The sequence below is a fragment of the Nicotiana tabacum genome, chromosome 21 (assembly GCF_000715075.1).
Source record: "Nicotiana tabacum cultivar K326 chromosome 21, ASM71507v2, whole genome shotgun sequence".
Lineage (NCBI taxonomy): Eukaryota > Viridiplantae > Streptophyta > Magnoliopsida > Solanales > Solanaceae > Nicotiana > Nicotiana tabacum.
In genome coordinates this window covers 4327656-4471834 of record NC_134100.1, presented here as the reverse complement: position 1 = coordinate 4471834, position 144179 = coordinate 4327656, and the positions used below count along the sequence as shown (strand labels likewise).

Genomic DNA, 144179 nt, shown 5'->3' with positions numbered 1-144179 from the left:
AATGACAAATGAAAAAGCAAATGTGTGAATATAATTGTCAAGTCCAGCGCCATCAGAAGATGCTACAAATCTTTGTTTAAATGTGTTGTTTGCACTTGGCCTGTTTTGAAGACTGGAATGACGAAGACATTTTGTTCTGCTACCTAAACACTTTATCCTTCGTTACCCCTTTTGAGCCTTATTTATTTTCTTTCATACCCCTCGTTCGGAATCAGTAGCAAAGGTTAGAAACACAAAACGTGGAAGAAAAAAGAAAAAGAAAAAAAAAGGGAAAAGAAAGCAACAAAAACAACAAAAGAAAAAAAAGGAAAAGAATAAAGAAAAATGATAACAAGAAATAAAAGAAAGTCAGAAGAAAACGGAGAAATTGGGAACTACGTTCGACCTGATTCCTCAAAAAGGATACGTAGGCGCCTCACGGCTCGGTCATGGTGTTAAAAAATTAAAAAATAAAAATAAATAATCCCCAAGCAAGAAACTAGGGCAAGGGTTGCGCTTGTTGTAAACAAATATGGTTCCGAAGGTTGTAATTTTAAACCTCAAATTGATTTGTTTTTTAGCCTTTAATACCCTTTCTTTCTAGCCTATCCAAAAACCCACATTACGGTCCAAAGAAAAACCTTCTGATCAATCTGCAAAAGATGCCAAGTCAGACAAATGAGAGTCATACCGGTGAACATAACACTATGTTCCACAGCAGAAGGGACTCTAATCCCCAGCAGAGAGAATCATACCGGCAACACTCCAAATCCCCAGCTGGAAAGTGATACAAATGAGAGAGTCTTATCGGTGAAAATCTTCACGGGCACCATAAGGCGATGAAAGCTGAGAGAAAAACCAAAATGAGAGAGGCTTGATAAGTGAAAACCCTTCGGGCACTACAAGTCGAATAAGATTGAGAATCAGATGGGGAATCGCCAAATGAAGATCTTGAAAGACGATTGACGGCGGAGGATAGGCCACATGTGCATGTCATGACCATTAGAGTCGGTATCTGCGTTTGATGGGTTTTTATTTATAGTTTCTTTTGTTGAGGAGTCATCTTTTTCCTTTGTCTTTTATTCTGTTCCTTTTTATCTTTCTCCTTTCATAGAAAATTCCCCAGTAGAGTCTGTTTGGTCAGAACAAGTGAGAAATGACTTCAAAATATGCCATCAACTTTCTAATTATGCAAGATGAGATCTGACTAGTACATCCAAGTGGTATAGTCAGCAAGGAACAAGCACGAGGCCAGTGTCAAGAAAGATATCCCCAGCAAAAGGGAATTGACAAAAGGATTGACGAATGTCAAGAGGGATATCCTTGCCGAAATCAAAGGTTATAAACCTCAAGGCCAAGGCCCGGGGACAAATCAAGAAGAGCAATGGGCATGATTTGGGAAATTCATACGAGAATAAAATGTCGGGAAAATGACAGTTTCCGAACTATGCTACAAAAGAAGAGGGATATCCCCAGCAGAAAGGGATCATTCCTAGCAAATAATATCATCCCCAGCAAGTTTTTTGGAACGCAGAGCAGGGAAGGAGAAAGGGAAAAGTCATCCCTAGTAGGAGTATCACAACCAACCACCACAGTCGAATCTTAAAAGGAAATGGGATTGATGGCGGAAATGCATGCCACAAGGGAGATTATCAAACTGGGACAGAAAATTTTCCTTTCATTTAGAAAATTTTCTGGAAATCAGGTACCAGTCTCAAGGGAAATGCATGCACCAGTCACAAGTCAGGCACCAAGTCATGCCACAAGTCAGGCACCAGTCTCAAGGGAAGTGGTCTTTGAACCAGTGTTACCCCCAGCATAATAAGTTTTAATGAAGGAAGTTGTTCCCCAGCGGACAAAACAAAAGGATGAAACTTGTGCTCGGAAAAAGCAAAAGGCCAGTGTCATTCCTAGCAGCCTTCCGAAGAGTGAAGCACTAGTTTTGAAGGAATCAAAATCCCCCAGCAGTGTTATCCTTGACAGCGTTATCCCCAGCTGATAACATTTTATCCCCCAACAGGTAAGTAAATAATTCCCCAGCAGTGTTATCCCCGGCAGTTTCGAGGGAAGACAACACAAGTTTTTAAGGAAAGCAGTTCGGTAAGAAGGTAATTCAGGAAGAAGGAAATGGTTCATGCATAGGAGACGCACTTCCTAAATTAAGATTTCATTAATAGGAGACGCACTTCCTAGTTCAAAATCATTAAGTTTTACCCATAGGAGATGCACTTCCTAAGTTTATTTTTTCCCATAGGAGATGCACTTCCTAAGTTTAATTTCATGCATAGGAGACGCACTTCCTAAATTAAGATTTCATGCATAGGAGACGCACTTCCTAAATTAAGATTTCATTCATAGGAGACGCACTTCCTAGTTTAAAATCATTAAAGTTTTACCCATAGGAGACGCACTTCCTAAGTTTATTTTTACCCATAATTTAGGAAGAAGGAAATGGTTCACGCATAGGAGACGCACTTCCTAAATTAAGATTTCATTCATAGGAGACGCACTTCCTAGTTTAAATCATTAAAGTTTCACCCATAGGAGACGCACTTCCTAAGTTTATTTTTACCCCTAGGAGACGCACTTCCTAAGTTTATTTTTTACTCATAGGAGACGCACTTCCTAAGTTTAATTTCATGCATAGGAGACGCACTTCCTAAATTAAGATTTCACGCATAGGAGACGCACTTCCTAAATTAAGATTTCATTAATAGGAGACGCACTTCCTAGTTCAAAATCATTAAGTTTTACCCATAGGAGATGCATTTCCTAAGTTTATTTTTTCTCATAGGAGATGCACTTCCTAAGTTTAATTTCATGCATAGGAGACGCACTGCCTAAATTAAGATTTCATGCATAGGAGACGCACTTCCTAAATTAAGATTTCATTAATAGGAGACGCACTTCCTAGTTCAAAATCATTAAGTTTTACCCATAGGAGACGCACTTCCTAAGTTTATTTTTTCCCATAGGAGATGCACTTCCTAAGTTTAATTTCATGCATAGGAGACGCACTTCCTAAATTAAGATTTCATGCATAGGAGACGCACTTCCTAAATTAAGATTTCATTAATAGGAGACGCACTTCCTAGTTTAAAATCATTAAAGTTTTACCCATATGACACGCACTTCCTAAGTTTATTTTTACCCCTAGGAGACGCATTTTGTAGTCTGGGTCGTTCAGGATATATTTTTGCTTTAGGAGACGCACTTCCTAAATTGATATTTTCTCCTAGGAGACGCACTTCCTAGTCTGGTTCGTTTAAGTTCATTTATAGGAGACGCACTTCCTAGTTTGAATCATTGAAGTTTTACCCCTAGGAGACGCACTTTGTAGTCTGGGTCATTCAGGATATATTTTTGCTTTAGGAGACGCACTTCCTAAATTGAGATGTTCTCCTAGGAGACGCACTTCCTAGTCTGGTTCATTTAAGTTCATTCGTAGGAGACACACTTCCTAGTTTAAATCATTGAAGTTTCACCCCTAGGAGACGCACTTCCTAGTTTGGGTCTTTCGGGTTATATTTTTGCTTTAGGAGACGTACTTCCTAAAAATGAGAGTTTACCACTAGGAGACACACTTCCTGATTTTGGGTTCATCCGCCCTCGAATAGGATATTTTGGGTTCATCCGCCCTCGAATAGGATATTTTGGGTTCATCCGCCCTCAAAATAGGATATGTTGGGTTCATCCGCCCTCAAAATAGGATTTTATTTTTCAAAGTTGTTGTTAAGGTCAGGAGCCCGCCTGAAGAGAGGAAAGACGTTTTACTTTTTTTGAAATCTCGCCAGCCTAAAGAAAGGAATGGCATTTTATTTCCAAAGTTGTTGAAGTCAGGAGCCCGCCTGAAGAAAGGAAAGGCGTTTTATTTTCAGAATTGTTGAAATCTTGCCAGCCTAAAAAAAGGAATGGCATTTTATTTTCAAAGTTGTTGTTGAGGTCAGGAGCCCGCCTGAAGAGAGGAATGACATTTTATTTCCAAAGTTCTTGAAGTCAGGAGCCCGCCTGAAGAGAGGAAAGGCATTTTATTTTTAAAAGTTGTTGAAATCACGCCAGACTAAAGAAAGGAATGGCATTTTATTTTCAAAGTTGTCGATGAAGTCAGGAGCCCGCCTGAAGAGAGGAAAGGCGTTTTATTTTATTTTTTTTAAAAAAGTTGTTGAAATCTCACCAACCTGAAGAAAGGAATGGCATTTTATTTTCAAAGTTGTTGTTGAGGTTAGGAGCCCGCCTGAAGAGAGGAAAGGCATTTTATTTGTTGAAATCTCGCCAGCCTAAAGAAAGGAATGGAATTTTATTTTCAAAGTTGTTGTTGAGGTTAGGAGCCCGCCTGAAGAGAGGAAAGGCATTTTAGTTGTTGAAATCACGCCAGCCTAAAGAAAGGAATGACATTTTATTTTCAAAGTTGTTGTTGAATTCAGGAGCCCGCCTGAAGAAAGGAATGCACTTTATTTTCAAAGTTGTTGTTGAAGTTAGGAGCCCGCCTGAAGAAAGGAAAGACGTTTTATTTTTCAAAGTTGTTGATGAAGTCAGGAGCCCGCCTAAAGAGAGGAATGACGAATTTATTTTCAAAGTTATTGGTTGAAGTTGGGAGCCCACCCATATAATAGAGGAATACATTGAAAGTCAGTAAAGCAGAAGAATCCAACAGGAATCCCCAGCGGGAAACAATAAAAATACTCAGCACCGGAAAGCGGAAGGTTGCAACAAGAGATCCCAGCGCAAAATCAAGCGCATGAGTCAAAAGGAAGAAAAGACGCATCTTGAAAGAAGCGGCCTGTGAACATTGAATTATGCCCAGCATAACAAAGCTTAATGAAGAAAGCCATATCCCCAGCGGATCAATCCAGACAGTGAGAATTGGTATTCAGAGTAGCAAAAGGTCGGTGTCACCCCCGTCAGTTCTTGGAAGAAAGAAGCACCGGAATCGATGCAAGCCGACAAGAAAGCAAGGCATCAAGAAAAAATGGAAGATAGATGGGATCTTGTAATCCGTAGTCTAGCCTAACTTCTTGATTTTTCTTTTAAGCAAGGTGTAATAAGGAGGTCAGCAAACAAGTAAAAGTAGCATGCAACAGCAGCAACATTGCAGTCCCACGGTAGTCCCAGCCACCAAAACTTCCCGAACTACATTGACCTGATTCCTGTTTTAGCCCAGGATATGTAGGAAACCTCTGAAGCAAAGGTTCGGTCAAATCATTCAAAAAAATGCTTCACACGGAGTACTCGGATGGGCAAAAATCGCTCACTTTATCTTTGCACGAAAACCCTTCGTGTCTTCGGGCAAAGAGGGGCAGTTGTAAGCACGTGATTTTTGCCCTATGAAAGAATTACTCCCAAAAAATTCAAAAATAAAACGATTTTTCCTTGGTGTGCAATTTTTGAATTTTTGTGGTATTTTTGTATAATTATTTGTATTTTTGTCTGTGCATGTTTATTTGTTTAAATTAATAAAAATATAAAATATGTCGCATTTTCATTTAGTATTTAAGTTTGTTTTACAAAAAAATGATAAAATCATAAAAAATAATGTATGTTGCATTTTAGCATTTAACGTCTAAATTGTGCGATTTAATCGTTAATTGCTATTTAAATGTGTGATAATAGTTATTGGGAATTATTTAGTATTTTTGATAAATTAATTTAGTTTATAACTTAATTTAGAATTTTAGTTTTATTAATTAGAAAATAGAAGAAAATAGAGCAAAAAATATAAAGAAAATCGGAATTGGGCCTCTTCTCCAAATTTCAAACCACAGGCCTAAAAAATACCCAACATTCCCCATGACCCGGTCCATTTCAACATGGGTCGACCCGGTCCGCCCCATAACTAAACTATCCGCCCAACCCCCTCCCATTTTTAATTTCTTGTTGAAACCCAAACATAAGAAACCCTAAAACTACCCGCCCCCCTCTCTTTCTTCTTCTCCTTCCAAACCCAGGCTCCTATGGCTTCCCCCCCCCCCCCGCTACATTGCTGCTTCTTCTTCTGCTCCGACCAGCAACTGCAGCCACCCAAACGCTGTTGCTGCTCGACAACCACCACGACCACCCCTTCACCACCCTCATCGACCACTATAACTCCAGCTGCCATGGCTGCCCCACCACCCTTGTTGCGTCATCTTCATCGCACCACCATCCGTCAAGCTCCAGCCATCGTCGACGAACATTGTCGCCGCGTCTCAAGAAGCCATCGCTGCTGCTTCACCTTCTCAAACGACCCCTCCAGCAAACCCAAACAACCACAGTCCTCACGTCCACCACGACCATGTCGGACGACCACCTGAACTTCCAGCCCATCGCTGCTGACCATGGACGAGCTGCAAGCTCGTCGCTGTTGCTTCTTCTGCTTCACTGCCTCCCGGTTATCCATGGCTTCCCCATCTCGTTGCTGCGTCTTCTTTAGCTACCTCCAGCTGCTGCTGCTTCTGCTTCACCTCGACTGTTGCTGCGTCTTCTTCATCCTTCACCTCGACTGCTGATGTCCGCTGATTTCCTTCTTCAAGTCCGTTTATGTCATGGTTTCATTGGTTTCATTTAAGTTCGTTCGAGTTCGTCGTTGGTTATTTAAGGTCAGTTGTTCTAAGTTTTATATCTTCCGTATTTTTGTTTGATATTTTCAGATTTGAAATTAGTATAAGTTTGATTCTTTTCTTGTTCGTTATTTTCACTTTGATTATTTCTTCAGTTTGTTTCATTTTTTCTTATTTATTTTTTGATAGAAATTGATTAGCTTAATTATAATGTTGCTAGATTTAAGTTGAAGATTCAATTAATTATTTTTCAGTTTGTTTTATTAATTTAAAAGGATTTAATTTTAATGTAGAAGAGTGTTAGTTTAAATCTCTTGAATCTGTTGTTTGTTGTTTAATATAGATTTAATTCGTGTTCATTTTGTTTAAAGTTCGTTTTTAATTCAGTGATTTAATGTGAAGTTATGTTTTGGTTTTTAATTTTTTGATTCAATGTATCTTTGTTATAATTTTGTTGGATTTAATTTAAAAAGATCAATTGATTATTTGAAGTTTAGTGATTTGAATATGTTTATTTGTTTTGTTTAAGCTTAATTCGAGTTTAATTCGAATTTGAATAAAACTTGCTTGTTATTGTTGTTGAATCTTTTCATTTATGTCCATACTTTGTTTGATTGTTCTTGAATCCGAAATTAGTATAAGTTTGATTTTCTTGTTTGTTGTTTATCATTTTTGATTATTTCTTCAGTTTGTTTCATGATCTTGTTTAGTTTAATATAGAAATTGTTGGTTGTAATGTTGTTAGAATTAATTTTAAGTTCAAATGATTATTGAATTTAGAAATCTGAATATACTTGTTTGTTGTTGTTGTTATTGAATCTGAAAGTAGGTTTGTTTGTTGTTAAAAAATATTGTTCAATCAAAATAATTTTAGTTGTTTCTTTGTTGTTCATCATTTAGTTTGAATTTGTTGTTGAAAATTATTTAGAAATTGGTCATATTTGCTGTATTTTGGTTGAAATTAATTAGGTGAATTGGTTATAGCTGATGGGGGTAGTTTGGTAATTTCCAGTACGTTCAGGGGTAAAATGGTAATTTCAGTAAGGTTAGAGGGGTATTTTTGGAATTAAAATTCTGAACAATTATTTATTTTGAGTGCTCTGTCAATTATGATTAAAATAATATTAAAATAATCAAGCATGGGGGACAAGACATAATGGGGGGAATAATGTATTTGTTTAATGTAAGCATGGGGAACAAGACATAGTGGGATTGCGGGGCTCAAGAAAAGTTGTTTAAATAAATAATAATTGTATTTTCTATGTAGTAGTGGGTTTGGTAGGAGAAAGTGGTTGTTTTAATAATTGATTAAAGGATTTGGGATGTGAGATAAATAAGAGACTTGATCAGATTTTGAGAGGAGAAGATAGAGAAAAAGAGAGCTGAATATTGAAGAGAGAGAAAAATTCCGAAAATATTAAAACTTTCAAAAAATACAAATAAAAACATTCTGGAAATTAAAAGAGTGAGTAGTATACACCTGATATACAATCTAAATATTCTGATATACGGATTCAGAAATTAAGGGTTAAACATTAACTAGTCTTTCAAATCTGAAAAAATTCCCTTTGCTTCGGTCCGTTGATTGTTGTTGGTGTTTCTGGATTTTTATCTTGAGTTTTAAAATCCGTCACTGGTTTCTCATTGCTGGTTGTTGCTGGTTACTGGGTGTCGCTGTTGTTGTATGCTACTAAATTTCTGTTGATCTCCCTTTTCTTTTGCTTCCAATATCAGGTACACAACTGATACGCTGGTTATTGTAAACTGAAACATGAAGCATGAATACAAAAAATGAAGAGTTGAAGTTCTGAATTTATTTTAATTATATTCTGAATTTTATTTGTATATATAAATTATTTAGCTTACTCTAATCAGAATCATGTAGCTGTTTAAAATATATAGTGGAACATCTGACGATAGCTTAATGGACGAACTATCTATATATTGCCTAAAAATAAATAAATGGTGTAGTAACTCAGTCTAGTTAATTTGTTATTGTTGGATGATTACCATGTCTCAAAAAGCACGTTAGTTCATCAAACGAATAGACCATTTATGAACTTGTAGGGATGTGGTTTAGTTAAATACTGTTGGTTAATTTCAGCATGTAAATGGTTTAGAATTAAAATTAGATTGCTAAGTTTTTTTTTAATTTGACAAACTGTGAACATGCCAAGTATAATGTAACTAGGTAGTAACATGTGAATAAGATGGCCCAGGTCTAGTTTATGCCATACACGTTGAGCCTGGGCCCGCATTGGCAACGGACTGCCCTGCTTGCATCATTTTCAGAATTTATGAATCATATTCGAAACCCAATTATAACAACTCAAGCATGTAAATAAATTAAGACCTTTTCTCTTTCATTTTGTAGAGACAATTTCAATAGAAAAAATGTAGGCACTTTAGGATTATCCTTTTAAAATAAATGAGGTGAGCCTCGCCCAATAAAACCCACAAATTGCGGGGCCCTCGATAAATGTTTAATTAAAATTACTTAGATTTCGGGATGAGCCGTTTAGCAAAATTCCACGGCCTTACCCATAAATAATAATACGCTAATCGCTTTAGGCGCGCATTTTAATAATCTTACCTTCTTAAACTCGGGTGTGCATTTCATGCGACCCAAATCCAAATCACAAAACATTGAATAAAAATACGTTCCGGATCGCGGGTGCATTTCATGTGACGCAATCCAAAGACATGTTTTTAAACGATGTTCACATTCTTTTAAAAATATAATAATAAAAGCGGTAAAGAGTTAAAAATTTGCACATGAGCTCATAATTGTATAAAATCAGATAAACAAACCGAATATGACAGTTGAGCGACCGTGCTAGAACCACGAAACTCGAGAATGCCTAACACCTTCTCCCGGGTTAACAGAATTCCTTATCCGGATTTTTGTTTCGCAAACTGTAATACAGAGTCATTCTTTTCCTCGATACGGGATTAAATTGGTGACTTGGGACACCTTAAATCTCCCAAGTGGCGACTCTGAATAAATAAATAAATCCCGTTTCGACTGTCCTTTAATTGGAAAAAATCCTTTACCCCTTGCGGGGACGGAAAAAGGAGGTGTGACAATAGGTACAGAACCAGAGGGGCCCTTAAAAGAAGGTCAAGGCTTTTAAAGTATAGCACGAACTGTAGAGTTAATACAGAATCAAGAAGCTCAGGATAGCCAATTACTTTACACAGGAAGGGGTATGCCAGGGATCATGGAAACAGACACATTAAGACATACTAGAAGGGGATCCTGAGGGGTATATAGCATGTAGTAAAGAAGACAATGAAGTATACATGCTAATTGCAGGTTGAACAACAAAACCATAGGTAAAAGCATATTAGAAACATGACAAATTGAAGTAATAGGAGGAGTATATTGTTTTTGGGACTTGAATTAAAATTGGAACATATCAGTAAAGGGGATAGTAAACACAAAGTGAAAGAGAACCCAGTAGTCAGACTTGGCTTGCAGCCGGCTGACTTTAGACAGTAGTAAGTGACACAAAAGAGAGTAGAAAGATTTTTAGTGTGAAAGAGAGAGTTTTTGAACCAGTGTTCCTGTTTTTGTGTTAATGAGAGAGTGTGTATATATAGTAGTTCGAAATTAGATAAAAATAAGGCAAGAATCATAGTAGCATAGTAATTATGGAACCAAATACTAATCTGAATCAAATCAATGCAAGTACTCCTTTAATTAAGGGGTAATCAACCAATGGTATTAGGCAGAAATGATTAAGGAAAGAAATCAAGTAGAGCATAAGGTACAAAATAGACAATTAGGGGTAAATACATAGGGTTCAATTAAGAAAACAACTAATGAAGAATCAGTAAAATACTCGGTTAACCAAATAAGGTAAGAAAATAAAATAAAGTTGTAGAGTATGGAAATAATCGAAAATCAGCATATAGTAAATCATGGAATCAAGGATTCGAAATTACTGATTTAAGGAGAGTAACATGGGTTCCCATGAATAAGCAAATAAACAAGTTAAAACAGGAGAATCGAAGGTTTAAAGGGAAGTTTTTCAAATCAAGCCAAGAAACAAGGAGCTCAGAGTTAATCAAGGACAGAGTCATGAGTCAATGTTTCAGCATATAAATAGAGTGAGATAGGAGTAACCAAACATAGCAAGCAAAGAGGCAAGTCTTGACCAGTCAAGACGAACACAAGCACATAGAGTTGATGTAGGTTAGGCATAAGAAACTCAGTAGAAACACATTCGAAGTGAGATAGTCATAGAAAATCAAACAAGAACAGGCCAGTCACAAAATCAAATGAAGAAACCTAGAAAAATTAGGGCTTTCAACATAGGCGAGTTGAAGAGGTAATAAACTCACAGAATCAGTCGAAATATGCAAAAAAAATAGAAGTTTAAACATAAAAATCAGTTTAAATAAAGTTTTAGAAGAAGTTCGGAAACCCTAATGTTAGAAGAAGACGAAAAGCACTTGGAATCAACGATTCTCATAAAAGAGTTTCGAGGAAGTGTAAAACATTAAAGAAACAAAGTCGAATTGTTATAAATCTATACAGATCTAAGATATACAGGAAGAAATTAAGGTTTCAGAAGAAATCCATATAGAGATGAAAGAACCTGTCTAGAATCCCAAGGATCGTAACAAATACAACATGATTTTGCTTGAAATCACACTGAAGTAACCAAGAACAGACAAATGACGAACCCTAGATGCAAGTCGGCATGGCCCTAGGCCCTTGAAGACCTTAAAGAAGGCAAGCATAGCATTAGAGGAGTCATTGGAGGCTTAGGAGTTGATGGGAGATCACCCGAGAAGACCGGAGAAGAGAGGTCGGCGGTTAAAAGGGCTATGGTTAGGTTGAGTTACTGAGAGAGGAGAGGAGATGAGAGAATACAGAGGCAGCGGATTTGGAAAATGATTTAGGGTTGGGGGGTCGCTTGAAATACAAAAAGGAAGGAACGAACGAGGGTCGTTGATCATTTACATCAACGGCCAGGATTTGATGGTCTTGGGTTGAGTAATTTCATTTAGGATCTGGATCGGGTAATTCAGCCTAAAATTGGTCTGGGTATTGGGTTTAATTTAGGCTATGATTGAAATGCAATTTGGCTATATTTTAAATAGTCAATTTATCCCTATATAATTTATAATAAATAATTCGTAGAAAATAATTTTGTGCACAAAAATAATTTAAAATATATATTTAATATTTTAAAAATATAAAAGATCAATTTTATGCATATAAATGTAATTATACATTAACAGAGCTAATATTGCAATTATACGCAATTTAGCTTTAAAAATACAAAATGCAATTATAAAAATACATAAAAAATATTTTGACCATATTTTGGCATAAATATAGAAATTAAATGACTAAATCACCACAACAATAATTTGAGGGTAATTATTGGGGATTTTATGAGTAAAAAGGGAGGAAATAAATTAATTTAAAATCTTTAAAATTATGGAAAAATTATAACAAACTTGTGCATGCTTATATATGCATATATATGCTATTTTGAAGGTATTTATGCATATAAAAAATATAGGAAAAAATTGGGTATCAACACCATATAGGCATATTCAATATCCTGATTTCACACTTGTTTTGGATTCAGTTTATCTTGCTTATGTTCATAAAAGTTCTTATTACGAGTAGTCCAAATATTCCATAAACTTATCCAAAGAAAGGTGCGTGTATTTACTTTGTGTGGAAATTGAATGCCTTTATAGTTAATAAGTTTATGTAACCATTATTTTGGAGCATTTGTGACTAACAACTTGTAATGTGTTCGCGCAGTCCTATGGAGTACCAGTATTGTTTGGCTTGAAAGCAGTTGATGAAGATATGAGTTATTGTTTCTTGACTAGTATGACAGACTTGGCAATTTGATGTCGTAGATATTCCTTTATGATTAAGATAGTAAAGTGTTGGTAATCTATTATGTCGAAGTAGCCACATAAAAGTTTTAAATTTTTGTTGGATTGGTAAACTCCATATCCACGCAAAATCATTTGTTGTGTGTGGGAGATAGGAACTATTTGTAGTGAGCTGCCTATACATAGTTTGCACTGTGAATTGTCCTTTATTTGTTAGATCCCGAATCAGTTGATCTTGTTGTTGTGTATATATAGAGAGGTATTGTTTGTTAATATACTTTTCTATGACCTCATGCATTTCAAAGCTGAAATTTGCCCAGTTTCATGCTTGGTGTTTGAGTACACTAGAGACTGTAAGTGTGTCATGGAACTATGGTAGTGGTCCTGTGAACATTGATCTTAAAGTTATTCCTGTGTTAATCCATGGATCAGTCCATAGCTTAATGTGGTTCCCCGTTCCCACTTTTCACTTAATACCTCATTGACAGTGACTCCATCCCTTTAAAATATTACGCCAAGTTGCAGAATGATTTGCAACCTTCTTTTGAGGTAGGAATTTATTTAAGAGAGTCACTGCCTAGAGAAAGTGAGGATTCTGGAAAATCCTCCAAGCGAGGCTTGCTAATAAAGCATAATTCTTAGCTCTAAGGTTTTATATATTTAACCCCCCCCCCCCCCCCATCGTAGGACTAGTAATTTGTTCCCAGTTAAGGAGGTGTACTTTTTTTTGTCTCTAAGTGTTTCCCCAAAGAAAATTTCTTTGGTAGCGTTCCATTTTGTTAATGATAGTAGCCGGAATATGAATATATTGCATAATATGGTTTGGAAGAGTATTTAGCGTAGATTTAATAAGAGTAGTTCGTCCCACCATAGATAAGTCTTTTGTTTTCCATCCATCTAGTCTACCTTTAAAATTGTCAAGAATAAATTGTAAATCACTATTGCGAGGTCGACTAGTAAATATTGGGAAACCTAAATACTTAACAAAAGACTAGCCTTCCTTCATCGAAAAGGATTGAAGTACAAAGTTTTTGTTAGTAGCGGAGCAATGTTTAGAAAAAAAAATCTTAGATTTTAGAAAGTTAATTTTTTTACCACATATTTGATTGAAATGATTTAAAACATCAATAATAGCATGATAGCTTTGCAAGTTAACTTTTGACAGAAGCATGATATCGTTATCGAAGAAAAGGTGGGACATATGCAGGCCATGTTTGGAAATACGTATGGGATGCCAGTTTAGATAGTCTACTGACTGATTAATCATATGGAAACGTATTTCTATGCACATAATGAAGATGTAAGGAGAGAGGGGATCCCCTTGACGAATGCCTCGTGAAGGAGAAAAGTAGGAAGTACGTGTTCCATTAATGAGTATTGACGTAGTTGTAGTAGTAATACAGGACATGATTAAATTTGTGTGGTCTTGAGGGAATTTTAAATATTCCAGAATGTGGTGAACAAAAGACCATTCCAAATGATCAAACGTCTTTTCAAGGTCTAACTTAAGAAGCATGTAACTAGTATCATCTTATTGAAATGTGAAACTATTTCTTGAACTCTTATTGCATTTTGTGAAGCTCTTTTTCCCCCATTGAAAGCTAGTTTGTGTTGGGCCTATAATTTTTGGAAGAATGGGCTTTAGCCTATTACCTAATTGTTGAATTTGGCAAAGTCTCACATCGGTGGGTTAGCCATTTGGTTGGGAAATTTTCCCTATAAAAGAAGGCTTAATGTTTAGGATTTAAACACACCTCTCATTTGCCTTCTCATCTGTTTAAGGCATTTGTATCTTATCTCTTTAGTATTATTTCACTTGTATTTTTGGAGTGGAATAAAATATTTGTTGTGTCCGAGGAGTAGGCAAAATTAGCCGAACCTCGTAAATTCTGGTGTTCCTTTTATTGTTATTTTATTGTCTTATTTATTATTTGGTGGCTGTCATAATTTTTGGTATAGTAGTTGTGACTTATTCACACTATATACATTTGGCTTCCGCAACACTAATATTTCCTACAATCTCTAGTACGTGTGACACAAACTTATAGGCCTGTATTTGCTGGATTGTGTGTGCATGCTTGAATTTCGGGATAAGGCATATATAAGTGCGATTAAGGGCAGAGGGATTGACTTTGTCGTTGAAAATTTGTTGGCAAAAACGTTTAACTTTAGGGCCTACTTCATGCCAATATTTTTTATAGAAGTAAGGATGTAGGCCATCGGGACCTGGAGCTTTGAAAGTTTTGAACCCGTTGAAGGCATTAATAATTTCAACATCCTCGAGAGCTGCCTCCGATAGATGGAAGTCAGCAGGCTCGATTATGTGGGTATGGGATAGTGGAATATCCTTAGAAAAAGAAGTATGTTCTGTTGAAAACAAGTGTTGGTAGTAATCAAAGATTTGCATTTGTATTTCATTAGTGTTGAACGTCCAATTTCCTAGGTGTCTTTTAAAGTCGTTATCCTATTTTTTCATCGACATTGAAGTGTGGTCATATGAAAAAATTTAGTGTTGGCATCACCGGCATTCAGTCATGCGATACGAGATTTAAGTTTCCAAAAATCTTCCTCTAAGCGCAAAATATTACTATAATCGGTTGTAAGTTGTTGTTCTAGATTTTGAAGGAAGGTACTAGTAAGATAGTAAATTAAGGATTGGATGCCCGTAAGTCGAGCTAATAACTTACGTTTACGATTAAAGATATTTCCAAATATTCAGTGAAGGACTTCTTCCTAAAATAGTTTGGTCGTATGAATGAGGTCTGAATTATTGCCCCAGACTTGATGCATTAATTGATGGAATTGAGGGTGAGATGTCCACATTGTCTCAAAGAGGAAAATGTTTTTATGATGTGGGCGCCTAGATTTCAGGGTTATTAAAAGCGGACACTAGTCCGAGTAAGTTCTTGGTAAATGTGTATTGTTGCCTCTGGGTATATATTAAGCCAATCATAATTAGCTAATATACGGTCGAGTCATTCTAAAATTGTATTGCCATTACGACGTTTATTAGTCCAAGTGTAACAGTTATCCTAAACCCTAAATCCATCAAACTGCGTTTGATTAATAAAATTACCAAAGTTGTCAGCTCTATTATTACTTATTGACAGGCCTCCAAATTTTTCATTTGGACTAAAATTTCATTAAAGTCTCCACCTATCAGCTAAGGGCCATTTACATAGTTATCATGGAAATATATTAAATTATTCTATAGTATATGTCTAACATCATAATAATTACTAGCATAAATAGCAGATAATAACCCTTTGGGAGTGGCTGGTATACTTGGACAAGGCAGTGGATTTCTTGCTCTGACATCCTCAGCTCTTCTACAGTAATTAGTGTGTCATGCCACAGCACGACCAAACCACCTATGAGCCTATTAGCAGGCACTTGCTACATGTTAGTAAACTGGAAATCATCCCGAAGCATTGTGTGATCTTGCATGTGTATCTCCAGGAGTATAGCCAAACTGGCCTATAATCTTGTCCAACAAAGATCGAAAGTGGCACCTAAATTTAGCATTATGGGAACCTCGGCAATTTCAAACTATAAAATTCATGAATGGAAGTGGATTGAGAAGTTGCTCAATCGAAACTGGACTCTAGGGATTGGCAGCCTGCATGGCCATCGTTCCCTGATCCTCTAGTAAGTGAGTTTGTTGAAGCATTGTAATTATGACCATGGCATATTTCCCCGCCTCTCGATTTGTCATCAAACAGAAGTTTAGACTGCACAACACTAACTCTGACGGGCATTTCAGAATGAACTTTTTTCGTATTTCTCTTTGAGGTTGTAAAGATGAATGCCTTTTAACCACAGAAACTCCGTGCGAGCATCCCTCATCTCCGCAAATATTTCCACTAGCTCCTGGTTTGTTTGTGTGTCTAGTATGTTGGAAGATAGTGGTGGTGTAAGAGGTGGTGTTGTTTGTGGATTTAGTGGGTCGTATGGACTTTGTTGTGTTGAGTAGCGTGACAGAGGGTTGAAGGAATCTATTGGTTGGAACCACGGGGCATAGATTTGGCCCTGGTGGTGCAGAGGATAGAACGGAAAGAGGTTCATGTGTGGGTTGACATGCGGAGTCGGGGGGTGCATGGGATATGACCATTGTGGTTGGTGCGAACTCGACGCCTTTCAATAGAAGCGGAGTCTGAGTTGTGTACCACTAGGTTTAGGTAGTGGCGGAGGCAGGATCTCCACGAAGGAGGTTCAAAAAAAAATTTTGTATCTAGTGGGAATTGAACTCATGACTTTATATAGATTTTGAACCCGCTTGACCACTAAACTACACTTTTGGATTGTGTTAAAAGGTTCAAAACTTAATATATAGAGGTAAAAAACAGATTTTGCCTTATATATACAGTATATTTTTTCGGCGAAGGGGGTTCACCCGAACCCCTTGCGCCCCTAAATCCGCCCCAGGGTTTAGGCATAGGCTTCCATCCCAGACCTCATTCCCTCTGTTACTATTTCAGCTAAATGGGTTGGATTTTGTACTAGTAGAACTACTTCCTGGTTGTTGAGCTCTAAAGTGAAGACCAAGGCATAGCCTTGGAGGCCTATATCCAACCATGACTGGAGAGGCTGATCTGTCATTAGTAGTTGGGAAGTGTATATCAGAGGTATTGATGTGTGGGGGATTTGTGGACCTTGCATGATCAAATGAGGAAGGTGAAAGAACTGGCTGTTGTGGTGTATTGTCTCCCTGAGATAACTGTTGTTGGGAGTGTTTGTGAAGGAGCGACGCTGCATGGTTGATGGTGGAAGTATGCAGCTTAGTAGACTGTAGTTGGTTTTGAACTTGTAGGAATTTCTTTAAGAGCAGAACTATTTCCCTTAGTGATAATAGAAGATGTAGACGGTGGCTTAATATTGCATCTAGGGGAAGAAGAAAGGGTGGTGGATACATGATGGTCATCACATAGACCATAATTATTTTGGTTTGTTGGGACTGGGGATATCCTAGATTCATGCATAGGCTACTGTAGCATGTAAATTAGAGGTGTTAATGTCAATTTGCATGGGTAAATCTGAAGTATTTTGTATTGCTTTTGGGAATGTATCCTAAGTTGATTGGTTAGCCGTAGTGGCTGTGGTAATTGGAGATGTTTTATCCTTATGTGTCATATGCTGGGGTTGTAGCGTGTGAGAGCTAGGGTCTAATAGAGTGATTTGTGGACAGAGGTTATTGTTATTGTTATTAAAAAAACTTTGGTGATTAGGAGAGTAGGTGTTAGTGTGGGCTTGCATGTTAGTCCAGTCGGACGAATTCCCTTAGGCTTCAGAAATGGTTCCCTTTAAAATAGAGGATTGACAATTTTTACTCGTAGTTTGAGAAGTGGGCTTATCAGAGTTTGAAAGATCTGCTGGGCTACTAGGGTGTACGCCATTTTTAGGGGCATTTGCATTTTGTGTCACGTTTTAATTTGTGTCCGCTTTGCAAAAAAAAATTGCAAGCATACCCATTTTAGCATACGGGGCTGAAGTAGCAAAGACAATCACGCAAAACTTCAGCATTCTAGTAGACGGGCCTGAAGTTCAGCTCTAGAGCTGAATATTTTGTTTTATAACTGGCGAAGTTTTTGTTTTTGGAACTGGCGAACTTCAAGTTTTTGTTTATGTAACTGGCGAACTTCAGCTCTAAAACTGAAATTTTTCTGATTTGCTCTTGTCTCACACATAAAAATGCCAGTCTGGTTTCTTCTACGGAACTACTGTGTTGTACAAGAAAAAGGGCGGATTAGACACCAACCTAATGGTTTGCCTTTGAAATCACTTGCTAGCTTTACATGTGTATCTTGTTGAATTTGGCAAAACCTTTTGTCCCACATCGGTGGGAAAAGAAGGGTTGGGGGGATTTTCCCCCTATAAAAGAAGGCTTAATGTTTAGGATTTAAACACACCTCTCATTTGCCTTCTCATCTGTTTAAGGCATTTGTATCTTCTCTCTTTAGTATTATTTCACTTGTATTTTTGGAGTGGAATAAAATATTGGTTGTGTCCTAGGAGTAGGCAAAATTAGCCGAACCTCGTAAATTCTGGTGTTTCCTTTATTGTTGTTTTATTGTCTTATTTAATATTTGGTGGCTGTCATAATTTTTGGTATATTAGTTGTGACTTATTCACACTATATACATTTGGCTTCCGCAACAATTGGTATCAGAGCCAAGGTACTGTCTAAGTATGCTCTGTGGTTGCAGCATAGTCTGATCTTCCACATCAGAAAAGATTTATCTTGGTAACTGAGTCAAGGTTCTGTCTGAGTATGCTCTGTGGTTGCAGCTTAGTCTGATCTTCTACATCATAAAGGAAATAATCTTGATTTGTATCGTCAGCTATTAAATAATATTTGTGTCAAATATGGGAGACAATAAATAAGAAGAATCTACATCAAGTGTCAACAACACGTCATCATTGGCATCTTCGCTTATGACAAGAATTGTGTCAAATACAAAATTTGCGGTAGAAATATTTGACGGGTCCGGACATTTTGGGATGTGGCAAGGCGAGGTTCTAGATGCCCTTTTTCAACAAGGGCTAGATCTGGCCATTGAAGAAAAGAAACCAGATGTTATTGGAGAAGAAGATTGGAGAATTATCAACCGTGTTGCTTGCGGTACTATTCGATCCTACCTTGCTAGAGAGCAGAAATATCCATACACAAAGGAAACTTCTGCAAGTAAATTATGGAAAGCACTGGAGGATAAATTTTTGAAGAAAAACAGTCAAAATAAATTGTACATGAAGAAGAGACTGTTTCACTTCACCTATGTTCCTGGTACCACGATGAATGAACATATCACCAGTTTCAATAAGTTGGTCACAGATTTGCAAAATATGGATACAACTTATGATGATGGTGACTTGGCCTTGATGTTGTTGGCGTCACTTCCTGATGAGTACGAGCACCTTGAAACTACTCTACTCCATGGAAATGACGAAGTTTCTCTCAGAGAAGTTTGTTCGGCTTTGTACAGCTATAAACAAAGAAAGCGAGAAAAACAGAAGGGCAGAGAAGGAGAAGCACTATTTGTGAGGGGTCGTCCTCAAAATCAAACGAGGACAAAGAAGGGAAGATCCAAGTCAAGATCCAGACCCAGCAAAGATGAATGTGCCTTTTGTCGAGAAAAAGGGCACTGGAAGAAAGACTGTCCGAAGTTGAAGAATAAGGCCAAATATAATAATGGAAAGGCCATTATGGATTCAAATGTAGTTGATTGTGATGATTCAGACTTCTCATTAGTTACAACAGAGTCATCAACATCATTAGACATATGGTTGATGGACTCGCCTTGTAGCTATCATATGTGTCCCAACAGGGACTGGTTCGTGGATTTTCAAAAAGGAGAATATGAAATTATTCACACAACGGATAACAGCTCTCTGACCTTATATGGGATTGGTTCAATACGATTAATGAACCAGGATGGAATGATCAGAACATTAACAGATGTTCGATATGTACCAGATTTGAAGAAGAATCCCATCTTTGTGGGAGCCCTTGAATCAAAAGGGTTCAAAATCATTGCAGAAAATGGAGTGATGAGAGTATGCTCCGGTGCACTAGTGGTAATGAAGGCTAATCGTAAGAATAATAATATGTACCGCTATCATGGAGGTACAGTTATTGGGACAGTGACAGTGACATCCAGTGACGACAAAGAGGCAGAAGCAACCAAGCTATGACACATGCGTTTGGGACATGCTGGAGGAAAATCCTTGAAAACTCTATCAGATCAAGGATTGTTAAAAGGAGTCAAGGCTTGCAACTTGGAGTTTTGTGAGCATTGTGTTAAAGGGAAATAGACAAGGGTTAATTTGGTACAGTGATCCATAATACTAAAGGCATTTTGGATTATGTACACTCTGATGTTTGGGGTCCTTCCAAAACACCTTCATTAGGTGGGAAGCACTATTTTGTAACCTTTGTTGATGATTTTTCCCGAAGAGTATGGGTGTATACAATGAAGAGCAAAGATGAAGTGTTGGGAATTTTTCTCAAATGGAAGACGATGGTGGAGAATCAAACAGGCAAGAGGATCAAGTATATTCGCACAGACAATGGAGGTGAATACAAAAATGATCATTTCAATAAGGTCTGTGAAAATGATGGCATCGTCCGACACTTTACTGTTAGACATACACCACAACAGAATGGAGTGGCAGAACGTATGAACCGGACCTTGCTGGAGAAGGTACGGTGTATGTTGTCCAATGCTGGCTTGGGCAAAGAATTTTGGGCTGAGGCAGTTACATATGCATGCCACCTCATTAATCGCTTACCATCTGCTGCTATTGATGGCAAGACACCATTTGAAAAATGGTATGGAAAGCCTGCTGTAGATTATGACTCTTTGCACGTGTTTGGCTCAACTGCATATTATCATGTGACAGAGTCAAAATTGGATTCAAGGGCAAAGAAGGTTATTTTTATGGGAATTACTTCTGGAGTCAAAGGATATCGCTTATGGTGTCCTATGACAAAGAAAGTAATATTCAGCAGGGATGTTACCTTTGATGAATCTGTTATGGTAAATAAGGTAACAGAAGATACCAAACAAAATAAAGGTGCTTCTAAGCAGGTGGAGTTTGAGGGAAAATTTATTTTTCCTACACAAGAAGCAGAGGAGGAAACAAATGAAGATTACCCTCTGGAAGGAGAGCCAGTAGAGGAGATTCCAACTCAGGAACCTCAACAACAACTTGAATCAATAGCAACCAGCAGGCCAAAAAGAACAATAACGAAACATGTTCGCCTCATAGCTCAATTGTAGCTGATGATGTTCCTACCACTTATAAAGACGCTGTCCAAAGTTCAGAAGAAGATAAGTGGAGGATTGCCATGAATGATGAAATACAGTCCCTTCATCAGAATCATACATGGAGATTGGCCAATCTCCCGAAGGGAAAGAAAGCAATTGGGTGCAAATGGGTATTTGCAAAGAAAGAAGGATTTCCTAACCAATTAGATGTTCGCTACAAAGCAAGATTGGTGGCCAAAGGATATGCTCAAAAGGAGGGAATTGATTACAATGAAGTATTTTCTCCAGTTGTAAAACATTCCTCCATTAGAATTATGTTGGCTTTGGTAGCACAATTGGATTTGGAACTAGTTCAGATGGATGTAAAAATTGCGTTTTTACATGGAAACTTGGAGGAGGAAATCTACATGACTCAGCCAGAAGGATTCAAAGTTGCTGGAAAAGAAAATATGGTGTACAAACTAGAAAAATCATTGTACTGATTGAAACAATATTATAGACAATGGTACAAGCGATTTGACGAGTTTATGTTGCGGCAAGGGTACAAGAGAAGCAAATACGATCATTGTGTGTATTTGCACAAGCTTAAAGATGGTTCCTTTGTATATCTTCTCCTATATGTTGATGATATGTTGATAGCTTCCAAGAATTCGGAAGAAATTGATAAGTTGAAGATTCAACTGAAGAAGGAGTTCGAGATGAAGGATTTGGGTGAGGCAAAGAAAATTCTTGGCATGGAGATAATTAGAGATAGACGTTCAAAGAAACTCTGTTTATCTCAAAAGGAATATTTGAAGAGAGTACTTCAACGTTTTGGCATAGATGACAAGACTAAGCCAGTTGTCACACCTCCTTTTTGCGCGCCCGCCCCGAAGGATAAAATGCGCGAGGGAGTTTTTCCAATTTAAGTGACAATTTAAGTCTGCGAACCGGTTTATTCTTGTTGTAAGCACGGGCCATTCTTCATTGGTACAGCTGCCCGTGACAAACCGCAGCCATTCGTTTCTCGTCAATCAGAGTCAACTGCTCCAATCGAGTCTTAACCCACTCGCTATCTTCAATTTCTGCTTCGATAATGGTTCGGAGCAAAGGAATTTCTACCTCTGCTGGTATCACAGCCTCGGTTCCATAAACCAAAAGATAAGGGGTTGCTCCTACTGACGTGCGTGTCGTAGTGCGATATCCCAACAATGCAAAGGGTAGTTGTTCATGCCACTGTCGGGAACTCTGGATCGTCTTCCTCAAAATCTTCTTGATGTTCTTGTTTGCTGCTTCTACAGCGCCATTGGCCTTGGGCCGGTAAGGAGTGGAATTCCTATGCGTTATTTTGAACTGCTCGCATACATCTCCCATCAAGTGACTATTCAGGTTCGCTGCGTTATCTGTGATGATAGTTGCAGGAATGCCGAAACGACAGATAAGATTTGAATATACAAAATCCACTACAGCTTTTTTAGCGACCGACTTGAGAGTGACAGCATCTACCCATTTTGTGAAGTAGTCGATGGCAATCAGTATAAATCTGTGTCCATTTGAGGCTTTCGACTCGATCGGACCAATGACGTCCATGCCCCAAGCAACAAATGGCCAAGGTGCAGACATGGGATGCAATTCCGTGGGAGGTGCATGAATCAAATCACCGTGCACCTGACACTGATGACACTTCCGAACGAAGCCAAAGCAGTCCTTTTCCATGGCCATCCAGTAATAACCTGCTCGAAGGATTTTCTTTGCCAAGACATACCCGTTCATGTGGGGTCCGCACACTCCTGCGTGTACTTCATGCATGATCCTTCCCGCCTCCTCGGCGTCAACACATCTTAGCAGATTGAGGTCTGGGGTTCTTTTATACAATAACTCGCCGCTCAAAAAGAAACCACTTGCATGCCGCCTAATGGTTCTCTTTTGATCTCCAGTAGCATACTCGGGGTATTCTTGTGTCTTCAAGAACCTCTTGATATCATGGTACCATGGCTGTGTACACGATCCTGCCTCAATTCCATTACAGTAACCGTGTCTTTCCCTGATTTGGATTTCCAAGGGATCGACGTGGGCATTGCCTGGGTATGGTAACATTGAAGCTAAGGTAGCGAGTGCATCCGCTAGTTCATTGTGACGCCGCGGGATATACCTGAACTCTATTGATTGAAAACGCTTGCCGAGGTCCTCCACGTGCTGTCGGTAAGGAATAAGCTTGATATCCCGAGTTTCCCATTCACCTTGGGCTTGCCGGATAATCAGGTCGGAATCTCCCATAATCAATAAATCTTCGACATCCTGATCGATCGCCATATGCATGACCATGATGCAGGCTTCATATTCAGTTGTGTTGTTCGTGCAAAAGAAACGCAGTCTGGCTGTAGCAGGATAGTGCTGACCAGAGGGCGAGATCAAAATTGCCCCGATTCCTACACCTTTGGCGTTTACGGCCCCATCAAAGAACATCTTCCAAACGTGAGCGTTTTCCGAGACCACTTCTACGGTATTTATTTCTTCATCTGGAAAATAGGTACTCAACGGCTGGTATTCCTCATCAACCGGATTTTCGGCCAAATGATCTGCTAATGCCTGGGCTTTCATTGCCGTGCGGGTGACATAGACTATGTCGAACTCAGTAAGCAAGATTTGCCACTTGGCCAATCTTCCAGTAGGCATTGGTTTCTGAAATATATACTTCAAAGGATCCAGCCTGCTTATGAGGTAAGTAGTGTGAGCTTGGAGATAATGTCTCAATTTTTGAGCAACCCATGTCAAAGCGCAACATGTTCTTTCCAGCAGAGTGTACTTGGCCTCGTAGCCGGTGAATTTCTTGCTCAAGTAGTAGATCTCTTGCTCCTTCTTTCCGGTTACGTCATGTTGCCTGAGGACGCAACCAAAAGAATTTTCCAAAACTGTCAGATACAAGAACAGGGGTCTCTCTGGCTCTGGCGGGACCAAAACTGGGGGATTTGAAAGATATTCTTTGATTTTGTCGAAAGCTTCTTGACACTCATCCGTCCACTTGATCGTTGCATCCTTCCTCAATAGCTTAAATATGGGCTCACACGTGCTAGTCAGCTAGGCAATGAATCGACTGATATAGTTTAACCTGCACAACAAACTCATCACGTCTTTCTTCGTTCTTGGGGGAGGTAGATCTCTGATAGATTTTATCTTTGTTGGATCTAATTCGATACCTCTCCTGCTTACTATGAAACCCAAAAGCTTACCTGATGGGACTCCGAAAGCGCATTTGGCTGGGTTCAGCTTCAAGTCGTACTTTCTCAGTCTCTCGAAGAACTTCCTCAAGTCTTGGATGTGATTATCCTGCGTCCTGGACTTGACTATCACGTCGTCCACATACACCTCTATTTCCTGATGCATCATGTCATGAAAAATGGCAGTCATGGCCCTCATGTAAGTTGCCCCAGCATTCTTCAGACCAAATGGCATAACCCGATAACAGTAAGTGCCCCAAGGTGTAGTGAAAGCAGTCTTCTCGGCGTTTTCTTCATCCATCAACACCTGATGATATCCAGCGTAACAATCTACGAAAGACTGGATCTCATGTTTGGCGCAATTATCAACAAGGATGTGGATGTTGGGCAATGGGAAATTGTCTTTGGGACTTGCTTTGTTCAAATCTCGATAATCCACACATACCCGAGTCTTCCCATCTTTTTTCAGCACTGGAACTACATTTGCCAACCACGTGGTGTACTGGACTACCCGAATTACTCCCGTTTTCAGTTGCTTGGTGATTACTTCTTTAATCTTGTCACTGACGTCAGTCTTGAACTTTCTTTGCTTTTGTTGAACTGGAGGACAATCAGGGTGGATTGGCAATTTATGCACCACTAGATCAATGCCTAATCCCGACATATCATCGTTTGACCAAGCAAACACATCTTTGAGTTCAAGAAGGAGTTAAATTATAGCGTCTCGCGTTCTCTCATCCGTGTGAATGCTTATTTTGGTCTCTCGGATTTCCTCAGGAGTTCCCAAATTAACCGGTTCGGTGTCATTAAGATTCGGCTTAGGTTTGTTCTCAAAGTGTTCCAATTCTCGATTTATTTCCTTAAAAGCCTCTTCTTCATCGTATTCCATTTCTTGGTTCATTATTTCGCAGCTAGACTGCATGTTTAGATCTGGGCATGAAGTCCGCAAGCATGTCATGTTATTTAAAATCGCATTATTAGAACTGAAAGAAATAAAACAAAAATAAAAAGAATCAGAGAGAATAAATAAGATGAAAGATGAAATATTAATCTCATTTCATTGAATTTTGAAGATAATAGGGTTTACAATTAGAATTTAAGGACAGGAAACTAAAAGAAAATCATTCGAGCTACACCCCAAAATAACTCGTAATGCAGAAAAGGTGGCAAGACCGGTCTACCAGGATTCCCGCTTGATTGGAAACGGAGTGGCCTTCCAGTTTTGCAATTTGGCGACAGGCCCCATGTAAAGCACCTCAGCGGTGCTCGCGCCTTCTCCCGGCTGAACCATATGGGTTTCGTACAGCATTTGCCTCATAACCCCACAGATTTCTTCAATTTCCTCGGTCGTGAAGGTCTCATCCTCTCTTTCTTCAATGTATTTGGGTCTGACGAATATTCTGTAAAGATGCGGAATTGGCTGAGATAAAACCCAACCATTGCTCTTACGTTGGTTTGCCCATATTACATCAGCTTCTTCGGCGTAAAACCCAACGTCGAAGAACTTTTCGGCGGCAGGTAAAGCGATAGGTTCGGTAATACCTTGCAATGATGCCCCGAGTCCCTTCCCCGGTTTATAACCATGCCTGATCATTTCCTTGGAAACCATAACTGACGCCTTTGAGAGAAAAGTTTGAGGGTGCGGGCTTCCTTCTTCGCATTGGTCTGCGACCACAACCTCGAAAGCTTGATAGACTATGTGTTCACTACAATCCTTAGCTTCGAGGCACGGAACCGACGGGTCTCGATAAATTGAATGCTCATCCTCTCCATGGACTATAATCTCTTGATTTTCATATACAAATTTTACCATCTGGTGGAGAGTAGAAGGTACGGCTTCCACCGCATGAATCCAAGGCCTTCCTAGGAGGAAATTGTAGGAAGTATCCATATCCAAAACCTGAAAAGTCACCTCAAAATCTACAGGTCCGATTGTCAAAATCAAATCGATCTCGCCTAGGGTGTCCCTTTTGATGCCATCAAAGGCACGAACACATACGATGTTGGGTCTGATTCTTCCTGTCTCGATCTCCATTCTTTGCAGAGTCGAAAGGGGACAAATATCTACTTCGGACCCGCCATCCAGCACGACCCTCTTCACATAGTAGCCTTCACATTTAACTGTTAGGTGGAGGGCCTTGTTGTGGGCGGCCCCTTCTGGGGGCAGATCATTCTTGCTGAAGGAAATCTGATTGATCATGAAGAATCTTTCTGCCATCCTCTCTAGCTGTTCCACGGTAGTTTCAATTGGGACGTAAGCTTCGTTGAGGGTCTTAATCAACACTTTCTGATGCTCAGTTGAATTCATTAGTAGAGACAACAACGAGGCTTGAGCAGGAGACTTTCGGAGTTGGTCAATTATCTCGTAGTCCGCAGTTTTCATTTTCCTGAAAAACTCTTCCGCTTCCTCGGCGCTGACTGGTTTCTTGAGTGGAAAATGCCTCTTTGTAGAATCACTCAACTCCTCCAGGTTGAGATATTTCTCAGTTGGGTTAGTTTTATTTACTCCTCCCAGGATTTCTTTTCCTTTGTAGGTTACTACCTCTTTGTTATAATTCCATGGTACGGTAGTAGGATCTGTCATGGGCCTCTGCGGCGCGCGTCCAATAATCACGGGCTCATTCAGCCTTGGTGAAATTATTGGCCCTCGTTCCGCATAGGTCCCTTTGGGCACATACATTTTAGATCCTTTGTTCAGCTCAAACCTTCTTGGAGGGCTCAATGTCACTTGTCCTTTCTTCGATCCTCGGGGGACATAAAGGACGGCATCTTTCGAGGGTACTACCACAGTTTTGGTTTCCACTGCTTTTTCTGTGTTTTGAGAGGGGTTTTACTCTTCTTGTCCCCCTTTTCTTGCTTTGCATATGTCTTGGGCTTTTTCTCAATGTCGGCGATTGCAATAATGGCTTTCAAGACAGGATCAAACTCTTTATCTTCGCAGATCATCCCAATAATCGGTTCATTGTTGTGAGCCGGTAACGGGTTGTTGGTCATATTAGGGATGTCTTCGTCCTTTAACACTATCCGGTTTTGTTCTATGAGGTTTTTAACAACCTTTTTCAAAGTCTAACAGCTCTCAGTGTCATGCCCTTCCACTCCAGAATGATAAGCACATCGGGCACCAGGTTGGTAAGAGGGTGACTCTGGGTTTTGCCTATTTGGGGGTACGGGTTGTAACAAACCCATTTGGACCAATTTAGGGAAGAGGTTGGAATATCACTCACCAATAGGTGTGAAGTCCATTTTCCTAGGCGGCTCTCGAGTACGGGCGTTGTAGGGGAGATTATTTTGTGGAGGTCGGGGATTATACTGAGCTTGGTGAGGAGGTTGATTTCTTGGAAATTGAGCTCGCTTTTGGTGGAATTGTTGTTGTGGCCTAATATATGGTTGTGCATTCATTACTGTGTAGGGCTGAAGGTTCATAGCATAGGTCGCATGTTGATGGGGGTAGTAGTGTTGCGGGGCTCTTTCAGAGAAATGGAATCTGGACGGAAGGGGTTTTCTTACACGCGAAGTTGCCATTGTTGCTTCTTCCTTCTTCTTTCGGTTTGTTCCTCCTCCAGACCCGCCTTGGATTGCTTGGGAGGTGGCCCTTATAGCAGACTGACTCAAGATTCGCCCTGTTTTCAACCCATTCTCCACCATTTCACCAATTTTGATGGCTTCAGCAAACGGCTTTCCCAATGCAGACATCATGTTTTGATAATAATCAGCCTCTTGGGCTTGAAGGAAAACACTGACCATTTCAGTTTCATCCATCGGAGGTTTGACTCTGGCCGCTTGTTCGCGCCATTTGACAACATATTCTCGGAAGCTCTCCGAAGGCTTCTTCTTTAGATTTGACAATGAATTCCTGTCAAGGGCAATGTCGATGTTATATTGAAACTGCCTGACAAAATCTCGAGCCAAGTCGTCCCAAACGTGCCAACGAGATACTTCCTGATCTATATACCATTCAGAAGCAATGCCGATCAAAGTTTCTCCAAAGTAAGCCATAAGAAGCTCTTCTTTTCCGCCTGCTCCCCGCAACTGGTTGCAGTACCTTTTGAGATGGGCTATGGGGTCCATGTGCCCGTCATATTTCTCAAACTTTGGGGTTTTGAATCCCAAGGGCAAATGTACGTGCGGGAACATGCACAGGTCAGCGTAAGACATGCTCCTTTGCCCGCTCAGACCCTGTATATTTTTGAGAGTTTGCTTCATGCTTCTCATTTTCCTAGTCATTTCCTCTTGTTCAGGTGTTTTCTCGGCTTTCTCCTGCCCTGCGATAAACTCGTATCGAGACGGCAGAGGGTAAGCGTCGGTAGTGAACTGGCTAGGTTCCAATGGAAGAGGCGGTGCTTGAAATGTGAAGGATGATGAATCGAAGTTAGGCCTGGGTAAAACAGGTTGTGCCGTGGCTGAACAAGGTGGAGCAGTGAATATGTTTGAAACCGCACCGGAAGCTAACACCTGAGGGCGAGACTCAGAAGGTGTTCCAGTAAAGTAGGCTGAGGTGGTAGGAAATCCCAGTGGGGTATTTGTATAGCTTATGGGTGTGTTGGAGGTCCCACTTGCCCTAGGAAAAAGCTCAGGGAATCCAGGGATCGCACTTGGTGGCTCTTTTCCATTGGCCCAGGTGTCCCACATTTCCATCATGCGGAGACGTAGAATTCTATTTTCCTCGACCGTTGCTGACTCAGAAGTTGGGATGGCTGTGATTGAACTTTCCTCCGAAATAGGAATCGTTGGCAGAGGAACTTCTGAAGACATTTTGACACTTCCTTTCGATCTTGTGAAGTAAGTGTGAGTACCCCCTCTTGTCTTAACAACAGGTATTTGAACACTCCCTTTCGACCTCGTGAAGTGTGAATGTGAGGCCAGACTTTCACCAAACCAACCCCCTTTTCTGAAACCTGGAAATGACTCAACGACGAACGAACGGTTAGTTCGAAACAAATAACAGATAGGTAGTCTCACGTTGGGGCATGATGCACCTATACAGTTAAGTGAATTCCTACATGTTTGCAACGAAGGCGTGCGTCATTCCGGCTTCTTTTTAGGCTTCCCCTTTTATTTTATTATTATTTTTTATTATTATTTTTTTTTATTATTACTGTTTTCAATATTTGCAGTTAAAATGTGACCGGATCCGATGAGGATTGCCTACGTATCACGATGCAGCGTGAATCAGATCATTACATAGTTCGAAAAATATGGGTGTAAAAGAAGCACACATTTTATTACTGAAAATAATCTATTACAACCAACATTTGGAACAAGGAAAAACAACAAACCTTGAAAGTAAATACAGACTCAAACAAACTAATGCATCCTGATGCGAAGGGATGGACAGAAAATGCTAAAACACAGACTCGACCTATGAATATATTAAGGTTTCAAAAATTGGTGTCCGCGGGGCATCGTTCGGCCTTGCCGCGGTCCTAGGTGCGATATCCCTTTCAAGTTGTTCTATCTCATGCATGGTCTGCTTGACATAACCCATCACTGCCGAGAGAACGGTAATGTTGGTCATGTTCTCACACCATAGACACCGTCTGATGATGGCGTGGGCAATGGTCCTGATTTTATCTCTGGTTTGCTTCTTCTCTATGAGCAGGCGTTTTATCTGATCACTGCATGTTTTTAAAACCTGAGAATCCTGCATATGCTGATTCTTCAGTTGCCGCACTTCTACCTTCATTTGGGCCAACAAGTCGTAACAGTATCTGCTCTCCATTTGGAAATCCTCGGCCCGCTTAACTACTTTAACCTCAAGTGTAGCCATCTCTCTCTTCATTTTGGCAACAGTTTTCTCGTGGTCGCGTTTCAATTGACTCAAGTATCGGCGATGCTTATCTGCTCTTGTACCCCACTGTTCCCTGAGCTCTGCCATGACGTTTTCAGACTCTTCTAAACCATCTCGCCATTCCCTGACTTCACTTTTCAACCCTTTTATCAACTGCTCGTCTGATCGACTCATTGGTTGTTCATCAAGAGCCAATCTCAATTTATGGATTTGGGCCCTAAGCTCTCCATTTTCTTGGGCCAATCTATTCTTTTCGCCTCGATCCGCAGCGATTTGCATACTGTTATTGAATTTCAGACTGTCAACCTGTTGCTTCAAATCCCCGATCTCTGCCCGATACCCCTTTTCCCTTTCTAACCAGTTCCATTGCTCTTGGGATGACTCAACGAAATCTTTGAGATGAAGTCTCTTAGCTAGTCTCTCGCAGGACATGTCACCTCTAAACCAAGCATGATACCCCGAGGCAACTTCCCCTTTAGCCGTATCCATCACACAAGTGTTTGCTGTCAGATGTTGGCACTCACTCCAGATTTGGCGAACTTCTTTTTCGGGGAAATGACCGTCCGGACTGATTTCAATCACTTGGGTACTCAAGTCTTCATCTTTCGGCACTACTTGATACCTCCCAAGTTGCCTCAAAACCCGATACGGTGCATAGGGTTGGATGCTTTTAAGTCCCATCAACAGAAAGTGGGGCCTGGTTGCCGGCATGTATATGATTTCCTCAACAGGCAACCATCCGAGCGTCCACTGGATTTGGCTCAGTAGTGAGAGTCCGAAAAAATGAAGTCCATGCTGCGACTCCCTCGGGTAGACTGAACCCTTTGATCCTTGTGTAGAATTCTCCAATACAAGTCTTCTCGGGCGAACCGTAACCCAAGAGCGGAGAGCGGTGGCATAAATGATTGGTCATCCCACATTTGCAACAATAGGTTACATCCTTCGAAAAAGTCGCCCCTAGCTCGGCAAGCAGTGAGAGCCCGGAAGATGTCAGCCACAATCATAGGCGCCAGAGTACTTTTATCTTGGGTGAGCAGGGTACTGACGACCCCAACCACTTTTAGATCAATGTTTCCGTCTTTTCTTGGGAACACTATAAGACCCAAAAAGGCTGTCATAAAAGCTACCAGCCTGTGTTCGTCCCACTTTTGTCGGTTGCCTCTACTGCATAGTTTGAAGTCTGGCTTATTGAACCCGCCCACGTGGCCGTATCTAGCATATATGAGGTGGAGACTGCAGAAACCTTTGGCAAGATCTGGATGGTGAAATATTCGGGGTATTTTTAGGAAATCCAGAAAACGGTGTACCGTGACGGCCCTGGGTGCAATCAAGTATTTGAACCTTAACGGAGCTTCATCACCTCCGATGTATCCCGCTATTTCTTCCAATGTCGGGGTGAGTTCAAAGTCCGAGAAATGAAATACAGTGCGTGCTGAATCCCAGCAAGTGACCAATGATCTGATAATATCACCCCGAGGCTGAATGTCTAGTAAATCCGTGAGATCTTTCAGATATTTCTTTACTTTGTCTTGTCCCTCCTTGCCTAAGTCGTTCCACCATAATCGCAACTCAAAAGGGATCTTGGTCATTATTGAAAAGGGTTCGTTTTGTATCGTGCTCATCCTGCACATTTATTAGGGTGATTAGACTCAAAATAAAACTATCTATGTTCTTTTCCAAGATTTTTTTCAAAACGACGAACTTGATTTTCAAATGCGGCCTTTTAGCACTTCGAGAACAAAGACTTTTAAGGCTGCGAGGATTAACCGATCAAAAATGATGACCAAAGGTGGCCGTTTATGCAATGTCAGCCTTCTGGCGTCCCGCTTGAGAACATTCGGCTATTTTTACAGAAACGGCGTCACCCGACTCTTTATAAAAGTGGCAACATTTAGTCTTTTTTTCTTTGCAAAATGGGAGGTTGGACCCGATGAGAGTTGCCTACGTATCTCACACCCTGTGAGAATCAAACCGGCCTAGTTCGGTCAATCGTGAATAGAGTAAATCAATTAAACCCCTTCTGAATACAATCTTTTAAAGCAAGAATATTTATAAAAGAGATACTACCAAAGAAATAAAAATTTTGAATTTTTTTTTTTTGAATTTTCCCTTTTTTTTTATTTTTAAATTTTTGAAAGTGATTAAAAGAAATGTTTTTTTTTTAATTTTTTTTATATATATATGTTGTTTTTTTTTAAATAAATCAAACTAAAAGACAAATTTTGTTTTCATTTTCTCTTTTTCTTTTTTTTTTAAGAAAATTCTGGCGAGATTTTGACACTACTTGGACATTGGTTTTATTTTTCCAAAAATAAGTAATTATCTCCCTACGCTGTTATTTTCTTTTTCTTTTTTTTTTTAAAGTTTTTTTTTTTAGAAACCGGTCAGCATGCAGAACTGAAGCAAATAAATGCGCAAAACAAACGGGATGCAGCAAGATGGTCTTTTCATTTCAGGTTGTCTGTCCTAGACGGACCCAACCCCTGTGTTGAGTCCCCTATGTCAAATGCAACATGATGCAAATAAGCGTTCCTACTAGGGATCCGACATGAGGTTTTGTTATACTAGGTTTATAAGCTGAGTGTATGTTCTAGACTGTGTACCCGAGAGGACAACTCGAGTCGATGAAGGGGCAACTTATCGGAACCAAAAGGCCATCCGGCTTCGTAACTTGTCCGGCCTCTTTCTTATTTCAGGTATTGACACTAACAGAATAGGGAGCCTCGACCAGCGAGCTTCTCCCCGGAGGTAAGAAGAGAAGGGTTTCGGCACAGTCTATATACAGTTGAAATAATATCAAAGCGGTAAAAGACAACATTTAGCACGTTATGCCAAGACATGTAATAAAGATCAGATAATAAAGCCAAATATAACAATTATTCTAAGCTCGAATTCTTGAACCCTGAACCAAAGGTTCTGGGTTAAATTCCCCAGCGGAGTCGCTAGAGCTGCCACACCTCCTTTTTTGCGCGCCCGCCCCGAAGGATAAAATGCGCGAGGGAGTTTTCCAATTTAAGTGACAATATTCGAAATGAGATTATTTATTTAATTCAGAGTCGCCACTTGGGAAAGGTTTGGCTTTTGGTGTCCCAAGTCACCGGTTTATCTTGAATCCCAAATCGAGGAAATTTTCGACTTTCCAAATGAAGTCTGCGAACCAGAAATTCTAAGTAAGGAATTTTGTTGACCCGAGGGAAGGTGTTAGGCACCCTCGAATCCCGTGGTTCTAGCACGGTCGCTTAAATTATTATAATGGCTAAATATCTGATTTAAATACATGTTATGACTTATGTGCTTTTATTAAGTTTAAACCGTTTTTATTATTATCATTTATTTTTATAGAATTGCAACGTCGTGAAAATGCATCTCGAACCACGTCACAATCAATGCACCCGTAGTTGTTAACACATTCGACTCCGTTGAGATTTGAATTTGGGTCACATAAATGCGCACCCGAATTTAAGAATGTAATTTAATTAAGTCGCGCCTAAAGAGTCTAACGCGTTATTATCTTCGGGGAAGGCAGTGAAATTTACTAAACAGTCCATCCCAAATTCTAAGTATTTATCATGATCAATTATTGAGGGCCCCGCAATTTGCATTTTTATTTGACGAGGCTCATCTCATTATTTTTTAAAAGGATAATCTTAGCATGACTACATTTCCTATTTTTTTCGTTTCTAAAAAATAAGAAGAGAAAAAAAAATCTTACTTAGCTACATGTTACAAGCATAACATATTACGTACTAGATTAAGACAGACGAGAAAATTACTTAAAATTTGAAATTATAAATAAATACAAAACTCGACAAAATAATGTAGTCAAAGAAGATTAATTATCATATAGCTAGGTTAATTCCGCATAATTATGTGAATGGGCCAATAATTATTTTTTACTAGTCAAAATAAACATCAACCTTAGTCTTAGTACTTATTCGAGAGTTTATTAGATCTAAATTTAAACCATCTTGCTAGATTCGCGTCTATTAGATTAAAGCTCTTAAACCCCGCACCATTGACTCGTATTCCCTAATATGTAAAAACCTGTCGATTCTATAGAGTAGATAGCCGTTTTATTTACATAGTAAGCCGGTGCTAACATTAATTATTTAAACTACACTATTAAACCTATATTGAAACATGGAATTCAAACAAGAGAGATGACATTAATGGTTAACCCATTGGCACTAACTAACGTGATATGAAATTTGCTTGATATATGTGTTGAAGTCAGACTGAATTGGGCCATGGTAAAACAGTTCAAAGATCCAACGGGATACATACAAATGCCTGCTAACATTCTGTATTATGTTATCATCACCAACCAAACTAAATTGCTAAAAACACATGGACATATGTCTAATTGATCTAGCATTGCACTATTTAACAGTCGCAAAATAGAGTTTGAGTACGTTCTAATTCACACAGAGTAAATACAATTGGGATGAGCTTAAACAATCACAAACTATTTTCATTCGTCTTATTGCTACATCTTGAGTATAGATATTGTGAAGCAGACGAGCATTTGTTTTATTCATTTCAAACTCCAACCTCAAGCTTAACATCAACACATGGTGTCAGAAATATGTACCTGGAAATGCTTACAAATGAAGAAGAAGATGGAAGCAGAAAGTCAGCAACAAACTCAAATGGCAGCAGTGGCCAACATATAACAGCAACGAACAGCAGCAGTAACAACAAACAATAGCAGAACAAATTCCAGTGCAAGATGCAACTGTAACTGATGGAAAGCAGTAGCAAAAAATGACAGCAGCGAACAGTAGAGTAGAATCGGACCCCAGATGGACAAAACTCAGAAGCAAACCAATGACACAAGCCCCCAGTACACTCAGTTGGGACTTGGAAATACCAGTGTTAATCGACAGACCGACATAGGTGAAATCAAGATATTAATGGAAAACAGTTTCTGATTTTCAAAACTTAAACCCTGAACTCTCTACTGTCTGATTGACCCTTTCTGATTCAAAATTGTCTTTTGTCTAGCTTTTTTAGCTTTTGTCCCCCCTCCTAACTAATGGAACCCTCCTCTATTTATAACCTTCCTCAGAATCTATAGCCTGTAAAACCATTCAAATTCCCTCCCATCTCCTGCTGTTTTTCCACTCAAACATTTAAAAATAAAACCCCTCCCATGAGATTCCCCTGACAGCCCTATTTTTAAATATTAAAAGTGGTTTCTTTTTTATTAAGCTAAAACAAGAGTATGGGAAGCCTTCATATGCCCTGGCAGCACATGCTGTCCCATTTGCTCTAATTTAATAAGGAAACTATAATGCACATGCTGCCCAAGAATGCACATGCCATCAATTCATACTCAAACCTGAACTGCAACTATAACCCAGCCCTTAAATGTTTCTGATTCAAATTGAACAACTAACAAGCAGCTATACTCAGTTCCTAATTGGATTCAAACAAGACTTCAGCAGAAGAAACCAATAACATGAATCAGATTATTACAATTCAAAGCTGAACTAATTGACGACATATATCGAATCGACTACACGAATCACAACACATACAATTGAAACCAATGACCAGAATTCAACAGTATTAACATGTGATTCAAATTGTACTAAACAAACAAAGTTGCCCCGGAAACTAATTAATCAACCAAATTCAATTTCAGTCGATTGTACAGTTTACACATATACACACGATCAATAAATGAAGAAAAATTTGACCAAATACAGAAGTCTGGGCAAGGTGGATAGAACAGTTGACACAAAACAAATCAATTAATCATTTGGCCATATGAACAGACATTTAACTATAACAACAATAAAATGAACTAACAAAGAAAAAGAAAACAAAAATACCTTAAAGGCTTGAAAAATCAGAAAGCCCTAGCCCAGATTTGAATCGACCTTTCTTGGGGTTGAACGGACTTTAATCAAAGTGTTCTCAACTGAGAACACTTTGATTAAGGTCCATTAGACCCTAATCTTCTAGTTCAAACGGACACAAAATCGGACTCAGGGCTTCTAGGGTTTGTTAGGGCAGATTTGGGATCCAGGTTTTCCTAGTTGGATTCGGACCAAACCAAGCTTGGTTTGGTCACGAGGGAGGTCAGGGGAGTGCCTGGCATGGATTTGGGGTGGTTTGGTGTAGATCGAGGTCCGGCTCGAATCTTCAAATGAAGATTCGAGATGGTGGGGGAGGATTCGAGACCCACGGTTAGTGGATCTGTGTTCAGGGGGTCGAGGTGGTCCTAGGGTGTTAAGGTGGGGGTCACTGGCGTCCTTGCCGCCGGATTTAATGGTGAGGGGAAAGGGGGCGGGGCTAGGGTTCTAAGGGATTTGGGGTTTGGGTGAGGGAGACGACCTAAGGGCAAGGGGGGGTCCTACTTAGGGCGCGGGGTGAAGGGATTGGGGTTATATAGTTTAGTGGGATATTTGATCTTGACCGTTGGATCAAGAATGATCAACGGGCCAGATCCTTCATTGGGGTGAAATGGCGTCGTGTGATTTTGGTGAGACAGGGTCGGTCTTTGGGGTTAAATGGGTCGGGTTAAGTAAGGAGTAGGGGAGGCCGGAGGATTGAACGAGATGGACGACTCTGATTGAGCACTCTTATACGACATCGTTTGGTTTTAAAAACGGGAGTTAAATTCAACCGTTAGATATGTCAGATCCGCGGTCCAGATCTGGTAGGCCTTGGACGACATCGTTTGATGAGGCCGAACTGGACTGGGTCATGAAAATATATTGGGCCTGCTTCTTGGTCTCAATTTTAAACCCAAGTCCGAAAAACCCCTTTCTTTTCTTCTTTTAATTTCTAAAAATCCCAACTAAATTGTAAAATAAAACTATACAAACATTGAACAACAATTATCCCACATATTAACATTTAATTAAAATAAAATCACTTAATGACAAAAATAGAATAAAAGATGTATATATTTTTTGTGTTTTTTCTTTTAATAACCGAATTATGGTTTGATTAATTTCTAATAGTAGAATGATATCCTAAGCTTACCCACGACATATACATTTTTGTATTTTTGTTCGATAAGACTAAATAAACACGGACAAAGCCACAAATAGCTAACAAAATGCCACGTAAATTCCAAAAATTGTACAGCAAAGCCATTTGTTATTATTTATTTTTTTGATTTCTTTTGGAGTAATTATCGGGTAATCAAAAATCACGTGCTCACAGTTAGTACTCCACTTGCTTCCCATTTTAAGCTAAGTACTATTATGTCGCCAATGGATGAAGCTGAACGAGAGTATATGTCAAAGGTACCATACGCAAATGTTGTTGGTAGCTTGATATATGCAATGGTTTGCACAAGGCCTGATATTTCACAAGCTGTTGGAGTTATTAGCAGATATATGCACAATCCAGGGAAGGAGCATTGGCAAGCTGTGAAGTGGATTCTACGGTATATTCATAATACTGTAGATGTCGGGTTAGTTTTTGAGCAGGAAGACAATCAGTCTGTAGTTGGATATTGTGACTCAGATTTTGCGGGTGATCTGGACAAACGAAGATCAACTACTGGTTATGTGTTTACTTTTGCAAAGGCACCAGTTAGTTGGAAGTCTACTTTGCAGTCAACAGTTGCTTTGTCTACAACAGAGGCAGAGTACATGGCTATTACAGAGGCTGTGAAAGAGGCAATTTGGCTTCAAGGATTGCTAAAGGAGCTTGGTGTTGAACAAAAAGGTATCATAATTTTTTGTGATAGTCAAAGTGTTATTCAATTAGCGAAGAACCAAGTTTATCATGCAAGGACGAAGCACATTGATGTTCGGTATCATTTCGTACGAGAAATCATAGAAGAAGGTGGAGTCACAGTGAAGAAAATTCATACTACGGAGAATCCTGATGATATGCTGACAAAGGTGGTGATTGCGGTCAAGTTTCAACATTGTTTGGATTTGATTAACATTGTTGAAAACTGAAGATTGAAGATGAAGACACAATCAAAATTTGTTATTGAGAGAAAATTGAAGATGTGGAATTTTGCCAAGGTGGAGATTTGTTGAATTTGGCAAAACCTTTTGTCCCACATCGGTGGGAAAAAAAGGGTTGGGGGGATTTTCCCCCTATAAAAGAAGGCTTAATGTTTAGGATTTAAACACACCTCTCATTTGCCTTCTCATCTGTTTAAGGCATTTGTATCTTCTCTTTTTAGTATTATTTCACTTGTATTTTTGGAGTGGAATAAAATATTGGTTGTGTCCGAGGAGTAGGCAAAATTAGCCGAACCTCGTAAATTCTGGTGTTTCCTTTATTGTTATTTTATTGTCTTATTTAATATTTGGTGGCTATCATAATTTTTGGTATAGTAGTTGTGACTTATTCACACTATATACATTTTGCTTCCGCAACATATCTAAGAATTGGCAAAAGTGCATTGCTGAAGTTTACCGTTCTAAAAAATGCTGGTCTCTACCTTACTTAATTGGTTTCTTTTGTGTGGATACCCATACTCATTTTTCTTCTCATATCAGGTATTGCCATTATTACTTGGTGTAGTAGTTTAGATAAGTCAGTCAATTTTATTGGCGAGAGTGTGAATATTGTTGCATCTTCCAATGGTTTTCTTCTTTGCAATAAGCGTAGAAGCAGACATAGGATTTATTATGTTTATAATCCCGCCACGAGGCAGCGTTTTGATATCCCTAAAATGCAGCACCACCAGCAGCAGAAAGAAGGAGAATGCAGAAAAAGGGGCTCAAGTTATTTAAAAAGTGGGTACAAGTTAAAAGTTTTAAAAAAAATTGGGGCGACCAAATAGGGCTTTTAGGCATGCTAGTGTCCATATATCAGAGTATGTTAGTTGGGTATTGGAAGCTATGAATTTAGGTTCCCATTGTCGTATAGAGAGGAAATGGTTTAAGATTAACCAAGGTCCCCGTGGAGAGCTTTGTACATATTATCTTCTTGATGAGAAAAAATTCAGATCCTGGATCAATTAAAGGTAGTGGTTCAGTTGGTTGCCATAAAGAGTTAAGTTTCTGTTTTAGTAGTTGATGGCCCAATTTTTTCCCAAAAGCTTTAACAATTACGGGAATTTCCAGGGGCTATAGAGACGTGATTTATCATCAGTGGTTCTGTATGAAAAGATCATCCTCAGTTTCAGTAGCTGTTGTTTCATTTACTGATGGGTGTAGAAGTTGGTTGTCAGAGTTGATCAGTGAGGAATTGTTTGTAATCGAAAGAATATTCTATTAAATCGCCTAATGTTTCCAAGACTTTGTAAAAAGTTACTACTTGTAATTTTTTTTAATTTTTTCCTCTTTTTCTGATTTACCCCCTCAAATACATAAAAAAGTTACAGTTTTGTGAGCAGCAAAAAAAAATCCGAAAATTTTGAAACGATGATTTTTTTGAAAAACTCATTTTCGAAAAATCTTCAAAAATTTACAACCATTTTTTTGTCCATATACTACTTTTTTTTCTAAAAATTATATTTTCTAATGTCGAAACGCCTACTTAAAACCCCAAAATTGAAAACAGAAAACCTTTTTCTGCCAGTGTAAACACAGTAATATCACTTTCTTCGTTACTTTCTTTTTTCAAGGAGTATAGTATATAAAGAGGCAAAGAACCAAATACAACAGAAAAAGAAACACATAAATAAGAAGAGATCCAAATAATGGCTTCGTTTGATTCATTCAGTATGGACGGCGGCTATGAGGAAGCTACAGTAGATCACGTCGATCCCTACGGGTTCGGGTCGGATCCGTACCCGAACCAATCATCAACTCCTTTCGACGATGCCTCCTCCGAAGTTCCGATCTCCAACGGAAATAGTGGGGCCCAAGATCTCGGCGATCGAATATTCAGCTCCGATGGACCGGTACTCCTTCCTCCTACTGAAATGCGTGAGGAAGGCTTTGCCTTACGTGATTGGCGAAGGTTAGTTTTCCTTTTTTACTTCGCGTTCCAGGTATGTGACACTGTTTGACTTGACATCGAGCTTAAAAAATAGACTTTTAGAGTTTGTGGTCTGAAATAAGCCATAATATCCGGCTATAGAGGCCGAGCCAGGATTTGAAGGTTGTGAGTTTTGAACCTACCATGGAATTGATAACTTGTCCTTGTTAATGAGTTTGTAATCGAATGTTTATACATATATATTTAATGGTTTCTATTTTAAAGTTAAATTGTTCTAAATAAAAAAATGTGACATTATTATGGTACAGACTAAAAAGGAAAGAGTCATGTAAATTGGGACTCAGGGAGTACTACGATAGCTACTTCTTGATCCCCAGCTGGTCAGAGTCAACTATATGAATCCTTAATATAATATCTGTTGAATATTGTGTATTCTTTTGATTTAAAAAGTTTATGCAGTCAGAATCACATCCAAGATTTGAACTTTATTGTTTCGAGTTCAGGATTCTACCACAATTCATTTGATTTACTGGATTCGAAATCAAATCTTTGTACTTATTTGTTGAATTTTTTAACACATATAATGGTTTGAGCCAAAGTTATTGTCCATATCTATAACTACACTCGCCCCTATATGCAGTTAAAATTTTCTTTTGTTGATTTGGATTGTGTTCTGCATATGCTTTCCTTAGATATATATTGTATTATTTGATCAGTTGCTTTTTGGTAATGTTAGAACTGACAACAATATCAATAAGATAGGCTTTATTTTTCCGTTTTAGATATCTGGAGTGAGCTTAGTTGGCAAGTTTTAGTTGTTTGAACTAATCAGTTGCCAAAATTGTGACTTGATTCACCACTTTCTTTAATTATTTCTTTTTTGGGAGAAGTTCGCAGATCTGTTTTTGGATACTAGTAGATCTTCTAGAAATGAAAGACGTTTCTAGAAGTGGTGCAAGTTTTGGTCTTCATAACTGTTAGCCAGTTTTGGAGATCTTGTTTTCTTAATTATATTGCTGGCAAGAGACCTTGCAGTAGAAAGAAAATTCTTATTAAATTTAGATTATATGAATTGATGTATGCTATGTTGAAAAATCGGAGGGAAGAAATATGATGGTTGGTGTGAAGTATAAACAAAGTGAAAGCTGTATGAATTTTGAACTTCTCCCTCCTACCACTTCAAATCTTCAGAAGGCTTCCATACGCTGTATTGGACTGGCTGAGTTAGAATTACGCCTTTTATGGCATGAGATCCAAGGCTAACTTCATATTCAAAGCTAAGTAAAACTTGTGTAAGTCGCATTTATGATGCTTTTAAGTAACACTAAATAGGTTATGTTTGTTAGAAGGTGTTAAGAGATATATAAAATCCCACATTGATTGTATAAAGGGTTTTAAAGGGGTTTATAGTGGTTTTCGACTACTCAATCCGTTATCTTAAGGTTGGCTTGGATTGTCTAGATTCTTTCACAAGCCAAACTTTGGTAAGTGTATTTGCCCGGTCATAAGTACATCCTCTCGTTACATTTGGCCCAATGATTTATTTTTTCTATCTATTTGGATTTCTTCGTCAAGTTAGCTTATTGAGCCACTAACTTAGCTCTTTAGGATACTTCTTAACCTTTGAGCCTACCGTTGCAACTCCAGGTCCACTCTTCGGTTTTTTCTTTTTTTTTTCTTTTAGATCAGTAAACAAGATAGTATTAATATAATAAAACCAGACACCAAGAAGGTGATTGGTATGTACGAGAATGGGCAGTCCTAAATGCAAAAAAAATGGGGGGGGGGGGGGGACGCCTCTATATGAAAGATCCTACTCCTGAAACGAGCTAATGAAATCTATCATCCCGTCTTTTCATATACGTCCTGAAAATTCACCAAAAGTCTAGCATACACAAACATGTATGTTTCATCTCCTGTACAGTGATTGCTTTGCCCTCAAAACAGCTAGAGTTCCTTTCTTTTCAGAGTACCCAACATACACAAGCGGGGATAGTTTTCCAGATTTCCTTCCGAGACTTGTTTCTTCCTTTGCGACCCCAACCAAGCGGTAGATCCTTCAGAGAGTTTTGTATGACCCATTTCAATTCGAACATGCTAGGAATAGATCCCATAGTCGTTCAACAATCCAGTGCAAAAATAGATGACTACCATTGTCTTCTTCTTTGTTGCAAAAGTAGCATCTGTTACACATTGCAAAAGCTCTTCTTAAAATATAAGCGTGTCATAGTCCAAAAACCCAAATCCAAAAACAAAAAAAAAAAAAGCTTAATTCCATGTGTCAACCGAAGCATCAGGTTATACGTACAGAAGGGTATTAAGGATGCGATATGTCAACATCAGTTGTATGGGAGCTTTCGAAGGGGTTTATAATGGTTAGGACTTACTCCACTTATTCTCTCAAGATTGTGGATTGAAGACTCAAATTTGTTTGCAATGCTTGAGGTAGCATTATTCTTCTAAAATTGATTTACTGAGAATAGGAATACATAGTGAAAGAACTTTAGAAAATCTCAAATGTGCTAATTACGAAAAAGTTTTAAATCTTATTTGGAGATAAGCTTATAGGTTGCAACCTCAACTTTGGGATATAGAACAACTATTCCCACTCCATGTTCTGGTTGTTTCAGCAACTTATTCATCTTGGGAATAATTGGTTATGCAAAAGCCTCTTCTCTTTTTGATCTCTCAGACTAATTTAAAAAGAAATAAGAAGGAAAAGTACGGGTGAACAGTGAGGTTGATGTGATAAGTATCCGAGTCCATTGATGGTGTTGGCTGGATTTAAATCAGTTTTTCATTTTCCTATTCAGAGAACAGTTCATATTTGTTGTGAAAATGGTAATGGTTCTCGAGTAACACTTTCCTTCTGTAGATTCCTTACAGTTTGTGCTTTGGTTGGGGATGCAGGCAAAACGCTATCCGTCTTGAGGAGAATGAGAACAGGGAAAAAGAAATCAGAAACCAAATTATTGAGGAAGGTGAAGAGTTTAAGAAAGCGTTCTATGAGAAAAGAAAGCTTAATATTGAGACCAATAAGACCAATAACCGAGACAAAGAGAATGTAAGTCTTTTGGAAATTGCGTTAGATCCGCAATACTCATCTTACAGAATTGCCTGGTTCTCTAAAATTGACTTCTTATTTTTTTGTTCCTTGTGGCAGTTGTACTCAATTAATCAAGAAAAGTTCCATAAAGAAGCTGACAAACAACACTGGAAAGCTATAGCGGAGCTCATTCCTAATGAGGTTCCTAGTATCGAGAAGAAGGGACGGAAGAAGGATCAAGAGAAGAAGCCATCCATCGCAATCGTCCAAGGGCCCAAACCTGGAAAACCTACCGATCTTGCAAGGATGCGACACATCTTAGTGAAGCTTAAGCACAACCCACCACCTCATATGTTGCCACCACCTCCCTCCCCTGCCAAGGATGGCAAAGCTGGGAAGGACGGAAAAGATGCAAAGGGTGGGAAAGATGTCAAGAACACTAAAAAAGATGCGGCAGCTGACGGAGCTGCAGCAGCTGCTGGTGATGCACCTGCTAGTGATTCCAGTGTTGCTCCTCATACATCAGAACCACCTGCTGCTGCTGTGAATGATCAACATGCTACCTAATTCTTGTCCGATTGTATAATTTGTTGTGTGTTTTTCTCTATAAATTTCTTTCTTGATAATGATTTTTTGACACTAGATATTCTGTGCTTTTCTCACATCCCATTGGTTCGACGCAGCTGCAGCTGCAGCTGCATTTTGTTATCTGAATATCATAATCTTTTATTGTATTATTGGAGTCCAGACGATTTCCATGTTCATAGGAAGCTTTCTCTTTCCCTCTCTCTCATGTTGTCTTTTTCTTTCTTTAATTTTTCTTGTGGGTTTTGTGGTTGAGTTAGACGCTCCATTTTGTATCCTCTCCTATTATGATTTTATTTGTTTTTGTGTCCATCCCAAAATGATTGGTACCTTTCTATATTTAGTACTTCTTCCGTTCCAATTTATGTGAACCTGTTTGAGTGGGCACAAAGTTTAAGAAAAAATAAAGGATTCTGGAATTTGTGATTCTAAACAAGTCAGAAAGGGATCCAGAGTATTTTTGTGATTATAAACAGCTTCTCATTAATGATATAATTAAGTTTAAGCTAAATTAATTTTAAATTTAGAAAAGGGTTATTCTTTTTGGAATGGACCAAAAAGAAAATAGGTTCACATAAACCGGAACGGAGGGAGTAGCTATTTTACTATTAAGCAGTAGCTTCTTCGCTACATCCGCCCCAGTCGACACAAATCATATTTCGCAGGTACCATGGTGTTTGTTAACATGAGGTAAAGTATTTTGAAAAGCTTACTTTGACATTGGTAAGGAATTGATATAACTAACATCAAAAGTTGAAGCATTTGAATTTTGAAACGTGGATCCCTCACTAGGCACATTTATATTTAGTTTGCGTTAAGGAATTGAGCCCTGTTGCTTTTTTTTTTTTAATTTTTTTTTAATCTTTTCTTTCTGAACAAGAATCCAAATAAAATACAAAGACGAAAATACAATGGAAAAAAGTAAAAGGAAAAAATAAAGAATAATACACAATATCACTTGCCTGATTTTTATGCATGTAGATATAAGAGACTGTTAGCCTCCAAACCATGTTCACTCTCAGTAAAGGGAAAAAAGAAAGTTTTGGACTATGTAGATTGACGAAAACACGAGCTACTTTGAGGATAAAACCAAATAAATAGAAAAAAATAGAGAATATGATTTATTGAAATACTTTCTTCCTAATTTTTTTTTTTTACACTAAAGAAATTCCCTATGGCTTCTGCCCCTACTCCAATTTGGTGCACATATTTGAAACTCCGGGGAGTATAGGCATGCCCTCTACCCTCTTCCCAACTTAAATACCAGGCTTTGTTCGCAACAAGGTTGAACTCATGACGTGCGCCAACCCCCACCCCACAATCATGTGTCGAGTCTTTATCATTTAACCAAAGTCCCGCTGGCAATAATTTCTTCCCAATTCATCTTCTTTTGTAAAACTAAAGCTGTCAACCCATCCAGGATGAAATGTTCAAGTGTCATTCACTATTGATAGATTGATTATCTAGGGATCACCTGAGTGATAGTAAGGGGAACAGAACTCATTTGATAACTTGTACTGCTTTCAGATAACTTCAGCTTTGATTGCGTGCCACTAACCCCGCCTGAATCTTGGAAAAATCCTGGGGGTGTGAGTTCTTTCTCATTTAGCTTGATGTTTCTTGTGAGCATGTCAAGAACTTGGCTCATCATTGGTCTTCGATTTGTATTTTCTTGTGTGCAAAAGAGAGCTACTTTAATGTACTTGACGACTTCCTTTTCTGGAAAATCTCTGAGTTCTGGGTCAACTAACTCCAACAGCTTTCCCTCTTCATAGAGTTGCCATGCCTGATGCAGAATTGTAATTAGATTTGTCATTAGATAACAAAACCTTGAGCAGTTTTGTAAGAATTCTGGATGCTGTATTATCAAGAGTGGATTTCATAAATTTGCGAGAAGCCAGAAAGGGGAAAGGAACAAATTGTATTCGCTATAATTACCTTGAAAGTTTCTCTCTATTTAGCCTGAAAACTAGCAAAATTTCAATATATCTAAGTATATTTTCACATTTCTTGGTGTTGCTTGCTCTTTGTTCATTGAAATGACTGGTCACTGATGTTCAAGACAACTATATGGCTGTTCCCCAACTTACAGCCTTTACGCTACTATTATTATGATGTGAGAGGTTCAAATTTTTATAGCAGTTTAAGCTAATCAAAGGGAGACATTGAGAAGTAAAAAGATTCAAATTCATACAAGAAAAATTAACTTCAGCAAATATTCATCATTTACAACAACAACAACAACGACCCAGTAAAATCCCACTAGTGGGGTCTGGAGAGGGTAGTGTGTACGCAGACCTTACCCCTACCCCAAAGGAATAGAGAGGCTGTTTTGAGACTGAAAACTGAAATGCCTCCGTAGCCTTCCTTAACACCACAGACCCACATTTCTGAACAATCACATGAAGGTACATCACCTATCTGGGACAACAACTTGGACCATTGGACTTGGATCCTCTGTCGCAGAATAACATGAATCTCTCATACTCAGCACAATCTCCTATTGCTGTAAAGTAGCATCTTTTTTTCTTATGACAGTTGTGTCCGGGCCACCTTGTGCTCATCTCGACTATTCCACCGGATACCTGCTACCTCCCACCAGCAGAGGTACCATATAACTTTGACCACCAAGGCTTAGGCAAATGGGAAAAAATCACCTAGTTTTTTTTTTCGGTTGCTATGGCTAGGATTTGAACCTGAGGCCTCATGGTTCTCCTCCCACTTCATTGACCACTGGGCCCATACTTTGGGTAACCAGCATCTTTTACCAGCGGGTACCTTCTTGGATCAGCTCAACTTTGTAACAGCACGTTCTAATTGTCTCTCCTGCCATGATCCAAGTTGGACGAAACAGGTTCAAATACACTATTGTCTTGTTCATGCTTTTTCCCATGCTGAATCTAAAAATCTCATCTTGCACATTTTTATTTGAGACTCTTTCAAGCAACTATGCCTTGGGTTGAAGTATATTAATTCTCTATATGCACTCCACTACTGCTAAATTAGAGGTTCTCGAAATCTCACACCTATCCTTATTCTAACATACAAATCTCTAATCAGACAAAAAGACTACAAGACTAACTGGTAAACGATGGAACTAAAGTAAGTGTAAATTTTTTTATAAGGAACATAGTGTAAGAGTAATAACAACTAAACCTTAATTCAGACTAGTTTGTATTTGGCTATGTAAATACGTTGCTTGATAAACCCCATTGATATCAGTGAAACTCCAACAACTGTTAACTTCGCACAACTCTGGGAGAAGGAAAAGGATAATCATATACAAGGAGATTTTCACAAGACAACTTATTTACAGTAGAGGAGTAAAATGTGTCCGGATAGAGCATATCCATATGTCTTTCACATAACCCTCCAAATTAGTTTGAGATTGAGGCACATTTAGTTTATTGATTGATATATACTTATCAGAGATGGATTCACCCCTATTCTCTACAAAATCACATCTTGATGTGCCTGGCAGTTTTCTTATTTCAAATAGCACTAATCAATATATGTAAATACTAGTTGCAAATGCAAGTAAACAAACCATGCAATAGACTGTTGATTCTATTGGGGAATGGAATGGTAGATCTAGAAAGAAATTAAGGAATTTAAAAATGCTACCCACCAATTCCAGGAGTAACTTCTGCCCTTTCCATGTACCGCTGCCACTGCTCCTGCCACTTACTGTTTCAAGTATTAGGACCCCAAAACTGTAAACATCAGCCTTGGATGTTAATTGACGGCCTATTACATATTCGGGTGCCAAATAGCCACTGCGCGGAAGAGAAAAAGGTACAGAAGTAAGAACACTGCTTTCAGTTACCCCATGGTACCATTTAAAACTTTAAAGCAGGACATCTGTTGGAGACCTATCTAAACCATAACACAGAACATTCAAAACACTGTAGTTTGAGCCAGATGCTAGAGAATCCGCTGCCTTTCTAGTAGACACAATGTGTACAATAATAGGGCAAACAGTAGTGAATTCTCAGGAAAAATACATATTTATCAGGCAAGGGTAGCAAGATGCTATGAAGAACGTGTACCCTTAATTCTTCTGCACTGGAAGAGGTACAATATAAGCAACACAGTTCAGACAAGCTAGTTCTTTAAAAAGGAGAATCCACTTAGATATTGCAATTGGAGAGGTATCGGCGGGTGTAAAAATGCCTTCTAGATTTTTTAACAGGTGTATCTAAAAATATTTTTAACGACGCCCAACCTCTACAATCCTCCACACTCACGCTCACTGTACTCACGGATGAATGGTGATTTCAAGTTTACTAGCTAATGCTCTACCCATGTGTATGTGCACCCTTCCTATTGACATCCACAATAATTTTGTTAGCTACTTCTTGATTTACATCCACTAAGTCCATAGGTCAAACAACACTTGATTACCAAATAGGCCAATAAATACTGAGAGAAAATAAACAAGAACAATTGAGAGATACTGATAGGCAGTTGAAATTGGAGAACCAGGGGAAGAACCTTAAGTGGAAAATATATGTAAGCTATAATTGTATGGTAAACACTAAACAAAGCTAATAGGAGTAATATTTAGCGTACTGTGGGAACAATAATGTTTATGTGAATGCCCAATCCAAAATTACCACCTTTCTCGTGAAGTTCAAATTCTATCTTCCCCATATCAACCTCTAATTTTCTCGAAGTACCCTTCCCGTCATGAAGGTACAGTAGAGCAGGGGCAAATAGTCCCTTGAACAGTGGAAATTGCCATCTCTAGACTCCATTCCGCAACCCTGCCCCAGCTTCTATCCATAGGAAGTACTCCCTATACCTACACTTCTCACAAATCATACGTAATAAATTTTATATCCTATAGCAGTTACAAGAATCTTCATAGACAAAGACTCCAGATAGAAAAATGGCACATGTTGAAACCCCAAGGCAAATCTATATGCTTGGGGACACTCGTATTGAGGCACTATCTTGCACTCCTTTCTTCACTTTAGCTACAACTGCAGCAGGTTATAGCATCCCACGGGAAGTATTAACTATACTAAATCTCTCTGTTCAACAAAGTCCAATTTCAAGTAATGGAAAACATTGAAGCTTCAACAATAAATTCAGAGGACATACGTAGTTCCTTTTATCTGTGTGGTGATATGAGTGATATTATCTGGAAAAAGCTTTGCAAGTCCAAAATCTCCAATTTTTGGCTTATAATCCTTATCAAGCAGTATGTTACTAGCTTTGATGTCCCTGTGCACTATATGCGGCACTAATTCTTCATGTAGATAAGCAAGACCTCTAGCGGTACCCAAGCAAATAGCAGCCCTTGTGTCCCACTCTAATTTAACATTCCTAGCGCTGGAACCTGCAAAGCAAGCACCATTTCCAGTAACCCGTTCATAAATGGTGAAGTATTTTTTTAAATTTCTAGCAAATTTACCAAACAGTGCTCGATCGAGGCTCCTATTTTCTACATATTCATAGACCAAGATCCGGTTACTTCCTTCAAGACAGCATCCAATCAACTCAACTAGATTGGGGTGTCTGACATCTGATATGGTTTCAATCTCTGTCAAAAACTCACGCAACCCCTGCCTTGATTCGGCAGAAAGTGTCTTCACAGCAACTTCTACTCCTCTTTTTAGAGTTCCCTACAAAGTTGCACTAAAATTAATAACCATTCAACTAACATGTGAATGCACCACAAGAGTTAAGTCCAAGGACCTTGTTATTCTCTAAAAGTCTTGATCTCATATTACATATATGCCAAAAACCATGAACCAAAACTTACAAGAGTAAAATGTTTACAAAGCATAACTGTCTTTAAGAGGCAGAAAATGTGAAAATCAAATAACATAATTACAAGTTTGTGATGCAAAATTTTAAAGAATTACAGATAATATATCTCTACCTATAATTAATAACACAAAGGTCTAATAGTTCCAAGCCTTCCAGCAATGTAATTCTGTAAATAGCCCCATGCAAATGCAAGTTGTTCGTGTAACAAAGCTCGGGCATGAAAAGGAAGAGAAGTATTTATAGAATAGAGCTGAACCTTGTATACTGTCCCAAAACCTCCTCACCCTATTTTGTTACTTTGATGGAAGTTGTTGGTTGCTATTCTTAATTCACTATATGAAAAATTCCTTGTCTTTGCAGTGGAGCAGCCTGACAAAAAGGAAATATTAGCGTGGACATGAAACTGAAGAACAAAGGGGAATGATTAAATTGTTGCAGAAAAAAGATGGATAGAAGGAAATTTTCAGCAACAAAATGTGATGCGTCAAGTTTTTGACCAAGAATAAAAGTTCCCCAGAAACTAAACTAGATGGAACTTTTTCATCCTTTAACTGTGTCATCATTGATGCAGGGCTCTGTATAACTTCTCACATATCACTTGGTATAGTGAACTTTTTTTATCATAAAAAGTACTCCCTTTGTTCCAGTTTGTGAACCTATTTCCTTTTTAGTCCGTTCTAAAAAGAATGAGCCCTTTCTAAATTTGGAAATAATTTAACTTAAACTTCCTACTATACTCTTAATGAGAGGCTTTTAGAGCCACACAACTACTATAACATGTTTAAGACCACAAGTTTCAAAAGAATTATATTCATACAAATGCTATGGCGTGTTTAGAACCACACATCTCAAAAGTCTTCATTTCTTTCAAACTCCGTACCCAGTCAAACAAGTTCACATAAATTGAAATTGAGGGAGTAATAGTTGTGCCACTTGACTGACTGCCTCTTATCCTAACCACTTATAAGATGATTTTAGACAGATACCTGAGCAAGCTAGGGAGCAGGGAATACTCAAAGTTTCCCTTCTCGACCCTTATAATGATATTCTATGATTAAACCTACCACATCAGTTCATGTTCGGCAACTACTCACTATTCAGATCCTGGAGCAAATTTGACCAGTTCTTAGTTCTAGTTAGGAACAAGATGAAATCGTGTTTTTCTTTTGAAATCCACCTGTGGGCCTTGTAAAGCATACCGTGTCCCAAGCCGGATAATAAATGAGAAGGGTTGTAGTCACCTAGCAACCAAAGTAAAAATAGTCTAATTACAATGAATTCTCCAACTACTGGAAAGAGCAGCCACATTTTCAACCCCATAAGTAGGATTGAAGCGTAGTTGATCAACTGACGTTTTCTTTTCTTTTGGGATCAAGGGCCAAGTACATATTGGCCCCTTGGAGCAAACTCAATCCAAACGCTAACTGCTTCTAGAACATGTCATTATCTATATAGCAAGCATATTAATTATATTTATCAAGTACCAAAATATTCTTGTAGAAATCACTCCCTTTTAGTATTGCAATAAAGTAAATTATGCTCGACGCTTGTTCAATCTGGTGTATAAATTACAGAAGGCAGGTCAATTAGCTCAAAATAAGTAATGATAAGTGCACCGGAGGTGTTAAACAGCTTGTATCCACTAACATTGGGTGTAAGAGAATTTCAGAATAGCAAGTATACAAAGGCAGAAGCATAAACAATTTGATAACTAGAAAAAGGAAAGAGAAAAGATGAATTAGAATTATTCACAGAATATTGCAACCACCATGATAAAATGACAATGCCACATCCAGACCAACCAGCTATGTAGGAGTATGAGGTTTAATGCTGAAGGCAATAAAGTTGCGAAAAATTCATTAAAGGACTAAATAAATCATGAAACTGAGAAAAAAATGATCAGCTAAAATCCAAGTTCCAACTATGTACTAACCTCCAGTGTCTGGTGTATCTTTATGAACATGATCAACACCCCTTTTCTGCCGCACAGTTGAGGCACCAAAGCAGCTGCAGTTCATTCCAATCCGTACTTTAGTAGGACAATCTTCTTACTTGACCGATAATGCCTCCTGACGTGTGAATTACATGTTAGCCTTCTCCAATTTTTCTGTGATAAATGAAAATGTTCACTGTTTTTGAGATATATCCAAATCAAATTGTTGTCAGTTAGCTTGCTTTAAAAAAACTGAGAAGTGGAATGAACCGGACCAAATGGAGCAGGATGGATATAGAATTCATATAACCAACACGAACTAGTTTGTAATTGAGGCGTACACCAATTTTAAAAGAAACACATCTTATAACCAAATGCTATGGCTCTACTACTCAGGTCAACCATTGAAATTTACGCATTCTACAGTAAAAATATTAAGTTTTGTATAGTTTCTTTTGAATTAACTATGAAGGAAACAATTAACTAAAATTCAAAATTCCCGGTAGCAGAAACAAAAAAACTACATAAAGTACATATATGCATAAGTCAGTATATGCATATGCATCACAGCCTACCAAACAATAACAACACCCCAGTGGAATCCCAGTGGAATCACATCCTAGGAAAATGATTTATTAATAAGATCGGTTTTGAACCCTAAAAAGATAAATAAATGCATCATGTATAAGCTTTTTTTCATCTAAAAATAAATGAGCACGTTCTATAAATAATATCCCCGCTTCAATTTATGTGAATCTATTTGACTTGGCACATAGTTTAAGAAAGAAAAAAAAGACTTTTGAAACTTGTGTGTTGTAAACATGCCATAACATCTGTGTGACTATAAATATTTTAAAACTTGTGGCGTAAACATGGCATAACATTTGGGCGGTTGTGAAAGTTTCTCATTAAGGATCATATTGGAATCCCAAAATTAAGAGTTTACTTATTAGGAATGAGTTCATTCTTTTTTAAATGACTAAAAAGGAAATAAGTTCATATAAATTGAAAGTAGGTAATAACATATTTTAAAGTTTTAAGTATTCTAAGCAAATGCACCAAAAATCAAAATTCTTGACTAATCATACCATTCTGCAATTGGCTCTAAATTAAAACCTCTAACTCAGATTCAGCTTAACCACTTCAAACTTGACTGATCATAAGCTAATTAACTTATCTACTATTGATCAACAGAGCCAGCAATTTTTAACAGTAGCAAAAGAAAACAAATTGTAGCTAGCTCAATTCAAATCCTGAATAGCAATTCAAAGTGTGTGTGTGTGTGAGAGAGAGAGAGAGAGAGCGAGAATTTTTACGTACCATAAAAATTGAAGGAAAAAAAATACTGAGTTGTGTTTTGAAGTCGTGAAAGTGAACAATTTGAGAGGACGATGAAAGAAAGAGGTAGAAGAAGGTGACAAAAATGCGGGCGTAGGTTTTCTGGGTGATTTGACAGGCGAAACGACGTCGTGTGGAAGAAATGAGATGATCACCAGCAGTAGCAGACGAAGAAGACGACTTATTATACCTTTGGTTTTGAGGGTGTAGCATTTTCTTGGTTGATGTGGAGCTGTGAAAGCGATACTCCTCTAATTTGCCAATCTGTCAATCGCTGTATTCTCAACTACCTTTCCCTTCCTCCACTTTAGTGTTTTTATCTTCATTTTTTTTTTTCAACAACAATCATTATGAATATATAAAGATAATATTACGTCTAAATCTGAACACTAGATAATTAAGGTGGTCGGTGTATAAGAATAATGCAGAATAAAGTGTATAAGAATAATGCGGAATAAGGTGCATGGATTAGTAGTGCATATGTTAGTAATATAAGCATTCGTTATGTAGATATTATTTCTTATCTGATATTTGGTGTGGTGTATTAAAATTATAATGCATTGCATAATTTTTAAGAAAAATAATTGTTTACAAAAATGCCCTCCATATCTCTAGCTTTAAGGGAGTTTAAGGATAATTTTGTCTTTAAACATACTAATGCATGTATTAATAGTCTTGGTATTACTAATGTCATGATTTTCTGTGCATTACTTATACATAGGATAATACCAAGTATGATGTAGTTATACAAATGTTGGAAAAATGTACCAAACAACGTATTAGTAATATATAGAGCTAAGCATACATTATTTTTTCTAATACCTCCTACCAAACGACCCCTAAGGCTGTTGATTTTTTCAGCATTCGAATGTGTTTATTTTATCTTTATTATATTCATCTTAATTTATATGGCAGTGTTTGATTCACCACGAAATTTAAGAAATAAAGGAAGGTTATTGAAACTTATGGTATAAAATAAATATTTACGTGACTGTATATTAATACAATAAGGGTAACATATAAATTCTTAAAGATAAATTATTTTCAAATTGTTTACCCTAAAAATTGAGTAACAATTAAACTTATAATGTGGTTTAAGGATATGTGATTTCACCTAATACCAATTGATAAACGTAAAGATAAATGATGCAAATCGACAATAATACAAAGCAAACTAGTGTTTTGTCAATACCCTCGAGCTAATGTACCCTTGAGCTTGGTAGAGTAAGAATAGTTAAAGAGCAGTAAGTTGATGAGCAGAAGAAAGAAATATTATATTGCCTTGATATTCGTCAATGTTAGGTGTTTGCAAATGACAGGGACCCTCTTTCATATACTAGAGGAATCCTAATTATAATATAATTCTAATTACGGAAATAAATCTCATGATTGGTATAAATAATCACCCTTGATTTGATCTGTTCCGAGATTTCCGCTGTGATCTTCGACCGGTTACGGATATCTCGCCTTTCCGTTATTGCACTTCACTCGAAGTCGGTCATATTTAATCTTGATTGCTGCTGGCCTTAGTCTCAACGGACACTTCGATCTTTAGACTCGATGCCTCGTCTTAGAACTCGGGTCTGATTCATTATGAGACTACCCTCGATGCAACTCCCTTGTCTCGATCAAATAGTAGTATATAGATAGTTCCCTCGTTTCTTGGAGTGTAACGAGAAGAAACGAACTGAGCCTTCGATTTTGTACCTCAACCAATTATGACGTCATCCTCGTGAAGTAAGCGGCGGAGGCGACTGAAGCGTCGCGTCTGCACAGTTCTTAAGATTATTAATTAGTGTCAGTTGATAGTCGGCCACTAGTGTTTTCAAACCATCATAGCAGATATTATAAATAGATCATCTTCATAATTTTCTCAAACTTTACTTTCAAAATTTCTCCTAATCTTCAAAACTCTTCCATTCCCTTCAAGCTTATCAATTCTGCAGGTTCTTCAATTCCGTTTGCCAATCTTTTCTTAAAACAACAAATTTCGTCTTCTTCTTTCTTTCAACTCATATAACAATGGCGAAAACATCAAAAACCGTTCCTCAAATGGAAAAAAACCTCTTCATCGCGGCCGGTCGGTGATAAAACGTAGGTGGAGCAATGTATCGAAGAATGTGTTCCCGGGTCATGCGACCTTACTTCTGATTTCAAAGTTGAAAAACCCTCATTTGTCCCTGGCCGTTGTGAACCAATGTCGAGATACATATGCTCGATAACCGAGGGTGATCTTGAGCAGGTGAAAAAAGATTGTCATTGGGAAAACAAAGAGGTGGTGATTCCTACGCCCGAGGAGGATATTACCACTCATGTAAAAGGGGTTTTAAGTGTTTACACTTACCCTTTCATGCTAGGTCCCATTGATCCCATTATTATCTACTTCTGCCGCCAATACCACATAACCCTAGGACAAATCCACCCCTCTTTTTGGTGCATTGTTATTTTGCTCTGATTCTTCGTGAGCAAGGTCGAATGGATGTCTTTCACCCTCGATCATCTCATTAGACTACACAGCCCCCGTCTTTATCAAGGCGAATTAGTAAGGCTTCAGCACCGGGCCACAAAGATGTTGTTCTCGAGCATAGACGAGGACAAAAATCGAGGATGGATGGGCCGGTTTGTCCGAGTGAGGACTTCTGACATAATCCCGACCGATAAGATGTCATTCCCCGAAGAATGGAACATGAAGCGTAAGTACAAACCCACCAATAACTTATGTTGATTGCTTTGCTTCCTTTACCTTTTCTTATCAACATTCTTTCTTATGATGCAGCGGTTTCTTGGGTGCCCGGTACAATCCCGAACCTTGAAGGTTGGGTTCGGAAACTGGCATCGACCTCTTCGTATGTTGAGCGCTCGTGGCGCGATTTAGCCAAGGGCCGATGGGAGGCCAAAATCATGGTAAGCTTTTTTATCTATGTTCGATGCCTTCCTGTGAAATGTTTCTTTTTTATTTTTACTTAATTTCCTCCCATACAGGTCTCGGAGACAAAACTGCCATGAGGCCGCCCCACTTAGGGAAGAGGAGGCCCCGAAACTGGCTAAGGATAAGAAGAGGAAAAGGGTCTCGCCATATGATACTCCAAAGCCTAAGAAAAGCAAGGCTCGTAAGTTGAAGAATGGCACTGCCGCTCTGCCTACCGACATAGCCCAGAAACTACGAGATGAAGAAGAGGATAAAGAAGATGCTGACTGCGAGTCGGTGCCTCGAAAGAGGGGAAGCGTCGAAGCTTCAAAAGCAGCTGAGCCGGTGACAATCGAGGAGGCTCATCTTCGGACCGAGGAGATCTCGGAAGATAGTCCAAGCAAAGTCCCTGAATCAACGGAGGCTTAAAATGCCTCCTGCCGTGATGAACAATCGGAGAGAGCACCCCAAGTGTCTTGCTTGGGGAAATCGTCAACATTGTTGATTCCCCGCCCCTCCCCACATTTTATGTGGCGCAAATTCGGGAGGCCCAGTCTATAGAGACCCCCGATGTGGGAACGACCCACGAAGGGGATGACTTATTTTGTGGCTACTTCATGGGGATCGATAATGTTTTCCGACCTGGATGCATCAATCATTTTCGATAAGGCTCAGCAACTCCTGAACTAGGTAGATTTCAGCCCCCGTTAATAGGTTTATGTTTACTTTTATTTTCTTTTGTCTGATTTCCTTCCTTTCTACATAGGCCATGACGCTTCATCGGGAAGTATTTTCCAAATTTCGAGCTGAGATGAACTGGTGTGAGGCTGATCTCAAAAGGTTCACGGAGGAGAGAGACGCCCTCAAACTCCTCAATGTGAAAAATAAAAGAGGAGGTCAGAGACCTCCGAGCTCAATTGGCAATAACTCACAAAGAGCAGACTGACCTAATTGAACAAGTAATGAAGAATCTTCTTAGAAGTTTGGTGTGTTGATTCGGGGATGGAGACTGATACTTTGACCCTGCAGGTTCAGCAGAAGGCCGAAAAAATCGAGCAGCTTCTCGAGGAGGCTGAGATGAAAGAGGCAGAGACTTTAGGGTAGAAGCAGAACATGGAACACCTCGCCTCGGAGAAAGATACTGCTCGAGCCCAGCTATCTTCGGTTGAGCATCAACTCCAAAGCATGAAGCAAGAGAGCTTGCCCTAAGCCAAGAAAATTGAGGAGCTCGAGGCTCGGTTGGCTTATGAGCTTGTAAAGGTCGCATCTGAGGTAGAAAGAGTAAAGGGCAACGTGGAAGTGGTCGTGGCTGTCTATCGAGTTGACGCTGAAGCCGCTCACGCTCGAGCAAAGGAAATTTCTGATGTTGCTCAGGTTTGATCATTATGTGTTGTGAGCATGCCATGTCTTAGTCTCGGAGAGAGACTCTCAAAGAAATTCATGCTCGTGGTTTTGACTTCACTACCGATATCGAGAACGCAAAAGTGCTTGAGGCCGAAGCTAAATCTTTGCTCTTAGATGATGATGACTCCGGGAACGCAAGTGGATCTGAGAGAGGAGAAGATGAAGATGGAGCTCCCAGGGAAGATTAGAATTTTTTTCTTATTCTTTTTTTTTTGGATTTTTTGTGTAAGACCCTGAGTGTTTTTGTAAATACTTTCGTATATATGAAAGGTTTTTTTTTTCCGATTTGTCTCTGATTTCTATTTCGTGAAAATTTTGTTTTGCTTTCGCCTTATGATAATTCTCATATACTTTAGGTTTTGTGAGAAATTCGACTCACTTCGCTGCCTTGTGAAAATTTTGTTGAAATCGGATTGTTATAGTCTCTATAATCGAGTGAGTACTTGCTCGAACTTAGAGTAGCAAAACACTTAGGTTTTTTGGTTAAGCGAGGGCGGGTCCTCGAGCTCAACAATGTAATGGCCCTTAGGCTCTTTAATCGAGCCGATATGACCTCGAAAGATTGGCTTTTTCCCTTTTTTCGGCTTCAAAGTTTTAATCATATAAATATATTTTATGCGTTAGCATGAGATAGATCTGTACCCATTAGGGTTCAGTGTTATCGAAAAAACTTTGTTATACCTTAGCATAAGTGTGTTCAATTTGGTACCTCTTAAGGTTTTCGAGGGTTGATGTTATCTAAAAATTGAGTAACAATTAAACTTATAATGTGATTTTAAGGATATGTGATTTCACCTAATACCAATTGATAAACGTAAAGATGAATGATGCAAATCGACAATAATACAAAGCAAACCTGTGTTTTGTCGATGCCTTCGAGCTAATGTACCCTCGAGCTTAATAGAGTAAGAACAGTTAAAGAGCAGTAAGTTGATAAGAAGAAGAAAGAAATATTATATTGTCTTGATATTCGTCAATGTAAGGTGTTTACAAATGATGGGGACCCCTCTTTATATACTAGAGGAATCCTAATTATAGTAAAATTCTAATTACGGAAATAAATCTCATGATTGGTACAAATAACCGCCCTTGATTTGATCGGTTCCGAGATTTCGACCGTGATCTTCGACCGGTTACGGATATCTCGCCTCTCCGTTATTGCACTTCACTCGAAGTCGGTCATATTTAATCTCGATTGCTGCTGGCCTCGGTCTCAACGGACACTTCGGTCTTTAGACTTGATGCCTCATCTTCGAACTCGAGTCTGATTCATTACGAGGCTACCCCTGATGCAACTCCCTTGTCTCGATGTACACAAGTAAAGAAATGTGACATTTTTTTTAAAATTAACTAAAAAGGAAAAAAATGTCACATAAATTGAACGAAGAGTACTATTATTTAAAATTCAAGTAAATTAACAATTAAATATTATATCCACAAAGTAATAGCAAAAATCTTAATTTTACACTGTGTCCTAAACAAACTTCTTTAATGAAACACAATATTAAGATAAGCAACATGGGTAGTTAATTGTGGTGATCGACAATAATGATTGCGAGGTGGCAAATGGTGGTGATAGTGATAGTTATTGTTGTTGTGGGTGGTGATGCTTCTGCAGTGGTGGTCAATGGTAGTAGCTTAATTCAGTGCCGGCTTTAGGGTAAAGCCTTAAAGTATGTGCTTTAGGCCCCAAATTTGGAGGTCCCATTTCTTTTTTTATCATTAATAGGCTAATAATTTTTTTGTGTGTGTGGAAAATAATGAGTACTTTTAAGCAGAAAAAGTAGATTTTTTTACTATATAAAAGGAAAATTAACTTTTTAATGTGTGACTAATTGACGTTTGAGTAAAATTTCAGTAAATAACTCTTCTAACCCTCTTGCTGTGAACAAAATATAGGGAAATCATTATATTCCACTTCTTATCATTTTTTTTAATTAGAAATATGTAGATTATATTTTATACTATTTTCTCTCTTTCTTGGTTTGTCCAAGAGTTAATCTCTTAGACAACATTTATATATTTTTATATTTCTTATCTTGATTTCCAAGTCCAAGTCTGATAAGTTATATTAATATTATTTTCTGAAAAATCATAGCTTAAGAGTACTTTTCATGAAATATATTGCACACTTTTTTTCCCTCACGTTTCAAGCATTGCGAAGAGTTATTGAAGTAGTAAAAGATATTTTGGAATTTAATTATCATTTTTCTTGAATTAGATTCTATTTTGCCACCTTTCAAGTATTTTTTATCTAATATTATGTATTATCTTTTTAATTATGTATTGAAATAAATATGTCAACTAGAGATATGAATTAGGTTGTTCAAAACTTAATAAAGAAAAAAAGTTAAAACTATAATACAGTCCCAAAAAGGATTATTAGGAGAAATGATTATAAACAATTCCTACGTAAAAATTTTGCATCTCAAAACATTAGGAAATTAACTAGACTTCAAATAGGTATTTTATATATATGTAATTCAAAAAAAATAATTTAAGGCCTGTCATCATGGCCACAAAAATTATTGAGCCGCCCGAGTCGCTTATGATAATAGTTAGCCGTGGTGGTCAATAGAGAATGATGGTAGCGGCTGCTCATACTAGTAGACAAAATGGTAGTAAAAGATCATCTATACTATATTCAAAGCACGAAGCCCCTGTCAAAATGTCATTCGCCTTTTTTACCATTTGTAAGTATATTCTACGCTGGACATAATTGTAATTATAATCAACTATAATTTTCTTAGGCAAAAAAAAAACTGCCGTTTATTTCCATTTTTGTTGGCTACAGATTTTCTTTTGTTTAGGTTTAGGATTCTTTAGGCTTTTCTTTGACTAGGATTCAGTTTCTTTACTGCCGTGTGTGGGTTTCTTTTAGGTTTAGGCTTCTTTAGATTTTTCTTTGTTTCTTCATTCTTTCCTTGTTATTAGGATTCTTTTATTGCCCATACTGCCGCATGTTAAATTAATGCTGCACATGCACTAGGTTCGTATATTGTTGATATATAATTGCAAATTGAAAGGTACGTTACAATGTCTTATATACGATTAAGTTCAAAACTTGACTTATTTATAAATTTTGCATAGGTTGTTTGGGTCATTGCATTCGTAACTTAAATTTGCTTTCCAACTTTATTTTTTTGGTATTTAGATTTAGATTCTCATAGTAGGTTTACCCTTTTCTTCTATAATATCGTATCCAAGTATCAAAAACAAGGATTCATCATGAGTTTTCAATGTTAAATAGTTTAATAAAAATAGGTAGGCACTTCTTATGAACTTTCGTGAACGAAAGGTAATATAAGAGATATTTACATGAGAAATAAATCTGTTTGAATAAGTTGAATACCATAGGAAAATAGCTAACTCAATTTCGTGAATTCAAATAATTAATGGTATAATATAATTTATGTATGAGGAGTGTGCTAAAGTCAAATAATCATTGATCATGTGAAACACATACACAAATAGTAACTTTCTGAGGGAAATTGGTAGAAGTTAAACATCATATACTCTATATTTTGTCCTACTGATATCATAAGGGAGTTAGATTGACAATAGGTACTATAAAAAAAATAACGAAGTATACTCTTAGCTAAGATACCTAATAAATGAGATTTTTCATGTCGTTATTATTATACAGAACTTGTGGCACTTGATATCTATACACTAGGCATATAATACATGTATGAGCATGTGCATGGATAGAGAAAGAAAGCTCTTCAAGACGAAAATAAGAGTAGAAACAATTCATATAATGCTAAGTATTGATTAGAAAAATAGAACAATATTATATTTTGCTCATAGGAAATAACTAAATTTAAGTTGAATATATTTGAAAGATGATTGAGGACTTTTATGTGACAAAGTTTATTGTTTTATTGAGTTAGCTATATATAGAATCAATATTAATAAATATGGTAAGCTTAAAATTTTACTTTATAACTCAAATACAAACATGTTTTTAACATATATAATATTATGTGATTTTATTTTTACAAAATTACTCATCGAGATGGGGTAAAAAGTACGAAGTCACTTAGCGAAATATCGTTCGCCTTTTTTACCCTTTAAAAATAGAGTTCACACTAGATAAAATAATCATTTAGTTATTTTCCTAATATTTAGGACCTAAAATTTTGTTGAAATTTGAGTATTAAATCTTTCCTTATTTAAGATAGATACCTAAATTATAAGACTTTAAATTCAATTAGATTTTGTACCTTACATAAATATTTTGTAGACGTTCTTTTGACTATTTGATGATATTACAGTAGAACAATATTAGTACAAGTAGTTTCTTTATGGAAAGTGACATAACCATGGTACTCCGGTTTTATTCATGATGAATAAAATAATTATTTAACATCAATGGATAATAATAATTATTTTTTGAAAAACAATTTTTACTTCACTTAAATTTTTAACAAAATATATTAACTTATTCTTATTATATGGTAAATAATGTGAGACTAAAATTAAAAACTACTAAGTATATAGAAAAATAATGTTTTACTTTTCTATTAATTTTGTCCTCTTCAGTCAATCTATCTAGACTATTATAAAAGTACGAAACTTCAACGCAAAATTGATTGATATTCTTATCATTTAAAATAAATTCATATTGGATCAAATTACCATTTACTTAGTATTTTTATTATTACTTAAGACGTCAAAATTAATTAAAATTTTGACTATTAAATCTTTTCTTATTTGAACTAAATAAAACTCCTAATATTTAGGAATATAACCCAATAAAATTATAAGTCGAGTAAGTTAATTTCACAAGAATTTATAATTTTAGGAATTGTTATTTCACATGGAACAACAATAATCCAGGTAATATTAGAAGTCTTCCCCTTCAAGATACCAAGAGAAGAAAACTTAAAGCAAATTATACAAAAATTGTACTCAGGAGCTCATAATTATTTTCAGATCATCCAAAACATTAAAGATTTAAGTTGTAATGTTAGCTATTTTTTCATCCTAGATTTGGTCTGGCAATTGTGTGATGGACACATGTGCATATACCAGAATTGTACAAGAGACTATGCCCAATGGCTATTTCAAGCTATTCTTATTTAGGACAATGTCAAAAAACACATTCCAAAACTGTTGCCATTGTGTTTTATAGTTTCTTATAGTGTTGATAAATTTGTTAGGGATATGTGACTAACTGATATTACTCATCATTATTGAGCTAAAGGAAGTAATAATATTTATTAGCATATATAATCTCTTTCATAATAATAAAGTATTTGTAGAGCAGAGACCTTCTTTTATTGAGGTAGGTAAATGTGATTATATTCATTATTTTTTCGGTTTTTTTTTTAGTTTTTATTTAATAAGTTAGACAATTTTGTGAATAACCTCTATGTAATTTTACTAAATTTATATTCAGTGATATTAAATACACGCGCAACGCGCGTATTCTAAGACTGGTATTTTATAAAAATCTTTAAGTGAATAAAGACTTAATAATGTTAAAGATTGTGAAAAGTTAGAATGACCTAAATATATTCAGAACAAATAAGCTAAGCAGTCATAAAAGAAAACAATAAACACACTTAATAAATTGAAATGTGAATGATTCAGACGCAAACCCCATTAAGTAAAAATAAATGAATATTCGAGCTCATGCAATTATCCTTGAATTTTATCTCTTGATCACTGATTTATTCCCCTGGAAAGACTAATTTTAACCCAACAACCTCATAATCTCAGCATATTTATCTTGATGCAACGTCAATAAATTTCAAGTGGGTAACAAAAATTTTACAAGTAATATTTTCATTTCGTCTCAAATTATTTGTCACAGTTTATTTGAAAGGTTAATTTGATCTTTTATTATGTGAACATAGATAAATTTGTTACTAAAATAAGATTTAATTTTTTTAATACTTTAAAAATATTTATAAATTAATTTTAAATTTAATAACATTAAAATTATTGTACAAAAGTCTTGGTTATTGGCAAAGTTGAGATGCTCAACTTGTTATTAGCAAAATTGAGGTGTCTAACTAACGCTTTCGTGCCAAGTTTGAGGGGCCATCTATATGTTTGGGCATTTGGCCAATAATTAAAGTCTCTAGTTTTATTAGATGAGCTAGCCTTTCTTGTCCAAAAGAGAGACAAACTTGATTGATTAGGCTTATAGAAAATTATGATGGGGACATAATCACCACAAGAAGGTGGAAATTTGGTGATTATGTTTACAAAAAATTAAATTGTTCGTATAATTTTTGTGAGGAACTCTAAGCGAATTTTTTTATTAATATGGAAACTTATAGGAGCAAACTAAGAGAGAGTCTCATTTATACAAAGGTTAATCCCCAAAATGAGTAGTACAAAATAAAGAGAAAAAAAGGGCTAAAGAGACAATCTTCCCATCTAGGAACCTCAAGTCAATTTACAAAGCTGAGGTCCATTTAGAAGATGAAAATGCTTGAAACACAATTAATAAAACAGCAGCAATTAACAAAGATAACAAGTCTTTGTTAATATAGTCTTTTTTTTTAATGAGGTCTAAAACATGTCTACTGGCCCCAATTTGCCCAATTTGCTGCACTTCCAACTCTTGGCATGCTATTCACTTTTGAGTAGACATCAACCTTGAAATAAGCTCCACACATTGATCCTTCACTATCTACTCTTGGCATTGCTTTCATCTTGTAACTTGGATGCTCATAGCTCTTTAATCCTGTTTCACTATGGTACATGCACCCTACAAAACATCAATCACATCCAACATTAATATTCTCACAGCTATTAGTTCCAATAACGGTAGAGCGAGGATTAGAAGTTTATGAATTCGGAATGTCATTAAGAGCACTGACTATTTGAGTTATTGAGTTCGAAATCCAGTAGTTGTATGTATTTAGTAGATTGTTTATCACATATATTGGATTTGAGCCGATGGTCGTTCAGAAACAGCCTCTTTACCTTCACAAGGTAGAGATAAGATTTGCCTACACACTACCTTTCCCAGACCTCACTTGTGATATTTACACCGAATTTGTTGTTGTTGTTGTATATCGAATTCGAGCCAAAAGTTACTGAATTAAGCCGAATTCATAACTTATATGCTACCTCCGTCCCTAATTAGTTCCAGTTGTGTAATGTAGTAGTTTTTTTTGTATCTGAGAAATTTCTTGTGTTCTGGCCTAACTATAGTTGGCGTAAAGGTTTGAAATTAGGACAAATATGGACCGACCCTCTACCTTCCTCCCAACTCCTATCAGGCTTTGTCAATGACAAAGTTTGAACATGTAACATGCGCCTAACTTACACATCATCTGTTGCATCCTTACCGCAAAAGGAAAGACCTAGTGCTTGCTCAATTTGATTTTTGATTTTGTAGCTTAGTGACTAAATCTAGGCAAATACTTTTGAAATTGAGCTACATACCAACAGGGAAGGGAGCAAATGATTTGATACAACTTGCTTTAATGTGATCCACATTATCAGATATCATAACAGATCCATCATATGCTATGCCCCAGAATAGCTTCACCTTTTCATCAGCACCCTATCCATAAAACACCATTCATGATATTGATTAGTGACACAAAAAAAATATCATAACCTTACAAAAATAAACAAACATATATTCAAACAACGGAGCCAGAATTTGAAGTTTACGGATTCAGAATTTTGATCATGGGTACTAGCTTAATAATTTGTATATACAATAAATTTCTTAAGACACATACAAAGTTAGAACCAAAGCTACCGGCAAAAAATAAAGGCCTAAGGGTCCAAACAGGTGGCACGGGGTCCAAATATGGCATTCAACCTAAAACATAGTAATACTTTCCAAAACACAATAGTATCAAATAGTTTTCAATCAAATGCGCAACTTAATAGTCAGTCTGGTGCACTAAGTCCCCACTTTACGCGGGGTCTGGGGATGGGCCGGACGACAAGGGTCTATTGTATGCAGCCTTATCCTGCATATCTGCAAGAGGCTGTTTTCACGGCTCGAAGGAGGTCACGTGGAGTCAACCTTACGAGTTAAATCAAAACTCCCCTTCTTGAACCAAAGCTAGGGGATTCAACCGAAATCATAACCAAACCTCTAGCTTCGCCCCTACATATATTTCTATATTCACAATATATAAACGTACCAGGGCAACAAAGACTGTATCAGCCTTATGATCATAGATCACAAATCCAAAGCTACCTTCAAGATCCTTGAGAACTTCATGGGCCGGGTATGGGCCTCTGTCACGGAGGGTCCGATATGCTTCACTTACAAGCATAGCCTCATTGGCACATTTTGATAGGCCATAATGCTTGTTTAAGGCACATAAGTTGTTCAAACTTCCCAAGAAAACACAGTATATGTCATTCACACCACAGAACAACCTACAAAAAAAAAATTCAAATAACTTCCCATTATTTCTCTAATTCATAGGCTTGAAAATCACAATTTTGGGCGAATTTAAGAACATATAAACATAATTTTAGTATTAAAGAAGAGGGATGACAAACGAGGCGAGACAGGGCGAAGCAAAGCATGTGAACAGAGGCGGAACCAAGTTCTAAATTTAATATTTATAAATATTTAATAATTTCTTTAACTCAAATATACTGTTTGAGCAAAAGTTACTATGTTCGGGTGAACCCTATTCAAGCTTCTAGCCCCGCCAATGCATATGAAAGCCTCATCCCACCCAAATTTTAACTCTGTCCCAACCACCCACCCAATCGCATAAACTAAAATTAGCCGGTTAATATATAATATGTGTATAATCATATATAATATATGTATACATGCTAGAAACAAATAAGAAGTGAATCCAACCGGCTATTTATATAAAGATCCCTAACATTTTTCTCTATTCTCTATTTCTATCACACCAAACCATATCAAATCACCATGATTAAGTAATTTATTGAGGCGAAAAAATATATTTTAATTAACCATAATTAAACAAGAAAAGTATACCTGCAAACAATCATATCATGCATTTATTGATTTAGTATAGACAGTTAATGCGATAAAATCTCTAGGAGAGAGGATCAATACCTTTGAAGAGTGTTATATGAACTTGCACGATTAGAATAGGCCAAAAATGCCTTATCCATAAAACCAATAGAAAATCCATTATTTGGATTTGCAGATAAGAAATTCTTCATAGTTTCTTCAGGAGATGCAGCTTTAATTGATGCTTGTAATGAGGCTGGACTCTGCAATTCCTTTGGTGGATCAACAACACCTTTCTTGAATATTGCCAACATTTTTTCTTGCCTTTTTTGAATGGGAAAATACAGAGATCTAACAAAAACAATGTAATATACAAAGACACAATATTAGTCAATTAATATTTGGTAGAATGGATAATGAAATGGTGTGTGATTTTGTCGAGTATTTATAGGCAAAGAAGAAAGAAAGATAAGAAGAGACAGAGGTGTCAGCATTATCCATTACGAATCTTGAAGTGGGGTTAAAGTTATTCTAAAATTGGTGATGTGGATCACTGAATTTTGTAAATTGGTAAGAATTTTTAAGTGCCAATCAATTCTTGAATTTAGGAAACCTGAAAATTTTAAATGGTTTTTATATGTTGGGGCACATGTATTTGAGGTGGAGGTGACTATGGAAATAGTATTTCAATTTATGTGACTTTATATTTTTAAATTATTTAAAAAAAGAAGAGGGCAACCCAATACACAAAATTCTGTAGTCATGTAGGGTTCAAGGACGGTCGCACCCTAGAAGTGTGATATAGGTAACTTACCCTAATGCAAGCATTAGTAGTTGCTTCTACAGTTTAAATTTATGACTTATAGGTCACGCGGATATAATTTTAAATAAATAAAATGTATTTTTATATTTAATGCATAAATTTTTAATATTTAATATTTTAAGTTATTCCTAATTTCTAATAAAAATAACATAATATATTTAAGATCATACTCCCTCCGGTCCACTTTAATTGATTTTTTGGTATTTTTCTTGTGACCCACAATATTTAATTCTTTTCAGATATCAAGAAGGAGTTAACTTCTTTTTTTCAAAGTTGCCCTTGAAACACAGAGTCTGGGAATATTTGTTATATTTCCGATGAACAAATTAAGGTTAATATACTCAATTTTATTAATAATTAATGCTAAAGGTGAATTTCTTAATATGGTTGAAAACAATCAAAAAATCAATTAAAGTGAATCAGAGAAAGTAATAGTTAAAATATATTTTTAGTAGATGGGTACTCCCTCCGGTCCAAAATAAGTGATTTTTTGGCTTTTTTCTTGTGGTCCAAAATAAGTGATTATTCCAGATTTCAAGAATGAATTAATTATTTTTTTTCCTACATTGTCCATGGAGTAAATAATGTTGGAGTATGTGTTATGAGTGTTTATGTGAAGAGATAGTAAAGGTTAATATGGTCAATTTTATTGTTAATTAGGGGTCATTTGGTAGGATGCATTAGATAAGTTAATGCATGCATTGGCTTTGTGTATTAATAATGCATTGTTTGGTAGACATTTTGAACCTATGCATTAGTTATGCAGGCATTAGTTATACATCCTATTTGGTATTATCTTATGCATAACTAATGCACAGAAAACAATGGTATTAACAATGCAATGGGTTTTAATGCATGCATTAGCTTAGTTAAAGACAAAATTGTCCTTCAAAATTTGTACTTGATTAAAATATGCTAGTTAGTATATTAATACAAGTTCAAAATAATCCAAATAGTGAAAAATAAAATTGTATCCCTAGTAAATAAATAAATACTTAGCATATTTTTTTTTTATAAATAAATATTTAATTTTATTTTACAATATAGGTAGACAAATAAAATAATTTTTTTAAAACTTTTCATATAAAAACATTTCTCAACATATGTTTCTTTTAAAAAGTTAGATTGTGGACTAGTTTTGAGGGCATTTTTATAAACAAATAATTCTTTTAGAAATTGTGCAATATTTTAATACATCAAACCAAACAATGGATAAGAACAATACCGGCATAACTAATACCAGCATAACTAATGCAAGCATAACTAATTACAGCATTATTAATACATCATATTCAGCATTATTCTCACCCTACCAATGACCCCTTAATGTTAAAAGGTGAATTTCTTAATATGTGTGAAAACAACTAAAAAATCACTTATTTTGAATCGGAGTGAGTACAATTTAAGACCATAAAATTTAGATATTTATTTTACACCCTTAAATTTTGTACAATTAAGATATAATAAATGAAGAAAAGGACCGTGGTTGTTAGATTGTTGTTGGAGAAAAAGGGGTTTGTTTAATAAATATTCGAGAAAAAGGAAAGAAAAGTTGAGTATGTGGGAGGAAATACGAGGAATGGGTCACCACTTATAATAGAACTTATCCATAACCATAAACGCAATAAACCCACCGCAGGGAATTTTGGTTGATCTATGGAGCCCTTAAATGGGCCGTTTATCTATTTATGAGAAGTATATTATTGAAACTGAAAAATACAAAAAGTCATGAAAATTTTCTAGTTTTTAATTCATGCGATATAGAAAGGATATACAAAAAACATGTACACGCCCAGTGGGACTCGAACCCACAATCGCTTGATTAGAAGTCAAGCGCCTTATCCATTAGGCCATGGGCGCTGTTGTTGTCAGGGCTACTCGATAATTATATTTATATTCGACTGAATGCTTCTTCTCGTGTTCCAAGAAATCCTTGACTTCTAAGAAGATTTTTAGGAGACTATACATTTCTTATTATGTTATATAGGAGTATTCAACGGAACAAGAAAATCGCACTAAACCGAAAAGTCAAACCGAACTGATTAAATAATCCGGTTAGGTTTGGTCTGATCTGATTTTGTATTGAGTTAAAAAATCCAAACCAAACCGACATATGAATATACTTTATAATTTTAAATTTATATATATATATACATACATACATACATACATATTAAAAAGTATCTAGAAATATTTGTGATCCTCTAATGAAATATAATATTTATATAATTATAAAGTGCATGTATCCTCAACTTTACTGTTCAAACACCTAACTCTCTAGAATCAAAACCAACGGCAATCTATGGATAAAAATTTAAAAGCTCCAATTGCTTAACTAGTCTTGGCCATCTACTCCCTCTACAGTGAACATCTTACACAATATCTTTTATTGTGCTACTCTTCAGCATTCAATAAATTTGAAGGCACATCTTTTATTCTTTTATAGTCTTCTTATTTATCTCAGTTTCTTTTAACCTTCATTAATGCCTTTATTTTGTTCCACGACAAAAGGGCTTTTTTTAACTGTCCCTGTCCCATAAAAATTCCCATCACCTATCTGGGACATAAAAATTCTGAACAATCACATGAAGGTACATCACCTATCTGGGACAACAACTTGGACCATTGGACTTGGATCCTCTGTCGCAGAATAACATGAATCTCTCATACTCAGCACAATCTCCTATTGCTGTAAAGTAGCATCTTTTTTTCTTATGACAGTTGTGTCCGGGCCACCTTGTGCTCATCTCGACTATTCCACCGGATACCTGCTACCTCCCACCAGCAGAGGTACCATATAACTTTGACCACCAAGGCTTAGGCAAATGGGAAAAAATCACCTAGTTTTTTTTTTCGGTTGCTATGGCTAGGATTTGAACCTGAGGCCTCATGGTTCTCCTCCCACTTCATTGACCACTGGGCCCATACTTTGGGTAACCAGCATCTTTTACCAGCGGGTACCTTCTTGGATCAGCTCAACTTTGTAACAGCACGTTCTAATTGTCTCTCCTGCCATGATCCAAGTTGGACGAAACAGGTTCAAATACACTATTGTCTTGTTCATGCTTTTTCCCATGCTGAATCTAAAAATCTCATCTTGCACATTTTTATTTGAGACTCTTTCAAGCAACTATGCCTTGGGTTGAAGTATATTAATTCTCTATATGCACTCCACTACTGCTAAATTAGAGGTTCTCGAAATCTCACACCTATCCTTATTCTAACATACAAATCTCTAATCAGACAAAAAGACTACAAGACTAACTGGTAAACGATGGAACTAAAGTAAGTGTAAATTTTTTTATAAGGAACATAGTGTAAGAGTAATAACAACTAAACCTTAATTCAGACTAGTTTGTATTTGGCTATGTAAATACGTTGCTTGATAAACCCCATTGATATCAGTGAAACTCCAACAACTGTTAACTTCGCACAACTCTGGGAGAAGGAAAAGGATAATCATATACAAGGAGATTTTCACAAGACAACTTATTTACAGTAGAGGAGTAAAATGTGTCCGGATAGAGCATATCCATATGTCTTTCACATAACCCTCCAAATTAGTTTGAGATTGAGGCACATTTAGTTTATTGATTGATATATACTTATCAGAGATGGATTCACCCCTATTCTCTACAAAATCACATCTTGATGTGCCTGGCAGTTTTCTTATTTCAAATAGCACTAATCAATATATGTAAATACTAGTTGCAAATGCAAGTAAACAAACCATGCAATAGACTGTTGATTCTATTGGGGAATGGAATGGTAGATCTAGAAAGAAATTAAGGAATTTAAAAATGCTACCCACCAATTCCAGGAGTAACTTCTGCCCTTTCCATGTACCGCTGCCACTGCTCCTGCCACTTACTGTTTCAAGTATTAGGACCCCAAAACTGTAAACATCAGCCTTGGATGTTAATTGACGGCCTATTACATATTCGGGTGCCAAATAGCCACTGCGCGGAAGAGAAAAAGGTACAGAAGTAAGAACACTGCTTTCAGTTACCCCATGGTACCATTTAAAACTTTAAAGCAGGACATCTGTTGGAGACCTATCTAAACCATAACACAGAACATTCAAAACACTGTAGTTTGAGCCAGATGCTAGAGAATCCGCTGCCTTTCTAGTAGACACAATGTGTACAATAATAGGGCAAACAGTAGTGAATTCTCAGGAAAAATACATATTTATCAGGCAAGGGTAGCAAGATGCTATGAAGAACGTGTACCCTTAATTCTTCTGCACTGGAAGAGGTACAATATAAGCAACACAGTTCAGACAAGCTAGTTCTTTAAAAAGGAGAATCCACTTAGATATTGCAATTGGAGAGGTATCGGCGGGTGTAAAAATGCCTTCTAGATTTTTTAACAGGTGTATCTAAAAATATTTTTAACGACGCCCAACCTCTACAATCCTCCACACTCACGCTCACTGTACTCACGGATGAATGGTGATTTCAAGTTTACTAGCTAATGCTCTACCCATGTGTATGTGCACCCTTCCTATTGACATCCACAATAATTTTGTTAGCTACTTCTTGATTTACATCCACTAAGTCCATAGGTCAAACAACACTTGATTACCAAATAGGCCAATAAATACTGAGAGAAAATAAACAAGAACAATTGAGAGATACTGATAGGCAGTTGAAATTGGAGAACCAGGGGAAGAACCTTAAGTGGAAAATATATGTAAGCTATAATTGTATGGTAAACACTAAACAAAGCTAATAGGAGTAATATTTAGCGTACTGTGGGAACAATAATGTTTATGTGAATGCCCAATCCAAAATTACCACCTTTCTCGTGAAGTTCAAATTCTATCTTCCCCATATCAACCTCTAATTTTCTCGAAGTACCCTTCCCGTCATGAAGGTACAGTAGAGCAGGGGCAAATAGTCCCTTGAACAGTGGAAATTGCCATCTCTAGACTCCATTCCGCAACCCTGCCCCAGCTTCTATCCATAGGAAGTACTCCCTATACCTACACTTCTCACAAATCATACGTAATAAATTTTATATCCTATAGCAGTTACAAGAATCTTCATAGACAAAGACTCCAGATAGAAAAATGGCACATGTTGAAACCCCAAGGCAAATCTATATGCTTGGGGACACTCGTATTGAGGCACTATCTTGCACTCCTTTCTTCACTTTAGCTACAACTGCAGCAGGTTATAGCATCCCACGGGAAGTATTAACTATACTAAATCTCTCTGTTCAACAAAGTCCAATTTCAAGTAATGGAAAACATTGAAGCTTCAACAATAAATTCAGAGGACATACGTAGTTCCTTTTATCTGTGTGGTGATATGAGTGATATTATCTGGAAAAAGCTTTGCAAGTCCAAAATCTCCAATTTTTGGCTTATAATCCTTATCAAGCAGTATGTTACTAGCTTTGATGTCCCTGTGCACTATATGCGGCACTAATTCTTCATGTAGATAAGCAAGACCTCTAGCGGTACCCAAGCAAATAGCAGCCCTTGTGTCCCACTCTAATTTAACATTCCTAGCGCTGGAACCTGCAAAGCAAGCACCATTTCCAGTAACCCGTTCATAAATGGTGAAGTATTTTTTTAAATTTCTAGCAAATTTACCAAACAGTGCTCGATCGAGGCTCCTATTTTCTACATATTCATAGACCAAGATCCGGTTACTTCCTTCAAGACAGCATCCAATCAACTCAACTAGATTGGGGTGTCTGACATCTGATATGGTTTCAATCTCTGTCAAAAACTCACGCAACCCCTGCCTTGATTCGGCAGAAAGTGTCTTCACAGCAACTTCTACTCCTCTTTTTAGAGTTCCCTACAAAGTTGCACTAAAATTAATAACCATTCAACTAACATGTGAATGCACCACAAGAGTTAAGTCCAAGGACCTTGTTATTCTCTAAAAGTCTTGATCTCATATTACATATATGCCAAAAACCATGAACCAAAACTTACAAGAGTAAAATGTTTACAAAGCATAACTGTCTTTAAGAGGCAGAAAATGTGAAAATCAAATAACATAATTACAAGTTTGTGATGCAAAATTTTAAAGAATTACAGATAATATATCTCTACCTATAATTAATAACACAAAGGTCTAATAGTTCCAAGCCTTCCAGCAATGTAATTCTGTAAATAGCCCCATGCAAATGCAAGTTGTTCGTGTAACAAAGCTCGGGCATGAAAAGGAAGAGAAGTATTTATAGAATAGAGCTGAACCTTGTATACTGTCCCAAAACCTCCTCACCCTATTTTGTTACTTTGATGGAAGTTGTTGGTTGCTATTCTTAATTCACTATATGAAAAATTCCTTGTCTTTGCAGTGGAGCAGCCTGACAAAAAGGAAATATTAGCGTGGACATGAAACTGAAGAACAAAGGGGAATGATTAAATTGTTGCAGAAAAAAGATGGATAGAAGGAAATTTTCAGCAACAAAATGTGATGCGTCAAGTTTTTGACCAAGAATAAAAGTTCCCCAGAAACTAAACTAGATGGAACTTTTTCATCCTTTAACTGTGTCATCATTGATGCAGGGCTCTGTATAACTTCTCACATATCACTTGGTATAGTGAACTTTTTTTATCATAAAAAGTACTCCCTTTGTTCCAGTTTGTGAACCTATTTCCTTTTTAGTCCGTTCTAAAAAGAATGAGCCCTTTCTAAATTTGGAAATAATTTAACTTAAACTTCCTACTATACTCTTAATGAGAGGCTTTTAGAGCCACACAACTACTATAACATGTTTAAGACCACAAGTTTCAAAAGAATTATATTCATACAAATGCTATGGCGTGTTTAGAACCACACATCTCAAAAGTCTTCATTTCTTTCAAACTCCGTACCCAGTCAAACAAGTTCACATAAATTGAAATTGAGGGAGTAATAGTTGTGCCACTTGACTGACTGCCTCTTATCCTAACCACTTATAAGATGATTTTAGACAGATACCTGAGCAAGCTAGGGAGCAGGGAATACTCAAAGTTTCCCTTCTCGACCCTTATAATGATATTCTATGATTAAACCTACCACATCAGTTCATGTTCGGCAACTACTCACTATTCAGATCCTGGAGCAAATTTGACCAGTTCTTAGTTCTAGTTAGGAACAAGATGAAATCGTGTTTTTCTTTTGAAATCCACCTGTGGGCCTTGTAAAGCATACCGTGTCCCAAGCCGGATAATAAATGAGAAGGGTTGTAGTCACCTAGCAACCAAAGTAAAAATAGTCTAATTACAATGAATTCTCCAACTACTGGAAAGAGCAGCCACATTTTCAACCCCATAAGTAGGATTGAAGCGTAGTTGATCAACTGACGTTTTCTTTTCTTTTGGGATCAAGGGCCAAGTACATATTGGCCCCTTGGAGCAAACTCAATCCAAACGCTAACTGCTTCTAGAACATGTCATTATCTATATAGCAAGCATATTAATTATATTTATCAAGTACCAAAATATTCTTGTAGAAATCACTCCCTTTTAGTATTGCAATAAAGTAAATTATGCTCGACGCTTGTTCAATCTGGTGTATAAATTACAGAAGGCAGGTCAATTAGCTCAAAATAAGTAATGATAAGTGCACCGGAGGTGTTAAACAGCTTGTATCCACTAACATTGGGTGTAAGAGAATTTCAGAATAGCAAGTATACAAAGGCAGAAGCATAAACAATTTGATAACTAGAAAAAGGAAAGAGAAAAGATGAATTAGAATTATTCACAGAATATTGCAACCACCATGATAAAATGACAATGCCACATCCAGACCAACCAGCTATGTAGGAGTATGAGGTTTAATGCTGAAGGCAATAAAGTTGCGAAAAATTCATTAAAGGACTAAATAAATCATGAAACTGAGAAAAAAATGATCAGCTAAAATCCAAGTTCCAACTATGTACTAACCTCCAGTGTCTGGTGTATCTTTATGAACATGATCAACACCCCTTTTCTGCCGCACAGTTGAGGCACCAAAGCAGCTGCAGTTCATTCCAATCCGTACTTTAGTAGGACAATCTTCTTACTTGACCGATAATGCCTCCTGACGTGTGAATTACATGTTAGCCTTCTCCAATTTTTCTGTGATAAATGAAAATGTTCACTGTTTTTGAGATATATCCAAATCAAATTGTTGTCAGTTAGCTTGCTTTAAAAAAACTGAGAAGTGGAATGAACCGGACCAAATGGAGCAGGATGGATATAGAATTCATATAACCAACACGAACTAGTTTGTAATTGAGGCGTACACCAATTTTAAAAGAAACACATCTTATAACCAAATGCTATGGCTCTACTACTCAGGTCAACCATTGAAATTTACGCATTCTACAGTAAAAATATTAAGTTTTGTATAGTTTCTTTTGAATTAACTATGAAGGAAACAATTAACTAAAATTCAAAATTCCCGGTAGCAGAAACAAAAAAACTACATAAAGTACATATATGCATAAGTCAGTATATGCATATGCATCACAGCCTACCAAACAATAACAACACCCCAGTGGAATCCCAGTGGAATCACATCCTAGGAAAATGATTTATTAATAAGATCGGTTTTGAACCCTAAAAAGATAAATAAATGCATCATGTATAAGCTTTTTTTCATCTAAAAATAAATGAGCACGTTCTATAAATAATATCCCCGCTTCAATTTATGTGAATCTATTTGACTTGGCACATAGTTTAAGAAAGAAAAAAAAGACTTTTGAAACTTGTGTGTTGTAAACATGCCATAACATCTGTGTGACTATAAATATTTTAAAACTTGTGGCGTAAACATGGCATAACATTTGGGCGGTTGTGAAAGTTTCTCATTAAGGATCATATTGGAATCCCAAAATTAAGAGTTTACTTATTAGGAATGAGTTCATTCTTTTTTAAATGACTAAAAAGGAAATAAGTTCATATAAATTGAAAGTAGGTAATAACATATTTTAAAGTTTTAAGTATTCTAAGCAAATGCACCAAAAATCAAAATTCTTGACTAATCATACCATTCTGCAATTGGCTCTAAATTAAAACCTCTAACTCAGATTCAGCTTAACCACTTCAAACTTGACTGATCATAAGCTAATTAACTTATCTACTATTGATCAACAGAGCCAGCAATTTTTAACAGTAGCAAAAGAAAACAAATTGTAGCTAGCTCAATTCAAATCCTGAATAGCAATTCAAAGTGTGTGTGTGTGTGAGAGAGAGAGAGAGAGAGCGAGAATTTTTACGTACCATAAAAATTGAAGGAAAAAAAATACTGAGTTGTGTTTTGAAGTCGTGAAAGTGAACAATTTGAGAGGACGATGAAAGAAAGAGGTAGAAGAAGGTGACAAAAATGCGGGCGTAGGTTTTCTGGGTGATTTGACAGGCGAAACGACGTCGTGTGGAAGAAATGAGATGATCACCAGCAGTAGCAGACGAAGAAGACGACTTATTATACCTTTGGTTTTGAGGGTGTAGCATTTTCTTGGTTGATGTGGAGCTGTGAAAGCGATACTCCTCTAATTTGCCAATCTGTCAATCGCTGTATTCTCAACTACCTTTCCCTTCCTCCACTTTAGTGTTTTTATCTTCATTTTTTTTTTTCAACAACAATCATTATGAATATATAAAGATAATATTACGTCTAAATCTGAACACTAGATAATTAAGGTGGTCGGTGTATAAGAATAATGCAGAATAAAGTGTATAAGAATAATGCGGAATAAGGTGCATGGATTAGTAGTGCATATGTTAGTAATATAAGCATTCGTTATGTAGATATTATTTCTTATCTGATATTTGGTGTGGTGTATTAAAATTATAATGCATTGCATAATTTTTAAGAAAAATAATTGTTTACAAAAATGCCCTCCATATCTCTAGCTTTAAGGGAGTTTAAGGATAATTTTGTCTTTAAACATACTAATGCATGTATTAATAGTCTTGGTATTACTAATGTCATGATTTTCTGTGCATTACTTATACATAGGATAATACCAAGTATGATGTAGTTATACAAATGTTGGAAAAATGTACCAAACAACGTATTAGTAATATATAGAGCTAAGCATACATTATTTTTTCTAATACCTCCTACCAAACGACCCCTAAGGCTGTTGATTTTTTCAGCATTCGAATGTGTTTATTTTATCTTTATTATATTCATCTTAATTTATATGGCAGTGTTTGATTCACCACGAAATTTAAGAAATAAAGGAAGGTTATTGAAACTTATGGTATAAAATAAATATTTACGTGACTGTATATTAATACAATAAGGGTAACATATAAATTCTTAAAGATAAATTATTTTCAAATTGTTTACCCTAAAAATTGAGTAACAATTAAACTTATAATGTGGTTTAAGGATATGTGATTTCACCTAATACCAATTGATAAACGTAAAGATAAATGATGCAAATCGACAATAATACAAAGCAAACTAGTGTTTTGTCAATACCCTCGAGCTAATGTACCCTTGAGCTTGGTAGAGTAAGAATAGTTAAAGAGCAGTAAGTTGATGAGCAGAAGAAAGAAATATTATATTGCCTTGATATTCGTCAATGTTAGGTGTTTGCAAATGACAGGGACCCTCTTTCATATACTAGAGGAATCCTAATTATAATATAATTCTAATTACGGAAATAAATCTCATGATTGGTATAAATAATCACCCTTGATTTGATCTGTTCCGAGATTTCCGCTGTGATCTTCGACCGGTTACGGATATCTCGCCTTTCCGTTATTGCACTTCACTCGAAGTCGGTCATATTTAATCTTGATTGCTGCTGGCCTTAGTCTCAACGGACACTTCGATCTTTAGACTCGATGCCTCGTCTTAGAACTCGGGTCTGATTCATTATGAGACTACCCTCGATGCAACTCCCTTGTCTCGATCAAATAGTAGTATATAGATAGTTCCCTCGTTTCTTGGAGTGTAACGAGAAGAAACGAACTGAGCCTTCGATTTTGTACCTCAACCAATTATGACGTCATCCTCGTGAAGTAAGCGGCGGAGGCGACTGAAGCGTCGCGTCTGCACAGTTCTTAAGATTATTAATTAGTGTCAGTTGATAGTCGGCCACTAGTGTTTTCAAACCATCATAGCAGATATTATAAATAGATCATCTTCATAATTTTCTCAAACTTTACTTTCAAAATTTCTCCTAATCTTCAAAACTCTTCCATTCCCTTCAAGCTTATCAATTCTGCAGGTTCTTCAATTCCGTTTGCCAATCTTTTCTTAAAACAACAAATTTCGTCTTCTTCTTTCTTTCAACTCATATAACAATGGCGAAAACATCAAAAACCGTTCCTCAAATGGAAAAAAACCTCTTCATCGCGGCCGGTCGGTGATAAAACGTAGGTGGAGCAATGTATCGAAGAATGTGTTCCCGGGTCATGCGACCTTACTTCTGATTTCAAAGTTGAAAAACCCTCATTTGTCCCTGGCCGTTGTGAACCAATGTCGAGATACATATGCTCGATAACCGAGGGTGATCTTGAGCAGGTGAAAAAAGATTGTCATTGGGAAAACAAAGAGGTGGTGATTCCTACGCCCGAGGAGGATATTACCACTCATGTAAAAGGGGTTTTAAGTGTTTACACTTACCCTTTCATGCTAGGTCCCATTGATCCCATTATTATCTACTTCTGCCGCCAATACCACATAACCCTAGGACAAATCCACCCCTCTTTTTGGTGCATTGTTATTTTGCTCTGATTCTTCGTGAGCAAGGTCGAATGGATGTCTTTCACCCTCGATCATCTCATTAGACTACACAGCCCCCGTCTTTATCAAGGCGAATTAGTAAGGCTTCAGCACCGGGCCACAAAGATGTTGTTCTCGAGCATAGACGAGGACAAAAATCGAGGATGGATGGGCCGGTTTGTCCGAGTGAGGACTTCTGACATAATCCCGACCGATAAGATGTCATTCCCCGAAGAATGGAACATGAAGCGTAAGTACAAACCCACCAATAACTTATGTTGATTGCTTTGCTTCCTTTACCTTTTCTTATCAACATTCTTTCTTATGATGCAGCGGTTTCTTGGGTGCCCGGTACAATCCCGAACCTTGAAGGTTGGGTTCGGAAACTGGCATCGACCTCTTCGTATGTTGAGCGCTCGTGGCGCGATTTAGCCAAGGGCCGATGGGAGGCCAAAATCATGGTAAGCTTTTTTATCTATGTTCGATGCCTTCCTGTGAAATGTTTCTTTTTTATTTTTACTTAATTTCCTCCCATACAGGTCTCGGAGACAAAACTGCCATGAGGCCGCCCCACTTAGGGAAGAGGAGGCCCCGAAACTGGCTAAGGATAAGAAGAGGAAAAGGGTCTCGCCATATGATACTCCAAAGCCTAAGAAAAGCAAGGCTCGTAAGTTGAAGAATGGCACTGCCGCTCTGCCTACCGACATAGCCCAGAAACTACGAGATGAAGAAGAGGATAAAGAAGATGCTGACTGCGAGTCGGTGCCTCGAAAGAGGGGAAGCGTCGAAGCTTCAAAAGCAGCTGAGCCGGTGACAATCGAGGAGGCTCATCTTCGGACCGAGGAGATCTCGGAAGATAGTCCAAGCAAAGTCCCTGAATCAACGGAGGCTTAAAATGCCTCCTGCCGTGATGAACAATCGGAGAGAGCACCCCAAGTGTCTTGCTTGGGGAAATCGTCAACATTGTTGATTCCCCGCCCCTCCCCACATTTTATGTGGCGCAAATTCGGGAGGCCCAGTCTATAGAGACCCCCGATGTGGGAACGACCCACGAAGGGGATGACTTATTTTGTGGCTACTTCATGGGGATCGATAATGTTTTCCGACCTGGATGCATCAATCATTTTCGATAAGGCTCAGCAACTCCTGAACTAGGTAGATTTCAGCCCCCGTTAATAGGTTTATGTTTACTTTTATTTTCTTTTGTCTGATTTCCTTCCTTTCTACATAGGCCATGACGCTTCATCGGGAAGTATTTTCCAAATTTCGAGCTGAGATGAACTGGTGTGAGGCTGATCTCAAAAGGTTCACGGAGGAGAGAGACGCCCTCAAACTCCTCAATGTGAAAAATAAAAGAGGAGGTCAGAGACCTCCGAGCTCAATTGGCAATAACTCACAAAGAGCAGACTGACCTAATTGAACAAGTAATGAAGAATCTTCTTAGAAGTTTGGTGTGTTGATTCGGGGATGGAGACTGATACTTTGACCCTGCAGGTTCAGCAGAAGGCCGAAAAAATCGAGCAGCTTCTCGAGGAGGCTGAGATGAAAGAGGCAGAGACTTTAGGGTAGAAGCAGAACATGGAACACCTCGCCTCGGAGAAAGATACTGCTCGAGCCCAGCTATCTTCGGTTGAGCATCAACTCCAAAGCATGAAGCAAGAGAGCTTGCCCTAAGCCAAGAAAATTGAGGAGCTCGAGGCTCGGTTGGCTTATGAGCTTGTAAAGGTCGCATCTGAGGTAGAAAGAGTAAAGGGCAACGTGGAAGTGGTCGTGGCTGTCTATCGAGTTGACGCTGAAGCCGCTCACGCTCGAGCAAAGGAAATTTCTGATGTTGCTCAGGTTTGATCATTATGTGTTGTGAGCATGCCATGTCTTAGTCTCGGAGAGAGACTCTCAAAGAAATTCATGCTCGTGGTTTTGACTTCACTACCGATATCGAGAACGCAAAAGTGCTTGAGGCCGAAGCTAAATCTTTGCTCTTAGATGATGATGACTCCGGGAACGCAAGTGGATCTGAGAGAGGAGAAGATGAAGATGGAGCTCCCAGGGAAGATTAGAATTTTTTTCTTATTCTTTTTTTTTTGGATTTTTTGTGTAAGACCCTGAGTGTTTTTGTAAATACTTTCGTATATATGAAAGGTTTTTTTTTTCCGATTTGTCTCTGATTTCTATTTCGTGAAAATTTTGTTTTGCTTTCGCCTTATGATAATTCTCATATACTTTAGGTTTTGTGAGAAATTCGACTCACTTCGCTGCCTTGTGAAAATTTTGTTGAAATCGGATTGTTATAGTCTCTATAATCGAGTGAGTACTTGCTCGAACTTAGAGTAGCAAAACACTTAGGTTTTTTGGTTAAGCGAGGGCGGGTCCTCGAGCTCAACAATGTAATGGCCCTTAGGCTCTTTAATCGAGCCGATATGACCTCGAAAGATTGGCTTTTTCCCTTTTTTCGGCTTCAAAGTTTTAATCATATAAATATATTTTATGCGTTAGCATGAGATAGATCTGTACCCATTAGGGTTCAGTGTTATCGAAAAAACTTTGTTATACCTTAGCATAAGTGTGTTCAATTTGGTACCTCTTAAGGTTTTCGAGGGTTGATGTTATCTAAAAATTGAGTAACAATTAAACTTATAATGTGATTTTAAGGATATGTGATTTCACCTAATACCAATTGATAAACGTAAAGATGAATGATGCAAATCGACAATAATACAAAGCAAACCTGTGTTTTGTCGATGCCTTCGAGCTAATGTACCCTCGAGCTTAATAGAGTAAGAACAGTTAAAGAGCAGTAAGTTGATAAGAAGAAGAAAGAAATATTATATTGTCTTGATATTCGTCAATGTAAGGTGTTTACAAATGATGGGGACCCCTCTTTATATACTAGAGGAATCCTAATTATAGTAAAATTCTAATTACGGAAATAAATCTCATGATTGGTACAAATAACCGCCCTTGATTTGATCGGTTCCGAGATTTCGACCGTGATCTTCGACCGGTTACGGATATCTCGCCTCTCCGTTATTGCACTTCACTCGAAGTCGGTCATATTTAATCTCGATTGCTGCTGGCCTCGGTCTCAACGGACACTTCGGTCTTTAGACTTGATGCCTCATCTTCGAACTCGAGTCTGATTCATTACGAGGCTACCCCTGATGCAACTCCCTTGTCTCGATGTACACAAGTAAAGAAATGTGACATTTTTTTTAAAATTAACTAAAAAGGAAAAAAATGTCACATAAATTGAACGAAGAGTACTATTATTTAAAATTCAAGTAAATTAACAATTAAATATTATATCCACAAAGTAATAGCAAAAATCTTAATTTTACACTGTGTCCTAAACAAACTTCTTTAATGAAACACAATATTAAGATAAGCAACATGGGTAGTTAATTGTGGTGATCGACAATAATGATTGCGAGGTGGCAAATGGTGGTGATAGTGATAGTTATTGTTGTTGTGGGTGGTGATGCTTCTGCAGTGGTGGTCAATGGTAGTAGCTTAATTCAGTGCCGGCTTTAGGGTAAAGCCTTAAAGTATGTGCTTTAGGCCCCAAATTTGGAGGTCCCATTTCTTTTTTTATCATTAATAGGCTAATAATTTTTTTGTGTGTGTGGAAAATAATGAGTACTTTTAAGCAGAAAAAGTAGATTTTTTTACTATATAAAAGGAAAATTAACTTTTTAATGTGTGACTAATTGACGTTTGAGTAAAATTTCAGTAAATAACTCTTCTAACCCTCTTGCTGTGAACAAAATATAGGGAAATCATTATATTCCACTTCTTATCATTTTTTTTAATTAGAAATATGTAGATTATATTTTATACTATTTTCTCTCTTTCTTGGTTTGTCCAAGAGTTAATCTCTTAGACAACATTTATATATTTTTATATTTCTTATCTTGATTTCCAAGTCCAAGTCTGATAAGTTATATTAATATTATTTTCTGAAAAATCATAGCTTAAGAGTACTTTTCATGAAATATATTGCACACTTTTTTTCCCTCACGTTTCAAGCATTGCGAAGAGTTATTGAAGTAGTAAAAGATATTTTGGAATTTAATTATCATTTTTCTTGAATTAGATTCTATTTTGCCACCTTTCAAGTATTTTTTATCTAATATTATGTATTATCTTTTTAATTATGTATTGAAATAAATATGTCAACTAGAGATATGAATTAGGTTGTTCAAAACTTAATAAAGAAAAAAAGTTAAAACTATAATACAGTCCCAAAAAGGATTATTAGGAGAAATGATTATAAACAATTCCTACGTAAAAATTTTGCATCTCAAAACATTAGGAAATTAACTAGACTTCAAATAGGTATTTTATATATATGTAATTCAAAAAAAATAATTTAAGGCCTGTCATCATGGCCACAAAAATTATTGAGCCGCCCGAGTCGCTTATGATAATAGTTAGCCGTGGTGGTCAATAGAGAATGATGGTAGCGGCTGCTCATACTAGTAGACAAAATGGTAGTAAAAGATCATCTATACTATATTCAAAGCACGAAGCCCCTGTCAAAATGTCATTCGCCTTTTTTACCATTTGTAAGTATATTCTACGCTGGACATAATTGTAATTATAATCAACTATAATTTTCTTAGGCAAAAAAAAAACTGCCGTTTATTTCCATTTTTGTTGGCTACAGATTTTCTTTTGTTTAGGTTTAGGATTCTTTAGGCTTTTCTTTGACTAGGATTCAGTTTCTTTACTGCCGTGTGTGGGTTTCTTTTAGGTTTAGGCTTCTTTAGATTTTTCTTTGTTTCTTCATTCTTTCCTTGTTATTAGGATTCTTTTATTGCCCATACTGCCGCATGTTAAATTAATGCTGCACATGCACTAGGTTCGTATATTGTTGATATATAATTGCAAATTGAAAGGTACGTTACAATGTCTTATATACGATTAAGTTCAAAACTTGACTTATTTATAAATTTTGCATAGGTTGTTTGGGTCATTGCATTCGTAACTTAAATTTGCTTTCCAACTTTATTTTTTTGGTATTTAGATTTAGATTCTCATAGTAGGTTTACCCTTTTCTTCTATAATATCGTATCCAAGTATCAAAAACAAGGATTCATCATGAGTTTTCAATGTTAAATAGTTTAATAAAAATAGGTAGGCACTTCTTATGAACTTTCGTGAACGAAAGGTAATATAAGAGATATTTACATGAGAAATAAATCTGTTTGAATAAGTTGAATACCATAGGAAAATAGCTAACTCAATTTCGTGAATTCAAATAATTAATGGTATAATATAATTTATGTATGAGGAGTGTGCTAAAGTCAAATAATCATTGATCATGTGAAACACATACACAAATAGTAACTTTCTGAGGGAAATTGGTAGAAGTTAAACATCATATACTCTATATTTTGTCCTACTGATATCATAAGGGAGTTAGATTGACAATAGGTACTATAAAAAAAATAACGAAGTATACTCTTAGCTAAGATACCTAATAAATGAGATTTTTCATGTCGTTATTATTATACAGAACTTGTGGCACTTGATATCTATACACTAGGCATATAATACATGTATGAGCATGTGCATGGATAGAGAAAGAAAGCTCTTCAAGACGAAAATAAGAGTAGAAACAATTCATATAATGCTAAGTATTGATTAGAAAAATAGAACAATATTATATTTTGCTCATAGGAAATAACTAAATTTAAGTTGAATATATTTGAAAGATGATTGAGGACTTTTATGTGACAAAGTTTATTGTTTTATTGAGTTAGCTATATATAGAATCAATATTAATAAATATGGTAAGCTTAAAATTTTACTTTATAACTCAAATACAAACATGTTTTTAACATATATAATATTATGTGATTTTATTTTTACAAAATTACTCATCGAGATGGGGTAAAAAGTACGAAGTCACTTAGCGAAATATCGTTCGCCTTTTTTACCCTTTAAAAATAGAGTTCACACTAGATAAAATAATCATTTAGTTATTTTCCTAATATTTAGGACCTAAAATTTTGTTGAAATTTGAGTATTAAATCTTTCCTTATTTAAGATAGATACCTAAATTATAAGACTTTAAATTCAATTAGATTTTGTACCTTACATAAATATTTTGTAGACGTTCTTTTGACTATTTGATGATATTACAGTAGAACAATATTAGTACAAGTAGTTTCTTTATGGAAAGTGACATAACCATGGTACTCCGGTTTTATTCATGATGAATAAAATAATTATTTAACATCAATGGATAATAATAATTATTTTTTGAAAAACAATTTTTACTTCACTTAAATTTTTAACAAAATATATTAACTTATTCTTATTATATGGTAAATAATGTGAGACTAAAATTAAAAACTACTAAGTATATAGAAAAATAATGTTTTACTTTTCTATTAATTTTGTCCTCTTCAGTCAATCTATCTAGACTATTATAAAAGTACGAAACTTCAACGCAAAATTGATTGATATTCTTATCATTTAAAATAAATTCATATTGGATCAAATTACCATTTACTTAGTATTTTTATTATTACTTAAGACGTCAAAATTAATTAAAATTTTGACTATTAAATCTTTTCTTATTTGAACTAAATAAAACTCCTAATATTTAGGAATATAACCCAATAAAATTATAAGTCGAGTAAGTTAATTTCACAAGAATTTATAATTTTAGGAATTGTTATTTCACATGGAACAACAATAATCCAGGTAATATTAGAAGTCTTCCCCTTCAAGATACCAAGAGAAGAAAACTTAAAGCAAATTATACAAAAATTGTACTCAGGAGCTCATAATTATTTTCAGATCATCCAAAACATTAAAGATTTAAGTTGTAATGTTAGCTATTTTTTCATCCTAGATTTGGTCTGGCAATTGTGTGATGGACACATGTGCATATACCAGAATTGTACAAGAGACTATGCCCAATGGCTATTTCAAGCTATTCTTATTTAGGACAATGTCAAAAAACACATTCCAAAACTGTTGCCATTGTGTTTTATAGTTTCTTATAGTGTTGATAAATTTGTTAGGGATATGTGACTAACTGATATTACTCATCATTATTGAGCTAAAGGAAGTAATAATATTTATTAGCATATATAATCTCTTTCATAATAATAAAGTATTTGTAGAGCAGAGACCTTCTTTTATTGAGGTAGGTAAATGTGATTATATTCATTATTTTTTCGGTTTTTTTTTTAGTTTTTATTTAATAAGTTAGACAATTTTGTGAATAACCTCTATGTAATTTTACTAAATTTATATTCAGTGATATTAAATACACGCGCAACGCGCGTATTCTAAGACTGGTATTTTATAAAAATCTTTAAGTGAATAAAGACTTAATAATGTTAAAGATTGTGAAAAGTTAGAATGACCTAAATATATTCAGAACAAATAAGCTAAGCAGTCATAAAAGAAAACAATAAACACACTTAATAAATTGAAATGTGAATGATTCAGACGCAAACCCCATTAAGTAAAAATAAATGAATATTCGAGCTCATGCAATTATCCTTGAATTTTATCTCTTGATCACTGATTTATTCCCCTGGAAAGACTAATTTTAACCCAACAACCTCATAATCTCAGCATATTTATCTTGATGCAACGTCAATAAATTTCAAGTGGGTAACAAAAATTTTACAAGTAATATTTTCATTTCGTCTCAAATTATTTGTCACAGTTTATTTGAAAGGTTAATTTGATCTTTTATTATGTGAACATAGATAAATTTGTTACTAAAATAAGATTTAATTTTTTTAATACTTTAAAAATATTTATAAATTAATTTTAAATTTAATAACATTAAAATTATTGTACAAAAGTCTTGGTTATTGGCAAAGTTGAGATGCTCAACTTGTTATTAGCAAAATTGAGGTGTCTAACTAACGCTTTCGTGCCAAGTTTGAGGGGCCATCTATATGTTTGGGCATTTGGCCAATAATTAAAGTCTCTAGTTTTATTAGATGAGCTAGCCTTTCTTGTCCAAAAGAGAGACAAACTTGATTGATTAGGCTTATAGAAAATTATGATGGGGACATAATCACCACAAGAAGGTGGAAATTTGGTGATTATGTTTACAAAAAATTAAATTGTTCGTATAATTTTTGTGAGGAACTCTAAGCGAATTTTTTTATTAATATGGAAACTTATAGGAGCAAACTAAGAGAGAGTCTCATTTATACAAAGGTTAATCCCCAAAATGAGTAGTACAAAATAAAGAGAAAAAAAGGGCTAAAGAGACAATCTTCCCATCTAGGAACCTCAAGTCAATTTACAAAGCTGAGGTCCATTTAGAAGATGAAAATGCTTGAAACACAATTAATAAAACAGCAGCAATTAACAAAGATAACAAGTCTTTGTTAATATAGTCTTTTTTTTTAATGAGGTCTAAAACATGTCTACTGGCCCCAATTTGCCCAATTTGCTGCACTTCCAACTCTTGGCATGCTATTCACTTTTGAGTAGACATCAACCTTGAAATAAGCTCCACACATTGATCCTTCACTATCTACTCTTGGCATTGCTTTCATCTTGTAACTTGGATGCTCATAGCTCTTTAATCCTGTTTCACTATGGTACATGCACCCTACAAAACATCAATCACATCCAACATTAATATTCTCACAGCTATTAGTTCCAATAACGGTAGAGCGAGGATTAGAAGTTTATGAATTCGGAATGTCATTAAGAGCACTGACTATTTGAGTTATTGAGTTCGAAATCCAGTAGTTGTATGTATTTAGTAGATTGTTTATCACATATATTGGATTTGAGCCGATGGTCGTTCAGAAACAGCCTCTTTACCTTCACAAGGTAGAGATAAGATTTGCCTACACACTACCTTTCCCAGACCTCACTTGTGATATTTACACCGAATTTGTTGTTGTTGTTGTATATCGAATTCGAGCCAAAAGTTACTGAATTAAGCCGAATTCATAACTTATATGCTACCTCCGTCCCTAATTAGTTCCAGTTGTGTAATGTAGTAGTTTTTTTTGTATCTGAGAAATTTCTTGTGTTCTGGCCTAACTATAGTTGGCGTAAAGGTTTGAAATTAGGACAAATATGGACCGACCCTCTACCTTCCTCCCAACTCCTATCAGGCTTTGTCAATGACAAAGTTTGAACATGTAACATGCGCCTAACTTACACATCATCTGTTGCATCCTTACCGCAAAAGGAAAGACCTAGTGCTTGCTCAATTTGATTTTTGATTTTGTAGCTTAGTGACTAAATCTAGGCAAATACTTTTGAAATTGAGCTACATACCAACAGGGAAGGGAGCAAATGATTTGATACAACTTGCTTTAATGTGATCCACATTATCAGATATCATAACAGATCCATCATATGCTATGCCCCAGAATAGCTTCACCTTTTCATCAGCACCCTATCCATAAAACACCATTCATGATATTGATTAGTGACACAAAAAAAATATCATAACCTTACAAAAATAAACAAACATATATTCAAACAACGGAGCCAGAATTTGAAGTTTACGGATTCAGAATTTTGATCATGGGTACTAGCTTAATAATTTGTATATACAATAAATTTCTTAAGACACATACAAAGTTAGAACCAAAGCTACCGGCAAAAAATAAAGGCCTAAGGGTCCAAACAGGTGGCACGGGGTCCAAATATGGCATTCAACCTAAAACATAGTAATACTTTCCAAAACACAATAGTATCAAATAGTTTTCAATCAAATGCGCAACTTAATAGTCAGTCTGGTGCACTAAGTCCCCACTTTACGCGGGGTCTGGGGATGGGCCGGACGACAAGGGTCTATTGTATGCAGCCTTATCCTGCATATCTGCAAGAGGCTGTTTTCACGGCTCGAAGGAGGTCACGTGGAGTCAACCTTACGAGTTAAATCAAAACTCCCCTTCTTGAACCAAAGCTAGGGGATTCAACCGAAATCATAACCAAACCTCTAGCTTCGCCCCTACATATATTTCTATATTCACAATATATAAACGTACCAGGGCAACAAAGACTGTATCAGCCTTATGATCATAGATCACAAATCCAAAGCTACCTTCAAGATCCTTGAGAACTTCATGGGCCGGGTATGGGCCTCTGTCACGGAGGGTCCGATATGCTTCACTTACAAGCATAGCCTCATTGGCACATTTTGATAGGCCATAATGCTTGTTTAAGGCACATAAGTTGTTCAAACTTCCCAAGAAAACACAGTATATGTCATTCACACCACAGAACAACCTACAAAAAAAAAATTCAAATAACTTCCCATTATTTCTCTAATTCATAGGCTTGAAAATCACAATTTTGGGCGAATTTAAGAACATATAAACATAATTTTAGTATTAAAGAAGAGGGATGACAAACGAGGCGAGACAGGGCGAAGCAAAGCATGTGAACAGAGGCGGAACCAAGTTCTAAATTTAATATTTATAAATATTTAATAATTTCTTTAACTCAAATATACTGTTTGAGCAAAAGTTACTATGTTCGGGTGAACCCTATTCAAGCTTCTAGCCCCGCCAATGCATATGAAAGCCTCATCCCACCCAAATTTTAACTCTGTCCCAACCACCCACCCAATCGCATAAACTAAAATTAGCCGGTTAATATATAATATGTGTATAATCATATATAATATATGTATACATGCTAGAAACAAATAAGAAGTGAATCCAACCGGCTATTTATATAAAGATCCCTAACATTTTTCTCTATTCTCTATTTCTATCACACCAAACCATATCAAATCACCATGATTAAGTAATTTATTGAGGCGAAAAAATATATTTTAATTAACCATAATTAAACAAGAAAAGTATACCTGCAAACAATCATATCATGCATTTATTGATTTAGTATAGACAGTTAATGCGATAAAATCTCTAGGAGAGAGGATCAATACCTTTGAAGAGTGTTATATGAACTTGCACGATTAGAATAGGCCAAAAATGCCTTATCCATAAAACCAATAGAAAATCCATTATTTGGATTTGCAGATAAGAAATTCTTCATAGTTTCTTCAGGAGATGCAGCTTTAATTGATGCTTGTAATGAGGCTGGACTCTGCAATTCCTTTGGTGGATCAACAACACCTTTCTTGAATATTGCCAACATTTTTTCTTGCCTTTTTTGAATGGGAAAATACAGAGATCTAACAAAAACAATGTAATATACAAAGACACAATATTAGTCAATTAATATTTGGTAGAATGGATAATGAAATGGTGTGTGATTTTGTCGAGTATTTATAGGCAAAGAAGAAAGAAAGATAAGAAGAGACAGAGGTGTCAGCATTATCCATTACGAATCTTGAAGTGGGGTTAAAGTTATTCTAAAATTGGTGATGTGGATCACTGAATTTTGTAAATTGGTAAGAATTTTTAAGTGCCAATCAATTCTTGAATTTAGGAAACCTGAAAATTTTAAATGGTTTTTATATGTTGGGGCACATGTATTTGAGGTGGAGGTGACTATGGAAATAGTATTTCAATTTATGTGACTTTATATTTTTAAATTATTTAAAAAAAGAAGAGGGCAACCCAATACACAAAATTCTGTAGTCATGTAGGGTTCAAGGACGGTCGCACCCTAGAAGTGTGATATAGGTAACTTACCCTAATGCAAGCATTAGTAGTTGCTTCTACAGTTTAAATTTATGACTTATAGGTCACGCGGATATAATTTTAAATAAATAAAATGTATTTTTATATTTAATGCATAAATTTTTAATATTTAATATTTTAAGTTATTCCTAATTTCTAATAAAAATAACATAATATATTTAAGATCATACTCCCTCCGGTCCACTTTAATTGATTTTTTGGTATTTTTCTTGTGACCCACAATATTTAATTCTTTTCAGATATCAAGAAGGAGTTAACTTCTTTTTTTCAAAGTTGCCCTTGAAACACAGAGTCTGGGAATATTTGTTATATTTCCGATGAACAAATTAAGGTTAATATACTCAATTTTATTAATAATTAATGCTAAAGGTGAATTTCTTAATATGGTTGAAAACAATCAAAAAATCAATTAAAGTGAATCAGAGAAAGTAATAGTTAAAATATATTTTTAGTAGATGGGTACTCCCTCCGGTCCAAAATAAGTGATTTTTTGGCTTTTTTCTTGTGGTCCAAAATAAGTGATTATTCCAGATTTCAAGAATGAATTAATTATTTTTTTTCCTACATTGTCCATGGAGTAAATAATGTTGGAGTATGTGTTATGAGTGTTTATGTGAAGAGATAGTAAAGGTTAATATGGTCAATTTTATTGTTAATTAGGGGTCATTTGGTAGGATGCATTAGATAAGTTAATGCATGCATTGGCTTTGTGTATTAATAATGCATTGTTTGGTAGACATTTTGAACCTATGCATTAGTTATGCAGGCATTAGTTATACATCCTATTTGGTATTATCTTATGCATAACTAATGCACAGAAAACAATGGTATTAACAATGCAATGGGTTTTAATGCATGCATTAGCTTAGTTAAAGACAAAATTGTCCTTCAAAATTTGTACTTGATTAAAATATGCTAGTTAGTATATTAATACAAGTTCAAAATAATCCAAATAGTGAAAAATAAAATTGTATCCCTAGTAAATAAATAAATACTTAGCATATTTTTTTTTTATAAATAAATATTTAATTTTATTTTACAATATAGGTAGACAAATAAAATAATTTTTTTAAAACTTTTCATATAAAAACATTTCTCAACATATGTTTCTTTTAAAAAGTTAGATTGTGGACTAGTTTTGAGGGCATTTTTATAAACAAATAATTCTTTTAGAAATTGTGCAATATTTTAATACATCAAACCAAACAATGGATAAGAACAATACCGGCATAACTAATACCAGCATAACTAATGCAAGCATAACTAATTACAGCATTATTAATACATCATATTCAGCATTATTCTCACCCTACCAATGACCCCTTAATGTTAAAAGGTGAATTTCTTAATATGTGTGAAAACAACTAAAAAATCACTTATTTTGAATCGGAGTGAGTACAATTTAAGACCATAAAATTTAGATATTTATTTTACACCCTTAAATTTTGTACAATTAAGATATAATAAATGAAGAAAAGGACCGTGGTTGTTAGATTGTTGTTGGAGAAAAAGGGGTTTGTTTAATAAATATTCGAGAAAAAGGAAAGAAAAGTTGAGTATGTGGGAGGAAATACGAGGAATGGGTCACCACTTATAATAGAACTTATCCATAACCATAAACGCAATAAACCCACCGCAGGGAATTTTGGTTGATCTATGGAGCCCTTAAATGGGCCGTTTATCTATTTATGAGAAGTATATTATTGAAACTGAAAAATACAAAAAGTCATGAAAATTTTCTAGTTTTTAATTCATGCGATATAGAAAGGATATACAAAAAACATGTACACGCCCAGTGGGACTCGAACCCACAATCGCTTGATTAGAAGTCAAGCGCCTTATCCATTAGGCCATGGGCGCTGTTGTTGTCAGGGCTACTCGATAATTATATTTATATTCGACTGAATGCTTCTTCTCGTGTTCCAAGAAATCCTTGACTTCTAAGAAGATTTTTAGGAGACTATACATTTCTTATTATGTTATATAGGAGTATTCAACGGAACAAGAAAATCGCACTAAACCGAAAAGTCAAACCGAACTGATTAAATAATCCGGTTAGGTTTGGTCTGATCTGATTTTGTATTGAGTTAAAAAATCCAAACCAAACCGACATATGAATATACTTTATAATTTTAAATTTATATATATATATACATACATACATACATACATATTAAAAAGTATCTAGAAATATTTGTGATCCTCTAATGAAATATAATATTTATATAATTATAAAGTGCATGTATCCTCAACTTTACTGTTCAAACACCTAACTCTCTAGAATCAAAACCAACGGCAATCTATGGATAAAAATTTAAAAGCTCCAATTGCTTAACTAGTCTTGGCCATCTACTCCCTCTACAGTGAACATCTTACACAATATCTTTTATTGTGCTACTCTTCAGCATTCAATAAATTTGAAGGCACATCTTTTATTCTTTTATAGTCTTCTTATTTATCTCAGTTTCTTTTAACCTTCATTAATGCCTTTATTTTGTTCCACGACAAAAGGGCTTTTTTTAACTGTCCCTGTCCCATAAAAATTCCCATCACCTATCTGGGACATAAAAATTCTGAACAATCACATGAAGGTACATCACCTATCTGGGACAACAACTTGGACCATTGGACTTGGATCCTCTGTCGCAGAATAACATGAATCTCTCATACTCAGCACAATCTCCTATTGCTGTAAAGTAGCATCTTTTTTTCTTATGACAGTTGTGTCCGGGCCACCTTGTGCTCATCTCGACTATTCCACCGGATACCTGCTACCTCCCACCAGCAGAGGTACCATATAACTTTGACCACCAAGGCTTAGGCAAATGGGAAAAAATCACCTAGTTTTTTTTTTCGGTTGCTATGGCTAGGATTTGAACCTGAGGCCTCATGGTTCTCCTCCCACTTCATTGACCACTGGGCCCATACTTTGGGTAACCAGCATCTTTTACCAGCGGGTACCTTCTTGGATCAGCTCAACTTTGTAACAGCACGTTCTAATTGTCTCTCCTGCCATGATCCAAGTTGGACGAAACAGGTTCAAATACACTATTGTCTTGTTCATGCTTTTTCCCATGCTGAATCTAAAAATCTCATCTTGCACATTTTTATTTGAGACTCTTTCAAGCAACTATGCCTTGGGTTGAAGTATATTAATTCTCTATATGCACTCCACTACTGCTAAATTAGAGGTTCTCGAAATCTCACACCTATCCTTATTCTAACATACAAATCTCTAATCAGACAAAAAGACTACAAGACTAACTGGTAAACGATGGAACTAAAGTAAGTGTAAATTTTTTTATAAGGAACATAGTGTAAGAGTAATAACAACTAAACCTTAATTCAGACTAGTTTGTATTTGGCTATGTAAATACGTTGCTTGATAAACCCCATTGATATCAGTGAAACTCCAACAACTGTTAACTTCGCACAACTCTGGGAGAAGGAAAAGGATAATCATATACAAGGAGATTTTCACAAGACAACTTATTTACAGTAGAGGAGTAAAATGTGTCCGGATAGAGCATATCCATATGTCTTTCACATAACCCTCCAAATTAGTTTGAGATTGAGGCACATTTAGTTTATTGATTGATATATACTTATCAGAGATGGATTCACCCCTATTCTCTACAAAATCACATCTTGATGTGCCTGGCAGTTTTCTTATTTCAAATAGCACTAATCAATATATGTAAATACTAGTTGCAAATGCAAGTAAACAAACCATGCAATAGACTGTTGATTCTATTGGGGAATGGAATGGTAGATCTAGAAAGAAATTAAGGAATTTAAAAATGCTACCCACCAATTCCAGGAGTAACTTCTGCCCTTTCCATGTACCGCTGCCACTGCTCCTGCCACTTACTGTTTCAAGTATTAGGACCCCAAAACTGTAAACATCAGCCTTGGATGTTAATTGACGGCCTATTACATATTCGGGTGCCAAATAGCCACTGCGCGGAAGAGAAAAAGGTACAGAAGTAAGAACACTGCTTTCAGTTACCCCATGGTACCATTTAAAACTTTAAAGCAGGACATCTGTTGGAGACCTATCTAAACCATAACACAGAACATTCAAAACACTGTAGTTTGAGCCAGATGCTAGAGAATCCGCTGCCTTTCTAGTAGACACAATGTGTACAATAATAGGGCAAACAGTAGTGAATTCTCAGGAAAAATACATATTTATCAGGCAAGGGTAGCAAGATGCTATGAAGAACGTGTACCCTTAATTCTTCTGCACTGGAAGAGGTACAATATAAGCAACACAGTTCAGACAAGCTAGTTCTTTAAAAAGGAGAATCCACTTAGATATTGCAATTGGAGAGGTATCGGCGGGTGTAAAAATGCCTTCTAGATTTTTTAACAGGTGTATCTAAAAATATTTTTAACGACGCCCAACCTCTACAATCCTCCACACTCACGCTCACTGTACTCACGGATGAATGGTGATTTCAAGTTTACTAGCTAATGCTCTACCCATGTGTATGTGCACCCTTCCTATTGACATCCACAATAATTTTGTTAGCTACTTCTTGATTTACATCCACTAAGTCCATAGGTCAAACAACACTTGATTACCAAATAGGCCAATAAATACTGAGAGAAAATAAACAAGAACAATTGAGAGATACTGATAGGCAGTTGAAATTGGAGAACCAGGGGAAGAACCTTAAGTGGAAAATATATGTAAGCTATAATTGTATGGTAAACACTAAACAAAGCTAATAGGAGTAATATTTAGCGTACTGTGGGAACAATAATGTTTATGTGAATGCCCAATCCAAAATTACCACCTTTCTCGTGAAGTTCAAATTCTATCTTCCCCATATCAACCTCTAATTTTCTCGAAGTACCCTTCCCGTCATGAAGGTACAGTAGAGCAGGGGCAAATAGTCCCTTGAACAGTGGAAATTGCCATCTCTAGACTCCATTCCGCAACCCTGCCCCAGCTTCTATCCATAGGAAGTACTCCCTATACCTACACTTCTCACAAATCATACGTAATAAATTTTATATCCTATAGCAGTTACAAGAATCTTCATAGACAAAGACTCCAGATAGAAAAATGGCACATGTTGAAACCCCAAGGCAAATCTATATGCTTGGGGACACTCGTATTGAGGCACTATCTTGCACTCCTTTCTTCACTTTAGCTACAACTGCAGCAGGTTATAGCATCCCACGGGAAGTATTAACTATACTAAATCTCTCTGTTCAACAAAGTCCAATTTCAAGTAATGGAAAACATTGAAGCTTCAACAATAAATTCAGAGGACATACGTAGTTCCTTTTATCTGTGTGGTGATATGAGTGATATTATCTGGAAAAAGCTTTGCAAGTCCAAAATCTCCAATTTTTGGCTTATAATCCTTATCAAGCAGTATGTTACTAGCTTTGATGTCCCTGTGCACTATATGCGGCACTAATTCTTCATGTAGATAAGCAAGACCTCTAGCGGTACCCAAGCAAATAGCAGCCCTTGTGTCCCACTCTAATTTAACATTCCTAGCGCTGGAACCTGCAAAGCAAGCACCATTTCCAGTAACCCGTTCATAAATGGTGAAGTATTTTTTTAAATTTCTAGCAAATTTACCAAACAGTGCTCGATCGAGGCTCCTATTTTCTACATATTCATAGACCAAGATCCGGTTACTTCCTTCAAGACAGCATCCAATCAACTCAACTAGATTGGGGTGTCTGACATCTGATATGGTTTCAATCTCTGTCAAAAACTCACGCAACCCCTGCCTTGATTCGGCAGAAAGTGTCTTCACAGCAACTTCTACTCCTCTTTTTAGAGTTCCCTACAAAGTTGCACTAAAATTAATAACCATTCAACTAACATGTGAATGCACCACAAGAGTTAAGTCCAAGGACCTTGTTATTCTCTAAAAGTCTTGATCTCATATTACATATATGCCAAAAACCATGAACCAAAACTTACAAGAGTAAAATGTTTACAAAGCATAACTGTCTTTAAGAGGCAGAAAATGTGAAAATCAAATAACATAATTACAAGTTTGTGATGCAAAATTTTAAAGAATTACAGATAATATATCTCTACCTATAATTAATAACACAAAGGTCTAATAGTTCCAAGCCTTCCAGCAATGTAATTCTGTAAATAGCCCCATGCAAATGCAAGTTGTTCGTGTAACAAAGCTCGGGCATGAAAAGGAAGAGAAGTATTTATAGAATAGAGCTGAACCTTGTATACTGTCCCAAAACCTCCTCACCCTATTTTGTTACTTTGATGGAAGTTGTTGGTTGCTATTCTTAATTCACTATATGAAAAATTCCTTGTCTTTGCAGTGGAGCAGCCTGACAAAAAGGAAATATTAGCGTGGACATGAAACTGAAGAACAAAGGGGAATGATTAAATTGTTGCAGAAAAAAGATGGATAGAAGGAAATTTTCAGCAACAAAATGTGATGCGTCAAGTTTTTGACCAAGAATAAAAGTTCCCCAGAAACTAAACTAGATGGAACTTTTTCATCCTTTAACTGTGTCATCATTGATGCAGGGCTCTGTATAACTTCTCACATATCACTTGGTATAGTGAACTTTTTTTATCATAAAAAGTACTCCCTTTGTTCCAGTTTGTGAACCTATTTCCTTTTTAGTCCGTTCTAAAAAGAATGAGCCCTTTCTAAATTTGGAAATAATTTAACTTAAACTTCCTACTATACTCTTAATGAGAGGCTTTTAGAGCCACACAACTACTATAACATGTTTAAGACCACAAGTTTCAAAAGAATTATATTCATACAAATGCTATGGCGTGTTTAGAACCACACATCTCAAAAGTCTTCATTTCTTTCAAACTCCGTACCCAGTCAAACAAGTTCACATAAATTGAAATTGAGGGAGTAATAGTTGTGCCACTTGACTGACTGCCTCTTATCCTAACCACTTATAAGATGATTTTAGACAGATACCTGAGCAAGCTAGGGAGCAGGGAATACTCAAAGTTTCCCTTCTCGACCCTTATAATGATATTCTATGATTAAACCTACCACATCAGTTCATGTTCGGCAACTACTCACTATTCAGATCCTGGAGCAAATTTGACCAGTTCTTAGTTCTAGTTAGGAACAAGATGAAATCGTGTTTTTCTTTTGAAATCCACCTGTGGGCCTTGTAAAGCATACCGTGTCCCAAGCCGGATAATAAATGAGAAGGGTTGTAGTCACCTAGCAACCAAAGTAAAAATAGTCTAATTACAATGAATTCTCCAACTACTGGAAAGAGCAGCCACATTTTCAACCCCATAAGTAGGATTGAAGCGTAGTTGATCAACTGACGTTTTCTTTTCTTTTGGGATCAAGGGCCAAGTACATATTGGCCCCTTGGAGCAAACTCAATCCAAACGCTAACTGCTTCTAGAACATGTCATTATCTATATAGCAAGCATATTAATTATATTTATCAAGTACCAAAATATTCTTGTAGAAATCACTCCCTTTTAGTATTGCAATAAAGTAAATTATGCTCGACGCTTGTTCAATCTGGTGTATAAATTACAGAAGGCAGGTCAATTAGCTCAAAATAAGTAATGATAAGTGCACCGGAGGTGTTAAACAGCTTGTATCCACTAACATTGGGTGTAAGAGAATTTCAGAATAGCAAGTATACAAAGGCAGAAGCATAAACAATTTGATAACTAGAAAAAGGAAAGAGAAAAGATGAATTAGAATTATTCACAGAATATTGCAACCACCATGATAAAATGACAATGCCACATCCAGACCAACCAGCTATGTAGGAGTATGAGGTTTAATGCTGAAGGCAATAAAGTTGCGAAAAATTCATTAAAGGACTAAATAAATCATGAAACTGAGAAAAAAATGATCAGCTAAAATCCAAGTTCCAACTATGTACTAACCTCCAGTGTCTGGTGTATCTTTATGAACATGATCAACACCCCTTTTCTGCCGCACAGTTGAGGCACCAAAGCAGCTGCAGTTCATTCCAATCCGTACTTTAGTAGGACAATCTTCTTACTTGACCGATAATGCCTCCTGACGTGTGAATTACATGTTAGCCTTCTCCAATTTTTCTGTGATAAATGAAAATGTTCACTGTTTTTGAGATATATCCAAATCAAATTGTTGTCAGTTAGCTTGCTTTAAAAAAACTGAGAAGTGGAATGAACCGGACCAAATGGAGCAGGATGGATATAGAATTCATATAACCAACACGAACTAGTTTGTAATTGAGGCGTACACCAATTTTAAAAGAAACACATCTTATAACCAAATGCTATGGCTCTACTACTCAGGTCAACCATTGAAATTTACGCATTCTACAGTAAAAATATTAAGTTTTGTATAGTTTCTTTTGAATTAACTATGAAGGAAACAATTAACTAAAATTCAAAATTCCCGGTAGCAGAAACAAAAAAACTACATAAAGTACATATATGCATAAGTCAGTATATGCATATGCATCACAGCCTACCAAACAATAACAACACCCCAGTGGAATCCCAGTGGAATCACATCCTAGGAAAATGATTTATTAATAAGATCGGTTTTGAACCCTAAAAAGATAAATAAATGCATCATGTATAAGCTTTTTTTCATCTAAAAATAAATGAGCACGTTCTATAAATAATATCCCCGCTTCAATTTATGTGAATCTATTTGACTTGGCACATAGTTTAAGAAAGAAAAAAAAGACTTTTGAAACTTGTGTGTTGTAAACATGCCATAACATCTGTGTGACTATAAATATTTTAAAACTTGTGGCGTAAACATGGCATAACATTTGGGCGGTTGTGAAAGTTTCTCATTAAGGATCATATTGGAATCCCAAAATTAAGAGTTTACTTATTAGGAATGAGTTCATTCTTTTTTAAATGACTAAAAAGGAAATAAGTTCATATAAATTGAAAGTAGGTAATAACATATTTTAAAGTTTTAAGTATTCTAAGCAAATGCACCAAAAATCAAAATTCTTGACTAATCATACCATTCTGCAATTGGCTCTAAATTAAAACCTCTAACTCAGATTCAGCTTAACCACTTCAAACTTGACTGATCATAAGCTAATTAACTTATCTACTATTGATCAACAGAGCCAGCAATTTTTAACAGTAGCAAAAGAAAACAAATTGTAGCTAGCTCAATTCAAATCCTGAATAGCAATTCAAAGTGTGTGTGTGTGTGAGAGAGAGAGAGAGAGAGCGAGAATTTTTACGTACCATAAAAATTGAAGGAAAAAAAATACTGAGTTGTGTTTTGAAGTCGTGAAAGTGAACAATTTGAGAGGACGATGAAAGAAAGAGGTAGAAGAAGGTGACAAAAATGCGGGCGTAGGTTTTCTGGGTGATTTGACAGGCGAAACGACGTCGTGTGGAAGAAATGAGATGATCACCAGCAGTAGCAGACGAAGAAGACGACTTATTATACCTTTGGTTTTGAGGGTGTAGCATTTTCTTGGTTGATGTGGAGCTGTGAAAGCGATACTCCTCTAATTTGCCAATCTGTCAATCGCTGTATTCTCAACTACCTTTCCCTTCCTCCACTTTAGTGTTTTTATCTTCATTTTTTTTTTTCAACAACAATCATTATGAATATATAAAGATAATATTACGTCTAAATCTGAACACTAGATAATTAAGGTGGTCGGTGTATAAGAATAATGCAGAATAAAGTGTATAAGAATAATGCGGAATAAGGTGCATGGATTAGTAGTGCATATGTTAGTAATATAAGCATTCGTTATGTAGATATTATTTCTTATCTGATATTTGGTGTGGTGTATTAAAATTATAATGCATTGCATAATTTTTAAGAAAAATAATTGTTTACAAAAATGCCCTCCATATCTCTAGCTTTAAGGGAGTTTAAGGATAATTTTGTCTTTAAACATACTAATGCATGTATTAATAGTCTTGGTATTACTAATGTCATGATTTTCTGTGCATTACTTATACATAGGATAATACCAAGTATGATGTAGTTATACAAATGTTGGAAAAATGTACCAAACAACGTATTAGTAATATATAGAGCTAAGCATACATTATTTTTTCTAATACCTCCTACCAAACGACCCCTAAGGCTGTTGATTTTTTCAGCATTCGAATGTGTTTATTTTATCTTTATTATATTCATCTTAATTTATATGGCAGTGTTTGATTCACCACGAAATTTAAGAAATAAAGGAAGGTTATTGAAACTTATGGTATAAAATAAATATTTACGTGACTGTATATTAATACAATAAGGGTAACATATAAATTCTTAAAGATAAATTATTTTCAAATTGTTTACCCTAAAAATTGAGTAACAATTAAACTTATAATGTGGTTTAAGGATATGTGATTTCACCTAATACCAATTGATAAACGTAAAGATAAATGATGCAAATCGACAATAATACAAAGCAAACTAGTGTTTTGTCAATACCCTCGAGCTAATGTACCCTTGAGCTTGGTAGAGTAAGAATAGTTAAAGAGCAGTAAGTTGATGAGCAGAAGAAAGAAATATTATATTGCCTTGATATTCGTCAATGTTAGGTGTTTGCAAATGACAGGGACCCTCTTTCATATACTAGAGGAATCCTAATTATAATATAATTCTAATTACGGAAATAAATCTCATGATTGGTATAAATAATCACCCTTGATTTGATCTGTTCCGAGATTTCCGCTGTGATCTTCGACCGGTTACGGATATCTCGCCTTTCCGTTATTGCACTTCACTCGAAGTCGGTCATATTTAATCTTGATTGCTGCTGGCCTTAGTCTCAACGGACACTTCGATCTTTAGACTCGATGCCTCGTCTTAGAACTCGGGTCTGATTCATTATGAGACTACCCTCGATGCAACTCCCTTGTCTCGATCAAATAGTAGTATATAGATAGTTCCCTCGTTTCTTGGAGTGTAACGAGAAGAAACGAACTGAGCCTTCGATTTTGTACCTCAACCAATTATGACGTCATCCTCGTGAAGTAAGCGGCGGAGGCGACTGAAGCGTCGCGTCTGCACAGTTCTTAAGATTATTAATTAGTGTCAGTTGATAGTCGGCCACTAGTGTTTTCAAACCATCATAGCAGATATTATAAATAGATCATCTTCATAATTTTCTCAAACTTTACTTTCAAAATTTCTCCTAATCTTCAAAACTCTTCCATTCCCTTCAAGCTTATCAATTCTGCAGGTTCTTCAATTCCGTTTGCCAATCTTTTCTTAAAACAACAAATTTCGTCTTCTTCTTTCTTTCAACTCATATAACAATGGCGAAAACATCAAAAACCGTTCCTCAAATGGAAAAAAACCTCTTCATCGCGGCCGGTCGGTGATAAAACGTAGGTGGAGCAATGTATCGAAGAATGTGTTCCCGGGTCATGCGACCTTACTTCTGATTTCAAAGTTGAAAAACCCTCATTTGTCCCTGGCCGTTGTGAACCAATGTCGAGATACATATGCTCGATAACCGAGGGTGATCTTGAGCAGGTGAAAAAAGATTGTCATTGGGAAAACAAAGAGGTGGTGATTCCTACGCCCGAGGAGGATATTACCACTCATGTAAAAGGGGTTTTAAGTGTTTACACTTACCCTTTCATGCTAGGTCCCATTGATCCCATTATTATCTACTTCTGCCGCCAATACCACATAACCCTAGGACAAATCCACCCCTCTTTTTGGTGCATTGTTATTTTGCTCTGATTCTTCGTGAGCAAGGTCGAATGGATGTCTTTCACCCTCGATCATCTCATTAGACTACACAGCCCCCGTCTTTATCAAGGCGAATTAGTAAGGCTTCAGCACCGGGCCACAAAGATGTTGTTCTCGAGCATAGACGAGGACAAAAATCGAGGATGGATGGGCCGGTTTGTCCGAGTGAGGACTTCTGACATAATCCCGACCGATAAGATGTCATTCCCCGAAGAATGGAACATGAAGCGTAAGTACAAACCCACCAATAACTTATGTTGATTGCTTTGCTTCCTTTACCTTTTCTTATCAACATTCTTTCTTATGATGCAGCGGTTTCTTGGGTGCCCGGTACAATCCCGAACCTTGAAGGTTGGGTTCGGAAACTGGCATCGACCTCTTCGTATGTTGAGCGCTCGTGGCGCGATTTAGCCAAGGGCCGATGGGAGGCCAAAATCATGGTAAGCTTTTTTATCTATGTTCGATGCCTTCCTGTGAAATGTTTCTTTTTTATTTTTACTTAATTTCCTCCCATACAGGTCTCGGAGACAAAACTGCCATGAGGCCGCCCCACTTAGGGAAGAGGAGGCCCCGAAACTGGCTAAGGATAAGAAGAGGAAAAGGGTCTCGCCATATGATACTCCAAAGCCTAAGAAAAGCAAGGCTCGTAAGTTGAAGAATGGCACTGCCGCTCTGCCTACCGACATAGCCCAGAAACTACGAGATGAAGAAGAGGATAAAGAAGATGCTGACTGCGAGTCGGTGCCTCGAAAGAGGGGAAGCGTCGAAGCTTCAAAAGCAGCTGAGCCGGTGACAATCGAGGAGGCTCATCTTCGGACCGAGGAGATCTCGGAAGATAGTCCAAGCAAAGTCCCTGAATCAACGGAGGCTTAAAATGCCTCCTGCCGTGATGAACAATCGGAGAGAGCACCCCAAGTGTCTTGCTTGGGGAAATCGTCAACATTGTTGATTCCCCGCCCCTCCCCACATTTTATGTGGCGCAAATTCGGGAGGCCCAGTCTATAGAGACCCCCGATGTGGGAACGACCCACGAAGGGGATGACTTATTTTGTGGCTACTTCATGGGGATCGATAATGTTTTCCGACCTGGATGCATCAATCATTTTCGATAAGGCTCAGCAACTCCTGAACTAGGTAGATTTCAGCCCCCGTTAATAGGTTTATGTTTACTTTTATTTTCTTTTGTCTGATTTCCTTCCTTTCTACATAGGCCATGACGCTTCATCGGGAAGTATTTTCCAAATTTCGAGCTGAGATGAACTGGTGTGAGGCTGATCTCAAAAGGTTCACGGAGGAGAGAGACGCCCTCAAACTCCTCAATGTGAAAAATAAAAGAGGAGGTCAGAGACCTCCGAGCTCAATTGGCAATAACTCACAAAGAGCAGACTGACCTAATTGAACAAGTAATGAAGAATCTTCTTAGAAGTTTGGTGTGTTGATTCGGGGATGGAGACTGATACTTTGACCCTGCAGGTTCAGCAGAAGGCCGAAAAAATCGAGCAGCTTCTCGAGGAGGCTGAGATGAAAGAGGCAGAGACTTTAGGGTAGAAGCAGAACATGGAACACCTCGCCTCGGAGAAAGATACTGCTCGAGCCCAGCTATCTTCGGTTGAGCATCAACTCCAAAGCATGAAGCAAGAGAGCTTGCCCTAAGCCAAGAAAATTGAGGAGCTCGAGGCTCGGTTGGCTTATGAGCTTGTAAAGGTCGCATCTGAGGTAGAAAGAGTAAAGGGCAACGTGGAAGTGGTCGTGGCTGTCTATCGAGTTGACGCTGAAGCCGCTCACGCTCGAGCAAAGGAAATTTCTGATGTTGCTCAGGTTTGATCATTATGTGTTGTGAGCATGCCATGTCTTAGTCTCGGAGAGAGACTCTCAAAGAAATTCATGCTCGTGGTTTTGACTTCACTACCGATATCGAGAACGCAAAAGTGCTTGAGGCCGAAGCTAAATCTTTGCTCTTAGATGATGATGACTCCGGGAACGCAAGTGGATCTGAGAGAGGAGAAGATGAAGATGGAGCTCCCAGGGAAGATTAGAATTTTTTTCTTATTCTTTTTTTTTTGGATTTTTTGTGTAAGACCCTGAGTGTTTTTGTAAATACTTTCGTATATATGAAAGGTTTTTTTTTTCCGATTTGTCTCTGATTTCTATTTCGTGAAAATTTTGTTTTGCTTTCGCCTTATGATAATTCTCATATACTTTAGGTTTTGTGAGAAATTCGACTCACTTCGCTGCCTTGTGAAAATTTTGTTGAAATCGGATTGTTATAGTCTCTATAATCGAGTGAGTACTTGCTCGAACTTAGAGTAGCAAAACACTTAGGTTTTTTGGTTAAGCGAGGGCGGGTCCTCGAGCTCAACAATGTAATGGCCCTTAGGCTCTTTAATCGAGCCGATATGACCTCGAAAGATTGGCTTTTTCCCTTTTTTCGGCTTCAAAGTTTTAATCATATAAATATATTTTATGCGTTAGCATGAGATAGATCTGTACCCATTAGGGTTCAGTGTTATCGAAAAAACTTTGTTATACCTTAGCATAAGTGTGTTCAATTTGGTACCTCTTAAGGTTTTCGAGGGTTGATGTTATCTAAAAATTGAGTAACAATTAAACTTATAATGTGATTTTAAGGATATGTGATTTCACCTAATACCAATTGATAAACGTAAAGATGAATGATGCAAATCGACAATAATACAAAGCAAACCTGTGTTTTGTCGATGCCTTCGAGCTAATGTACCCTCGAGCTTAATAGAGTAAGAACAGTTAAAGAGCAGTAAGTTGATAAGAAGAAGAAAGAAATATTATATTGTCTTGATATTCGTCAATGTAAGGTGTTTACAAATGATGGGGACCCCTCTTTATATACTAGAGGAATCCTAATTATAGTAAAATTCTAATTACGGAAATAAATCTCATGATTGGTACAAATAACCGCCCTTGATTTGATCGGTTCCGAGATTTCGACCGTGATCTTCGACCGGTTACGGATATCTCGCCTCTCCGTTATTGCACTTCACTCGAAGTCGGTCATATTTAATCTCGATTGCTGCTGGCCTCGGTCTCAACGGACACTTCGGTCTTTAGACTTGATGCCTCATCTTCGAACTCGAGTCTGATTCATTACGAGGCTACCCCTGATGCAACTCCCTTGTCTCGATGTACACAAGTAAAGAAATGTGACATTTTTTTTAAAATTAACTAAAAAGGAAAAAAATGTCACATAAATTGAACGAAGAGTACTATTATTTAAAATTCAAGTAAATTAACAATTAAATATTATATCCACAAAGTAATAGCAAAAATCTTAATTTTACACTGTGTCCTAAACAAACTTCTTTAATGAAACACAATATTAAGATAAGCAACATGGGTAGTTAATTGTGGTGATCGACAATAATGATTGCGAGGTGGCAAATGGTGGTGATAGTGATAGTTATTGTTGTTGTGGGTGGTGATGCTTCTGCAGTGGTGGTCAATGGTAGTAGCTTAATTCAGTGCCGGCTTTAGGGTAAAGCCTTAAAGTATGTGCTTTAGGCCCCAAATTTGGAGGTCCCATTTCTTTTTTTATCATTAATAGGCTAATAATTTTTTTGTGTGTGTGGAAAATAATGAGTACTTTTAAGCAGAAAAAGTAGATTTTTTTACTATATAAAAGGAAAATTAACTTTTTAATGTGTGACTAATTGACGTTTGAGTAAAATTTCAGTAAATAACTCTTCTAACCCTCTTGCTGTGAACAAAATATAGGGAAATCATTATATTCCACTTCTTATCATTTTTTTTAATTAGAAATATGTAGATTATATTTTATACTATTTTCTCTCTTTCTTGGTTTGTCCAAGAGTTAATCTCTTAGACAACATTTATATATTTTTATATTTCTTATCTTGATTTCCAAGTCCAAGTCTGATAAGTTATATTAATATTATTTTCTGAAAAATCATAGCTTAAGAGTACTTTTCATGAAATATATTGCACACTTTTTTTCCCTCACGTTTCAAGCATTGCGAAGAGTTATTGAAGTAGTAAAAGATATTTTGGAATTTAATTATCATTTTTCTTGAATTAGATTCTATTTTGCCACCTTTCAAGTATTTTTTATCTAATATTATGTATTATCTTTTTAATTATGTATTGAAATAAATATGTCAACTAGAGATATGAATTAGGTTGTTCAAAACTTAATAAAGAAAAAAAGTTAAAACTATAATACAGTCCCAAAAAGGATTATTAGGAGAAATGATTATAAACAATTCCTACGTAAAAATTTTGCATCTCAAAACATTAGGAAATTAACTAGACTTCAAATAGGTATTTTATATATATGTAATTCAAAAAAAATAATTTAAGGCCTGTCATCATGGCCACAAAAATTATTGAGCCGCCCGAGTCGCTTATGATAATAGTTAGCCGTGGTGGTCAATAGAGAATGATGGTAGCGGCTGCTCATACTAGTAGACAAAATGGTAGTAAAAGATCATCTATACTATATTCAAAGCACGAAGCCCCTGTCAAAATGTCATTCGCCTTTTTTACCATTTGTAAGTATATTCTACGCTGGACATAATTGTAATTATAATCAACTATAATTTTCTTAGGCAAAAAAAAAACTGCCGTTTATTTCCATTTTTGTTGGCTACAGATTTTCTTTTGTTTAGGTTTAGGATTCTTTAGGCTTTTCTTTGACTAGGATTCAGTTTCTTTACTGCCGTGTGTGGGTTTCTTTTAGGTTTAGGCTTCTTTAGATTTTTCTTTGTTTCTTCATTCTTTCCTTGTTATTAGGATTCTTTTATTGCCCATACTGCCGCATGTTAAATTAATGCTGCACATGCACTAGGTTCGTATATTGTTGATATATAATTGCAAATTGAAAGGTACGTTACAATGTCTTATATACGATTAAGTTCAAAACTTGACTTATTTATAAATTTTGCATAGGTTGTTTGGGTCATTGCATTCGTAACTTAAATTTGCTTTCCAACTTTATTTTTTTGGTATTTAGATTTAGATTCTCATAGTAGGTTTACCCTTTTCTTCTATAATATCGTATCCAAGTATCAAAAACAAGGATTCATCATGAGTTTTCAATGTTAAATAGTTTAATAAAAATAGGTAGGCACTTCTTATGAACTTTCGTGAACGAAAGGTAATATAAGAGATATTTACATGAGAAATAAATCTGTTTGAATAAGTTGAATACCATAGGAAAATAGCTAACTCAATTTCGTGAATTCAAATAATTAATGGTATAATATAATTTATGTATGAGGAGTGTGCTAAAGTCAAATAATCATTGATCATGTGAAACACATACACAAATAGTAACTTTCTGAGGGAAATTGGTAGAAGTTAAACATCATATACTCTATATTTTGTCCTACTGATATCATAAGGGAGTTAGATTGACAATAGGTACTATAAAAAAAATAACGAAGTATACTCTTAGCTAAGATACCTAATAAATGAGATTTTTCATGTCGTTATTATTATACAGAACTTGTGGCACTTGATATCTATACACTAGGCATATAATACATGTATGAGCATGTGCATGGATAGAGAAAGAAAGCTCTTCAAGACGAAAATAAGAGTAGAAACAATTCATATAATGCTAAGTATTGATTAGAAAAATAGAACAATATTATATTTTGCTCATAGGAAATAACTAAATTTAAGTTGAATATATTTGAAAGATGATTGAGGACTTTTATGTGACAAAGTTTATTGTTTTATTGAGTTAGCTATATATAGAATCAATATTAATAAATATGGTAAGCTTAAAATTTTACTTTATAACTCAAATACAAACATGTTTTTAACATATATAATATTATGTGATTTTATTTTTACAAAATTACTCATCGAGATGGGGTAAAAAGTACGAAGTCACTTAGCGAAATATCGTTCGCCTTTTTTACCCTTTAAAAATAGAGTTCACACTAGATAAAATAATCATTTAGTTATTTTCCTAATATTTAGGACCTAAAATTTTGTTGAAATTTGAGTATTAAATCTTTCCTTATTTAAGATAGATACCTAAATTATAAGACTTTAAATTCAATTAGATTTTGTACCTTACATAAATATTTTGTAGACGTTCTTTTGACTATTTGATGATATTACAGTAGAACAATATTAGTACAAGTAGTTTCTTTATGGAAAGTGACATAACCATGGTACTCCGGTTTTATTCATGATGAATAAAATAATTATTTAACATCAATGGATAATAATAATTATTTTTTGAAAAACAATTTTTACTTCACTTAAATTTTTAACAAAATATATTAACTTATTCTTATTATATGGTAAATAATGTGAGACTAAAATTAAAAACTACTAAGTATATAGAAAAATAATGTTTTACTTTTCTATTAATTTTGTCCTCTTCAGTCAATCTATCTAGACTATTATAAAAGTACGAAACTTCAACGCAAAATTGATTGATATTCTTATCATTTAAAATAAATTCATATTGGATCAAATTACCATTTACTTAGTATTTTTATTATTACTTAAGACGTCAAAATTAATTAAAATTTTGACTATTAAATCTTTTCTTATTTGAACTAAATAAAACTCCTAATATTTAGGAATATAACCCAATAAAATTATAAGTCGAGTAAGTTAATTTCACAAGAATTTATAATTTTAGGAATTGTTATTTCACATGGAACAACAATAATCCAGGTAATATTAGAAGTCTTCCCCTTCAAGATACCAAGAGAAGAAAACTTAAAGCAAATTATACAAAAATTGTACTCAGGAGCTCATAATTATTTTCAGATCATCCAAAACATTAAAGATTTAAGTTGTAATGTTAGCTATTTTTTCATCCTAGATTTGGTCTGGCAATTGTGTGATGGACACATGTGCATATACCAGAATTGTACAAGAGACTATGCCCAATGGCTATTTCAAGCTATTCTTATTTAGGACAATGTCAAAAAACACATTCCAAAACTGTTGCCATTGTGTTTTATAGTTTCTTATAGTGTTGATAAATTTGTTAGGGATATGTGACTAACTGATATTACTCATCATTATTGAGCTAAAGGAAGTAATAATATTTATTAGCATATATAATCTCTTTCATAATAATAAAGTATTTGTAGAGCAGAGACCTTCTTTTATTGAGGTAGGTAAATGTGATTATATTCATTATTTTTTCGGTTTTTTTTTTAGTTTTTATTTAATAAGTTAGACAATTTTGTGAATAACCTCTATGTAATTTTACTAAATTTATATTCAGTGATATTAAATACACGCGCAACGCGCGTATTCTAAGACTGGTATTTTATAAAAATCTTTAAGTGAATAAAGACTTAATAATGTTAAAGATTGTGAAAAGTTAGAATGACCTAAATATATTCAGAACAAATAAGCTAAGCAGTCATAAAAGAAAACAATAAACACACTTAATAAATTGAAATGTGAATGATTCAGACGCAAACCCCATTAAGTAAAAATAAATGAATATTCGAGCTCATGCAATTATCCTTGAATTTTATCTCTTGATCACTGATTTATTCCCCTGGAAAGACTAATTTTAACCCAACAACCTCATAATCTCAGCATATTTATCTTGATGCAACGTCAATAAATTTCAAGTGGGTAACAAAAATTTTACAAGTAATATTTTCATTTCGTCTCAAATTATTTGTCACAGTTTATTTGAAAGGTTAATTTGATCTTTTATTATGTGAACATAGATAAATTTGTTACTAAAATAAGATTTAATTTTTTTAATACTTTAAAAATATTTATAAATTAATTTTAAATTTAATAACATTAAAATTATTGTACAAAAGTCTTGGTTATTGGCAAAGTTGAGATGCTCAACTTGTTATTAGCAAAATTGAGGTGTCTAACTAACGCTTTCGTGCCAAGTTTGAGGGGCCATCTATATGTTTGGGCATTTGGCCAATAATTAAAGTCTCTAGTTTTATTAGATGAGCTAGCCTTTCTTGTCCAAAAGAGAGACAAACTTGATTGATTAGGCTTATAGAAAATTATGATGGGGACATAATCACCACAAGAAGGTGGAAATTTGGTGATTATGTTTACAAAAAATTAAATTGTTCGTATAATTTTTGTGAGGAACTCTAAGCGAATTTTTTTATTAATATGGAAACTTATAGGAGCAAACTAAGAGAGAGTCTCATTTATACAAAGGTTAATCCCCAAAATGAGTAGTACAAAATAAAGAGAAAAAAAGGGCTAAAGAGACAATCTTCCCATCTAGGAACCTCAAGTCAATTTACAAAGCTGAGGTCCATTTAGAAGATGAAAATGCTTGAAACACAATTAATAAAACAGCAGCAATTAACAAAGATAACAAGTCTTTGTTAATATAGTCTTTTTTTTTAATGAGGTCTAAAACATGTCTACTGGCCCCAATTTGCCCAATTTGCTGCACTTCCAACTCTTGGCATGCTATTCACTTTTGAGTAGACATCAACCTTGAAATAAGCTCCACACATTGATCCTTCACTATCTACTCTTGGCATTGCTTTCATCTTGTAACTTGGATGCTCATAGCTCTTTAATCCTGTTTCACTATGGTACATGCACCCTACAAAACATCAATCACATCCAACATTAATATTCTCACAGCTATTAGTTCCAATAACGGTAGAGCGAGGATTAGAAGTTTATGAATTCGGAATGTCATTAAGAGCACTGACTATTTGAGTTATTGAGTTCGAAATCCAGTAGTTGTATGTATTTAGTAGATTGTTTATCACATATATTGGATTTGAGCCGATGGTCGTTCAGAAACAGCCTCTTTACCTTCACAAGGTAGAGATAAGATTTGCCTACACACTACCTTTCCCAGACCTCACTTGTGATATTTACACCGAATTTGTTGTTGTTGTTGTATATCGAATTCGAGCCAAAAGTTACTGAATTAAGCCGAATTCATAACTTATATGCTACCTCCGTCCCTAATTAGTTCCAGTTGTGTAATGTAGTAGTTTTTTTTGTATCTGAGAAATTTCTTGTGTTCTGGCCTAACTATAGTTGGCGTAAAGGTTTGAAATTAGGACAAATATGGACCGACCCTCTACCTTCCTCCCAACTCCTATCAGGCTTTGTCAATGACAAAGTTTGAACATGTAACATGCGCCTAACTTACACATCATCTGTTGCATCCTTACCGCAAAAGGAAAGACCTAGTGCTTGCTCAATTTGATTTTTGATTTTGTAGCTTAGTGACTAAATCTAGGCAAATACTTTTGAAATTGAGCTACATACCAACAGGGAAGGGAGCAAATGATTTGATACAACTTGCTTTAATGTGATCCACATTATCAGATATCATAACAGATCCATCATATGCTATGCCCCAGAATAGCTTCACCTTTTCATCAGCACCCTATCCATAAAACACCATTCATGATATTGATTAGTGACACAAAAAAAATATCATAACCTTACAAAAATAAACAAACATATATTCAAACAACGGAGCCAGAATTTGAAGTTTACGGATTCAGAATTTTGATCATGGGTACTAGCTTAATAATTTGTATATACAATAAATTTCTTAAGACACATACAAAGTTAGAACCAAAGCTACCGGCAAAAAATAAAGGCCTAAGGGTCCAAACAGGTGGCACGGGGTCCAAATATGGCATTCAACCTAAAACATAGTAATACTTTCCAAAACACAATAGTATCAAATAGTTTTCAATCAAATGCGCAACTTAATAGTCAGTCTGGTGCACTAAGTCCCCACTTTACGCGGGGTCTGGGGATGGGCCGGACGACAAGGGTCTATTGTATGCAGCCTTATCCTGCATATCTGCAAGAGGCTGTTTTCACGGCTCGAAGGAGGTCACGTGGAGTCAACCTTACGAGTTAAATCAAAACTCCCCTTCTTGAACCAAAGCTAGGGGATTCAACCGAAATCATAACCAAACCTCTAGCTTCGCCCCTACATATATTTCTATATTCACAATATATAAACGTACCAGGGCAACAAAGACTGTATCAGCCTTATGATCATAGATCACAAATCCAAAGCTACCTTCAAGATCCTTGAGAACTTCATGGGCCGGGTATGGGCCTCTGTCACGGAGGGTCCGATATGCTTCACTTACAAGCATAGCCTCATTGGCACATTTTGATAGGCCATAATGCTTGTTTAAGGCACATAAGTTGTTCAAACTTCCCAAGAAAACACAGTATATGTCATTCACACCACAGAACAACCTACAAAAAAAAAATTCAAATAACTTCCCATTATTTCTCTAATTCATAGGCTTGAAAATCACAATTTTGGGCGAATTTAAGAACATATAAACATAATTTTAGTATTAAAGAAGAGGGATGACAAACGAGGCGAGACAGGGCGAAGCAAAGCATGTGAACAGAGGCGGAACCAAGTTCTAAATTTAATATTTATAAATATTTAATAATTTCTTTAACTCAAATATACTGTTTGAGCAAAAGTTACTATGTTCGGGTGAACCCTATTCAAGCTTCTAGCCCCGCCAATGCATATGAAAGCCTCATCCCACCCAAATTTTAACTCTGTCCCAACCACCCACCCAATCGCATAAACTAAAATTAGCCGGTTAATATATAATATGTGTATAATCATATATAATATATGTATACATGCTAGAAACAAATAAGAAGTGAATCCAACCGGCTATTTATATAAAGATCCCTAACATTTTTCTCTATTCTCTATTTCTATCACACCAAACCATATCAAATCACCATGATTAAGTAATTTATTGAGGCGAAAAAATATATTTTAATTAACCATAATTAAACAAGAAAAGTATACCTGCAAACAATCATATCATGCATTTATTGATTTAGTATAGACAGTTAATGCGATAAAATCTCTAGGAGAGAGGATCAATACCTTTGAAGAGTGTTATATGAACTTGCACGATTAGAATAGGCCAAAAATGCCTTATCCATAAAACCAATAGAAAATCCATTATTTGGATTTGCAGATAAGAAATTCTTCATAGTTTCTTCAGGAGATGCAGCTTTAATTGATGCTTGTAATGAGGCTGGACTCTGCAATTCCTTTGGTGGATCAACAACACCTTTCTTGAATATTGCCAACATTTTTTCTTGCCTTTTTTGAATGGGAAAATACAGAGATCTAACAAAAACAATGTAATATACAAAGACACAATATTAGTCAATTAATATTTGGTAGAATGGATAATGAAATGGTGTGTGATTTTGTCGAGTATTTATAGGCAAAGAAGAAAGAAAGATAAGAAGAGACAGAGGTGTCAGCATTATCCATTACGAATCTTGAAGTGGGGTTAAAGTTATTCTAAAATTGGTGATGTGGATCACTGAATTTTGTAAATTGGTAAGAATTTTTAAGTGCCAATCAATTCTTGAATTTAGGAAACCTGAAAATTTTAAATGGTTTTTATATGTTGGGGCACATGTATTTGAGGTGGAGGTGACTATGGAAATAGTATTTCAATTTATGTGACTTTATATTTTTAAATTATTTAAAAAAAGAAGAGGGCAACCCAATACACAAAATTCTGTAGTCATGTAGGGTTCAAGGACGGTCGCACCCTAGAAGTGTGATATAGGTAACTTACCCTAATGCAAGCATTAGTAGTTGCTTCTACAGTTTAAATTTATGACTTATAGGTCACGCGGATATAATTTTAAATAAATAAAATGTATTTTTATATTTAATGCATAAATTTTTAATATTTAATATTTTAAGTTATTCCTAATTTCTAATAAAAATAACATAATATATTTAAGATCATACTCCCTCCGGTCCACTTTAATTGATTTTTTGGTATTTTTCTTGTGACCCACAATATTTAATTCTTTTCAGATATCAAGAAGGAGTTAACTTCTTTTTTTCAAAGTTGCCCTTGAAACACAGAGTCTGGGAATATTTGTTATATTTCCGATGAACAAATTAAGGTTAATATACTCAATTTTATTAATAATTAATGCTAAAGGTGAATTTCTTAATATGGTTGAAAACAATCAAAAAATCAATTAAAGTGAATCAGAGAAAGTAATAGTTAAAATATATTTTTAGTAGATGGGTACTCCCTCCGGTCCAAAATAAGTGATTTTTTGGCTTTTTTCTTGTGGTCCAAAATAAGTGATTATTCCAGATTTCAAGAATGAATTAATTATTTTTTTTCCTACATTGTCCATGGAGTAAATAATGTTGGAGTATGTGTTATGAGTGTTTATGTGAAGAGATAGTAAAGGTTAATATGGTCAATTTTATTGTTAATTAGGGGTCATTTGGTAGGATGCATTAGATAAGTTAATGCATGCATTGGCTTTGTGTATTAATAATGCATTGTTTGGTAGACATTTTGAACCTATGCATTAGTTATGCAGGCATTAGTTATACATCCTATTTGGTATTATCTTATGCATAACTAATGCACAGAAAACAATGGTATTAACAATGCAATGGGTTTTAATGCATGCATTAGCTTAGTTAAAGACAAAATTGTCCTTCAAAATTTGTACTTGATTAAAATATGCTAGTTAGTATATTAATACAAGTTCAAAATAATCCAAATAGTGAAAAATAAAATTGTATCCCTAGTAAATAAATAAATACTTAGCATATTTTTTTTTTATAAATAAATATTTAATTTTATTTTACAATATAGGTAGACAAATAAAATAATTTTTTTAAAACTTTTCATATAAAAACATTTCTCAACATATGTTTCTTTTAAAAAGTTAGATTGTGGACTAGTTTTGAGGGCATTTTTATAAACAAATAATTCTTTTAGAAATTGTGCAATATTTTAATACATCAAACCAAACAATGGATAAGAACAATACCGGCATAACTAATACCAGCATAACTAATGCAAGCATAACTAATTACAGCATTATTAATACATCATATTCAGCATTATTCTCACCCTACCAATGACCCCTTAATGTTAAAAGGTGAATTTCTTAATATGTGTGAAAACAACTAAAAAATCACTTATTTTGAATCGGAGTGAGTACAATTTAAGACCATAAAATTTAGATATTTATTTTACACCCTTAAATTTTGTACAATTAAGATATAATAAATGAAGAAAAGGACCGTGGTTGTTAGATTGTTGTTGGAGAAAAAGGGGTTTGTTTAATAAATATTCGAGAAAAAGGAAAGAAAAGTTGAGTATGTGGGAGGAAATACGAGGAATGGGTCACCACTTATAATAGAACTTATCCATAACCATAAACGCAATGAATTGAGTTTGACACGAATCCTAGTCAGCGAATCCATCTTTTACTGTCTGATTGGATAAGATTTTGATCTGTCTCCTTCTGACATTTGTACACACTTTCTCACTTTTCTTTATTTGGGAACCTTATTCTTATTTTTTTTTATAATTATTTCTTACCCGATATTCGAGTATTTGTTTTGGATGTTATTAAATTCGATAAAGAAGTAATTATACCGTTAAAAAGATATAGTGCAGTGGATGAAACTGCTCCTTCCTTAACCAGATATTTCGGGTTCGACTTTCGAGCCAGGGTATGGAAAAATTCTTGATAGGGAGCGCTTCCCCCGAATGGGGCCCTACATAACGTGAATCCGGATATAGTCGGGCTCAATGCGGGTACCGAACACCAGGTGAGAAACCAAAAAAAAAAGTAATTATCACTCCATCATAATTCTTATTGATCTCTCGTTCCTTAACCAGATATTTTGGGTTCGACTTTCGAGCCCTGAGTATGGAAAAATCCTTGGTAGGGAGCGTTTCCCCCGAATGGGGCCCTATATGGCGTGAATTCGGATATAGTCGGGCTCCAATGCGAGTACCGGACACCGGGTGAGAAACCAAAAAAAAAGTAATTATCACTCCATCATAATTCTTATTGATCCCTCGTTCTTATTTGTACTAACGGACACAAGGGCAGAGCTATCATGGCAGTTACGTGCAGAGGCAGATCTAGGATTTTAAATTTATGGGTTCCTGTCGCAATTTCAAATTAATATACAATAATAATTGGGTTCACAAGTAGATATTTATAGATATTTAATAAAAATTTTAACAAACATACAAGGTCTACGCAAAAGTTACTGGGTTCCCGGGAACCCGTATACTACACGCTAGATCTGCCCCTGGTTACATGTTCGACCGTATTCAGTAATTTTTGTCCAAACTCTATATTTATTTAAAGAATTAATTAAAAATGCATAAATTATTAATTTAAAATTTAATAACTTAAAAATATTAAAATCTTAAATTATTAGCTTCAAATTGTGGCTCCACCTTAAAACGATTGACGAAGCCTCCAGAGAAAGGGGATATATAAAATTGTTCTAATTAATAGAAGTTGTTCATTCGATACAAACTATAATTTCTTTGACAATCTAAATGTGATTGGTTCACAATCAAAGATTGACAGTATTAAAAGGAGGAGATGTAATGGGCATTTGGCCATAAGAATTGTAAAATTTCGAGAGAAAAAAAATTCAAGTGAAAATAATATTTAAAAAATAAAGTTGTGTTTGAACATGAATTAATTTTAAGTTATTTTTGGAATTGTGAGTGATCTGAGTGAATTTTTTTAAAAAAAAGCTTTTTGCCATTTTTTACATAAAAATTGAAAATTTTATCACAAAACACTAATTTCGAAAAAAATAAAAATATTTCGAAAAATAAAAAAATCCATGGCTAAATGTGCTCGTAGATCGAAGCATTTTACCTACTATGATTATGATTTTAAGGTGGATGTACCTCACGAAAATTCTTATATAAACCTTGTGTGAAAGTGGTTGTCTTATTGGGTTGTTACTTATTTTTTCTTACTTGGTTTCATAAGACTTTAACTGTATTATGCTTATTTTACGATGTTATTACATATTTGCTCCTTGTTAATTATTGTTTCTAGTTCTTTTTGCAAGTATTGCAATGCTATTTTTACCATGTGTAGCTTTATATTGTCCTTTGTTAGTTCTATATTCATACTTGTACAGGTTATTATGTTTAATAGGTGTTTTAACTGTTCCTCATCACTATTCCATCGAAGTTAGTATTGATACTTACTGGGTACTACTATGATGTACTCATGCTACGCTTGTTGTACATTTTGTGTAGATCCAGGTACCTCGGAGCGTGTTAATCATTAGTTAGTTGATTGTGAGTTGCGAAAACTTCAAGGTATACCTGTCGTTGTATTTGTTATCAAAACTGTATTGCTGTAAAATTAATAAAACAATAAACTTTCTGAAAAAATAGAAACAGAAAGTTAGTAGAACTAGAACGTCAAAATAAATTCTGAAAATAGTATAGGAACTTCAAAATAAATTCTGAAAATAGCATAGGAATAAATCGAGCCCACTGAATACACAGTGTGTCCTTAAGGAAATTATTCTCCTCAAGTACCCGAGGTTCTGGAATATATCCTCCCAGGGTAGAACGATTTACCTCACCGGAGTATTGTTACCAAAAAAGCCGATGAACAGCGAACCACTCGAAGGCTGTAAAACACACTAGAATTCAGAAGAAGAAGAAGAAGAAAATCAGAAAATTTCGTGAATAAAAATTATGGGATTGAAGGAATATTTATAGCCCATTTGGCACTGTTTCTAAAAAGGTTTACAACCTTCCAGAACGGCTATAGCTGTTGGAACAGGTTTGCATTGTTTCTGAAAAGGTTTGCAACCTTTCAGAACAACCACAACTGTTGAAACAGGTGGGGAAATATTGCGGGAAAAACAAACGGATTTAAAATAATCCGGGAAAGAAAACGGACCGGACCGGACCGGGTCGCGGGTCATGGGTTATTCCGGATTGAGTTTTTGTTAATTAATTAAATATTTAAAAATAATTTTGTCCAAAAAAATTAATCAATCAATCGATCTTTGAACAAAACCAAATCCAAAGCCGAAACCGAAGCTGAACCGAGCCGAACGACGACGACGACGACGCGAGGCTTGCCTTTTTCTTAACTCTTTAAGAGCTAAAAGATGAGCTTCTCTATATATACACAAAGTTTTTCTTTCCTTCTACCAATAAGGGACAAAGTGCATTAGTAAAGTGAACTCATTCAAAATTTCACTTCCCTCTATTTCTTTTCCCACCATTTTCCATTCACACCTCTTTTGTTATTAATAACAAAATCCAACAATCCCCCACATGAATGGGGAATGGCTATAAACTTAAAGGAATACACGGACGTGTGTGTGTTTTACATTCAAGAATTAATTGTATCGGGATAAGTAGGTTTCTCTTTGAACTTTTCGTAGTGAACGTATATTGGATATACTCGGTTAATAGGTAGATTTGATGTCTTTGAATCGTCGAGCTTTGTTGTATACCTAGACAACATAATTCACACAATCAATCCTTAACCATCTATGGTTCTCATGGTTGTGTTCATTTAAGCCATGAACATCGCCTGATTTCATGAGTGCTTAGAGAATGGGCCTTTACTTTCATTCCTCTTGAAGCGTCTTACACTTCACACTCACATAGGTAATTCCTAAACGTGTAATCCTAAAGAAACACTAGATTTACCGCTATGATGACTTGTCCTAGGCCTTAACCCTATTCCATTTGATGATCTTTCAGCTGACTCTCTAGAGAGACCTTTTGTAAGTGGACCCGGCACGTTATCTCTTGACTTTACGTAGTCAATTGTGATAACACCACTAGAGAGTAGTTGTTTAATGGTATTGTGTCTCCATCGTATATGACAAGATTTTTCCTTATACATAACGCTCCCTGTCCTACCTATTGCCGCTTAACTATCACAATGTATATAAATAGATGCCAAAGGTTTGGGCCAAAATAAATATCTTCCAAGAAATTACAAAGCTGTTTAGCTTCTTCACCATCCTCATCTAAAGCTATGAATTCAGATTCCATTGTAGAACGGGCGATGCACGTTTGTTTGGATGATTTCTAAGACACTGCTCCACCCCCAATTGTGAAAATATATCCACCCGTGGATTTAACTTCAGATGATCCGGTGATCCGATTTACATTACTATATCCCTCGATCACGGAATGATATTTGTTCTAATGCAAAGCATAATTTTGGGTATGTTTCAGATACCCCAAAACTCGTTTCACTGCCATCCAATGTATTTGATTGGGATTACTTGTAAACCGACTCAATTTGCTAATAGCACATGTTATATCTGGTCGCGTACAATCCATGATATACATCAAACTTCCCAATACTCTTGCATAGTCCAGCTGTGAGTCATTTTCATCTTCACTCTTTTGAAGTACATAACTCACGTCAATTGGAGTCTTGACAATTTTGAAATCCAAATACTTGAATTTGTCAAATACTTTTTCAATGTAGTGAGATTGTGATAATGCTAGACCTTGTGGAGTCTTGTAAATTCTGATTCCTAAGATCACATCAGCAACTCCTAAGTCTTTCATGTCGAATTTGCTAGCCAACATGCACTTTGAAGCATTAATATCTGCCATACTTTTGCTCATTATCAACATGTCATCAACATATACAAACAATGACTTTATGACCTGGAGTATTTTTAATGTAAACACATTTGTCACACTCGTTGATTTTAAATCCATTTTCCAATATTGTTTGGTCAAATTTTGCATGCCACTGTTTGGTGCTTGTTTAAGTCCATAAAGCGACTTAACAAGTTTTCACACTTTCTTTTCTTTACCAGGAACCACAAAACCCTCAAGTTGTTCCATGTAAATCTCTTCCTCCAATTCTCCATTTAAGAAAGTTATTTTAACATCCATTTGATGGATTTCAAGACCATATACGACCGCTAGTACCATTAACACCCTAATAGATGTTATCCTTGTTACTGGCGAGTAAGTGTCAAAGTAATCAAGGCCTTTCTTTTGTCTATAACCTTTGGCAACAAGTCTTGCCTTATATTTGTCAATAGTGCCATCAACTTTAATTTTTCGTTTAAAGATCCATTTTGAACCTAAAGGCTTATTTCCCGGAGGAAGATTAATCAATTACTATGTATGGTTATCCAAAATTGATTAAATCTAACTATTGACTGCCTCTTTCCAAAACGCTGAATAAGAAGACGACATAGCTGCTTTAAAAGTTTGAGGCTCATTTTCAAGCAAGAATGTCACAAAATCTGGTCCAAAGGAAGTAAATGTTCTTTGATGTTTGCTACGCCTTGGATCTTCTATACTTAGAGTGTTTTCCTTTGGTTCTTCCCGAGTTCGTTTAGGTCTTTCACTTAATGACTCGCATTCAGTTTTATATGGATAGATGCTTTCAAAGAATTCAGCATTATCTGATTCCATTACCGTATTAACATGAATCTTGGGATTATCGGATTTATGAACCAAAAACTGACATGCTTTACTATTTGTAGCATATCCAATGAAAATTCAATCTACTGTTTTTCGTCCGATTTTAACCCTTTTAGGTAAAGGAACTTGTACTTTTGCTAAATACCCCCCGCACTTTGAAATATTTCAAGTTGGTTTTCTTTCTTTCCATTTTTCATATGGAATAGATTGCGTTTTGCTGTGGAGTACTCTGTTGAGTATTCGCTTAACTGTAAGGATAGCTTCCCCCCACAAACTCTGCGGTAATCGGACTTATTAATAAAGAATTCATCATTTCCTTTAATGTCTGATTTTTCCTTTCCGCAATTCCGTTGGATTGAGGTGTGTAAGATGCAGTAGTTTGATGGATAATTCCATATTCCGAACATATTTCTGCAAACGGAGATTCATATTCTCCACCTCTATCACTTCTAATCATTTTGATCTTTTTATTCAATTGATTCTCTACTTCATTCTTGTATTGCGTAAATGTTTCAATTGCTTCATCCTTATTATTAAGCAAATAAACATAACAATATCGAGTGCAATCATCAATAAAAGTAATAAAATACTTTTTCCCACCCCGAGATGGTGTAAACTTCATATCGCAAATGTCAGTATGAATTAAGTCTAAAGGATTTGAATTCCTTTCAACAGAATTATAAGGATGTTTTACAAACTTAGATTCAACACATATTTGACATTTTGATTTATTACACTCGAATTTAGGCAATACTTCTAAATTAATTAACTTCCACAAGGTTTTATAATTGACATGTCCAAAACGAATATGCCATAAATCATTTGACTCCAATAAATAAGAAGAAGCTGAAATTTTATTCATACTGTCAACAACCATTACATTGAATTTGAAAAGGCCCTCTGTAAGGTAGCCTTTTCCAACATACATTTCATTTTTGCTTACAACAACTTTATTAGAAACAAATACACATGTGAATCTATTCTTTACAAGTAAATAAGTAAAAACTAAATTCTTCCTAATTGTAGGAACATGGAGAACGTTGTTGATCGTTAACACCTTGCCTGAAGTCATCTTCAGGAATATCTTCCCATAACTTTCAATCTTGGTTGTTGCATTATTTCCCATGGAAATCTCTTCTTCGGGACCAATAGTAGAGTAAGTCGCAAATGCTTCTTTGATAGCACAAACATTTCGAGTGGCTCCAGAGTCGATCCACCACTCATTCGAATTTCCAACTAGGTTGTATTCCGAAAGCATTGCACAAAGATCATCAATGTCATCATTCTTCTCCACTATGTTGGCTTGTCCCTTCTTTTTATCCTTTTTCGGGAGACGACAATCAGGGCTTTTGTGACCAACGTTTTCACGATTGTAGCAGTTTCCCTTGAATTTATTTTTGTTCTACTCCTTAGTCTGTCCAGAAGACCTCTTCTTCTTACTTTTGGAGCAGTCTCCTCAACGAGATTAGATCCCATGATCGTTGAATTTCCACGAGACTTTTTCTCGACTGTTTTGTTGTCTTCCTCAATCTTTAGACGTATCACAAGATCTTCCAACTTCATTTCTTTGCGCTTGTGCTTAAGATAGTTCTTGAAATCTTTCCACGAAGGATGCAATTTTTCAATCATTGGAGCCACTTGAAATGCTTCATTCATGACCATACCTTCAGCAATAAGGTCGTGAAAAATAAGTTGAAGCACCTGAACTTGGGTTCCCATAGTTTTGTTGTCTATCATTTTATAGTCTAGAAACTTGGCAACCACGAACTTCTTCAAGCATGCATCTTCCGTCTTGTACTTCTTCTCAAGTGCGTCCCATAATTTTTTCGAAGTGTTCATTGCACTGTACACATTGTACAAGTCATCCTCTAAAGAGCTTAACATATAGCCTTTACAAAGAAAATCTTCCTGCTTCCATGCCTCAACAATCATGAACTTCTCATTATCCGGCATGTCCGCAACAAGCACTAAAGGCTTTTTAATAGTGAATTTCTGCATACCAAGTGTGGTAAGACAGAAGAACACCCTTTGATGCCATCCTTTAAAGTTGGCTCCAGAAAATTTCTCCGGTTTCTCAGTCGGAGGAACAACAGTGCGGCTTGATGAGGCTATCGTCGTTGCAGCAACAGTCGCAGAAGGATTTCCGTTATCAATTGCCATTTCTTACTGTCAACAACAGAAGAGTTCAATTAATGGCAAAGCCAGAATAGTAGACAATAGTATAATCAGTAAACAATAGGTAAAAAATTAAAATTTTTATATACTGTTTCACAGAAAACGATGAAGGTTTTATGTTCTTCAAATCGTTTTCTGAATTTCAATACTCTGATGAAGTTTTTATATCTTCAAATCAGAATAGTAAAATTCAAACGGAGTAGAAAACCACACAGGTTTTAATCTCCACAAATAGAATACAAAATATAATATAATAATTTCCTTATGATTGTTATCAAAACTGTATTGCTGTAAAATTAATAAAACAATAAACTTTCTGAAAAAATAGAAACAGAAAGTTAATAGAACTAGAACATCAAAATAAATTCTGAAAACAGTATAGGAACTTCAAAATAAATTCTGAAAATTGTATAGGAATAAATCGAGCCCATTGAATACGCAGTGTGTCCTTAAGAAAATTATTCCCCTCAAGTACCCGAGGTTCTGGAATATATCCTCCCAGGATAGAACGATTTAACTCATCGAAGTATTGGTACCAAAAACGCTGATGAACAGCGAACCACTCGAAGACTGTAAAACACACTGGAATTTTTATGTGCAGAAGAAGAAGAAAAAGATCAGAAAATTTCGTAAGTAAAAATTCTGGGATTGAAGGAATATTAGCCCATTTGGCACTGTTTCTGAAAAGGTTTGCAACCTTCCAGAACAACCATAGCTGTTGGAACAGGTTTGACACTATTTCTGAAAAGGTTTGAAACCTTCTAGAATAGCCATAGCTGTTGGAACAGGTTTGACACTATTTCTGAAAAGGTTTGAAACCTTTCAGAACAGCCACAGTTGTTGAAACAAGTGGAGAAATATTGCGGAAAAAACAAACGGATTTAAAATAATTCGAGAAAAAAATGGACCAGACTGGACCGGGTCGCGGGTCATAGGTTATTCCGGATTGAATTTTTGTTAATTAATTTAATTAATTAAATATTTAAAAAGAATTTTGTCCAAAAAGATTAACCAATCAATCGATCTTTGACCGAATCCAAATTCGAAGCCGAAGCCGAGCTGAGCGAGCGACGACGACGACGACGCGAGGATTGCCTTCTTTTTAACTCTTTAAGAGCTAAAAGATGAGCTTCTTTATATATACACAAAGATTTTCTTTCCTTCTACCAATGAGGGACAAAGCGCATTAGTAAAGTGAACTCATTCAAAATTTCACTTTCCTCCATTTTTCCCCCCACCATTATCCTTTCATATCTCTTTTGTTATTAATAACAAAATCCAACAGTATTCGTAGGCCTCAGAGTCACCTTCTGAAGTTTACTTTGTACTATTTATTTCTATTCCGGAACAAATGTACTTAGAGATTTTCTAGTGAACTCGTTAGAGCTTCTGAATTGTACTACCAGTTTTGGGATGTCATATATCTACTTTGGATTGTTGGCTTTATATAGATATTTCTGTTTCATGTTTAATAGTTGATTGGTTAAAATCTGTTATTAATTCCGAAGTGTTAGGCTTACCTAGTCTTAGAGACTAGGTGCCATCACGACTCCTAAGGATGGGTTTTGGATCGTGGCAATAAATGACTTATGGGAGTCATGAGTACCACGAGTGTTGTTTACTCCCTCCGGTCCAAAATAAGTGATTTTTTGGCATTTTTCTTGTGGTCCAAAATAAGTGATTTTTCGAGATTTCAAGAATGAATTAATTATTTTTTTCCTATATTGTCCTTAGAGTAAATAGCATTGGAATATGTGTTAGGAGTATTTATGTGAGATAGTAAAGGTTAATATGGTCAATTCTATTGCTAATTAATGCTAAAAGGTAGATTTCTTAATCTGTGTGAAAACATCCAAAAAATCACTTATTTTGGACCGAAGGGAGTACATACAAATCAACAACAACAACAACAATAACCAACAACAACAACAATAATAACATGCCAGTATATTCCCAACAGATGAGGTCTAGGGAGGGTAGTCTGCACACAGACCTTACCCTACTTAATGCAGATAGAGAGGCTGTTTCCAATAGACTCTCGGCTCGAAAAAAGCGAGAAGAAGAAAAAGCAGAAAAAGAAGGAGAAGGAAAAGGAGGAGAAACCCAAGAACGGAAGAGAGAGAGGATTGCTTACATACTAATCAAAAGCTAAATCAAGCTGAATATTCATATGTGATAAAGGATAGGAATAATTGAGTCATTTTTTTATTCTCGTAATATTTATGACTTTAAAATCACTAAAAATCTGTTTACTTTACTAAACTATTTCCTTTAATGTAAGTGATTTCTAATATGTATTAATTATGAGTATGAGCAAGTGATTAATATTCGTGCTTATTTTTCGTTTTTTTTTGTATGAGTTCTAATATGAATAAGATGAAATTTATATTAGGTACTTGAACAAATAGAATTTATTTTTTAAGGCTATAAAGTATATAGTATTATTGCATGATATTTAATTATAAGTCAACATATTATTTGACATTGTTCGAGTTACTAAAGCAAATAGACAACTTATATCAAAGTTATGATAATGCATTAAAATACTTTTGTATGACATAGTTTTTTATTTTTTAAAGTTGGCTAAATACGATCAATATTAATCATTTTCAACAACTTGTGTTTTTTTTTTTTTAAAAAAAAGTTATATCATAAGTAAATCAAATAGTTTAATATATGAATCTTAACGCACCGACATAAAGCTAATTTCATAAAATTAAATAGGAGTTCCACTAGTACTACTTTAGTTTGCATCCAAAGATGTGAAGGCAAGCATATAAAGTATAAACGCTTCACAGGATGCATCGTGTTAAGAGTATTTCGTGCACGGGTAACTCTCGTCTCATAATAAGTGTTGCGATTACTAAAAATAATTATCTCAAATTATTTATTATTTTAGAAGTTCAAGATAAAATTAATTATATTTTTCCTTTTTTACCTGTAATATTCAATTGCATTCACATTTAGTAAAAATATGAATAATGTTATTGATAAAGACATGGGCGTACGCAAGATTATTCATAAGTGTTGTCGACATTTAAAGAAGTAGACAAAGAAACAAATATAGTAACGACATCATTTATTTTTTAAAAGTACCTTACTATAACTCTCCTAGATGAGTTTTCATATTTTGGAAGGTATTCATAACCTCATTAGGAATAAAACTAAATACATCATTTTTTATGTTAGGCACCAAACAGCTACTGAAAAACTCATCATCCATTAGACTCTGCAAATCGGTCTTAATCAACTTCATTGCCGAAAAATCTCTCTCAACTGTAGCGGTAGTAATTGGCAAAAGCAAAGAAAATTTTTTAAGTTGAAAAACAAAGAAGATAAGTCATATGCTTCTTTGTCTCCACTAGTTTTATGGAAAGATTACCAAGTTCCCTAAGACCTGAAAAACTTTTACCATGTGTGAGCACGTGATTTTTGCCTTACGAAAACTACTCCAAAATGAATAAATAAATTTCTTTTAGTGTGCAATTTTTGAATTTGCTTGGTGTTAAATATTTGTGTTATGTCCGTAAATGTTTACTTTGTCATAATAAAATGAAAATTAAAATAAAATACATGTTGCATGCATATAGGATTTAATTATGCATTTAAAAGATAATTTAAATAAAATCACAAAAAATATGTATTCGTTCTATTTTTAAATATGTCACTGTGTGATTAATATTTTGACTATGTGTTACATAGTTGTTATAAAGTAATTAATATTTTTGTGTAAGGTTAAAAATTGTTTTATAATTTTTATTAGGATTTTTTTAATGATTAATAATAAAATTAGAAAATAAAAATATAAGTTGTAAAATAAAACTCGGACCTGGATTAAAATCCAGGCCCAAAACCAAGTTACCCCCCCTCAGCCCAATCCAGGCAACCCAGGACTAGGGATGTGCATGGATCGGATCGGATCGGATTTAGCACATTTCGGATTGAAATTTCGGATTTCGGATTCCACAAAATGCAATCCGAATCCGATCCGAATTATATCGGACTGGATCGGATTGCATAATTTCGGATCGGTTTGGTGATCGAATTTTCGGATCGGATTCAACAGTTCATAACAGAACAAAATTAACATAAAAACAGTTCAATTCAACATCGTAATAATTCTTGTGAATGTCAGTCCTAGTTGACAATTTGACATACACACATAGTTAATAATTATAATTCAACAAGAAAAGGAAAGCTGCAAATCCTAATTCTATTATAGAATCCATTACATAGCTGTCGATCAGTATGCAGCAGCAACACTGCACTTTCAAGTTTCAAATTCTGGGCAGAACACTTGTCAAACTTCAAAGTTCAACTCAACCTTTAGAACCAAAGTACCAAACTATACTAACTCGATCAATAATCAGTGTGAATGCACAGCCCTACTGCACTTTCAACAAAATTAACATAAAAACAGTTCAATTCAACATAGTAATAATTCTTGTGAACATCAGTCCTAATTGACATACATATAGTTAATAATTATAATTCAACAAGAAAAGGAAAGATGCAAATCCTAATTCTATCATAGAATCCATTACATAGCTGATAGCACTCGATCAGTATGCAGCTGCAGCACTGCAACACTGTACTTTCAAGTTCTGGGCAGAACATTTGTCAAACTTCAAAGTTCAAACACACAACACTTGTACCACAGAACAAAGTATGCAAGCATGTTGCAATATCCATTTCAACTGAACAAGGCTGAACTCTTGCTCTAGCATGTTGTATATCACTCTTGCTCTAGCATTTCAAATACTTGATGTGGTATATCAGCACAACAGAATTTGGATAAAAGCAAGGATGGAAAATGTATCAGCACCCAAATGTCAAATGTGTCAGCACCCAAGGCTGGGATAAAAGCAGTATCAACATCCAAGGCTAGGATAAAAGCAGTATCAGCACCCAAACGTATCAATTCATTTGGATAAAAGCAGAATTACTAAAGTCTCGGAAATGAAATCCTACCTTCTACATGTCGACGATGCAATGCTCTCTTCCGGTATTAATAAAGTCTGTAGAATAAGATAGTAATAAAATAAATTAGTTTAAAAATAATCTAAAGAAACATAACATAAGTATACATTAAACACAAGTAAAGTAATTGAAGAAATAAATAGTCTTACCCGCTTCAAGTTGTTCAAGATTATCTAAATCTTCTTCAATTTTAACCGGAGTTGTTGATTCGTTCTGAAGCCAATCTTGGACACAGACAAGAGCTTGACCCAATCTAGGAGTCAATGAACTCCTAAATGGATCAAGTATGCGTCCACCGGTACTAAAGGCTGATTCTGAGGCAACACTAGAAATAGGAATGGCTAGCACATCACGTGCCATCTCAGCAAGTGCGGGAAATCTGGGTGAATTCAACTTCCACCACCCCAGAATTTTAAAATTTTCAAAGTCTTCCTCAACATCTTCACCCAAATATTTATCTAACTCTGTTTTAGAATCAATTCCTTCACCCTTCTTATGCTTCTTTAAATCTAACATGAATTTTGAAAGCGATGATGAAGAAGTAGATGAAGCTGGAGAAGATGGACATGAACCAGGGGAAGATGGAGAAGATGGACATGAACCGGAAGATAGAGAAGATGGAAATGAACCAGAACCACCATTCTTCTTTGCATACACATTGAACAAAGATTCCATGTATGTCTTCACCTCAATTTGTATTTTCACACCTATTGTTTCTCCAAACATAGCAGCAAGAGCAAACGAAAGAGATTGAAACTTGTGGCGTGGATCGAACACACATGAAATAAAAATCATTTTGTTCATCTTTTGTGGATCCCCCCAATACTTATCAAACTTCTCTTTCATATTATTTGTCATTTCTTTCAAGGTAACATCTTCACTTTGCATCAACTCTTTCAAAGAAGAACCAACAACACATATCTCAAGAAAGTGCACATTAGACATAATATAAAGTGTACCTGATACCTTCAAGGTGAGTTCATAAAATATTTCAAGAAACTTCACAATACGTCGTACACTATCCCAATCAGTACTTAAAAGTGGACCTGCAGGCTGTCCATCCTCACAAATACAGTTAGCAATACATGACATCAAACCATAATCAATATCACAATATTTTGTAAAGGCTTCCTCATAAACTGTAGCAACCTTCAACATCAAATATGTGGAGTTCCACCTAGTAGGAACATCCAAGCACAATGATTTTTTAGAAGTTATCCTATCTAGATCACAACATTCTTTAAACTTCTTCCATCTTGCTGGAGATTGTCTAATGTACCTAACAGCTTGTCTTATTCGTTCCACAGACACACTCCCTTCTCTCAACCCATCTTGAACAACTAGATTGATGATGTGAGCCATACATCTAACATGAACATGCTTACCTTCCATCAAGTTAGTGTTCCATCTAGTAAATTGTTTGGATAATTCTTTAACCATGACATCGTTAGAACTTGCATTATCAACTGTCACAGTAAATACTTTATCCACCCCCCATTCAAGTAAACACTTAGCAACACCACTAGCTAAATCTTGACCTTTGTGACTAGTAATTGGACAAAAATTTAATATCTTTTTATGCAAATTCCAATTCTTGTCAATGTAATGTGCTGTAACACACATATAGTTAATTCTTTGAATTGATGTCCATGTATCAGTCGTAATACAAATTCTCTGTTTTGATTCTTTAAAAATTGACTCCAAAGCAAGTTTTTCATCATGGTAAATCTCAAAATAATCTCTAGTCATAGTAGTACGAGATGGAATATGAAATAAAGGTTGAAGAGCTCTCACGAAGTCTTCAAATCCATCCTTTTCAACAGAAATGAAGGGTTGTTCATCTATAATTATCATACGAGCTAAAGCCCTCCTACATGCCTCTTGATTAAATTTCCAAGGGATAAGTGAGACATCACCTGTTTGACCTTTCGGTTGAAAAGCTAATTTTGTCTGGCTTGTCTCCGGCTTGTGGGGATTGTTCGGACACTTGAGAAGATGTGATAGCAAATTGCTTGTACCACTGTTTTTGGTGTTAGCTACATATTCTTCTGGACAGTACTTGCATTTCGCTTTTTTAACACCCGCGTCATCAGTGAACTTACTGAAGTGTCGCCAAGCCACTGATCTTTCTTTTATAATTTTTCTTTTCTTCGAATCAAAATCAGATTCGACGTTGCTTGTGGAATCATTTGAAGCACCATTTTCACCACATTTAACAAGGTCTTGAACTTTATTCACCATCTCTACCTCATCTTCCATCTACGAAACAAAACAAAAAATTAAAATTAAAATCGGATTCAAAATAGTAGTATAGTATGGTCTATTTCTGTTTAAGAAAATCAAGAGTGAAACCCCCAATTTATTTCATCAATTTTATCCGAGAAATAAAAGAGAACAAAGAGACCAAACCCTAGTGTCTTTCTTAAGAATTTCATCAATTCTTAGTGTCTTACCAGAGAAGAGCTAGAGGAAACGACGAGCAGCAGCAGGAGGGAGCAGCTTGAGCCTTGAGGCGTCGCATGAAGACTGAAGTGAGCAGCACCAGCACAGCAGTCTCTGGGTGCGATACTGCGAGTCTGCGACTTATGAGGCGTGAAGAAGAGTGAAGACTGAAGCTGTGAAGTGAGGACTGAGTGTCTGAGTCTGAGCTGAGGCGTGACTCGTGAGAACTGAGAACTGAGAAAGTGTGAGAAGGGTTAAGTGGTTAACTGAGAAAGTGAGAAGCAGACCGCGGCAACTGAGCAACATCAAAAATTTGCTTGTGAGAAATGAGAATTAGACGGAGGCAGAGGCAGAATGAAATAAGGGTTAGGTGACCTAACCCTAAAAATAAAAGTAGTATTTATTATTCCCTTAATAAATTAGGATTTCGGATCGGATCGGGTTCAAACTATACAAATCCGAATCTAATCCGAAAATCCGAAATTTTAAAAAATTAAATCCGAATCCGATCCAAATATCCGAAATCCGAAATCCGAAATTCGAAATTGAGCGGATCGGATCGGATTTCGGATATCCGATCCAAATGCACAGCCCTACCCAGGACCGGTCCAATTCAAAGCCAAGACCAAACGACGACGTTTGATCACATTTTATCAAGGACCGTTGGATCAAAGCCAACCAACGGCTGAGATCCCACGAACCTAACCCGTAATCATTACCCGATCCAATACCCGGTTCAACCCGTCCTCCCAACTTAAACCAAACGACATCATTTGGTTAAGTGGATAAATCCTGGCCTTTCATTTTGCTAGATCTAACGGTCAGAATCAACCCACCCCGTCCCTATATAAGTCCAAACCCCTACCCCGGCCCCCTAACTTAACACCCCCCTTTTCCACTGTTCATCATCATCTTCCTGTAACACACCCCTAACCCTAGCCGCCCTAGCATCCCACCGCCTGAAACCCGGCGGCAACAACGCCGCCGGTCACCAAAATAACACCCCAGACTCCTCACCACTTCCTCTACACAGATCTGACCTTAGTTTCCTTCGAATCAGACCCCAACTCTTCGAATCTTAAATCGAAGGTTGGTCTGAAAACTCAACCCTTTCCAATGGCTTCCAAAATAACACCACAGCTTCCCCTAAATTCCCTCACCATGGATCTGTTAGTTGCATGGCTCGAATCCTACTGGAACTACTCGAATCTTCATTTGAAGATTCGAGTAAAACCTGACCCTATCCCAACCTGCCTCAAACTCACACCAGTTACCCCTCTGACCTCCCCCGTGCCTAGAATACCGTTGGTTTGATTCGAATCTACCCAGAAGTGTTCGGATTTAAAATCCAAGATCTGAAACCCTAAATTTTCCAAGATTGGAATCTTTTTCAATTCAGATGAAAGATTGAGGTTTAATCGACCTTAGTCAAAGTATTTTCAGTTGAAATACTTCGACTAAGGTCTGTTTGATTTCAAAAAGCCTGAACCCAAGTTGAGTTTGAGTCCGGTTGAATTTGAAGGTTCAGAGGTATTGTTTCTGTTTCTTATGTGTATTCTACATGTATTCTATGTTTGTTTCATTAGTCTGTTTAATTTTTCATAATTTTCTAGTCAATTTTGTTATACTGTCTCATACTCGTCTATTTGATCCTAATTATACCATTGTTTATGTCAGTATGATTATTTACAATGTGTGTAATCGACTCGATTAAATTCGTCGATTAGTTATATTATGAATTCTCGTTTATGATAATACTGATTGAAATAATCTGCTTCTATAGACTGTTTGTTGACAATTGTTGTAGATAATCAGTTTAAATTAATACTCGTCAGTTAAATCACCCTTGTTTACATTTAAATCAGTAAATTCAAATGAATGTTGTGTATATATTGTTTTCTGAACAGGGCATTGTCAGTATATTGACAATGCTCCTGTGTTTGTTTGATTTTAGTCCAATGTTGACATTCAGTTGAATTATTAGGCTGAATTTAGTATAATATTGTTGTGATGTTAGTTTTGAATTCAAGTTTACAAAGGTTGGTTAGATACAATTGTATTAAGAGGTTAATCCTAGGATTGGTTACAACTGCTTAAACAGATTTTAAAATCTGTATTGTTAGATTCTGAATTTAGGGCAGTAATAACAGTAATTACAGTAGGATTTCTGGGGCATTTCTGGGACAGAACAGTAAGGGTAATGTGATAGTATAGTGGGCTGAAAGTGGAATGTTAATGGCTATAGTTTAATGAGATAATGGGAAACAAAGGGTAATGGGGCTGCTTAAAATCAGGATGAGATCATTTAAAGTATTCAAAAGCAGTTTGTAATGGAACTTTCTGATTTTAAAAGAAGAAGGGGATCCAAGAAGCACTAAAAGGAAATAGGGCAGACCTGTATAAGTACAGGGACTGGAAATTTGAAAGGGGGATCAGATTTTGAAGAGGGAATTTGGAGAAGAAATAATCTGATTTGAGAGGCAGTTTTTCAGAGATTTTTTTAAGAGAGGCTGATATTTAAGGCATTAAGATATATACACAGAAATATATATACATAGAGAGAAATCTGGATAGAAGAAGAGAAGAAGACAGAAATAGAAAAATCAGAAATAGGAATCCGAAAGAGGAAGAAATTGAAATCTGAAAAAATGTTATTCTCCTAGAATCTGTCCGTTGTTTGTTTTGTGGATATTGTTCAGTTTGAATCTGAAGTCTTTCTCTCAAGTTTCTGAAACTGTTCATCTGGGTTAACGGGTCTTGTTCAGACTTGCTGTATACTGTTATTCTGCTGAATTTGTTACTGCTGTTACTGCTGAAATCTTAACTCCTTCTTCCTTCATTGCCAGGTACATATCTTTTAAAACCTATGTTGTGAAGGGTTTCAACATGACAATAAATAAAGTTTGAATTGTAATACCATCTTCTATTCGTTTGAGTTTTTTTTTTTTTAGTTAAAAATTCAGCTTTGTTTCATGATTAAACAAGTTGTATATGTTGACAGGATGACTGTAAGTTAAATGTCATTTCTTGAAGTTTGTATAAGTGTTGTAATAAGGTTAATTTCTAAATTTTCATTAAAGGAAGATATAATTAAGTTGTCAAGGTAGGGAATATAACATGAATGTTGGCCATTATTTAAATTTTTTTGGTGTTGTTAGCTAAGTAAAGAATAATGTAGAAATATCAAGAAACTACACTAGTAACATCTATTGTTAAGGGTTTAAAGAATCCAAGCTTAAAATAACTGTTATAATTGGCTTTATTTATTGTCTGATTTTTACATGATATATGCTCAATGTGCTAAATGAAATTTTTACTGCTTTAATATTATTTGAATTATGCATATACAACTGCTACGAAACCTCTTTCTTTCTGAGTCTTCTAAATTTATGGTGCACACGTGCGCGTGACCCACCTTTCTGTTAAAGTCATACCAAATAAGACGAAGTTGGGACAAGTAACTAGGCCGGGTAGACTTTCGTGCTCCCGGTATGTTGCCCCCGCTTCGGCTCAAACTGTCCGTTTGGGTAGGCCAGGTTTAGAACAATCAACCTCAGGTTTTTCACCTAGAATAACTCAGCCATGTACCAGATCCCTAGTAGGAACGTCTATTTGCATCATGTACATTTGGTCTTGGAGACTCAACACAGGGGTTGGGTCTGTCTAGGACAGGTGAACCCGAAACAAAAAGACCATCCTGATGCATCCTACTTGCTACCTGTGCATTCATTTGCCTCGAACATGCTTGTTGACCAGCTTAAATGAAATCATGGTGAGAAGAGAGGAATAAAATGGGTTGTTTTAAAAATTTCAAAAAAAAATAGTTTTAAATCTTGAAATAAAGGTATTTAATAAATAAAAAAATTTTGAAAATGATTTTTTTAGTGTGTATTTTCAAAATGAGTCTTGACTTTATTAAATTAAATTTCAGATACAAAATGAGCACCACGCAAAACCCCCCATCCACGAATATAGAAGAGTTTCTATTTCAGCTTCAAATGTGGTGGTATGATTTAGGCGAAGATGGTCAAAAATGGGTCGTCAAGCATTTGGGAAATCTCACGGATATTATGAAAGTTAAACCCCGTGATGATCTGATTGCGGCGTTAGTAACTTTTTGGGACCCTGTTCACAATGTCTTTCGTTTCTCTGACTTCGAGCTTACTCCTACATTAGAGGAGATAGCTGGATATGCTGGTTTTGACGGAAGTCTGAGAAATCAAAGCCTGATATTCACAAAGGCTCCCTCGGTACATCGATTCTTCGGTCTTCTGAACATCAGCAGTCAAATCAGGAAAAGCAATGTCATCAATGGATGTTGTTCCTTCAACTTTTTGTATTCAAGGTTCGGAAAGTCAGATGGGTTCGAAATTCATGAGAAAGGCCTTACTAACAAGCAAAACAAAGACACTTGGCAGATTCACCGTCGCTTTGCCTTCATGGTGGCTTTTCTAGGAATCATGGTCTTCCCAAACAAAGAGCGAACAATTGATATTCGCACCGCGAAAGTTGTGCAAATCCTCACCACTAAAGAAAATCACACCCTTGTCCCCATCATTCTATCAGACATTTATCGGGCTTTGACTTTATGTAAATCAGGAGCAAAAGTCTTCGAAGGATGCAAAATTTTGTTGCAAATGTGGGTGATTGAACATCTCCAACAACAGCCCAAGATCATACAGTATGGGCCAAACAATGATAATTATATTGAGAGTTATGAGGAAAGAATAAAAAATTATCAGGCTCCAGAAGGGATAGAAGCATGGGTATCTCATCTAAAGGCTTTAACGGCAAATCAGATTGAATGGACTTTGGGATGGCTCCCGATGAGGGAAGTGATACACATGTCAACCTCAAATAGTTATCTGCTACTATTGGGATTGAGAAGCATCCAGCTGTATGTGCCACTAAGAGTCCTGAGACAACTAGGGAGATATCAAGTAGTTCCTGATGATGAAGATTTGAGTATGCAAGTAATCGAATTACACCCAGAAGCCACTATTCCCGAGGCTCTACTTCAGCAGATGTGGAATGGATGTCGATACTTGAAAAGTGATACTCAAGTCCCAGACACTACAAAGGGTGAGATAAATCCTGGATATGCAAGGTGGTTTGAAAAACGGTCTCGCGTGGATGATGTACCAGAACCTGAGCTAAGAAGGCCAACAAAAAGACCCCATGTTCAAAACTTCAATGATAAAATCCAAGAGCGGTTGATCTGGGGAGAAAAGGAAAAAGGGTACAAAGCAACTATCCATGCCCTAAAAGAAAATCTGAGAAGCCTCAGTCTGGAGAAAGATTTGCAAGCACAAGAAGCCGAAGGCGAGAAGAAGAGTCTAGCTTGTGAGAATGAAAATCTTCATGCTCGATTCCAAAAAATGAAAAGAGTTTCTGAAACACCAAAGAGGAGCTGGAAGGATCAAAAAACCATCGCCAATCTTTTTGAAAGAATGCAAGATTATGATTCCATTCTTGTGGAAAACGAAAGGGCGTTGAGCAAAGCAAAAGAAAGGATCCAACAATTAAACGAAGAAGCCAGATCTAATAAGGAACGCCAAGATAGGCAATCCGAAAAAGACAGGGCACAATTCAAGAAGGAAAAAGACCATTGGATACGATCAGAAGACCAGCTTCGTGCACAACTAGAAGAGGCAAGAAGATGCAACAGAGAACATCAACAAGCAGACATCGACAGGGAAAGAGCGCATGCAAGATTAGAGCAGGCCAGACTCCGAGCTCTGTTAGAGTCAGCTCTAGATCGTGAAAACCGTGTTAGAGATATAGCCACCACTCGTCAGCAGCAATTGCAGAACCAAGACCAACGTCTCCAAGATTTCAGGGTACAAATCCACGACCTGGCGGTCTACACTTCTCAGAGTTACGTAAACTGCCAAGGAATGGATTATGAAAGGTTTACAGAACATGTACCCACTTTTGCCCGTCATCTAGCAATGGAGTTGGAAAGGATGTATCGTACGCTGGGAGGTCATCCAGGTCAAGCCCCACATTGAGCAAATAATCTAATAATTTACAACACAAGTGGAAAGTGGGGCACATTGTGAGATGTTAAGAATTGTATCTTTTATTTTGATTTAAGTGTGTGTGTTTCAAGCCATTTTTTTACAAAGTTTTCAAATGTAATGTCTGTTCATCTTTGTATAATAAATAAAAATGTTTGCCTCATGTCCGAACTACGCAAGGTCTAATTCATACGGGGGCATGATACGTAGGCAATCTTTATAAGATTCGACCACCACAATAAGGAATATAATAAATAAAATAAAAGTGAGGAACAATAAAAATTTCAAGAAAGCTGGGACGACACAAGCGGCCGAGCAAATACATAATAGAAAGGGGATATTTGTCTAGGAGCATTGCATCTCAACGTGTAATTATATATGTTAAACTCTCAAGACTAACGAGTTTGTTCATTGCCAGAATTCAAGCAGTTAGTTTCTCTAAAGAGTATACTGGCATATTATCATTATCACACGAGATCAAAAGGACCAATACCCAAAAGTATGTCTATCCCAGATGTTGACACAGGTATTGAGCTAGAGGAGATGGATGTCGGGAAAATAAAAGAAGAGATGTTTAAACTCAAGCAGCAAATGGCTGAGATGTACCAAGCCTGGTCTACAGGACAGTTACCCCCATCTTACCCAACTAACCCTGCTCCATCAGTGACCCAAACTCAGGATAATATTACCACTGAATTATCCCCAAATTTCCCCATTTACCAACACTACCGAGGAACCACTTCTCAGACACCACAGTCTCCACCTCCGAAGCCAGTTTCATACTTTCCTCCACCTATGACTCCTGTTTTCGTAGCACCTCCCCCAGCTACATTCCACAAATCTCCTAGTGAGCCTACATTCCAGGACCAGGACAACCAATATTACCCCCTAGAGCCCACCCTCAAAGCCTCCGAAATCCATTCAACTGCTCCTCGTTTTGATCTCCCAACCGAAATTGACAAGCCAGCCAAAAATGCTGAACAAGAAGAGATGTTCAGGAAGGTCAAGAGTCTAGAACAATCGTTCAGAGACATGCGAGGATTAGGTGGACAAGTCAGTGTAGCATACAAAGATTTATGCTTATTCCCCAATGTACAATTACCAGTTGGCTTCAAGATGCCCAAATTTGACCTATACAACGGGCACGGCGACCCAATAGCCCACTTAAGGGGTTTTTGTAGCAAGATGCGAGGAGCTGGGGGAAAGGATGAATTATTGATGGCTTACTTCAGTCAAAGTTTAAGCGGATCAGCTTTGGAGTGGTATACACGCCAGGACCATGGGAGATGGTACACCTGGGATGACCTGGCACAGGCATTCGCATACCATTTCCAATACAATCTGGAAATCATCCCAGATCGGCTATCTTTGACAAAATTTGAGAAGAAACACAATGAAAGTTTCAGAGAATATGGTTTCCGGTGGAGAGAACAGGCAACACGAGTGGATCCTCCTATGAAGGAGAGTGAAATGGTAGACTACTTCCTCCAAGCCTTGGAACCAACTTACCATGCCCATTTGGTTTCAGCGGTTGGGAAATCATTCAACGAAGTGGTGAAGATGGGAGGTATGGTGGAAGAAGGCCTCAAGACAAATAAAATCATGAGCTATTCAGCGATTAAGGCGACTACTCAAGCTATTCAAGGCGGGGTAGGAGGAATCGGAAAAAAGAAGAGGGAGGAAGCAGCGGTAGTTGATTCAGGAATTTGGTCAGGACCCAGAGGTTCACCGCCTTACTATAATCAACAATGACCTCGCCAATCAACTTACCACCACGATTCATCCCAACACTACTATCACCCTTCGGAGCCTCATTTTTCCATTAACCATGCGCAAGCATACAATCAGCCACCTGTTCACACTAATTGGCGTGCTCCTGCCATACCAAGTACTTACCCACGAGCCTATCCCGGACCAGGTTTCAGGCCTAGGCCAGCATTAAGGGGAGAAAGGGAACAAAAAAAGAAAACTTACACTCCATTAGGAGAGTCTTACACTAGTCTGTTCCACAGGCTGAGACACCTAGACATGCTAAGACCAATACAATCCAAGCTACCCAATCCTCCTCCAAAGAATCTGGATTACACCATTAGCTGTGAGTATTGCTCCGGTGCACCAGGCCATGATACGGAGAAATGCTGGCATTTGAAAAATGCAATACAAGAGCTGATTGATACTAATAAAATCGAGGTTCAAACCCCCGAAGCTCCCAATATCAATAGAAATCCAATGCCAGCCCATCAAGAGGCCAATATGATAGAAATCATACAAGCTGATGGGGAGACAAAGAAGCCGTCACAAATTGTCATGATGATCAAGTCTCATGAAGCCAAGCCAGATAAGCAGTTAACAGAGGAGAAGCCGGTACCTAAGCAGAACAGAAATGGTGATGAACCATCTATGATAGTCGAGGAGGGATCATCGAGCAAAGTTGCCACAAAACAAGAAAGGCCGAAAGTGATAGTACCAGGGGTTGCTAACAAACCCATTGTATTCGTGGAAGGAGCCCGTACAGATCGGGTTATTATCACACCTGTAACCCAGCTGCCAGTCATCAACAACAAAGCCATCCCATGGAACTATGAACGGGTGACTGTAATGTACAAGGGAAAAGAAGTCAAGGAAGAAGTGTGTGAGGTGCAAGACTTGACTCGTTCGGGAAGATGTTTTACGCCCGAAGAGTTAAGAAAAACTAAAAATAATCCAACACCAATAAAGAGAGCTGTGACGGAAGAAGAGGCGGAAGAGTTTTTAAGAAAAATGAAACTCCATGATTATTCTGTTGTGGATCAATTGAAGAAGACGCCCGCTCAAATTTCATTGTTATCATTACTGATCCATTCATAGGAACACCATCTGGCTTTGATGAAAATCCTGAATGAGGCTCATGTTCCTGAAAAAATCTCTGTAAATCATTTGGGAAGAATAGCCAACAGAATCTTTGAGACAAACAGAATTACATTTGCTGATGATGAATTGCCTGTGGAAGGTACCGAGCACAACAGAGCTCTTTACCTCACCGTGAAATGTGAAAACTCCGTAGTAACCTGGGTATTGGTTGACAATGGGTCAAGTGCAAACATCTGCCCTCTCTCCACTTTAAGCAAATTAAAAATTAAAGAGGTGAGGATCCAGAAGAATAGTATCTGCGCACGGGGGTTTGATGGTGGAAGCAGAAATTCATTTGGTGACATAGTGTTGGAACTAACAATAGGGCCAGTTGAATTCACAATGGAATTTCAAGTGTTGGACATAATTGTTTCTTACAACTTGTTGTTGGGTCGACCATGGATCCATGCTGCTAAAGCAGTCCCGTCAACACTACATCAGGCTGTCAAATTTGAATGGGATCATCAAGAAATAGTTGTGCATGGGGAAGAAAGTTTAAATGTTCACAGCAGTGCCATTGTACCGATCAAGGGAATAGAAAATGACCAGGGACCATGGGTATACCAAGTGTCCGATACAGTGTCGGTAGAGAAAATTCCAGAAGGGAAGTACCTTCCGAATCCAAAGATAGCCTCTGCGTCAGTCATGGTAGCCTATGAAATGTTAAAAAACGGTTTTATACCCGGCAAAGGTCCGGGCTCGTCTTTGCAAGGAATTATACAACCAGTATCTCTCCCCGCGAACTGGGGAACGTTCGGTTTGGGGTTCATACCCACTGTCAATGACGTGATAAAGGCCAGAAAGTTGCAACACAAGTCATGGGTTCTTCCAAAACTAGTCCCACGTCTGTCAAAGTCTTTTGTCAAGACCGGTGCTAAAAACCGCCCGATAACAACAATTCCTAAATCCTGGGTCAATCCTGAGGAGGAATTAATTGAAAGATTCGAGAAATTATTTGATGATGTGAATATGTTGGAAAGCGGAGAAGGATGTAGCAACGCAGAAGTTCAATTCATTGGGCCAGAAACAAAGCTTAATAATTGGAAAGCCACTCCTCTCCCCATTCGAAAGGAGTCTTGGTAGTTTATTTTGATTTTCTTTCAGTTTGTTTGGGTTACTTCAGGGTTGTAATCCCAAAGCTTATCTTACAGTTTGTTTGAAGTGTGTAAAACCTTGTTATCTTTCATCATCCAATAAAAAGCAGTTTCCTTTTTATTATTATCATTCCTGATAGTTTTCTTTTCTTTTTCCTCTTTCCTGTACAGTTCTTTTTACGCTGGCTCTAGTGATATGGCATGCATGAGGAATCCTCAGCCCAGTCTTAAAAATCAATCTGGTTCCGAAATATTAATTCAAGAAATATATTGTGATTATGAATCAGAATATGATGAAGATGAGGATTTTGAAGAGATTAGTAAAGAGTTAATTCACTTTGAGGAAAAAATCAAACCTAACTTGAGTGATACCGAGGACATCAATATAGGGGACACGAGTAATATCCGGGAAACTAAAATAAGTGTCCATCTCGAACCAAAGATCCGAGAAGAGTTAATTAAAGCACTCATAGAATTCAAAGTTGTTTTTGCATGCTCATATGACGACATGCCGGGCCTGAGCACTGATTTAGTGGTTCACAAATTGCCCACCGATCCTACGGTGCCTCCTGTCAAGCAGAGGCTGAGAAAATTCAAGCCTGATATGAGTGTAAGAATTAAGGAAGAAATCACCAAACAATTGGAAGCAAAGGTCATTCGAGTCACTCGATATCCTGTTTGGTTGGCTAATATCGTTCCTGTGCCAAAGAAAGACGGCAAAATTAGGGTATGCGTCGACTACCGCAATCTCAACAAAGCCAGTCCGAAGGATAATTTCCCATTACCCAATATCCATATTTTGATCGATAATTGTGCCAAGCACGATATGGGGTCTTTCGTGGATTGTTATGCCGGGTATCATCAAATTCTAATGGATGAAGAAGACGCAGAAAAGATGGCATTCATCACACCATGGGGAACTTATTGCTACCGGGTAATGCCATTCGGTTTGAAGAACGCCGGAGCAACCTACATGAGAGCGATGACCACAGTGTTTCATGATATGATACACAAGGAGATTGAGGTATACGTGGACGATGTAATCATAAAATCAAAGCATCAGACCGACCACGTTGGGGATTTGAGGAAATTCTTCTTAAGACTTCGAAGGTACAACCTCAAGCTTAACCCTACCAAATGCGCATTTGGAGTTCCATCTGGAAAGCTGCTGGGATTCATAGTCAGTCGATGAGGCATCGAGCTAGACCCATCAAAAATCAAAGCCATCCAAGAATTGCCACCTCCAAAGAACAAAACTGAAGTAATGAGTTTGTTGGGAAGGTTGAATTACATCAACAGGTTTATTGCTCAGCTTACGTCAACCTGTGAGCCTATTTTCAAATTGTTGAAAAAGGACGCTGCGGTCGAATGGACCGACGAGTGTCAGGAGGCGTTTGACAAGATAAAAGGATACCTGTCAACCCCTCCCCCCCCCGTGTTGGTCCCGCCAGAGCCAGGAAGACCTCTGATTCTTTACTTAACGGTATTGGGGCAACATGACCTCACTGGCAGAAAAGAACAGGCCATCTGCTACCTTAGCAAGAAATTCACAGCTTATGAAGTTAAGTATACTCATCTGGAGAAAACATGCTGCGCCCTGACTTGGGTAGCTCAAAAATTGAAACACTATTTGTCGTCCTACACCACTTACCTCATTTCGCGTTTGGATCCGTTGAAATATATTTTTCAAAAGCCTATGCCAACGGGAAGACTTGCAAAGTGGCAGATATTGCTCACAGAATTTGACATCATCTATGTGACTCGAACTGCAATAAAAGCCCAAGCATTGGCTGATCATTTAGCTGAAAACCCGGTCGACGAGGAGTACGAGCTGTTGAAAACCTATTTTCCTGATGAAGAAATAATGCATATCGACGAGATGGAGCAAATTGAAAAACATGGTTGGAAACTTTTCTTCGATGGGGCTGCTAACATGAAAGGAGTCGGAATAGGAGCTGTAATCATTTCTGAAACAGGGCATCACTATCCTGTTACGGCACAACTGCGATTTTATTGCACCAATAATATGGCTGAATATGAAGCTTGTATTATGGGGTTAAGGCTAGCCGCATACATGGGTATCCAAGAAATCTTAGTCATGGGAGATTCAGATCTTCTGGTACATCAAATTCAAGGAGAATGGGAAACTCGAGACTTAAAGCTCATACCATACCGACAATGTCTACATGATCTTTGTCAGCGGTTTCAATCAGTGGAGTTTTGGCATATTCCAAGGATCCATAATGAGGTCGCCGATGCATTGGCTACTTTGGCATCAATGTTGCACCATCCAGACAAAGCTTATTTGGATCCACTACATATTCGAGTCCACGATCAGCACGCTTATTGCAATATGGTTGAAGAAGAATTTGATGGTGAACCATGGTTCCACGACATCCAGGAGTATATCAGGCTGGGGATATATCCCGCACAAGCCACAGGAGATCAAAAGAGGACCATTAGGCGATTGGCAAATGGATTCTTCTTAAGCGGAGGAGTTTTGTATAAAAAAACACCAGATCTTGGATTATTAAGATGCATAGATTCCAGACAAGCTACAGCTATCATGTCTGAAGTACATTCGGGAGTTTACGGACCCCACATGAGCGGATATGTGTTGGCAAAGAAAATCCTCCGAGCTGGTTACTATTGGCTTACCATGGAGCGAGATTGTATCAGTTTTGTGCGCAAGTGTCATCAATGCCAGATACACGGAGATTTGATTCATTCTCCACCATCCGAGTTGCACACAATGTCGGCACCATGGCCCTTCTTTGCCTGGGGCATGGATGTGATTGGACCAATTGAGCCGGCAGCATCCAATGAGCACAGGTTCATTCTGGTAGCCATTGATTATTTTACCAAATGGGTTGAGGCCAAGACATTCAAATCGGTGACCAAGAAAGCTGTGGTCGATTTTGTCCACTCAAATATCATATGTCGATTCGGAATCCCAAAGGTGATCATCACAGATAACGGGGCTAATCTTAACAGCAACTTAATGAAGGAAGTATGTCAACAGTTTAAGATTACACATCGCAACTCTACCCCATATCGACCCAAGGCGAATGGAGCAGTCGAGGCAGCCAACAAAAACATAAAGAAGATACTTCAGAAAATGGTAGAAGGTTCAAGACAATGGCATGAAAAATTACCATTTGCATTATTGGGATACCGCACTACTGTTCGCACTTCAGTAGGAGCAACTCCTTATTTGTTGGTATATGGCATTGAAGCAGTAATTCCTGCAGAAGTTGAGATTCCTTCCCTTCGGATCATCGCCGAAGCAAAGATTGATGAATAACCCGTCTAGAACAGTTAAACTTGATTGATGAAAAACGATTGGCCGCAGTATGTCATGGTCAATTATATCAAAGAAGAATAGCAAGAGCATACAATAAAAAGGTGCGTCCACGGAAGTTCGAAGTGGGTCAACATGTGCTGAAACGTATTCTTCCACATCAGGTTGAGGCAAAAGGCAAATTTGCCCCGAATTGGCAAGGACCATTCATTGTGACCAGAGTATTATCGAATGGTGCACTATGCTTAACAGATATTGAAGGCAAATGCATAGATATGGCGATCAATTCTGACAAGGTAAAAAGATATTATGCATAACTTTTGAATGTTTGTATTTAGCATTATTTCGAAGATTGGAATGACAAAGGCAATTTATTCTGCTATCCAAACACTATATCCTTTGCTTCCCCTTTTGAGCCATATTTGTTTCGTTCCTACCCTCTCTTCGAATCGATGAAAATCAAATATGAAATAACAATAATAAAAAAATAATAATAAAAAAAAGAGAAGAAAAGAAAATCACTATTATTTAGTGAACTACGTTTGACCTGATTCCTCAAAGAAGGATACGTAGGCGCCTCACGGCTCGGTAATAGGGTGCACAATATGCATAATGTGCACAAAAGAAGCATCAAGAGACCCCAATCAAGAAAACTGGGGGCAGGAGTTGTATTGGAAATAAGAAAAAGATTCCAAGAGTTGTAATTTTAAACCCATACGAAAACTGTTTAGTTTTTGATACTTTTCCATTTCCCACCACATACCAAAAAGACCTTTCGACCAATCTTAGAAAAATGTTGAGTCAAGCAAATGAAGATGGTTCATAACACTCTGGTACAAACAAGAAAAGAAAGTAAAAATGAGAGAGTCTTATAGGTGAAAACCCACACGGGCACCATAAGGCGACGGAAGTTGAGAGAAAGTAAAATGAGAGAGTCTTATTGGTGAAAACCTTCGTAGGCACCATAAGGCGAAAAAGAAGTAAGAAATGAACAAATGAGGAAGGTTTATCGGTGAAAACTCTTTGAGATATTGCAAGTCCAACAGGTCTGTAAAATGAAAAATGAAGTTGGATTACGGAAATTTTGGGGAAAACAAAAATGAGACAATTGAAAGGAGATTGATTAAAAGACTGGGTTGATTAATCCAAATTGCATACCATGATCATTGGCGCCAGTGACTCCAATCAGATAAGTCCTTTATTCCTTCGTCAACGATCATCCAAATTTGGATTTTTCTTTTCATTCTATATTTGTCGAAATCAG

General features: G+C 36.4%; 7 protein-coding genes and 2 non-coding genes across 22 annotated transcripts; 1 reads left to right on the top strand and 8 right to left on the bottom strand.

Annotated features, from left to right (window-relative positions):
* Positions 1–39655: 39655 nt before the first annotated feature.
* Positions 39656–43840, top strand: LOC107787252 (clathrin light chain 1-like). Its single transcript, XM_016608796.2, has 3 exons — positions 39656–40027; positions 42917–43070; positions 43170–43840. Exons 1-3 carry the CDS (start codon positions 39765–39767, stop codon positions 43617–43619), a joined length of 867 nt encoding a protein of 288 aa, XP_016464282.1. The 5' UTR covers positions 39656–39764; the 3' UTR covers positions 43620–43840.
* An 873-nt stretch (positions 43841–44713) lies between these two features.
* On the bottom strand, positions 44714–52983 carry LOC142175427 (cold-responsive protein kinase 1-like). 4 transcript variants are annotated; one of them, XM_075242181.1, is made up of 6 exons: positions 52877–52983; positions 51349–51484; positions 49057–49267; positions 48744–48981; positions 47266–47413; positions 44714–45423 (listed from the first exon to the last, which is right to left on the bottom strand). In XM_075242181.1, exons 2-6 carry the CDS (start codon positions 51376–51378, stop codon positions 45097–45099), a joined length of 954 nt encoding a protein of 317 aa, XP_075098282.1. In that variant the 5' UTR covers positions 51379–51484; positions 52877–52983; the 3' UTR covers positions 44714–45096. The 4 variants fall into 4 exon arrangements, 3 of the variants coding, with proteins under 3 accessions (XP_075098282.1, XP_075098281.1, XP_075098280.1); XM_075242180.1 differs by having other exon boundaries at positions 52669–52909; XM_075242179.1 differs by lacking the exon at positions 52877–52983 and adding an exon at positions 52669–52870 and having other exon boundaries at positions 51349–51522.
* Positions 52984–63240: 10257 nt separating this feature from the next.
* LOC107773590 (stem-specific protein TSJT1-like) lies at positions 63241–66374 on the bottom strand. The gene is made up of 4 exons (XM_016592992.2): positions 66033–66374; positions 65128–65368; positions 64409–64529; positions 63241–63725 (listed from the first exon to the last, which is right to left on the bottom strand). Exons 1-4 carry the CDS (start codon positions 66242–66244, stop codon positions 63538–63540), a joined length of 762 nt encoding a protein of 253 aa, XP_016448478.2. The 5' UTR covers positions 66245–66374; the 3' UTR covers positions 63241–63537.
* A 2166-nt stretch (positions 66375–68540) lies between these two features.
* TRNAR-UCU (transfer RNA arginine (anticodon UCU)) lies at positions 68541–68613 on the bottom strand. Its single transcript has one exon. It is a non-coding gene; the product is annotated as a tRNA-Arg (tRNA).
* A 1166-nt stretch (positions 68614–69779) lies between these two features.
* Positions 69780–76287, bottom strand: LOC142175400 (cold-responsive protein kinase 1-like). 6 transcript variants are annotated; one of them, XR_012704409.1, is made up of 6 exons: positions 75968–76268; positions 74648–74783; positions 72971–73083; positions 72356–72566; positions 72043–72280; positions 69799–70712 (listed from the first exon to the last, which is right to left on the bottom strand). XR_012704409.1 is itself a non-coding variant. In XM_075242014.1 (5 exons), exons 2-5 carry the CDS (start codon positions 74675–74677, stop codon positions 70442–70444), a joined length of 750 nt encoding a protein of 249 aa, XP_075098115.1. In that variant the 5' UTR covers positions 74678–74783; positions 76176–76287; the 3' UTR covers positions 69795–70441. The 6 variants fall into 6 exon arrangements, 3 of the variants coding, with proteins under 3 accessions (XP_075098115.1, XP_075098114.1, XP_075098113.1); XM_075242014.1 differs by lacking the exon at positions 72971–73083 and having other exon boundaries at positions 69795–70712; positions 76176–76287; XM_075242013.1 differs by lacking the exon at positions 72971–73083 and having other exon boundaries at positions 69795–70712; positions 75968–76208.
* Positions 76288–86539: 10252 nt separating this feature from the next.
* LOC142175402 (stem-specific protein TSJT1-like) lies at positions 86540–89673 on the bottom strand. Its single transcript, XM_075242018.1, has 4 exons — positions 89332–89673; positions 88427–88667; positions 87708–87828; positions 86540–87024 (listed from the first exon to the last, which is right to left on the bottom strand). Exons 1-4 carry the CDS (start codon positions 89541–89543, stop codon positions 86837–86839), a joined length of 762 nt encoding a protein of 253 aa, XP_075098119.1. The 5' UTR covers positions 89544–89673; the 3' UTR covers positions 86540–86836.
* A 2166-nt stretch (positions 89674–91839) lies between these two features.
* TRNAR-UCU (transfer RNA arginine (anticodon UCU)) lies at positions 91840–91912 on the bottom strand. Its single transcript has one exon. It is a non-coding gene; the product is annotated as a tRNA-Arg (tRNA).
* Positions 91913–93078: 1166 nt separating this feature from the next.
* Positions 93079–99586, bottom strand: LOC107773048 (cold-responsive protein kinase 1-like). 6 transcript variants are annotated; one of them, XR_012704412.1, is made up of 7 exons: positions 99267–99468; positions 97947–98120; positions 96270–96382; positions 96126–96179; positions 95655–95865; positions 95342–95579; positions 93097–94011 (listed from the first exon to the last, which is right to left on the bottom strand). XR_012704412.1 is itself a non-coding variant. In XM_075242017.1 (5 exons), exons 2-5 carry the CDS (start codon positions 97974–97976, stop codon positions 93741–93743), a joined length of 750 nt encoding a protein of 249 aa, XP_075098118.1. In that variant the 5' UTR covers positions 97977–98082; positions 99475–99586; the 3' UTR covers positions 93094–93740. The 6 variants fall into 6 exon arrangements, 3 of the variants coding, with proteins under 3 accessions (XP_075098118.1, XP_075098117.1, XP_075098116.1); XR_012704413.1 differs by lacking the exon at positions 96126–96179 and having other exon boundaries at positions 93098–94011; positions 97947–98082; positions 99267–99567; XM_075242017.1 differs by lacking the exons at positions 96126–96179; positions 96270–96382; positions 99267–99468 and adding an exon at positions 99475–99586 and having other exon boundaries at positions 93094–94011; positions 97947–98082.
* Positions 99587–109883: 10297 nt separating this feature from the next.
* On the bottom strand, positions 109884–112972 carry LOC142175429 (stem-specific protein TSJT1-like). Its single transcript, XM_075242188.1, has 4 exons — positions 112631–112972; positions 111726–111966; positions 111007–111127; positions 109884–110323 (listed from the first exon to the last, which is right to left on the bottom strand). The coding sequence occupies exons 1-4, from the start codon at positions 112840–112842 to the stop codon at positions 110136–110138; spliced, it is 762 nt and encodes a 253-aa protein (XP_075098289.1). The 5' UTR covers positions 112843–112972; the 3' UTR covers positions 109884–110135.
* Between the last annotated feature and the right edge of the window lie 31207 nt (positions 112973–144179).

Coding starts and splice junctions, on each gene's coding strand:
- LOC107787252 (XM_016608796.2), top strand. CDS start 39,765: ATGGCTTCGTTTGATTCATTCAGTATGGACGGCGGCTATGAGGAAGCT. Junction 40,028..42,916: donor GCCTTACGTGATTGGCGAAG/GTTAGTTTTCCT, acceptor TTGGGGATGCAG/GCAAAACGCTATCCGTCTTG. Junction 43,071..43,169: donor ATAACCGAGACAAAGAGAAT/GTAAGTCTTTTG, acceptor TCCTTGTGGCAG/TTGTACTCAATTAATCAAGA.
- LOC142175427 (XM_075242181.1), bottom strand. CDS start 51,378: ATGTTCATAAAGATACACCAGACACTGGAG. Junction 47,414..48,743: donor ACACAGATAAAAGGAACTAC/GTATGTCCTCTG, acceptor TCTTCCGCGCAG/TGGCTATTTGGCACCCGAAT. Junction 45,424..47,265: donor AGAAGTTACTCCTGGAATTG/GTGGGTAGCATT, acceptor ATTCTGCATCAG/GCATGGCAACTCTATGAAGA.
- LOC107773590 (XM_016592992.2), bottom strand. CDS start 66,244: ATGTTGGCAATATTCAAGAAAGGTGTTGTTGATCCACCAAAGGAATTG. Junction 64,530..65,127: donor ATACAGTCTTTGTTGCCCTG/GTACGTTTATAT, acceptor TTTTATGGATAG/GGTGCTGATGAAAAGGTGAA. Junction 63,726..64,408: donor ATTTGCTCCCTTCCCTGTTG/GTATGTAGCTCA, acceptor GATGTTTTGTAG/GGTGCATGTACCATAGTGAA.
- LOC142175400 (XM_075242014.1), bottom strand. CDS start 74,677: ATGTTCATAAAGATACACCAGACACTGGAG. Junction 72,281..72,355: donor CCTCGATCGAGCACTGTTTG/GTAAATTTGCTA, acceptor CTTGCTTTGCAG/GTTCCAGCGCTAGGAATGTT. Junction 70,713..72,042: donor ACACAGATAAAAGGAACTAC/GTATGTCCTCTG, acceptor TCTTCCGCGCAG/TGGCTATTTGGCACCCGAAT.
- LOC142175402 (XM_075242018.1), bottom strand. CDS start 89,543: ATGTTGGCAATATTCAAGAAAGGTGTTGTTGATCCACCAAAGGAATTG. Junction 88,668..89,331: donor TCATATAACACTCTTCAAAG/GTATTGATCCTC, acceptor TTTTTTTTGTAG/GTTGTTCTGTGGTGTGAATG. Junction 87,025..87,707: donor ATTTGCTCCCTTCCCTGTTG/GTATGTAGCTCA, acceptor GATGTTTTGTAG/GGTGCATGTACCATAGTGAA.
- LOC107773048 (XM_075242017.1), bottom strand. CDS start 97,976: ATGTTCATAAAGATACACCAGACACTGGAG. Junction 95,580..95,654: donor CCTCGATCGAGCACTGTTTG/GTAAATTTGCTA, acceptor CTTGCTTTGCAG/GTTCCAGCGCTAGGAATGTT. Junction 94,012..95,341: donor ACACAGATAAAAGGAACTAC/GTATGTCCTCTG, acceptor TCTTCCGCGCAG/TGGCTATTTGGCACCCGAAT.
- LOC142175429 (XM_075242188.1), bottom strand. CDS start 112,842: ATGTTGGCAATATTCAAGAAAGGTGTTGTTGATCCACCAAAGGAATTG. Junction 111,967..112,630: donor TCATATAACACTCTTCAAAG/GTATTGATCCTC, acceptor TTTTTTTTGTAG/GTTGTTCTGTGGTGTGAATG. Junction 110,324..111,006: donor ATTTGCTCCCTTCCCTGTTG/GTATGTAGCTCA, acceptor GATGTTTTGTAG/GGTGCATGTACCATAGTGAA.